The following is a 121,896-nucleotide window of genomic DNA, read 5'->3' as shown; positions in this document are numbered from 1 at the left end:
TCCCATGTAACATTCTATCTCAGTTCTCTATTTTATAGCTGTATAAACACTTTCAGAAAAAGTCGCATAGCATAGAAACCTCAGCAAAATTTCTTTCAACGTGAACTGCAGTTTGAACAAAAAATTTTGTTGGAAGCCAAGGACAAGCCAAGAGGGGAAAATGTGTTTAACTTCTATTTTATAAAATGTTGAAAGGTGCACTTGTGGGGGCAAATGCTGGATACCAGCCACCCGAATAGGCGTTTTAACTCTCCCTATTTGACTACAGGATAAAACGCAACTGAAATCATCAGGGAGAGAAGAATGAAAGAGCAATAGGGTTTGCAGCCCTCTTTTCCTTCGTGCCAATAACCAACAACCTCCCTCCAGCTGCATGTGCCACAGAAATGTTGTATCAGCTCTGAGAAGTGGGTGGTATACAACTTCCTTCAAGAGCCGACTGCCACTCTAAAATCAGCCATCTAGGGCTAGACCCTGAAGTCCTTACAAGTAAAAACTTTTACTGGCTTCACTAATGCAGGGGTTCCCAAACCGGTACTCGTACCCCTGGGGGTATGCGAGACATCTTGGAGGGAGGGGTGGTATGCGGGAGAAATTGTGTATTGGTGACTTATTTATTACTTACTTTCTGTATTGCATTTTCATAATAGTCTACTCAGATGAGCTTTACAGCTGTGTGGGAACTTGTTCTCTAAAATACGGTAGTTAATTTTACTTCAAGACATAGCAATGAGAACACTGATACACAGAGCACTGACGTACAGAGCCTTCACCTCCAATCATTGTACAGTGCGGGTTCAGTTGCCCAGCAACTGTCAAGCCTAATTGAACTCAGAACTCTGTCAGGGTTCCCCCCAACCCAGTTGTATAGGTCACACTATAACTATATCTGTACATAACAGTGAAATATGGACAGATAGTGTTAAGTAGAACACACAATATCAGTGATGAAAAGGGTAGGGCTATGCGGGCAGCTCATAGATCTGGAGGAGGTATGCAATAAGAAAAGTTTGGGAACCTCTGCCCTAAAGGATGCTGAAGGCAGACATAAAAGAATCAAGTCCAGAATCTTATCCACTAAGCCACTGGACAGATATCCAGTACATACAAATCAATATAATTGGGAAATGAACACATTCAGCTCAGTTTCACAAATATTCAGTTACAATAAGTCATTTAATATAACTTCACTTGGACAATAAATACCTTAATTTCCAGGAGATCAAAATTCAGTTGTTTAATTTAACTATTTAGAAAGTTAAACAATGGAAGATTTCACAACACAATTTTTATTTACATGATTTACTGTGAATATTTTAAATACCAGCTTGTGAAGCTACACAAGGATGTACCTCTAAACTGACATACCAGAATACTGTCAAAATGTTTTTGTCCTGGAAGTAGTGCATTTTTAACAATTCAAACCATTTCAGGTTAATGTTGGATGGTACAACTGTAATTAATGAAGCTACTCACAAAGACTCCATATTTTACTGACTAGTCACTGCTGAGTGAAACATTTTGAAGTACAGCTCACCTGGTACAAAGAGAGCCTTTTAAATTAATGACTCTGCTTAAAGCATTTGGAAGCCACTCAATGCCAACAGATCCATTTGTAGTAGTAAGTCATTTATAGATCTGAGAGTCCAGGCTGCTGCATACTGTTCTACCCTCTGAATATAAATAGCAAAAAAAATAAGTTTCTACCAGATCCGATCACTTTCAATGCTGTAAATCCTGATAACAAAAGTACAGACATTGCACCTCAAACCATCATTAATGAAGAAAGTGGCACTTCTCTTTTTTGGGCAAGTGAACCTGGTTTTCTTCATCTTCATTCTCAAGACATTCCACATACTACTACTTCTTAAAAGCATTTAAGATTCATGAAATTAACTTCAAGAGAAAGAATGTTCATGTTAAACAGTGCACCAACTTATTCCATATATTTATTCATTAGTGAAAGTTTATGAAAAACTAAATGTTTAAACATTAGTTCTGCTGATAGCTGTCATAATTGTAATTTAAAAATAAAAGTTTAATTCATAAAGTTTGATCAAAGCTATGGTTCAAAGAACAAAATTTTATACATTCTGTGCAACATCCCATTTCCTTCTAGTGCATAAGTCCATGTCTGCAGTTACGCAGCTGCGATAGAAGTATCATCAGCTTGTCGACCTTGTGGCTTTAAAGAAAAAGAAGAGTCAGTATAAAGATTATATATATAGTTATGAAATTCATCTAGCAACATCATCATAAATGACCAGGATGTTACAATGTCTAATCAGGGCAGTATCTTTCCTAGCTTCAAAGTATTTCTAATGGCAGCACAAAATATTGTGATGTTATCTACATTAAAGTCTTCTAACTCTCCCAACCGCCTCCATAAGCTCTTCAGGGCAGGAGCCATCTCTTTATATATGTTTGTATAGCACCTAGCATAGGGCCTGACCCTGATTGGACTCTCTGGGTACTACTACAATACAAATGTTCTATTGATGATGCTGATGATAAATAAATGCATGAAGCAGGAACAGCCCCAGAAGGTTCTAGGATAAGTTTGAAGTGGGGTCCCTTGGGAAAAGGAATATTTTAAGAGGAAAAGCATGGATGTGCACAGGAGCATACAAGAAAGAATATTGGGATTCTGATGACCTCAAAGAAGAGAAGAAAGGAATTAAAAACCTAGGGAAGTTCTCCTGTAAATGCTCAGAACTCCTTTCCCTGGGGGGAGCAGACCTTTGTGTTGACCTAACAGCAAGTCTTGATGACTGATCTAGGAGAGACATTGATTGACAGCGTGTAAAAATAATAAATTCCACTCAGCCCTCTTAGCTGCAGTAAAATTGGAGGAATGCAAAGACTGTTTGCAGGGAACAGAGAGAGGATTATAAATGTTCGAACAAGCCTTTCTCAAAGACACAAAGGAACACTTCAGGCCTCTCACTCACTGCTTATGCTCCAATAGGAAAGGTTAACACAAGATTCTGTAAAGGACAGACACAAGGCTAGCTAGCTAGCACTGTTTTGGGTAAAAGGCTTTAAAATAAGTGGGAAAGGGCCAGAAAGATTGCATGAAACCTGTTTGGCATGATGGGATGAAATGCAATTTTCAATCATAAGGTTTTCATAATATCTGAGAAGCTGAGTAGTTGAAAAAGTCTAGTATAATAAATTTCATGTGCGCTTAGAACTTCTCTCTCTAATAGTAACAGATTCAGAAATATTCTGGAACCCCACAAAACCCATCTCATGATGAACACCCGCACTTCACTTTCTGCAATCAATTCTCACCTGAGTAATATAAATATAAGATAGGGTGGCAGATAAATGAAAACTTGGAAATATTCTAACCAAATGCAGTTCCACCAATACTCAAATGCAGACAGAATTTTAACTGACGCTTTAAATTGAATGACTATTATCCTTCTAGTCACAAGATATTATCCAAATGTTCAGCATAATGGATAATATCCTGTGACCAGGAGGATAACAGTAATTCAGTAAAGTAATTCTGGATGGTTTTAAGAGCAAAGTGACTGTTGCTCATATAGAGCCCAGTCCAGCATTGTGTAGTGTCTGAGCAGATTGCTGCACCCACACAGAGCCCCAGTGAAGTCCACGGTCTCCATGTACACACAGCATTGTGCCTGTGCATCTTAAAGCAGACAAGCCTGCTCTCTAGTTATCGGTCCATTCAGTTAGTCTGCTAAGAGTAGAGCTGGGGTTGCAGTTTTCAAAAGCAAAATAAATTCCAAGTAACTTCTCAAAGAATTCATTTGTTATAAAGAGGCCAAAAGCCTCCATTGGAACCTTACCTTTACAAAAATGTGCGTTGGTATGAATCGTCTGAGCAACTGATTAGTGAAGTTTGGAATTCGCAGCAAGATGATATTAAGAGATGGTAACTGCTGATATCCAGCCATGAGAGGGTAGAAGTTATATAACATGTCCTGCTGTGTGCCAGGAAGGATTCGCAATCGCATCTAAAATCAAATAATTTCAGGAAAGAAATCTGTTTACATATATTAAACATTTGCACACTCCAAAGTTAAAAATAATTCTCTTAAATATTCTCTTTAATCAGTTTGACTAAAAAACGTTATTCAAAATATTACAACTCTTTCTTTTCTACCCAACTGCACACACTGCATCATATGATCAACATGAATTTCCTTAGCCTATCCAGAAAGACATAACTAGACACTCCTAGGACTGAAAATAAGTCATTTTAAGATTTAAAAAAAAAAAAAAGCAGCTTTGGACATACATGTTCCTCCAGATATATTGCTCATTCTTCAGTTCACCATGTCTTAAGGACGAGTATTTACTAAATAACTCTAGGGTAATTTGATCGGACTATAGCAGAGTTGATAGTAAGCTCATAGGCTATCACAAGGTAACATTTGAGAGTCTACCATTCACTTAAGGTAGCCCATGTTTGTTACAGTGTTTCTCTCTACATCACTTGATTCAAAGTGAGAGGAAAAAAGATGTAAATTTCCCAAGCCTTGTTTTGGTAGACAGAAATTTAACTGAGCTGGGAGACAGATTTGTTCTGAATATAGTTACAATTTATTTGTTTTTAATATTTCTTTTCCTGTTTTACATAAAGTTACATTAAAAACAACATTTAATTTTTAAATACAATTTATATAATCTAAAGCAGTGGTTTTCAACCCGTGGTCCGTGTACTGTGGGGGATCTGCAGACTATATCTAAGGGGTCTGCAAAAGGTTGTTGTTACCATTGAAAAGTGGTTTCCAAAACTTGGGTCCAATGACTATGTCTAAGATTTCCAAAGGGATCCACACCTCCATTAGAAATTTTTTTTTTAAGGGGTCCACAAATGAAAAAAGGTTGAAAACCACTGATCTAAAGAGTATGTTGAAGTCTATTAGAATAGTTTAACAGTGGTGTGAAAAGTAGCATCATGCAGTAGTGACAAAGAGGACAATCTGTACCTGTTTAAGACCAGAAAACATGAAGGCATCGCTTGGCTCCACAGATATTTCCACATCCTGGACTAAACTGGTCTTGTTTTGCAGGTGATATCTGACAGGTAAGGATTCTCTTACTCGACCAAATGATGGCAGATCTTTGGAGACAAAGGGAATGAATATAAAAGGTTACATAACCTGATATGTAAATAAATGTCTTGGTTTCACATACAAAAACCAAGTCTGACTCAATGAAAGTAGAAAGGTTTGCAAAATCTGGCACAAAACTCAGTATCTATAGTACAGCTGATCAGATGTTTCAGGAACGAATCATGAAAATATGTTATAAGTTTTCAAATATAACAATCAGCTCTAATTAGAAAGCATTGAAAGATATCAGAAATTACTGTTACAAGACTAGTTCTATGTATCACAATATCACTAATCTGCACTAACTGAGGGGGTGAAGAAGCAGTACAAGCATGGATTAGAATGACTAGAGAACAGGCGGGTACTGCATGGGCAAGGCTTTTTCCTCCAGCCCTGTTCTTACAGGAGAAATATGGTCATCTCAAGTCTGTGGCAGTAAGGATAAATGTGTGCCTATGGACCAAATTCTGCGAGACGTAATTGGGGTTTCAAAGCCTTGAGTGAACACTCCATGCATGCAGCCCAGGGCTAAATATTCCATTCATGTTAATATTACCTGCATTAACATGGAGTGGGATGCTTTCTACAATCACATGTGGTAGAGTGATCACAGTACAAACAACGGGTACACTTTCCACAGCTGAACTCCTATCAAAGAAAACAACACATGTAGACTGCATTTATATTCTTGACTAAGCCAAAAGAATATTGGGATCAAGCAGCAAGCTAACAAGCAATATTTACAGCAATCCCAACAGTTCAAAAAGGAGAAAAGTCTTACCTGAATGTTTTTATTATAATAATCTTGTAAAAACATCTAAAATCTTAAAATCTAGAGAAGACAGATGTATCTTATAATGACAGCTCTAAAAACAAACCCACATACAGAAACCTGTGATTGAGGTGGAAAAAATATTAGGTTCATTTATTTTTTTAAAACAGTACTTTTTATACAGCTGAAGTGTTCTTTAACTTGTCTTTCTTCCTCCCCTCCCCACATGTGAAGTGCTCCTTGGCTTTAGAAAACTTAAGAATTAGTGTAGGAGATCACACAGTTGAAAACTTAATAATAAATATCACCATTTAGATGCAATTTCAGCAGCATGCACATTTTAAAAAAATGGTTCCTACTGCTTTCACCCAAGACGATTTCACTGTGAGGATTAGTAATGGAAGAAGAAAAAGCAAAAATATATCCTCCCGAACACCCGCACCCTAAAAAAAAGTCATGAACTGCTTTAGAAAAACCAGACAAGAAATTCCTACCTCTTCCAGGAGATTATATAACGTCCGGTAGCCACTCCACCTTGAACGTTCGTAACTGATGGACACCGTAGGCAAAAGCATTCACTAGCACTCTCGCCTGTCTGCAAAACAACTATCAGCAATATTCTGCTTAATTTTAAAGTAAAAGACACACTGAATATTAGCACAGAAATGATCCAGAGCTGAAAAACTAAAGTTAGTAATACATACAGATTATATATACATTTTAAGAATAAAGGTGTTGTATATATACAGTTTGAGGGATCCCCAATTAATTCACAAACTGTACACGAAAACATTAGAGATAATGAGGTGCTCAGTCAGCACAGTAATGGGGCCTGTCATGTGATCCCTGGTCCCTGTGAGCAGAGCTGGGCACAGTTCCCCTGCACAGAGCAAGTAAGTCCAATCCAGCCAATTAAAAGGGTCTGGGCTACACCTGGACCTATAAAGGGCAGGAAATGAGAGAGGTAGGAAAGAATGACGGAGACAGGCTGTGCCTGGAGAAGGGAAGCCACAGTGGAGTGGCGGTAACTCTGGTGGTGGGTCCCTGGTGCAAGAGGCCAGGTGCTCTGGGAAGCTCCAGAAAGGGAGCAGAGCTAACTAAAGCCTGGTCTATTCTACAAAGTTAGGGTGAGGTAAGCTGCCTTGCATCAACCTAGTTGTGAATGTGTCTACACTTAAATTTGTCTCCCACTGAGGTAAGTGGCCTCTTATGCCGACATAGTAACACAACCTCCCAGAGCAGCACTGCACTAAGGTTAATGTACGGAGGTCAACACAGCACACAGACACTGCATTACCTATGTCAACCCTAACAGTCCTCCAGCAGCTTTCCCACCATGCCCCACGCTGACTGCTTTGTCACCATTGTGAACTCTACTGCCCAAGAATCACATAGACCTCCAACCCGTCGAAAGGTTTCCCCCTTGGCTTCACAAATATTATGCAGGACACAGCAGGCGGCTATTCCCATTGGGATATTTTTCTCACTGAGGTCCAATCTTGTGCTTAAACAATGCCAGCGTCCCATCAGTCGTCCAAAAGAACATTCAACTGTCATTCTGCACCTGCTGAGCTGGTAGTTGAATTGTTCCTTGGTGCTGTCAAGGTGGCTGGTGGTGAGCAACAGGTAGGCTGCAGATTACTGCTGGGAATGTTGAAATGCCAATAGTGATCCTGGCATTTCAACATTCCCAACAGTAATCTGTCAGTTGAGAAAATGTTCCTCCTTGCAGCTTTCTGAACAGTCCTGTGTTCTTAAAGATGTGAGCCTCATGTACCTTCCCAGCCCAGCCCACACAGACGTTGGTGAAGTATCTCTGGAGATCCATCAATGCTTGCATAACCATAGAAAAGTAGCCCTTTATATTGATATATTCTGTGGCAAGCTAATTTTGTGCCAAAATAGGGATATGCATGCCATCTATTGCTCTACCGCAGCTCGTGAACCCAACTGCTGCAAATCTATCCACTATGTCCTTTACATTGCTGAGGATCACAGTCCCATGTAGGAGGTGACTACTGGCCCTGCACACTTGCATGACAGTGGCACCCAGGGTGGATTTCCCGACTCCAAATTGCTACTGGTCAGTCTAGAATCAGTCTGGTGTTGCAAGTGGTGATTTTGCACTGTTGAAACTTGATTCTCCACTGTCAGCACAGTTCATGTTTTCAGTTCCTGCACTGGAGGGCTAGGGCAAGCTCAGCCCATAGATCCAGGAATGTTGCCATAGGCATCCGAAGGTTCTGCAGCCATTGCTTGTCATCCCAAACCTGCATAACGATGTAATCTCACTAGTCAGTGCTTGTTTCTGAGGCTCAGAAGTGGTGTTTCATCATCTGCAGCTTCTCTGTGAATGCCACCAACAACCTTGAGTTGGTTTTTGCTAAATTCTACAGCAATCTGTTCTACAAGAAATCATTATGTTCCCCACTGATTTGGTTCTTCTTGCAGCTCTGCAAATACTGCAGGATCATGTGTCCTGTGTTTCAATGCTCATGACAACAGTGCAGAGCTGTGCAAGCTCCATGCTTCTGTTGGCGATAACAGAGAGTGAGGAGGGCCCCACGGGTTTGTCAGATTTTGAAAACAAAAAAAAGCATGAAAATTATGGGATACAGATGACAATAGGGATATGGAGACAGTTGAAAACTGGGAATTTGACCCCATGCTCCCAGTCACCCCAGCGCAACTCCTTTCAGCCCCACCATGCATTGAGAAGACTTCCCAAAAGACTGCGTGCTAGACAGTTGCAGGTTGCATACTGGGATACCTATCCATGATGCACCACACTGTGCATTGATACAAGAACACCTGGTGAGTACGCGCACCGCTGACACAACAAGCCAAGCATACATACAAGCAACACACTAACTGCAGCAGCTTTATACCAACGTAACTTGTGTCAACATAAGTTTGTAGTACAGACATGGCCTAAGACTGGGAAGCTGCCAGGAGTACCAGAAGTCCCTGGGACGAGTGACCCTGAAGTTTGAAGCAAAGGAGTGAGTAAAAAGACTGTTTTATTTGTTTTAAGAAAATAAACCATCTTAAAAGGAGACCGGGCATGGCAGTATGTGCTTGTAAGCTGGGGAGAAGCCCTGCCCTGTGACAGGACCATAGAAATATGATGATTTGACAGATGATAGAGAACCTTCTGAACAGAACCATGGAATATCTAATATCCACACAGAGCAGACAGAATCTCCAAGTCACACTCAAAAGAGTAAACTGCACAGTACAGCTGATTCAGACTCAGGAGTTCCCTTCTGTTGTAAATTCCCAACATTTGAACTGTTTTTGTTCAGTTTCAGAACCTAAAGTAGAAATTTTGACATTTGCTGCAGAAAGTAAATTGTTTTGAAAAAAAAATCAAATCAGTTTGTTTTGGAAGTTTCTAACCAAAATTAAAAAAAAATTGGCTACTTTATTTTTAAACCGTTTTAAAAAATTTAGTTCAGTTTTGTTTTTTAAATTATTAACAGCTGCTGCTATTTAGAGCGCTTATTGTATCTTCTTGTTCAAAGACCGACATCATTCAGGGTACTAAAAACCGCAGCTACTTAGAGTATATAATTTTAAAATAAAATAAAAAGCCACAGGAGCCAGGGAAGCTGGCTCCCTGAACTACCTTGGGAGCCAGAGAGCCCAGGAAAGAGAGCCAGACAGGGAGTCCTGGCTGAGCTGTGAACCATGGAAGCCACTACTCACCAGCAGCCAGCCAAGTGGGCTGCGCAGGGAGCCTGGGAAACTAGTTGGAAGGTGGGCTGGCATGCCAGCCTGGTTTCTGGTGAAAGTTTCAACAGAACTGGCACGTTCTTGTGGAACACATCGATTCCATAAAATCAACATTTTCCAACAAAAACTGCAGTCAACGTTTTTGACTACTGTACACTACTCATTTTATCTATCTGTCTCAGAAGGATGGAGAACATTATTGTTTAACTACAAGATATTCTAACTAATAAGGCAGTATTCAATACAGGATGGAGAAATTTCTTGCATGTTCTTCCTAGGCTAGTCAGAATAGATTCACACACTATTTCATGCCTGTGTGTGTAATCCTATGTATGGACTTGTTTAAATTTCATTCTATAGAGGCACGGTATGCACATTTCAAAAGCCATATGCAGTACATGAAAGCCAAAAATTGTAAATTTCTTTTGCTCATGAATGGCTGATTAAGAGGCTGTGCTCTCTGGTGCTTCACTTGAGATCTGATTTTTAAGATTTTGGCTACTGACCTTTTATTTCCATTTTACTAAAATTTAGAGAGGGGAAAGAAGTTTATTTGGATTTTTTTGGTCGATATTTTTAGCTCATTTTAAAACAAGCTTATTTAGTTCATGCCCTATTTGGTGCCTGAGATATTCAACAGAACCAGAGACAGTTCCTTCTCTCTCTTTGTAAATAGCTCCTGAACACAAAAAGAGCGTTGGTCACAGTCAATTCTTTTGGCTTATGTAATGAGAATGACAGCTGTACAAAACTTGAGTGTGGTTCCATATAGCAATACTCATCTTTGAAGAAACTGCTTTATATTTCCCATATTAATGTTACCTTTCAACAAATAAGGTTTTTAGAAGATTAAGAAATGGCCAGCAATTTTAGAAACTTTCATATAACATTTTAGAATTTATATAGTAGTGAGAATTCAGTCACCACAACCACTTTCAGAAAGCAGTGCTAAGCAAAATTCTACCTAACTCACACTCTGTATTGGTCTCTATTCCAATTCAGATCTGCAACTGTCTAAATTAGATTTTTCCATGCTTCTCCATGTAAAATAACTAGGAACAGCTGAACAGGGTACAAACTAAGTTTCACCTTTAATTTTTTTCCCCTTGTGAGTTCAGCTCAAAGTGCTAACATTACTTCAAATAATTTAGAGAAACTCCAAATGAATTTGTCAATAAGGTATTAAAATGTATTTCTTCCCAATTCCCACTCCATTCTCCTCAAAATATCTTATTTAAGAAGCAATAATAATCTAAATTCTCACCATTCTCCACATAAGATTCCAGTTGGTCTACTGGTACCATGGAAGCTGAAAGTTGTAGCTGGCTATTTATAATAGTGAGAGCCCAAGGTGAAGCACTCAGAATGTCTGCCATCAGTAAAAAGGGTATGTCTGCAAAGACTCTGTCTAAATGTTCAAACTACCAAGAGAAGAGACAAAGAATGCATCAATATTTTACTGGTCACATTTCGTTTACTCAGATTTTTATGATTCTAAGATATGTCAATCAACTTTCAAAACACATACCTTTGAAGAAACAAATTTAACAGCAACATCAAAGGGAAATACAGTTTCTATAGTTACAGTTTCATCCTGCATGGAGGGGGGAAAGATTGTATTAAATTTCAAATCTAGATATTGACATCAGATTACAGGCGACTAAATTCATCACCACCTGCCCCAGCCCTCTCCAGGGCATCATCTGCTTTGGCCCTCCCCTGCAGGATGGGAAGACTGTGGGCACCATTGAAATTAGGCTCGTTCTTAAAATCACACACAAGTAATCCAAATCCCTTAATCATTTCATATACGAACTAACTTGAAATGAAGAGTCATTCCAAACTGCTGAACTCAACAGATCATACCCTGTGACACTTGCAGATTATCTCTTTGTCCTCAACAGTAGCACTGATTAAATAGGAAACATAGACCAGAAACATCCTGGTACCAACTGTTCCACAACGAATGTATACTGCTTTTTCCAGCTGTAAAATATAAAGATAAAATTAGTTAAATAGTACTCAAAATGCAACCAGCAAGTCCAGAGCTGTCCTTTCAGTCATTTAGTGTACCTCAGTTAACACAGACTAGGGGAACCATAATGGACAACAATTGCTTGTCTTCAGCACTGGCAGCATAAAGTGTGACACCAATACAAGAATAGCACAGCTCCGGCCATTCCACTAGATGTTCTCCTGCTATTTACACTAGTAGGCTGGAGCCATTACTAGGTGTCATTTGCCATAACAATGTTTAGCACATCTGGCATATAAATATCTTGCAGTGCTGGCTACAAAAGTGCCATGCAAATGCCTGTTCTCACTTTCTAGAGACATTGTAAATAATAAGCAGGCAGCATTATCTCCTGCAAATGTAAACAAACTTGTTTGTCTGAGCGATTGGCTGAACAAGAAGGAGGACTGAGTGAACTTGTAGGCTCTGAAGTTTTACACTGTTTTGTTTTTGAGTGCAGTTACATAACAAAAAAAATTCTACATTTGTAAGTTGCACTTTCATGACAAAGAGGTTGCACTACAGTACTTGTATGAGGTGAATTGGCTGAACAAAAAGTAGGACTGAGTGGACTTGCAGGCTCTTAAAATTTTCATTGTTTTATTTTTTAATGCAGTTTTTTGGTACATAATTCTACATTTGTAAGTTCAACTTTCATGATAAAGAGATTGCACTACAGTGCTTGTATTAGGTGAATTGAAAAATACTATTTCTTTTTTTTTTTAATAGTGCAAATACTTGTAATAAAAAATAAATAAAAAAAGTGAGCACTGTACACTTTGTATTCTGTGTTGTAATTGAAATCAATATATTTGAAAATGTCAAAAACATCCAAAAATATTTAAATAAATGATATGCTATTATTTGTTTAATCACTCAAATGCAATTAATTTTTTTTTAAACCACTTGACAGTCCTAGTTCAAACCACATGAGTTTTACAGTATTGCTCTGTGGAGAAGATGTAGGAAGACAATTACTGTTTGTAGCAGACATTAACTGCTGTCCATTTCATGAACCCAATCCTTCTCCCTTCCTACCATCACCACCATAAAAAAAAATTAAAAAATAAAAAGTCAGTATGTGTCACTCAACTCTGCATCCTTATAAGATTTAGCACTCAGGCTGTTAAATTATTAGTACAGCCTACAAAGCTTCCAGTGTGCACTTACAGAAGATAGTGTGATTCTTTAATATTTGCCATCTCCTAAATGATATGTAGCACATCAAAGTCAACCCACAACCAGAAGAACTAGTGCATCCTGAATTCATTCTCCTCTTTCAAAGTGGTGAATGAAAATTGAGCATTTCCTTTATCCCCTTCCTTCTCTTTAGCTTTATATCACAATATGAAATCCCTCTAATGTCCACTCTGTGCCAACCACCTTGACAATTCTGAGAGACTCTTCAGCATGCTCAGGTACTTAAACTTAACACTAAGGCAGTAATAAAAAAAATCTTCTTTCTGTCAAATACACAGTTGAGATAACTTTGTGTTAAAGGATTCACAGTTCAGATCAGCCTCCTTGGATTATATTAATTAGATCTCTTCACTCTTAGTATCACACACAGCCCTCAACCCCATTCCATCGAACTAGCTCATAGAACTAAAATGTAAGGAAGTCAAAGGCTCATCCCTTGAATAAAACAACTGCTGCATTAAGATAGAAGCCCAGATACTAGGCATAATCACATCTGAAACTAAATTCTGGTCCTTCTGATATCTGTATGAAAGTATTTTTACTAGCCAATGTTCATTTTCAGTTTAGCTATTAAACATTTTCCTAATTGGAGTGGGGGCAGTAATTAAGTTCACCTTTTCTCCTGGCTGTAAATCTCCTACAGGGATATCAGGAAGTAATGCAGGATAAGAATCATCACAGATTTCTGTTCCATTAAGGGTCACATGAGTTTTCTGAGTCAGATTGGCATCTTGCCCTAGAATACAAATATACTGTTTTTTATACCCACATAATTATCCTGTTAATTTATCACCATGGCAAGTGGGCACTATTTATGCATATTAAAGTATGCATCACAAAAAACAATCACCACTGCTACCAGACATATGCCTCAACCAAATGAGCAACAGCAGCAAGACACAAAACTACAACATGAATGCATCACAGAAGAATTTTTTTTTTGTGTGTACACAGATTGATGGCCTTTCAGCAACCTATGCCAATTGGTGAAGGGGGTTGGTGGGAAATGTACAATTCATAGTCATAGGGGTCAAATAGTGAACAAGATATCCTTTATTTTGCAATGCAATATTTTAAATGAACAAGGTCTTCCATACTTTAAAACACTGAACATATATAAGACCCAATTTGTAAAAATTCATAGGAATCTTGCTCAGTTATGGGTTGACTGGGTTTACAAAGACCATGACTTGTTATGAAAAAATCTCAGAAGTCACATCCTGTCACACGTCATGGATGCCTTGTCACATGGAAAACAATCTTTCCTATAACAGAAGTGTTAAATTTTGATAGTTCTTTTTAAGTAATCAGCAAGCCCATAATGACCTTGTGTATAAAATTTTCAGACGCTGAGTAAGGGGGAACACAGATATGGTGTCAGATACTCCATTATGAATCTGATCGAAAAACTTCAGTGAAGTTGATCAGTGGGAAGGCTCCCATTTCTATGGCCTTTGGATTAGACTCTGCATGATCTTGTATTATAATATACAGACAAATGCATTTTAGCAGTTATCCATACAAAGCAAAGTGTATTTCTCAACCACTACTGTCATCAATAGGTATAACATCAAGAATTCAAAAGCCAAACTAACAGCATGCAACTATGTGAAGCTACCTGGAATGTAACTTTTACCCTGTCCCATAATTTCAAATGGGACAAGATTGGTCCCATGTTGTCCAACAGAAAAATACAAGTGTATTTGAAACATTACTTTTAATCTAATTCTGTAACAAACTTGCTAGCAGCTCAGCTAAATAAAAAAAATCTACCATCTGTTTGTTGTCAAAAGTAACTTTACAGTATTGTTAGATCACGAGAAAATTCTCTTTTAAATCCCTCCTTAAAACCTGACTTTTTTGTTGATGCCCACAAAACACTACTGTTTAGTATTGGTTAAGCTGGCAATACCTGCGAATGAGACCTTTGTTACCACTCATTTCTTCATACACCTCTGTCTCCACTATTGTGCTGTCCACCTCTTAAACCCCATCCTGTGTAGCTGTTAATTGACCTATTATGATTTGTGTAAATCCTAGATTTAGACTGTGTGCTCTCTGTGGCTCTGTGTTAACTCTTTGTACAATAACTAGGACAACAGGACCCTTAAGATGCTACCATGACAGAAATAAATACCTGGTTTTAAACCTGCCGTGAGCTTCACATCTTTGGCAACTGTCTTTTCATGTGACTGGACTGTCACAATCAAACAATACATTTCATTAGTCAGGGCAGGAGGTTCATGTTGGAGTTGAACAGAAATATTTGGCACTCTAGAAATGATCCTTTAATCAAAAAAGAAAAAACTGGTTAGTTACTCCACATTTCTTGGATGGCTCAATATTTAGTCCATTTTAGTTAGGATTAAAGTTGCCTATTGCTCAAATGAGAACTCCAGGGGAGATATATCCTGTTTCACTAGTCTCTGAAATGCCTGAAAATCAGTGGCATGGAACACTGGCACAGATCCTATTAAAGAGTTGGGAGCTCACATTTCTGTAACCAGAGATACAGAATCCCACATTAAACAGCAAATGTTGTGAAAGTGAGGATTTAATTCTTCTGAAAATGTCCAGTTAGTATTAAAGTTAGTAAATAGATTAAAAATTATTTCCTTGTATAGCATTTTCAGGCCTCTTTGTGTATTTATATACTGCTGTAAATAACTCTTCCTTGTTTGTTTTACCTGGAAAAACAATTGGACAGGATGAATAAAAAGGGGGCTAAAGCCTGTTTTGTCATGGCCCAAAGATAGACCAATGAGATACTGAGATCAACCTCTTCCGTAAGCTCTAGCTGTTCTTTAAAAAAAAAAAAAAAAAGAGGATTACTGACTAGGGGGTGGACAGTAGGTAAGTCAGAAAATAAATCCTTAAGAGCTACTTATTTGTGTTCAAAAATGTACATTTTAGTTTTTATTTATTTTACAAAGATCCAATACACATGGGGGATATTTTTGATATTCACCATTATGCATTTTAAACTTTTACCTACATAGTGTTTGCCTGAATAGTCAGGCTGTCCCAATGAACCTCATTATCTGGAAGTTTAGGTTGCCGTTTGAAGGAGCGAGCTGCCTGCAACGCTTCTTGAGATGAAGCAGCATCTCCTCCTCCTCCACGCCAATTCAGAATCACGCATCTGCCAGTTTCGGTGCCCAGGATTAAATCCACAGAGGTGATCTGAAACATGTTTATTCAAATACAACTTTTTTTCCCCCCCTCCTCCAGTCATTTTGCAGTACACACACACACACACACACACACACACTTTAGATACAACATACATACATACCCCTAAAACTGCTTGCAGCACAGGAGATTAAAATCTCAACACGCTGGCTCTATGGTCCAGGCAGTTTCACTTAAGCAACTGTGGCAGTATGGGGATGCATGTGTGCAGACATATTTCTGTGTACACGCACACACACACACACACACACACACACACACACTCCTTTAATATGAAGCTCTTGGTATTTTTCACTCCCTCCTGTCCCTTTTTCTACTCAGTTTTTTGAAGTGGGTGCCAATCTTGTAATGCTATTTACAAAACAAATTATATTTAAATATACACAATATGGTGACATTACTAACTGGTAAAGAACTGCAGTCAACCTTGCAATTTTGAGCTTGACGAGCCAAACCCGTGAATCTAGATAACTAACCTCAATCTTCTTTCCCACATCTTCACTTTTTGCAACAAATTTGAAAGTGAACTTTCTTGTTTTACCCGGGACTAGGCACACTGGTCCCTGGGATGAATATTCCAGAATGTCACTTTTCTGATATGCTTCTTCTACCACACAGTACTGATTGTATTCCTATAGCAAGTGAGAAAAACTAAGTTATCCTATTGCTGAGAATATATTATCTATATAATGAATGTTGACAATCTGTGTTACTAGACTAAAGTTGAAATCCTGTTAGAGCTCTCTGCTTGTCATACCAGTGAACAATTAGTGTTATGGATCATAAACCTAATGTATTTAGGCAACTGATAGATACAAGTTTATTTAGGATAAAAAGTTTCCTCTAACAAGTAGTCTCAAATAGTACTGCATAATTGCACTTTGCAGTAATTAAAGTGCAATTATCCTAGTTAATGTAACATATAGAAAGTCTTATTTGTAATTCTAGATTATTTTAAATATGTTTAATTTCAGAAGTGTTGTTTTAGGAGTACCACAAGGAGACAAAAAACTGTATTGTTGTCTGTACTAAATCAGTAATGTTTTTATTAGATCAGTATAGTCCTCAGTAGAAGAGTGACAGAGAAGAAAACACTAACAGAAAAATAAAAGGTAAAAGTGTCCCTTTTTCAATAAACTGGAAAAGTATAATGAAGCTGCAAGGTTATCGTAAGACCCATTATGAGAAATTAACCTTCCCCTAACAGATGATCACACATATAAAACATAGTTACCTGGTTATTGAAGCCGACACATAGTTTAGAAAACCTGATTGGATGAGGACAATCAGCTTTCAAGTAAATATCGAACTCAACAGGAACATCAACATGAAAACTTGGAGCAAGAAACTTTGCTTTGCATTGCACTAGAATTTAAAACAAAAAGGTCTTTGTTAAGTTGATAAGACTGTGAAGCTGGAAAACTGAACTCCACCATAAACTCCCACTTCCTGGGTATACCTTGTACATGACACGTCTACACAGAACAATATTTTAGTTCCACCTATTCATAAATATACCAAGGTTAAAATGCTGCCTTCCTACATGAAGCTAGGTAATACTGGGGACCTACACAGGGCTTTGGGAGACACAGGAGGACAGAAGTTCAGCAGAACACTTTCACTGCAATTATGCAGCTGCTAATGCCCCCCGCTTGTATTTGTGGGGTTTAAGCTAGGAAACAAGGATATGTACATCCCTGGAGAGTTCTGTTTCCGAGGTACAGCATCCTCTCTCAGCAGAACTTTCTCTTTCTTCCACTGTATGTTAGGCCTTCAGTGGACCAGTTGCAGCTCAGAGGATTCTTCCTGAGACAGGGCTCTCAAACTGTTTTTGTACCAACTATATTTATCCACATCACCTCTGGGAGAAGGAGAAAGGGAAAAAATGTAATTTGGATTTTCTGACCATCCTCCCACCCCAGTGATGTAGATAAAGAAGAAATGGATTTGTTGCCATAAGCTCTAAACGCTGGTAGTTAGAACATGTTTTGCATATTTATTCCTCCTCAGTGGCATTTACAGCAAATGAGTGCAATTTACAACACCAAAGTATAATTTAAAATAATTTAAAAGCTTTGTGACTTACCAAATGGTACAAAATCTTGAACTTCTATTGTAAAAATATTGCTGCCTGCTAGGGAAACGCGGTCAGTCCACAGCTTCTGTGAAGCTTTCACAGCAGAAGCATCACAATCAGGTTCTGGATCTGGGCTCTCATTCTATACCCAGATAGAAGGTTATAAAATAAAGATTTAATCCGATATTGACAAATCTTTTGAACACATTTCAAGCAAGCTAAATTCTACTTGCTTACCATGAGAACTTTAATCAGGTTCTTTTCTATCCGAGACTTCTGTTCTTCTTTTAAAGTCGATGCTAATGAACAGAATTAAGGAAAGCAAACTACAAAACCAGGAGAATCCCAATCTTTCATCAGTATTAACAGAAAGTTAGTCCCTGAACTAAGACACCTAAAGCATTCATCTTCAGAAATCTACCACTTTCATGCAACACTTTCCATGATAATTTAATATTTTCTATCCATTTTAAGTCTTTCCTCTTATTCTCACCTCAGCCAATAGGAAGACACTCAATTGTGGCAAAATAAACTTCTGTTTCCAAACTCTGGCTACGTGAAGTACTTTATAGCTTACAAGATGGAAAAATTCCAAAGAGAATAACGTAATAGTCTATGAAGGGAGCAATTTCCTCTCCAAGCATTGCCAATGGTCTCATGTAGTTTCTGCTTAGAAGTACAAGCAGAATGGTTTGGAGTAGTGGACACAACAGGCTCTGATAAGACTGAAAATGGCAGCTGAGAAGAGATATAAAACAAGTGTATTGACAGCAGAAGGACATTGTCCCTTGAAGTAGAGGAAAAGACAGTTAATGAGAGCAAGTTAATGTGAATTCAAGAGACTAAAACTACACAACAGAGTTTGGATTATTCCAGTGTAGCCACTATGCAGTAGTTGGCTAGGAGTTAAAAAGTGACATTTATATATTTTGTCATCGATACTCTTTATTTAAAATATTAAAGCCCTCACTTACGCCTCCTGGAGGAGGTTGTGCTGTCTTGTTTTTGTGCGGTCAGAGTGAGCCAGGTAAATAGTCTTAGGTAGGCTATCACAAAGGGAATAAGCCTGTCTCTATGGTTATGTTTTACTAAGTTTATTTTCAACTGGTTAACATCTTAGTGATATTGTATTCTATACACTATTCTAGTTATGCAGTTTTTGGACTCATTTTAAAAATGTTATATGCATTACTTCTTCTCTAACCCCAATTCACTCTTAAACTTTACAGTGTGCTCCAGTTCACTCCTAAACTTTACACTGCATTAAACTGAAGAGCAAGATGAGCAAGTTCTATGTTAGAAATAAGGGACCAAATTCAGCTCTGGCATAAGATGGTTCAACTCCAAAGTCGATGGAATTGCACCCCTTACACTGGCATGCATTTGATCTAACGTAAGGTATGTGATTGGCACAATGATTTGTGCCAAGGTTGAAGACTCAAATACTATAATAACTAGTAGGCATGAGATGCACTTCTTTAAAGGATACCTCTACCCAACAGCTCTAGAGAGTAAGTAATGTAATCTTTTAAGTGTGCCATGAGGTAAGAACATTTGAGAGCTGTGGTCAATATGGAAGTAAGGAGAGTCCACCATCCTTCACTACGGTATTCACACATGACATAATCCAACAGCCTGGAAGAGGAAAAAAAGTGGAACAAGTGTATAATTAAGTAAAGTTATGGGTTATGTACTTGATATCCTTATATTGTGAACAATACTGAAGCCAACTCAAACCCACCTTTGTCTCCAAAACTCCCTCCCCCGAAAAAGCTTAATCAATTACAGATTTACCAATAGAGACTCAGACAAAGCTTCCCCCCCACCCCTTTTTTATTATTATTTATAGCTGATCAAGAACCTTCTGTAAAATAGATGCATCATCTCCATTGGACAGTGAGCACCATTTTAAAAAAAGGATGTTTATTTCACTGTATTTACCTTTGTATAGACACAAAATGGTAAATGTTATGTTAAATATAATACCTGCAGTTAGTATTGTTTTGTTTTTTTAAATGGCACTTACTGCACAAACTTAAACCAATAGAGAAATATGTACGTGTCTTGCTAGAATGAAGCACACACTTCGAACAAGAGATTCTCCAATCTCAGTTATCAGGAAGGAAACCAACCAACAGTAAAAGTTCTCAAATTGCCTTCCTTAACATTAAGTACAGAATTAAAAACAGCAGCTGGAAAGAAATTAATTGTACCAATATAACTCGTAAAAACTTTCTTGTGTAGACAAGGCCTTCCAGAAAATGGTTTCCAGCCAAGCAGCAGCAGCAAAGATAGGACAAACTCACTCCCACCCAACCCACACTCTCTTGGAAGATCACATTCTGTTGTATTGACAACTTTAACTGGGAGTATTAAAATGATTAACATTAAGTAGCACAGGCATTAACCCCTCACACTTAGAAACAAAATTAAGAAGCTGAATGCACAACACTGATTTCCATACAAGATTAAAAGTTAAATTTATAACTTTAATACACCCAGAACTTCTAAACTTCCAACAGCTTTTGTGTTTCCTGGATTTTAAATTGTTACCTGTGTAACCTTAAACGTTGCATTAACAGGTTTTTTACTTTTTAATATTAAATAGTGGGGCTGTCGATTAATCGCAGTTAACTCACATGATTAACTCAAAAAAATTAATCGCGAATTAATCGCACTGTTAAACAATATTATACCAATTGAAATTTATTAAATATTTTAAATGTTTTTCTACTTTTTCAAATATATTGATTTCTATTACAACACAGAATACAAAGTGTACAGTACTCACTTTATTTTTATTACAAATATTTGCACTGTAAAAACAAAAGAAACAGTATTTTTCAATTCACCTCATACAAGTACTGCACTCAAAAACAAAACAATGTAAAACTTCAGAGCCTACTTCTTGTTCAGCCAATCATTAAGAAAAAGTTTGTTTACATTTACATGAGACCATGCTGCTTGCTTATTATTTACAATGTCACTAGAAAGGGAGAACAGGCATTTGCATGGCACTTTTGTAGCTGGCACTGCAAGGTATTTACATGCTGGATGTGCTAAACATTCGTATGCTCCTTCATGCTTCCATCACCATTCCAGAGTACATGCTTCCATGCTGATGACACTTTTAAGACTTAGAAAAGAGAACAACACTCAGATGCTGAAACTACAGAACCTGAACCACCAAAAAAGAAAAATCAACCTTCTGCTGGTGGGATTTGACTCAGATGAGGAAAATGAACATGCGTTAGTCTGCTCTGCTTTGGATCGTTATCAAGCAGAACCCGCCATCAGCATGGATGCATGTCCTCTGGAATGGTGGTTGAAGCATGAGGGTATATACGAATCTTTAGCGTATATGGCACTTAAACATCAGTGCCATGCAAACGCTTGTTTTCACTTTCAGGTGACATTGTAAAGAAAAAGCAGGCAGCATTATCTCATGCAAATTGTAACCAAACTTATTTGAGCAATTGGCTGAAGTAGGAGTGAGTGGACTTCTAGGCTCTAAAGTTTTACATCATTTTATTTTTATTCGTTTATTTATTTATTTAACGCAGGTTTTTTTGTACATAACTCTACATTTGTAAGTTGATAAAGAGATTGCACAATAATACTTGTATTAGGTGAATTGAAGGATACTATTTCTTTTGTTTTTTACAGTGCAAATATTTGTAATAAAAATAATAAAGTGAACACTGTATACTTTGTATTCTGTGTTGTAACTGAAATCAATATATTTGAAAATGTAGAAAACATCCAAAAATATTTAAAGGGTCTATTATTGTTTAATTAGCGTGATTGTGATTAATTTTTTTAATCGCTTGACAGCCCTATTAAATAGCTATAACTACCTTCCCTAATTATTTAAGTAAGTATAGACAAAACATTCTGAAAATTTTCTTTTAAGCTTTAGATTTAACTATTTTTTTTCTTATGTCTTGAATGCTAAAGAAATCTGAAAGGAGTATGAGTAATTAAATTCTCTTTGCAACTATCACACAGTATATTCCAAATTTTAGGCTGCTCTTATTTGTCCCACTGGGTGATCTTTTATTTGTGGACCATTGGCTGAGAATTACTCTCTCTTTCAGGGGTAACTTCTGAAGTAGACCATACAATGGGTATGTAAGCGGGAATTAGTAATCTCAAATTCACTCCCAGAACTCCATGGGCATCACATCAAGGTAACTGAAGTCTCTTAAATGAATTTTCAACACCATCTCACAATTGATAAGGTCTATGTTCCAGATGAGAAAAATAATGCACTAAAGGAATCATTCATAAATAATACTTACTTCAGAGCTTTGGTGTAATCTTTAGCATAATAATATTCTTCGCCCATCTGAACCACTGAAAAGAACAAAGTCATATGTCTACAATGCAATACTTAAAATATTGTTGCAAAGATTTTCAAAGATTTGTTCGGTAATTGATACTTACTTAAGTGACTCTTCATCCTTGGACATTTGTATTTCTTGAACTGTGCTACAGCATTACTCAGCAATGTGATTATTAGCTCCTAATAGATAAATTAGCAGTAGTGATATAGCAATATTTATACTTCAAAAAAGTGTTAGAAAAATATAGAAATTACTTCTAAGATAAACTTACAGAGTGAGGAACATTTTTCTCTTTTAGTTGCAGGGCTAGAATTCCCACCTTCTCTTTTTCTGGATCAGAAAGATCAAAGCCTGCAAATGATAATGAAAAGTCCATTGAATTGGAATTTTGTCCAGTCCCAAAAGGAATTGCTGTTTTTTCACAACAACAAGATAAGTGTACATAAAGCGAGTTCTAACTCAGGCATATTTAGATTTTTCACATTGCCATCTCTTAGGAGAAAGAATGTTTATGTTTGGAGAACTCTGCTGTATTCTCTGTTCTATAAAGATAATTTTGGAACAAACGTTCTTTCAAACCAGCACTTTATTAATAATTTAAAAGTGAACTTAGATGTTTTAAAAAACAGACTTCTCAAAGATGCCTAGATCATTGGATAGAATACTAAAATTTTACAAATATATAAGACAAACTATTTGCTGGCTTCTAAGTAATGACTTCACAGTTGTGTTTCTCTACCAATAGTTGACAACATCTACACTTAAAGCAATGTAAGGAATGCTGCTCCCTGTTTATTTTATGCATTTATGAGGCTGTCAACTGTTGCAGGAAGACAGAACCCTGAATGCACATTTTAGTAGGAAACAAAAAGTTTTATTCACTTTTAAACTCCACTGATACTTATAATTTTGATTCAAGACTCAATATTTTAAATCACACAGTTAACCAACCAATTATATTCTCAAAATGATATCACTGTATTATGACGGGTAACACCAGAAGGAATCTGTTTTAAAGACATCAAAAGTTGCTATGCCTAAAGGTGCATCCAGGTGATCAATGAGAGAAAAATGTTGAATTCGACAGTGTGAGCATTTCTAAGTGCATAAACTCAATGTTCCACGGATGGTGAAAATATAATATATGGGCTTCCCAACTTTACAGCTAGTGATTCAGCTTTTCCCTTTAAATCTATTTTGATACCTGAAAAGGTGTTGCCGGAAGTGGCAGTTCTTGTCTGCCACAGTGAGGTGCTATTTACAATGGGATGAGTTTGCAGGCCTGATTTGTTTACATTAAGGCCTCCTTATGACACTCTGGCCCCTCTGTCTTTCTTGTGTGTGTCTCTCTGCCCCCAGTTTATGGTTCTTACTCTCTTGTTTATCTTCTTATTGATTCTTACTTTTAGTCCAAGAGCATTTCTGGGGATATTATATGGGGACTTCACTCTCTCACATCTAGCTAGGACCATTATATTTGCCACGGTTTTAGAAAAGACATTAACAAAACAAAAAAACAAAAACAAAAAAACATCAACACATATGCATAACCACAACCAGGAGAATAAAATGATCCGTAGAACTATCACTATTTTGTGTACCACTTATTTTATATTACAGCAGTAACTAGTTTAAACACCTCTCTAGTTAGGTACAAGATATATTCATCTACATAGGAGAAAACTTACAGAAATAAGATTCTAGATGTACACTTTCCTGAATTAAAGTTCAGATTTACACTGCCAAGTCAAAGGACAAATTAAGGACTTAGTCCTGTAATTGGTTCTGCAGGGCAGACCACTGCACCTATTCAGTCTCACTGAAGTCAGTTGGCTGTAAAAAGGTGCAGGGAATCTGCCAATCCAGAGCTAATTACAGGATCAGGACCTCAATCCCTTTGTCTGACCTCTGTAGGAATTAAAAACAGAAAAATTATTTACTTAGTATTCCCTGACGCCATGATCTCTGTCCATAAAAGTCAAGCACTCCAGTTTGAGTTTCCAGTGGATCCGGATTGGGATAGCTGACACAAGACTGTAAATGCAGCAAATATAGCCTTTTAAAAGGGTTCATATTTCAAAGATAACAGTGTTGAAGTAAATAAGCAAAAACATACACATTTAAAGAGCAAAAAGAGTAATATCAAGTTCTTAATGTATTTAACTTTTTCAACCATTTGTGTAAGTTACTACTTACTAGGAAACCAGAGAAGCAATTGAAAAGTGTAATACTGGCATATACAATTGAAATGATCATAGAGGAATTTTTAAAGTAAGGGGTAGGGGAAAGCTGACAGGTGCGGAGTTGCACATAGTTTGAATAGAGACATCCCTCTGGGAGGATTTATTAAAGGGGTTTCTCTGTATCCTAGCAAACAGAAGATGATAGAAGTTGATAAAGTACAGGTAGAAACTAAAGAGAAACAGTCAAATGAAAAAGGTTTCAGAGGGGTAGCTGGGTTAGTCTGTAGCAGCAAAAACAACAAAAGCTTATGCCCAAATAAATTTGTTAGTCTCTAAGATGCCACAAGGACTCCTTGTTGTTTTTTCAAATGAAAAAGTCCCATTCAATTACATCACATGAAGGCAGACATTTATTTAAGTGGTTGTATTCAAATGCTAGAAGGCTAAATACTATGATGTGTGAACTTGAGAGTCTGGTATTAAATGAGGATACTGACATAGTAGGTATCACAGAAACTTGGTACAACAATGATAATCAATAGACTATGGTAATACCACGGTGCAAAATATATAGAAATGACAGAGTAGATCGTGCTGGTGGGAGAACGGCACTATATATGAAAGTAAGTATAGACTTAAATATAGTAAAAATCTTAAATGACTCAAACAACCACAGAATCTCTATGGATAGAAATTCCATGCTTGAATAATGAGTGTAGCAGTAGGAATATATTACTGACCACAGTGAAATGCTCAGAGAGGCTACAAAAACAGAGAAAACCCAATAATAATGGAGGATTTCAACTACCTCCATAATAACTGGCTACATGTCACCTCACGATGGGATGCAGAGATAAAATTTCTAGACACGATTAATGACTGCTTCTTGGAGCAGCTAGTCCTGGAGCTCACAAGGGGAGAGGCAATTCTTGATTTAGTCCTAAGTTGCGCACAGGATCTGGACGAAGAGGTGAATATAGCTGAAGCATTAAGTAATAGCAACCATAATGTAATTAAATTTAATATCCTTGTAGAGAGGAAAATACCAAAGAAACCCCTTTTTAAATGCTACTGTGGTGGGAATGACACAAAAATGAGGAAGCTAGTTAAACAGAAATTAAAAGGAACAGTCACAAGAGTGAAATGAAATGCCTGCAAGCAGCATGTAAACTATTTAAAACATCATAATAGAGGCTCAAACTAAATGTATATTCCAAATTTAAAAAAAAACAGTAATGATCAAAACCAAGAAAATGCCACTTTGGCTAATCAAAGTGAAAGAGATGGTTAGAGGCAAAAAGGCATCTTTATAAATAAGAAGTCAAATCCCACTGAGGAAAACAAGCATAAACTCTGGCAAGTCAACCGTAAAAGTATAATTAGGTGGGCCACAACAAGAATTTGAAGAGCAACAAGTAAAAGACAAAAACTAACAGCAATTTTTTTTCAGTACATCAAAAGCAGGAAGGCTGCCACACAATCAGTGGACAAATCAAATGCTAAAGGAGCACTCAAGGAAGACAAGGCTGTTGCAGAAAAGCTAAATGAATTATTTGTGTTGATCTTCACTGCAAAGGATGTGAAGGAGATTCCTGCACCTGTGCCATTCTTTTTAGGTGATAAATCTAAGGAACTGCCTCAGATTGAGGTTTTGAGAAGGTTTTGGAACAAATTCATAATTTAAACAGTAATAAGTCACCAGAAGCAGATGGTTGTCACCCATGAGTTCTGAAGGAACTCAGATATGAAATTGCAGAACTATTAACTGTGGCATGAAACCTATTGCTTAAATCAGCCTCTGCGCCAGATGACAGGAGAATAGCTAATGTGATGCCAATTTTTAAAAAAGGCTCCAGAGGCAATCTTGACAGTTACAGGCCAGTAAGCCTAACTTCAGTAACGCGCAAACTGGTTGAAACCATAGTGAAGAACAGAATTACCAAACAGATGGACACAATACACTGGAGAAGAGTCAACACTGCTTTTGTAAAGGGAAATTATGCCTCACCAATCTATTAGAATTCTCTGAGGGTGTCATCAAGCAGGTGGCCAAAGGTGATCTAGCTGATAGAGTGTACTGGACTTTCAGAAAGTCTTTGACAAGGTTCCTCATGAAAGGATCTTAAGCAAGCTAAGCAGTCATGGGATAAAAGGGAAGGTCCTCTTATGGATCAGTAATGGTTAAAAAGGTAGGAAACAAGGGGTAGGAATAAATGGTCAGTTTTCACAAAGAAGAGAGGTAAATAACAGGGTGTTGCAAGGATCTGTACTAGAATCAGTTCTGTTCAACATATTCATAAATGATCTGGAAAAAGGGGTGAGCAATGAGGGGCAAAGATGGCAGATGATAACTATCTTGAGTAATTTTGTATCTTAAGTCCAAAGCTGACTGTGAAGAGTTACAAAGGGATCTCACAGAGCTGTGCGGCTGGGCAACAAAATGGCAGATAAAATTCAATGTTGGTATATGTAAAGAAATGCATATTGAAAAACATAGTCCCAGCAATACATATACATGAATGGGGTCTAAATGAGCTGTTACCACTCAAGAGAGATCTTGGAGTCATTGTGGATAGTACTCCGAAAACATCTGCTCAATGTGCAGTGGCAATCAAAATAGCTAACAGATTGGTAGTAACCATTAGAAAAGGGACAGATAATAAGACAGAAAATATAAATCCATGGTACACACACACACACACACACACACACACACCTTGAATGCTGCATGCAGTTCTCGTCACTCCATCTCAAAGAAGATATATTAGAATTGGAAAAGGTACAGAGAATGGCAACCAAAAATGACGACTGGTATGGAACACCTTTTATATGAGGAGAGATTAAAATGACTGGAACAGTTTAATATAGAAAAGAGATGATTAAGGGAGAGAGATGACACCATAAAACCATGAATGGTGTGGAGAAAGTGAATAAGGAAGTGTTTTTTACCCCTTCTCATAATACAAGAACAAGGGATCAGTCAATGACATTAATAGGCAGCAGGTTTAAAACAAATATAAAGAAGTACTTCTTCACACAATACACGGTCAACCTGTGGAACGCATTGCTGGGGATGTTGTGAAAGTGAAAAGTATAAATGGGTTAAAAAAAGAATTAGATAAGTTCACGGAGAATAGGTCTATCAATGGCTATTAGCCAATATGGTCAGGAATGCAATCACATACTCTGGGAGTACCTAAGCCTCTGACTGCCAGAAGCTGGTACTGGAAGATAGGTTGGAATTGTTCTGTTGTGTTCATTCCCTCTGAAGCATTTGCCACTAGCCACTGTCAGAAGATAGGATACTGGGCTAGATGCACCATTGGTTGTAATGGGTCAGACCATTCTTATGTTCTCAATTCAGTCTAATACTACAGCCTATTTACCTTTGTTTGTTTTTAGCATAACTTGTAATTGGTGTAAACTAATTACTTTTCCTTTTAAAGTCTGCACAATTATAGGCAGTTTTGTTTATTTTTTTTAACTGGTTCCTAACAAGATTACCCAGCAGTGACAGGTAAGTAGCATCAGTAGGAATTCAGCATATTTTAAATGATTGACAAATCAATGTGAAAGTATAGTTTGGTATAATTATACATAAGTGTTCATAGCGGAATACAAACTGGCTCCTTTTTCAGACTTTTTCTGCCAGATAAGTGCTGAACAATTTAGAAACATTTAGAAAATATTTTACATAAAATCTGCTACATAAATAATTTTTTTTGTTTTGTTTTTTGTTTTTTTACAGTTCAGGTCGTTTGGGATAAAGTGATGATTAATTTATTCACTAATAGTCAATCCTTCCAAATACTGTACTAGGTATTGCTGCTCCTAGGTTGCTAATAAAGGCATATTGTTGGATTTAGCTTCATCTATACTAGACTGAAGCTTTAATAAATAAAGATTTAGAACAAAAAGGTAGCTGATTGGCAACTTACGTCATGGTTACAGAGTACGTTGGCTAGTTGCTTCCGTTCCTGTGCATAGTATGCTGCCTGCTGGTAATAGAAACCTGGATTCTGGGTCTGAATTGCTGTCAAGCCTAGTTTAATAGCCTCATCAAACAAGTCTCCAAAGGCCTGAAATCTTTAAACACAACATTTTTTACCTGAATATTTACTATAAAAAGAAAGATTAAGCTTTAACTGTATGATATATGTGGCTATGGTTAAGTACAATACACAACAGATTTGAACTAAAGTGTCATTGTAAATTAAATTAAAGTTCATCCAAGGCTTTCATAGGTTTTTGAACCTCAATGACCCATTCCCCACAACTGCATTCATGTGGGTGCAGAACTGCCAGGGTCAGGGCCCAGCTATTTTGAAATAACTGTACTGTTTTGTAAAATTTGTAGGGTTTTATTTCCATATGCATTCAGTGCTCATGACTGATGCTGACTGACAGCCCTGGAGACTGAAGTCCTCCCTTTACATGCAGAACAAATAAAGACTGGGCAATGACAATGAAAGCCTTCCTAACTCCTCCCCACTAACTTGAGGCAATCCCAATAAGCAGAACCCTCCTGCCCGCTCCCTCAGAGGACAGCAATCTTTACAGCTATGGCCTGCTGTCTACTGTATGATGTTATGATAATATCTTTGTGAGGCTGGCATACATTATAAAATTTTAAATTCCTACTGAAGTCAGTTAGACAAAGCTTCTAACAACTGTAAAATCAGACTCTATATCTCACAGTATGTAACATGTTGAGTCCCACCAGTTATGAATTACTGTCAGTTATTAATGCAAAGCACACTGACACAGGACAATTAAACTAATAAATGCCTAAGTATATTATACCTTTTAATATCTATTGCAACTCTTTCATGAAGGGAAATTCAGAATTTCACTGCTTCTCTAGACATAAAACAATTAACTTTGTGAAATGCTTATACATGAGCTACAATGGAAGTATTACTTAGCAAAAACATACTGTTTAGACATCCAGGCAGCATGCTCAAAAGCCAACTCTGCACTGCCTATTTTTTTCTTGCACAAGTCAATGTGCTTCCTGAACTGAGCAATTGCATCCAATGGGGTGTTATGCTGAAAACAGAGGCGACAAATCTACAGGAATCAAAATAAAAGAAAGACTTTAAAATCTTTAACAGTCTAATCATAGTTCACATTTCTAAAAGTAAATCTAACATTAGAAATGTAGTAGGTAAAAGATAAAATCCCAAACAATTTAGAAATAGAAACAATTTAAAAATGAAGGTCGGATACAACACCTGATAGCGTTTTATATGAAGCAAACAGGGTTCCGTGCCACATAGCCACATGGCCCTCCATATAAATTATGGCAAGAACTGAATGATTAGTCCTCTCCAGAAAAAAAAATAAAAATAAAAAGGCACAGATCAAACTCACCTCAGAAGAGAGTGAACACCACACACACTCTCAGATCCAGCATGGAATTGCTGAGCTACTTGGGAGAGGAGGGATGGACAGTGCCAGATATCCTTTAGAGGCAGTGATCTTCCTCACAAAAACTATGAAGTCTGCAGTAATCCAAACCTGCTGGATATCCCTTTCAAGGGCCTGGCTGAGGACCAGCTCCAGTAACGTTTTTTTTTTTTTTTTTTAAATTGGTAGGTAGGAAGACACTTTGCTGACCCAAGGTCCTCTAAAGTCTGTTCCTCTAAAGGAAGAGCCATCCTTTCCTCAGGATTACTATTCTTTCTCTACCTTTTAAAACAGGGGATCATTAATCTATAGGCTACATGAACTTGTTTCTGTAAAGTGCTGTTTATTCCCACTGACTTCAAATGGGAATTGAGGAGGTGCTAAACTGTTAATGGGATTGAGCCCCATGTAAGCTCTAGACCTTTAAAAAAACAAAACATAATTCTAAACACCTGAACCCAACTTCTACTGAGGAGGTATTTTCTCCTTGGAATTTGAAGTAACGTCCACAAGCTGCAATTTAGGGGGACTGCAGCCGGGTAGTACTTTAGAGCTAGATAATGCTCTAAAAGCAATAATATAGGAGAAGTATTTTTTAAATTAAATCTTAACAGATTCTGAGTCCTTCAGATACCGTCATATTTTAAAATGTACAGGTTTGCTAAAGATTATAACAAATTTGTTACCTTGTAGTTTATAAATCCTGCCATGGTCTTGATTTCCAACATGTTCGTTTCATGAGCCCTCAATTCATGTACAAGATTATATGCAGTTCTGTAATTTCTAAATGTGAATGTTTACAAGTTAGGTGGGTTGGCATACCAAAACAAAACAAAACATTCAAAAAGAAAGAATCTGCATTCAATGAAAATAATTTTTCCTGGTGAAAAGCTCATTGATAACAGTAACACATACAACTGACTCTGCATTCACAACATCCTCAAGCAAACTTTCTTTTCTATTTATTGGTCATGGCAAAACTTTCCTGCCTTTTTCCAATCAGCAATTTAGGGGTGATTTAAAAAGAAAAGAAAAGAAAAAACAAACCCGAACCTTGTGCTTTTTTGCTTCATTAATCTCTACCAACAGGCAGACTGAACACAAACTGCAATAGTCAAAAGAACACTACAATTACATGTTCCCAAAAGAACGTTAAAAATATTTCTGAAATACTAGTAAATCTTCAGATTTGATAAATAGTAGCACATATTCAGGGATGTAGCACAGAAGTCAGAAGCTGACTTTTTTTTTTTTTGTTAAGTAACAAAATAGTAAATTAGAATATTTTGAAGTTTGGATTTAGTTACAGCTTTTGGTTTCAGAGATACATCTAAAAATATCCAAAAGTGAAATTCAGAAATCTTCGCAGAACTTATCCATGGAATGCTTTTCCTTAGCAAGATATGCTAAGTAATACCACCTGAGAGTCAGCTCTAAGCATGCAACTGACTATGACGTCTATCCAACAAAAGCAATTAAGCACACACTCAACTTTAAACATGGAGTAGTCCACCAGTTGACTGGTTTGTTATTTTTTTTTATTAGAAAGATGCTGACAAATAATGATAGTATAGGTTGAGCTTACCTTTCCTATATTCCATTCACTTTAATAGAAATGTGACCTTTAAAGCCCAATTGAGACCATTTAAATGCTGACATTAAGAATAGGCAAATACATGCCTCTCCAAATTTTCATTAAAGAAAGTAACAAATAAACAAGGAATTAGATGCAAAAGTCATTTTAAGGCAACATTAAGGTTGCACAGCTTCACATCAAGGAAATTCAACAGTTAAGGCTCCAAGAGCAATTGTTGGGGGGCAGGAGGGAGCATGTGCATGTAGAGTATTTTCTATGCCCTTTGTCTTAAAGGTAGAGTTTAATTCATTGCTATTTAGGTCTTAATGTACAACACATCAGTTAGTGTTGAAGTTGGAACCTTAACCTTTGTACTTCTAAAAGTTATTTTATATCAATGTAAATTTAGAAACATATTTGAAGTATGAAGAACACAAACTCCAGAAAATTCTTTGCATCAACATTTACTCTGAGCAAAACATAGACTAACAAACGCATAATTCATTACACTGTAGAATGAGCTCAAAATATTGATTGCTTGATTTGTTACAACTGCCCAAATATAAATTTAAGTTTTACAGTTCACTAACCCTGAAGCTATCAAAATAGTAAGAGAAGTCACTGTGAAAAAAGAAAGCTTACTTACTTTAGAGCATTCTGTGTATCCTGTTTCAGCTCACTGAAGAATGCTATTTTGAACTGATGTCTCACAAATAAAAGCTGCAAAACACAACCAATATTTTAATGGTACCAATAATCTAAATGGAGTACAAACATTTACAAAATTGGAATATATTTAATACTCAGAGAAATTACAGATAATTTAGTTGGAAGTATGCAGAATATAAGAAAGTGTATAGATATCACAGAAAACGATGAGTAGTTGTTTAATAGCATGACACACAGCTCTTTTGCTGAACCTAATGTATTGCTCCCACACCAAAAGAAAGGGAAACAGCCTTGTACTGTCCATCAGTGACCTTGAATAGACACCTTAAGGCTACATCTCATGGCTCTGAAGGCAATCTGAAATAGAGGATAGTTGGTGGTTGCAACACTAATTCTTATTTCAAAACCAGTATTTGGTGAATTGAAAAGAAACAAATGAGAACCAAGTTAAGCCCAGAAGTCTGTGGTAAGCACCCTCTACAGCCTGAGCTAGAGCACTGCACAGAAAAACAAAACTTCCTTACAATTTCTCCCCTTTTGCAAAGTTTTAAAAAACTGCTTGACACGTCCTGTTTCAGAGAGGATATCCCAAAATACATTGATCCATGACATCCCAATATCAGAGACTGCAGCAAGACACCTGGAATTTGGTGTGTTGTTTTCTGGAATATTTCTGGCTGATTTGAGCTACCAAAAGAATTTCAGCACAGAAATTTTATTTTCAAAAAGTGAGTTGAAAACTTGTTTCTATGCTGAAATACACTACTACCACAAGTCTGACAAGTGGGAGTTTTCAGTATGTAACTCTGGATTTAATTCCACTGTCATTTTTTATTTGAAGTTCACCTTTAAAAGGTGAATTTCACTTTAGTTGATGTAAGGTAAGAAAAAGGACCATATCTAGGATAAAAGTGAAAAAAAAAACTTGAAAATAATTTTGTTTTAACATTCTTATATTTAAAAAAAAAACATCCTATATATGATACACAGGATATATTATAAGTCACTTACAATTTTGGAATTATCTTATTTAAAAAGGAGTAGCATTACCTGATGTGTTGTTTTATTCAAGAATTCTTTATGAGATTTTACCCTTCTTATTTCTGTATAGTAGTAGGTCTGTGCATGCTCATAAAAAGCATTCTCTAATCTGTAAGAGAGAATTGCTCATCACTTTTTAAGCAAATAAAGAAGTTCTTTCAGTATATACAGGATCTAAAGTACTTTAAATTAGGCTATTTTTAACACTATTCCTTCTACAATCACTGTAAGCAAGCAAAAAACAAACAAACCCCAAAACAAAAACTTAGGTTACTGGTACCAATACAGGTAACAATTTAGGAAAGCACTAAATTAAAATTTCTTGTGATATTTGTTTTAACCTACATTATGTGCCTAGAATATTTTTGAGACAAGGTGGGTGAGGTAATATCTTTTATTGGACCAACTTCTGTTGGTGAGAGAAACTTGCTTTTGAGCTACACAGAGCTCTTCAGGTTGGGAAAGGTACTCAGGCTTGCTTTACACCAAAGAGTTAGGTCGATATAAACTGCCTTATGTCGACCTAATTATGTCAGTGTCTACACTAGAATGCTGTTGCTGATGAAGTAAGTGGCCTGTTACACCGACATAACTCTACCTCCATGAGAGACTTAAGTTGGTGTAGTTAGGAAGTCACAGTGTCTGTTTAGACACTGTTACTGACATCAACAGTTGGCTAACATTCTTGTCAGTTTCATGGCTGCTTCTGGCTCAGAGCATCAGCTGAAGCCATGAACTGACAAGAATGTCAATTTCACTGCTGGTATTCTGCCTGCTGTGAAACTGAGCCCAGGCTGGGCTCACAACTCCGGCTGTCATTCTGGGTGGGTTGGGGGCTCCTGCTGCTCCTGCCGCACAGCTGCCAGTGCTCCACTTCAGTCAGTGGAAGTGTTCCTGGCCAACAACAGCCAACTGATTTACTGCAGTGGTTGTAGGTCGACCTAAATTAGTTAACCAGCATTTTTCACTTACCGGAACCCCCCGTTCCCTCAACATGCCGGATAAAACAGCTTGTATTGTAGTTGGCATATACAGAAAAAGAATGAAGACACCTAATGAAGGCAGACAAGGAAAAAGCAAACACTTGCCTAGCAGTAGCTTCAATCTCCCTTAACCAACAGGGCTAGATGTACTATACAAGTGTGTAAAAAGACCCAGAGTGAACCAAAGGCAGTCTTTGGGTTTCCTGACACTGTCTCCCAGAAGTCCATTTAGTAGCAGGTTTTATGGCCTACTTAGAGGGAAGGTGCCCATCATAACATAACCTTATGGAAAAAGACAAAGGTTAAAAGAAACTTATTGGATTCATCAGGACTCAGCATGATGTGGAGTGTTTCAACAAAGGAATAAAATATGAGTAATGTAAGTTTACAATTGCTCTACAGCTGACGTACAGGAGAGTTGATATCTGCATATCATATGTCCCTTAATAGACTGGGAAAAAATGCATTGTAGGAAGAGACTTTTACCAATTCACTTACCTTATAATGTAACCAACCAGATGATCAGTGTGTGGCAGCACAAACAAGGATTTTCCAGAGAGGTCACAAGCATTACATAAAGCTGCTGCTCTTTCTGAAGCAATAACATCTTCCCCTAATGAAATCAAAAGAGCATGCAAACAAGCATCAATTGGCAAAGCAGTGTCAAATTGCACTCTTCTCAAAGCTTGACTATCACAAGCTATGGAACAGGTGATATACACCTCTACCCGATATAACGCGGTCGTGGGGAGCCAAAAATCCCAACTGCATTATAGGTGAAACACCGTTATATCGGGGTAGCAGTGGCAGGGCTGCAGCAGTGATTTAAAGAGCCCAGGGCTCCGGCTGCTGTGGGGAGCCCGGGCCTTTAAATCGCCGGCAAGCCCCGCTGCTGCAGCCCTGGGGTAGCGGTGGCAGGGCTCCAGCGGTGATTTAAAGGGCCTGGGGCTCCTCGTAGCAGCCGGAGCCCCAGGCCCTTTAAAGCGCCACCGGAGCCCCGCTGCTACCGCGTTATATGTGAACCTGTGTTATATCGGGTCGCGTTATAGCAGGGTAGAGGTGTACCTAAAAAGATAGACTCTCTCTCAGGTCATCTGAAACACCGAGGCTTTGATTAGCAGAATATCATTGTGGCTGAATAACCCCTAGAAGACCTGAGGAACAAGCAGGGTACTCACAAAGCACTTTACAGATTAATTTATGGTACTAGTCATGTGATTTTAAAAAAATCCAAAAAACAACCACTGAGAGAAAAAACAAACTTCTGTAGCTCGGCACCAGTGACTTTTAGAGATGTAACAAGTAAAAACAAACAAGCGCCTTCGTCCATGATTTCATGTAGTTACAGTTTGGGATAGATTGATTTAGGATGCAACCCCTTCAAATTTCTTTTCTGACATTCAGTCAGACAGTGACGATTTTATCCCTTGCCGAAGTTTGGCAAGGGGGGTAAAAATGTACTGTGTACACTTCATAACAAACACCTCTCACCTCCATTCAAAATGGGGCTCTCATAACAGTTTGATTGGGCAGAAATAAGTACTGAGAATGGTGAAATCCATGGGTTTAATGAAGAGCCTTAAGCATTGTGCCTGATCCAACCTGACATTTTAATAAGGAAATATTCATAATGACAATTGAATAGTCTTACACTAAAATGCTTATGCAGTTACCAAATGCTTCAATGCAACTTTTAAATCAGCTGCAATTAGTTTATTTTTTTACTGATCTGAGGTAAGCATTAAGTGACAACTGCTTTGTAGGATAGGTTACAGCAGGGGTTCTCAGACTTTTGTACTGGTGACCCCTTTCACACAGAAAGCCTCGGAGTGTGACCCTCCCCCCCATATACATTAAAAACACTTTTTAATATATTTAACACCATTATAAATGCTGAGGCAAAGCAGGGTTTGGGGTGGAGGCTGACGGCTTGTGACCCCCCCCCCATGTAGTAACCTCGTGACCCCAAGGGGTCCCAACCCCCAGTTTGAGAACACCTGGGTTACAGTCATATCATACAGTCACTAGGCTTGATATACAGTATCAGAAGCTGGATATTAAAAAAAAAAAATCATAGTACTGAGGAACTGAAATCGGTTAAAAAAGGTAATGAAAAAGCACCTGGACTTTAGGGCCAATTTTTCAGAGCAAATTTTCCATTGTGTATGTGCATGTAGTGGCAAGTGAATTTTTGTGCACACAAATCATTGTGCATGAGAACTGCATGCAAAGTGCACAAATGATGACCAGGTCTAAAGTCCCTTTGAAAATGTGGTCCTCGTATTTGCATAAACTCCAGTTTGAGTAGCCTTTTAGTACCTGGAGGTAAGGGTGTTTTCTTTTGAATCAAAACCACAGCAACTTTTGTGTTTCTTCCCTGCAGACTTTGTCTGAAATAGAAGAGTTGCAATGACAAGCTCATATTTCATGATTATACAATGACTTTCAGTCTACTTATAAAGTCATTAAAAAAAATTGCATATAAAAGGCACATGCACCATCCATGAGATACATATTCTCTCTCCTTTTCTCAGCTAGATCGTAACAACGGCATTCTTAATCTCACTGATTTTAGAAAACAGGAAGTAAAGGTGGCTCCCAAGCAACTTTGCCAATTTACATTCTAAAATAAGACATCTTTAAATCCTCTTAAATATATATCAAATATTCAAAACAAAATGTCAATAATAATTAATCTATAAAGAGCCCCATCAGCCCAGCACAAAATTATATATATATATTTTAAAAAATAAGATGAAACTGCTTTACGGTACGTACAAATACTTTGCAACTTACACTTAATACAAATACAAGTTAATACTTATAAACCCAACTGAAACAACTGTACCTGACAATTTCAACTCTAGTAGCACATTCTGACTGTTTTTCTTTCCACTGTGGCTCATCCCAGTCCAGTTCATAGAACACCACAACAAGAGCTGGCACCAGATTCAGATGTTTATTCATCCACCCAGTCTTCAATATCCCTTTTGGAATGTACCACTCATAGGACGTTCTCTGAAAATATTAATTTAACTTATTAAAATGGGCTACCAACCCTGTTTATTTTTGCTGTGGCACGTGCATGGGGAATTCCATGTGTACATGATCAGTCTTGAGGACTTGATCTTTCCTCTATCAATCTTGCTCTCAAGTGTCTGCTTCCTAATGGAGAAGGTGTGGTGGGATATTTTTTTTTAAAACCATCACACCCCATTGTTGGCTCAAGAGCCAGACGTAAGGCACTGAAACTTTATCAAAAATAGATTTACATGGTGGGGAGGAGGAGAGAAGGAGTGTCGGAAGGAGGCGAGATTCTGACACTAAAGAAAAGTCAGCTTCAGGAAATATAAAATACTTTGAACTTACATAGTACCTGTCATGCAAAGATAACTTTATAAAGCATGTTGTGAAGTAAGTATTACCCCCATTTTACAGAGAGGGAAACTGACAAAGATGCAAGTTACTTGTCCTAAATCACAATTAAAAGCAAAATTAAGGAACAGAATCCAGGTTTCTTTATTTCCAACTCTCCACTGTAATAAGTGACCACTGGACTATGCTGCTTATCAAGTGTCACACCAGCTGATATTGTCTCAGTTTCACTGCAGAAATTCAAGTAGACCTCACATACTGTATTTTACTCCGTCTCACCCAAACAGCTGCTTTAAAAATTTTCCAGAACATCTAAAAATTGAATATTTGAAATAAAAAGTATCCAAATTATTGATTTAAGAGTGATAGTGCTCCCTTAGCAAGCAATGTTTCCAGATTTCAATTAACTTTCTAATAGTTAATTTATTCTGACTGAAGATTTACACAGAATAATCACAAACAGCAAACACTTTACAGTAAGTAATTTAAAAAGTTTGCATAACACATTAAATGTATTTTAAGTCTTTATAAGAAAACACCACAGACTATATACCTTTGTTCTGCATTTGGGATACTCATGGTCACCAGGAAGAACTTTGAAAGAAATTGGTACTCGGTCAGCTCTCCTGTTTGCACAAAAGGCATCCCAGACTGCACGATGAACAGCATTATATACTACATCCAAGCCAGTGAGGGTTACAAAGGCCATAGGCCGACAACATAGTTCCACAGGGAAGTCCCATTGTGTTGGGCTCATCTTGAAGTTTTACAGAATGCCTGAAAAACAAAAATAGCCTATCTCTCAAATCCCTTTTCAAACATGCAATTTCTGAGTAGATACAAAAGATATTTCATTAAGAAAAATGCATTAAACTAGTCTTTTCACTTAAGATGCAAGTTAAATCCAGTCTGCTCACTCAACTTAAAATGTAAGGAATACAAACAATTTTAAGATGCAGGGATTTTTCAAAAAACACTCTGATAAGAATCCGTCAATAATGTTTTTTGGACGGTGGGGAAGTACCAGAAAAGGGGTGGGGGACCACTCAGTGTATCTCAGGCAAGATCAAACTTTTCTGTTTTTATTCATATTGCTCAGACACTGGTACTATTAGCAAAGTTGTGAGCCAAAGGGCCACTAACTATAGGCATACAGATAAGCTCATTAAGTATCCTCCTACCCCAGAAGTGGAAGTGGCTGCAACTGGAAGTTGAAGAGGCAGGTTAGGGGCTAGCTTGAGAACTCTGATGGTCCCAATCCTGCAGTTGGATCTGCATAAACAAACCTATGAGCTTGCAGAGCCCAGGTTCTACTCAAGCAGTCAATTGCAGGCTAGGGCTTATATCTGTTACCACTGTAAGAAGCAGTCTGGTTAAATAAGGTTTGCATCGGCCAGGTACTGTATACAGCAACAGGCATGTTCTTCCTCATCATGGCATTGTCATTTTTAGCACCAACCTCATGTTTGATGCAGTACACTATACAAAGATAGTCCTGCTCTGACAAGCATGATGTCTATAGACATGGTGCATAGGGAAAACAGAGGGGAACAACAGTGCGGATTGTTGTTTAATTTATAAAATTATATTAAGGAGTCGTTTCTGTTTTCACTGAAGGAAAAAAGTGTGTGTATTTGTCAGTGGAGCTTGACCACGGGCATAGCCCAACCTGCCAGTACCGGGCATACGCGGGGGGGGACAAAGGGTTTCTTTAACACGAGCATTATGTGCCAAAAGCGCAGAGAGCGAGTGATGAGCGGGATGACCAGGAGCAGCTCCCGGCGGGAGAGTCACCCTGTGCTAAGCCCCCGGCTCAGCCCCTACAGCTAGTCCCCCGCCCCCACCCCGCTCCGCCTCTGACCCACCGCCAGCGCCCGGCCCGACCCACGGCAACCCGCCTTCCCCGCCGGCCGGGGCAGCGGCTCCGTCCTACCACCTCCAGGAAGGGAGCTCCCCGCAGGCCCCTACCCAACGGCGCCGCCCGCAAGCGGCCACCGGGCAGCAACAGAGCTTGAGACTCGCCTCCGGAAGCGAGAGCAAGGGGGTAAGAGTGACAGTGCATTCCACTAATCAGCGTTGCCTGCTCAACGACAAAGCCAACCATTGGGTCTCGAGAACCGCGTTGGGACCAATGAGAGAAAGAGAAAAGAGGCGTGGACACAAGATTTAGCCAATTGTCGTGCGGGATTGGTGACGCTATGGCAGACGAGCCCAATCATAGCTCAGAGCTCGAAGTAGGCGTCAACACAGCAGCCCTGGCGTGGCTAGTGGAACCAAAGAGGGTCGTGGTGACGGGTGGCTGCGCATGCGCACTGTGTTCGCGTGAGGTTTGGGGTTCGGGTAGCGGTCGCTGCGCTGTGTGCGAGTCCCTGGGCTGAGGCGGGGCTCCCGGCCCGGGGCCATGGCGGCGAACGAGGACCAGGAGGTGAGACACCGACCCCGCCTCCCCGCGGCGGCAGCTGCCGCTCAGCCGCACCTCGCTCGGCGGGTCTCTGGGCTGCTGCCCGCCCTGCCTGGCCCGGGGGCGGAGGCTGCCTCGCTGCGTGATCCCGGGCGCCGGGGTCTCCGGCCCGCCCTGCTCGGCCAGTCGCGGCGCCGACCGCTCCCCCCTCCCACCCCCATCACGCATTTTTTTTTTTTAATCCAAACGAACGTAACTGGGGAAGGCGATGCAAAAATAAACCGGGAACGTGAGCAGCGACCGCGCCTGTCCGAGCCCGAAGTTCTAGCTAACAAGCGCCACAAGGAGTCCGCCGGCGGCGTCCCGTCCTGGGAACCTGCCCTGTGTCCTTACTCTCCTACGGAGAGACCGTCCCGACGCCGGCAGTCAGCTACAGGGGCTTGTCACTTTAAAGGGAATGCTACCTCACTCCCCTTGTTTCTTAGGGGCCATAGTCCTAGCTGCTTACCTTTGTACTTGGTAAATTCCTTAAAATATTTTAATTCATTGATCACATACAGTGTACACATCATTTGTGATTGTATTAATTCAACCAGCGGCACGTTAGATTTTATTCACTGTAAATACCCTGTAGAAGGTTATTGTGTGATAGGTACTTGGGGGTTAATAGATTCTCTGGTCCTTACTCACTGATAAAACCCCTTTCTTGTAGTTCTGTAGAAAGTAACATAGGGAGGATGGAAACGTTCTTGAAACAGACGTTTAGTATTTTTTTGGGGAAGTTAAGAATAAAGTTTTGTTTTCTTAAAAAAAGTCTTCTGCAGTTCAGTAAAATGTGCCAAAATGGGGAATAGGGTTGTAGAAAGTAAATTGAATTCAGCCTAGCATGCCAGGTTTGTTGAACTCACTTCTCTAATCCTGTATTTGGTTAGTGGAATGTATTAGACAAGATATCTAGACCCATTATTGCCTAAATTTTAATTTGTTTATTTTTTAACGAAAAACAGAATATGTGGATTTCTGTATGTTATGCTGACACTCATCTATTTATATAAAGTTCAGTATCTGATTTAAATTGCTAACCTTATTTTTCCTCTGTTCTTTTCAGATGGAGCTAGAAGCATTACGTTCTATTTATGAAGGAGATGAGTGTTTCAAAGAACTTAGTCCTGTTTCCTTTCAGTATAGGGTAAGACCCCATGAAGCTTTAATTAGATTAAATGAACGATATATTATAAGTTATTCTGCACATTTTCCATTACAAAGCATTTTCCTGAAACAGATGGATATTCACCTATTTAGCAATAAAGGCACTAAGTGCCCTTTTACATAATTTCAAAATAACTTGCCATGACAAACTTAAATGTAATGAAAGTTGAAAGTTACCTTTTTGAAAAAGGTAACTTTCATTACATTTAAGTTTGTCATGGCAAGTTATTTTGAATTATGCAATTATCACAGTAGTCATAGAGAAACAAGTAAAGTATAACTTGTCATGAAAAAACATGAGCAACTGTAATTGAACTTGTAGGGAACTAAGTAAATAAAACTTATGCTCTAGTCCTGCAAACACAGATTTCCTTCATTATACTAACATGAACAGTCCTGCTGACTTTTCTCACAAGAGTACAGACATACTTGACTAAGTGTTTGCAGGTTTGGGACCTCACAGACACACAAGGTACATTGAAAATAGATCATGATATTTAAAAAAAAAATCAAATCTGAACAGCATCGTGTAACTTTCAAAACTGAAAGTGTCAAGCGAATGCAATAATGTTGCTGAATCTTTACTGAAAGGCAAAGAAAACCAATCCATTGTAAAAAGGAAGAATAATATGACAGCATCAGATCTGGCAATATGTACTTTTCATTAGGTAGAAAGTCAGTGGAATAGAGTTGAAAGGATTAGTCTGCTATTCTTCTGAACATAATTAGTGTACTGCACAGCACATTGATTACAATTATAAAATAAGACCAAAAGAAGACACGGCAAAGATTTCTCAAATAGTGGCAACATGCAACACACATTATTCCCGAAAAGCTTACTATGAAGAAATTGGAAACGGAGTCAATGTAAATATAAACTATTTAATATTGAGTATATTAGGTTCCTACTGCTCACAATCCTCTTTACATAATCTTTGCTCTCCCTTCTCTTGCTCCTTCCACATAGATCCAACAAAGCCAGAGTTAGCCTTGCAGCATGCCCTGCAAAGAATAGGCCTTGTCCACAAAGAAAATTTTCACACTTGCTTTTAAAATCAATATAGTTAGGCCAGTGAAAACCCCTGTGGGAGCATGTATAGAAATACACCACAGAAACTAAAATAAGTGGCAACAGAAGGATATATGCAGGTTTAATTAAATCTGTTTATGACGACACCTTTAGATGCAAACTTTTCATGTGGACAAGGCTTTCCCTGGGTATGATGGGCTTAGGTGAACAATTTTTATGAGCTGACTTGTTAGTTTGTCTTTATTGACTCCCATCCATAGAGACAATTACTGCAATTTAATAAGTCTTAAATCGTACCCATTACTTATGACATCAAAGGTCACTAAAACATGGTTTTTTTCCAGCATTATGCTGCTTGGTTTGTATTTAGATTAGACAATGATGAGAAAGCAACTTTGATGTAGAATGTTTGGATTGCAAACACTGACAGAAAATGTTTAAATTTGCACAAGACTTTTTATAGAAATTTTAAACATATCTATTGAGTTTTGTAAAAAGTTTGAGTATAGGTTATACTATTGTATATCTAAATTTAAAATGACTGTATCAGTAATGACAGGTTTTAGAGTAGCAGCCGTGTTGGTCTGTATCCGCAAAAAGAACAGGATTAGTTGTGGCACCTTAGAGACTAAAATTTAGTTGAGCATAAGCTTTTGTGGGCTACAGCCCGCTTCATCAGATGCATAGAATGGAACATATAGTGAGCACACACACACACAGAGGTGGGAGTTCCCCTACCAAATCTAAGAGGCTAATTAATTAAGATGAGCTACTGTTATCAGAGATGTTTTTGACCTACACAGAAGCTCTCAGTTCTGAGAGGAAGAGCTTCTGTGTAAGTTGAAAGCTTCTCTCATCAACAGAAGTTGGTGCAATAAAAAAATATTACCTCACCTACCTTGTCTCTAAGGTTTGATAACAGACTGAGGCTTCCAATTTTAAAGTGTTTCATCTCCTTTCAGATAGGTGAAAATGGCGATCCCAAAGCCTTCCTAATAGAAATTTCATGGCCAGAAACATACCCGCAGACAGCTCCAAACATATCCATGAATGCTTTCTTCAACAACACCATGTAAGTATTTCAGTTACTACTTCTCTTACAATATTCTTGAATTCTTTTGTGCCTGTAATTGGATTTTATGGTCTCTTCTAGATCTTTAGCTATAAAACAAAGTATATTGGATAAATTAATGGAAGAAGTTGAAGTTAATCTTGGAACTGCCATGACATACACACTTTTTGAATATGCCAAAGATAATAAAGAATTGTTCATGGAAAATCAACCTGTTCATATTGTGGTAAGTGTATAACTTGCATTTTGATCTATTTTAGTTTTATAAATGAACTTTTTTTAATACAAACAAAAGGAATAGAATGTTTAGTTACTCTACATTTAAACATCTCACATTGCTACAGAAAACTTCAGTTGCATGTCTGAGGTGGAAGCCAGTATGCTATGTCACTAAGATAGTGGCTAGAAAAAAGCAGATGAAAGGAAGTGTAGCACTGCTCTGTGGTTGTAACCTGGATGTTTATTTGGTATTTAGCCACCTTACCAAAAAGTTTCTGGAAGAGAAATGAGAGAGAAGCAGTGATTAGGAACACTCCCTAATCTAACACAGCCAACTGATATCCAATGGTGACTACAGAACTAGTGCAAGACAGAGTTAGTGAGAGCCAATGTGGGTTTTGACTTGCAGTGTGAAGAAAGTCTCTAGAATGGATGAGCTATGCTTGTGGTCTGGGAGGTCTGAACAGTTAAATATTTGACAAGAAGAGTGAGGGAAGGAATAGCAGAAGCAACCAATCAATTACAATCAATGTAGAAATTATTTAGCTGATGGAAATAAAAATATTAAATTTTGTTAGATGACGCTTCTTGATTCTACTTTAAATGGCTCAGTAGTCTAGAACATGAAGCACATGCCAAGCACATTAACTCTGCTCAAAGTGATTCCATCAAGCTGGCTTGAGTGGAGACCTTCACTTCTAACCCGATCTGTTAAAGCAGTATTTCACCTGGAGTGAGAAACTTGACAGTCTGTTTCTAGAAAGCACGTATGCACCAATTTTCATCTGCTTCATCTATAATTTTGTTCAGAACTAGGTTAGAACACTTAGGACAAGATAATTCTGACTCCTGAGAACACCTATGAGAACTCCTGAGCTTCCACTTGAGCCAGGAAAATTTGAAGCTTTATCTTTATATTATCCAGCCTCCTATTCAAATTTTTCCATGCTCGCAATTATTCTCTTTTGTATTAGAGAAGCCTCTAGGCTCGGGCCCCTGTTGATGTAGTTTTTCCCTCTAGAGGGCCTGGGAAAGCAAGAAGCCAAATGTAGGTAGGAAAGATTTGAGACTGGGACGAGTTGCTAATGGTATTGGTTATAAAATATTGAACCTTAGCTACTAGATGACTAGATTTAAATTCACATACTTTAGTAGTGGCCAGAAGATAGCAAATTGGTGATCTCATGCTGGTTCCTATAGGACAGGTGTCAATACTGGAAATACAACTACCACCTTCTGGAAGTAATTCAGATCTTTTATCCACCTTACTAAAGAGACCAAGGATCAAATGGGTGTGAGAACTAAATGGTGCTTTTGACCTTAAAGGTGTACTGTACCTGAGGGGTTTTTTTGTGTTAGTTTCCTTCTTAATGAGCAGTAAATGTACTCTTTTGAAAACAAATAAAGGGCCTTTGTTTTCAGGCATCTCAAAAGAGCCTTGAATTTAACAGTTCACACTCTCTAAAGTCTACACTACAGGGGTGGGGATTGAGCTAAGTTAAGCAACTTCACTCACTCACTCATGCCCGTCATCCCAATCGGGGTATGGGCCACCAACCACAGATCTCCAGAGTCCTCTATCCTGGGCCATTCGCTCTAGCTGGTTCCAGGTATAGCCCATTTTTTTGCTATCAGCCTGAAGGTCGCGTCGCCAGGTGTTTCTTGGACGGCCTCTTTTCTGCTTGCCTTGGGGGTTCCACCGCAGTGCCTGTCTGGTGGTGATAGTTGGCTGCTTGCGTAGTGTATGTCCTATCCAGCCCCACCTTCTCCTTCTGATTTTTTCCTCTGCTGGGAGTTGACGGGTCCTCTCCAAGAGGTGGATGTTACTGATGGTGTCTGGCCAGCGGATCTGGAGAATCCTTCTGAGGCAGCTATTAATGAAGGTCTGGATCTTCCTGATGGTTGTTTTGGTTGTCCTCCAGGTTTCAGCTCCATACAGTAGGACTGATTTCACGTTGGAGTTGAACAGTCGAATTTTTATTGCCAAAGATAGCTCTCTGGAGCTCCAGATGTTCTTGAGCTGTAAGAAGGCTGCTCTTGCCTTACCAATCCTTACTTTGATGTCTGCGTCTGTGCCACCCTGCTGGTCGATGATGACATACTTAGATGTACTTACCGCGGTGTCTTCCCATCGATTCCCCTTGTGCCTCTCGTGGAGGTGGAGTACCGGAGTCGATGCTAGAGCGATCAATGGTTGATTTATCACGTCCATACTAGACACGATAAATCGACCCCTGCTGGATTGATCGCTTCCCATCGATCCAGCTGATAGTGTAGACAAGCTCACCTTACAACGGCGTGGCTGTGCCATTGCAGCTGCAGCATTGTAAGGTGCATTGTTTAATCACCAACAAAATTAAAACCACCTCCAACGAGAGGTGGTAGCTTCATTGCTGGGAGTGCAGCTCCCACCGATGAAGTGCTGTCCACACCGGTGCTTTTCATTGTTACAACTTTTGTCACTCAACGGGGTGCCAGTGTAGACAAAGCCTTACATTGGTATTACTAAAAGTCTCAAGAGTATGAAAAATCCACACTCTGAGTGACAGTTATACCGACCTAACCTCCAGGGTAGACAGTGCTGTGTCAGAGAAAGAGCTTCTCCCATCAACACAGCTATCACCTCTAGGGAAAGTGGATTGACTATGCAGATGGAAGAGCTCTCTCCTGTCACCATAGAGCATCTTCATTAAAGTGCTGCTTCAGTGCAACTGTGCCAATGCAGTTTAAGTGTAGACCTGCCCTTGGTTTGAAAATAAATTTACAAAGTTAGTTGAAAAAAGTTAGTTTTTTGCAGAATTGGTTAATGTTTGACTTTGAAACTGGAATTTTAACTCTGCTTAAAGTGACAGTGTTTTGCTCAGACACATTACTGAAACCTTCCGTGGAAATGATTGAAAGACAGTATGATTGTACAATGCTAGAATCACACAGGTTCCTTCTGTGGACTCTCTCAGCCTTTCCATTTTGGCTCTACTGTACAAGCAGCATTATAGATAGTCCTTGTGGCATTGTATATTTGCGCTGTGAATAAAGAATTGTATGAGCATGTAGGGAGTCCAATCCACACTTCCAACTCATTTCACTGATCTTTTAAACTGGTTAGTTGTACTGGCAACACTGACAGGGAACCACTTCTATCCCCACTAAGCAATAGTCAGGACATATGCAATTGCAGGGGTTATGGAAGTAATTATTCAAGCTACCAATGTAAGCACTGGGACATTGCACTCTATATGATTTTATAAAAATATGCTAATGAGTGAATATAATGTAACTGGAATATGGTTCATGCAAAAGGTCTCTTGTAAGGTATCATTACAAAGCTTATAATCCACTGTGTGTGTTCATCCTGTTTCTATAAATGTATCACTCTTGTATCTAAAACTAAAAATATGAAATACAACTCTAAGGGCCTATTGTAATTATGCAAAAGGTGGGCAATTAATGGTGGCTTGGAATCTTGATGGCTCCCATCAACCAGGACAATTGATTGTGGATGGCTCTGTTTGCAGGCAAGCCTTCCTGTGAGTCAGTCTGGGAGGAATGAAGGCTTGGGGTCTTACAGTGACATGTGATCATGTCACCTGTACTGGAATCCATCTTTAATCTAGTGCTTTTCCAGTGAGGAGGGGTGGGAACCCAGAGGGACAAAGGATTCCCACCTTATGCAAAAGATATATAAGTGGGTGGAACAGAACAAAGGGGCAGCCATCATGAGGAATCCCCTAGCTACTACCTGATCTGGAACAAGAGCTGTACTGAGGGAAAGGATTGTGCCCAGTATAGGAAGGTGTCCAGTCTGAGAAAAGAAACTTATTGAAACATCTCTAAGGGTGAGATTTTTACCTGTATTCAGTTGTATTACTGTATTAGGTTTAGATTTGCGTGTTTTATTTTATTTTACTTGGTAATTCACTTTGTCCTGTCCGTTACTACTTGGAACCACTTAAATCCTACTTTTTGTATTTAATAAAATCACTTTTTACTTATTAATTAACCCAGAGTATGTATTAATACCTGGGAAGGGGGGGGAACAGCTGTGCACCCTCTATAACACTGTGTTGGAGCAGACAGGCGTGTCTGGCTCAGCAAGACAGGGTGTTGGGGTCCCAAGCTGGCAGGGAAAGCAGGGGCAGAGGTAGTCTTGGCACATCAGTTGGCTGCTCCCAAGGGGAGTTCTGTGATCTAACCTGTCGCAAGCACATTAGAAATATTATTACTGCTTTTAAACTAACTGCTGAGAACTGTCATCATGGTGGTTGTGTGATAAAACACAGGCATCTTTCAGTACTAATGTAATTAAAATATTTGGGATGTCTCAATAGGAAATCAGACATAATCAAACATTATTTGTAGTTTACCCATCAGGGTGATACCTAGATATCAATTGCCAGTTCAGTCACTGTTTGAGAGACATTTAAATTATACTTTTTTTTCCCTCAGACATCTGTAGGCAATAACATCTCAATTGGAACTCATGAAATAGTCCCATCAAGTAAGAAGAGAGACAAAAAGGAGCAGTTGTCCAAAACCCAGAAACGAAAGCTAGCAGACAAAACAGGTTTGTGCAATATAGTCTACTACTCCTTTTCCACACTTGAGGAAAATGGTGCAGTGTGTTCAGGATAGTTTTGTACCTTCAAAGACAGATTCAGATACACTTTGGGTCACGAGTGAGAATGAATTGGGTCTCATCCCAGTCTTCACTTGCTTTGCTCAAAGCTAAACAATTTTTCACCAGTGACAACAGCCTGAAGCAGAAACTGACTGACATAGCAGTGATATGGCAGTTAAGTCTGCTTATTCACCTCAATTCCTGAATGGGGAAGTTTGTACAGCGTTGCACGCTACACCTGCCTCAAGTTAGTACTGTGAGTTCCTTGCTTTCCATGCATTCGCTTGTTGGATATTGTGTTGGCCAGATCAGTAATATGAGAGTTCAGCTTTTAAATATATGACATCTTGCTAGAGTCTAGCTGCTGTTGTCTGAGAGCTGAAAATAAACCCTGCTTCTTCTATAGATCACAAAGGGGAGCTTCCTCGAGGATGGAACTGGGTGGATGTAATTAAGGTAACATGACTGTTACAGCTGTGAAACTATTGCATAAGAACATTATCTGCAGAAAAACAATGATAAATTATATTTAATCTGTCTTTTTGCTTTTCTTTCTAACAACATTTGGATTTGACTGGTCTGATTAATTTCTGTATACATCCAGCATGTAAGTATTTTCAAGTTTTGGAAATCATTTTGGAAAAAAAAAATCTGACTGTGGTTACCCATTTCTCTATAGAGCCTAAGGATAATCCCTTACAAGGCTTTAAAAATACACATTTCTTCTGAAATTAAGATATATCCAATGTGAAAGCATTAACTGTCTTACATTCCTCCTTTAAACTCAGGTTTTATCTTTTGAGCATTTCAAATGAAGTTTTGAGGCGAGAACTTTCAGTATGTAATTTAGCTGTGAATTCCAGAATATGCTGTCTTCACATGGGCAACTAATAGGGATGCAGCCAGGATTTACAGGGCCCTGGATAAGTAGAAGCAAGGAGCCACTTCAGTTGTGTTTTTCCTAAGCAGCAGCCCCACATTGTCTCCTGCACAAAGTACTCTTTCCCCATCCCACTATTAATTATTGATTTGTACTACTGTAGCACCTAGGATCAGGATCCCACTGTGCGAGGGGATGTACCAAAGATAAAAAGATAGTCCCTACCCCGAAGAGCTTACAATCTAACTGTAAGACAAGAGACAGATGGATACAGACAGAATGGGGAGTACAAGGAAACAGACAATACTAGTCTGTTAGTTCCTCCATTTGCCATTTCCACCCCATTACTTCTGCCACTGGAATATAAATTAACATTGCTATTTTTAACAAGTTCTACTTTATATCAAAACATATTTGATTGAACATTGGTATAACCTGTTGTCAGCATACCTCCGAGCATAGTGTTGAAACTGCAGCAAATGGGCACTGTCAAGGTTTTTAAACTCTAAATAATCCACTCATGACAATTGTTGCAGAAATGTGTGGGATACTTTTAAGAACTGCATCTGTTTGACTTTCCAAAATGTTTGTGGACTGGTATCAGCCTTTTCTTATTAAATGGAAACAACTTCAGCTAATGTTTTTAACGAAGTTTAAACTGGTTCTGAGATTAACTGTAGAATATGTTTTGGATGTAAAATAGTTCATAAAAATATGAGAAAGCAGTCTTAAATTCAGAGGACAATGAGTCAAATGTATAAGCTATAAGATTAGTTTTGAGTCATTTGAATTTTTGATGGGTTCAGTTGTTAGTACAAACTCAGCCTAATATGCCTGTATGTAGTGTAAAATAGAAATATAGTTCCTAATAAATGCAATGTCTGAACATTTTTTCTTTGTCTTTTATAGTTAAGCAAAACGGGTTCTAAAGATGATGAATAATGGACTTTCATACAAGGAAACTTCACCTTTTAATACAGTGCAATTGGGTCAACATCTTTCTCTTAATAGCTTTTTCCTCTTGTCAGAGTGGAACGTTTTATAAAAGGACAATTTCCTAACTATTAAACCTGAGCACAGACATTTATCCAGAGATTATTCTGGTATGACATTTTTCTTCACAAACAAAAATTTGCCTTAAAGGGAAGATAAGTGACATTTTTATATTGAACTTTTAGAAAGCCTATTTGGTTTCTAACTGTCAAATGCTGAAAAGAATAGTGAAATATGCAGTGTTAATTTATATTGTTTTACTCTGTAGTAAGAATATAGTAAAATTGTTAGTGAATCCTCTGATATTGTGACCATTTCCTGAAGTTCTCATTCCAATGGAATAAAAATATTAAAAGTGATTGATCACTTGACAGCATAGTTCATTTAAAATAAACTCCCTTTAAACAAAGCTTTCTTGATTTGTTCCTCTACAAATGCAGAAAGAGAACACAACACAATTATAATCGAATGATTTATCTAGGTCTAGGCTAGGTCTGCATTGCACACCTTACAACAGCGCAATGTAGCTGCTCTTTGTTGCCAGGGGAGAGCTCTGTCTACACTACTGACCTTACAGTGGGATACCTGTACCACTGCTGCTATAAGGTCTCCAGTGTAGCCACTCTATGACGATGGGAGAGAGCTCTCCTGCTGGCATAATTAAACCACCCCCAATGAGCAGTGGTAGCTATGTTGGCAGGAGAGTCTCCCACAGACATAGCGCTGTCCACACCGGCACTTTTGTTGATGAAACTTATGCTGGTCAGGGGTTTGTTTGTTTTTCCACACCCCTGACCAACAAAAGTTTTACCAGCAGAAGTGCTAGCGTAGACAAAGCCTGAAGCTTTTGGTCCTGTTTTAACTCGAGTTAAACAGCCTGCTTGTGTGCTTGTGGTGGTGATGATGCAGCTGAGTTTCTATAGGCTTGCCAGTAACACTATTGCCTGAAATCAGAGTAAGTTTCTTGCTCTGTGATTTTGACTAACTAGCTCAAAGTTTCAGCTAGATAAGGGTAGAGAAAATAGCAACATGTGACACTTGTAAATGCTAGTGCACAAAGGACCACACACCCTAGTCTAGACAAATTCAGAGTGAAAGAACAAGTGGTTACAATACCAGTATGTATTGTCAATTCAGCCCAGTGTGCATCTGTTGTAGTCCTCCTCACATATACTTTTAGAGGAGGTCAGGGTGTTTGCGTGGAGCTGTCCTACTGATAGTGAATTTCTGAATGTTATGATTTGGTGGCTTTTTCCATTGGATAATCAGTGGTTTACCATGAGGATTTTATTGTATGAATTACAGGACAGTGGAAAAAAAAATAACCACTCTCCCATGCTGGAAAACATTTTTTGTACAGGTTTGTCGTCTTGTATCAAAAACAATCCTCTTTACTGTATAAACGGTAACTGAATACTAAATGCCTTAATGTCATTTAATATTTGAGATTTTGATCTTAATAAATGCCTATTTATCTGCCATGGTGTGAGACCTCTTGCATAATGCCTATTGTGCATCTTTTTGTATATTTAGGTTTGCATCAAATACCTCCCATTATGAAGAAAGGATTCTCTTGACAACTTTAAGAATCTCTTTTCTTCAGTATATGCATTGTATACTTTTTAGGATAATTGTTGCAGTTCCCTTATTTGGGACTCAGTCTGTCACACTTTTGGGAGTGTAGCAATCAGATACACATTTGCTGAGCTGCATGTCATGCTTAAAGTGTGCATGCAGCAACCACAGTTCATTTAAAAAGTGCACCCTGTTGCATGTAATAATCACAACATTTAGTGTTAAGGATGCAGACTGAGTGCCTCTAGGAGACTTGGGCTGAGTCATGCCTCTGAGCAGCCAAGTACTAGAGAGATCCCCCATAAAGACAGTAGCGTAAATTAACTTTACATTTTCAGCCAATAGGCTTGTTTGACTATTGGACAGTATAGGTTATTGATATACCACTAGAGGGCTTAAACTGCAAACATGAATGCAGTTGCAAATTCCAACAAACGAGAGAGAGGTCCAGGAGACCTATAAAACAGTGGGATCTGACAAGTCCCTGTTCAAATAATGATTTAAGGTGTTGCACTTTGTATTGGAATGATGTATAGGTCAGTGCAAACCAAAAGTGAACAGGATTTGAATGTGCAGGTTCTTTTAATAAAGGAACCACCAACCCATTAGTTCTGATGGAATTTTAATCATCAGCAAATGTGGTTTTTCAGCTTTGAACCACAATTATCAAAAATTAAAATAGACTAGATAAGATTACATCATCTGGAGAAAGCAAATGTTTGACAAACTAAATACTTATGGCTGCAAATATATTGGTTGGCTTCTTAAACTAAAAGTACTTTTGTATAAGAAATCAAGAACACCAGGAAGGCAATAACACCTTAGGAGAAAGTCCCTTTGGTGGGCTGGTCTATTTCAGAGGAGGAAAAAAAAACCACTTTAATCTCTCCCAGGTTCAGAAGGGATTTAGTATTTCTATTCAAAAGGTCCTGAGCAGTCTATTGTTTTCCTTGGTGTATGAATTTAGTAACCATGACAATTTATCTGAATAGATCAGTTGTTAGTGTGTGTGGGGGGGTAACAAACAGGAACCACCTCCTGCCTCCTCCTCTCCTATTGCTGCACAGAAAGGCAAGTAAATGTAGTACAGCATGTGGCTCCTGAACTGCTTGATCATCAGCTGCCTGGGCTGGCTTCTAGGGCATGGGCTGTTCTGAAGTTATCCTGGCATTTCATACCCCAAGGAGATCAGTGATGGCAAAACAACCTTCCAGCTCTGTTCTCTTTCTACTAATTTAGTAGATGTAGCAAGCTTGTCTCCAAGACAGTAGTCTGGATAAGGAACAGTTCAGCCCTGTACACTTGCTGGTTTCTTGGGGAGCTGGAAAGGTAATGTTATTTGTTCTAATAGAAAATGGTTTATCATGGGGCTTGGAGGGAGACGGAAGGAAAATGCATTTGATATTATACAAGAGCTAAACTCTTACAACTGAAAAAGAAGCTCCAGTACCTCATGCTGGAAAGACATTCATTGAACGTAAGGGATCTCTGCTACTGGTAGCTGAACTAAAACCGTGTTGAAGGAAGAGTAGCTTTAAGACATTTGGTAAACCAGAAGCATTTAGGAATAGGGTGGTCATGCAACCTGTGAATTTGCTGGGGTAATGGTTTCTTGAGTGTAGGGCCATAATATCTGGTAAAGTTGGAGTGTTTTGTTTTTTTTTGTAGAGTGAAAGAGGAGGATGAGTGAGGAATGCCAGAGAAAAGAAGTTGCAATATCCAATGTGCAGAATGATCAAAAGCTCAGATGAGGGTTTTATCAAATGGAATGAAGAGGAAAGAGTGGATTTATGTAGTTCTTTATCATACAGACATCTTGATGTTCTACCGGAGCACAGTGGAAAGCAATATTAATAAGTCTTTAGAACTTAGTAAAGTATGGACTATAAACAGCACTTACTTAGGCCCTCATACATATCTTTTACCAGTACTCTTTCCTTAATAGAAACTATGCAGGATAGTTGTTTTTACTCTTTTAGGCAAGATATGTAATGCCACAGCCACACCTTAAACCAAATTCTGATTCCTCCTCTTAATTTTACAATGCTTTGAAGAGCAGAAATTTGATAGATTCATTCTCTTGGATGGAAGGGTTGGGGTTGGTTTTTTTTTAGTACTATATGTTAGAGAAAAAATACTTCAAATACAAATTGTTTTCTGAACACTAAAATGCATTGCTATTCTAGTAGCTTGTTGGTGAGCCACCTTTGTCCATGGTAAACTTTTAGAATAATTCCATTTATCCCCGAGTACTATGTGAAGGTATTTTAGCTGAGGCACACTAAAATTTGAACAGAGTTGTATGCATTAAAACTTACTTCATTCTCTATCTAGAAAAACAAACAAAACATCTCAGCATCAGGTCACATTTTTCCCCTTCTCTGATACATTCCTTTCCCTTCATTCCTTGCCACCTTGCTAGGTAGTTCACTTCCCAGCCTCTCCATGGCAGCAGGCAGCAACACAGCTCATGTATATCCTTTGCTTTGGGGTGATTGTCACGTGTTACTACTCCCCTCCCACCCCCTAGTAGTCAAATTCACAGAGACTTACTCTGATTTCAGGCAGTAGTAGTGTTGGAGGCAAGCCTGTAGGAACTCAGCTGCATCACCACCACAGTCAGGCAGTGATTGTGCCCAGGTTTCTCACATTAGCATTTGGAGAGACAGGAAACAATAGGAAGCCTGCTGAGGAAAGGACTGGGGCTATCACTGCACTACAGGGGCACAGCTACACCAGTGCAGTACCATAGCATAGATACTTCCTCCCAGTCATGGTCACTAGGTCAACAGAACCATTCTTTTCTCAACCTAGCTGTGTCTGCAGTGGGAGTGAGTTTGGCATAGCTACAGCACTAAGGGGTGTGAGATTTGTACACCTCTGAGCCATGTAACTACGTCAATCTAAATGTCAAGTGTAGACCAGGCCTGAAACCAAATGACTGTGAGAATAGGAGCAGCAGAGAGAGTGAGGAGGAAATGTTTGTACAGCATGTAATGTATAAAGGTTAACTAAATATTATAAGGGTGAGAATTAGGGATGGAAGAAGGGAGTATGAGAGGAGATTAGAGTAGAAAATGAGCAAAAGACAAATGCACAATATAGCACAAAACTCAGAAGGAACGAGGACAATCAATCTGCATTGCTCCAGAATCTTAAAAGCCGGGCCTCCAGCTACAGAGCTGAAAATTCAATGATGTTGGGATGGGACAAAAGATTGAAGCATAGATACTGTTTCCTATCATTCTAACATATTCCTTTTCTGTATATCATGGGTCCAGATTTATTTTGAAATGGGAGAGGATTTGTGGTGAAGGGAGGTCTGGGTGTTACATGGCTGCACAGGGACTCTTTACACTGCTCATCCCACCATTATAAATGCTCCTGTGCTAGCTTCCCTGACTGCACCAAAATAGACTGTCCTAGCTGTCAGTTTTTCAGTTTGAAAATTGAGTCTCTCACACTCACCAACATGCTCCATAAGCCCCATAAGAACAGCTCTAGGGAGTATCTATTTTGGCTGAGGCACTGGTAAGCATGTTAAGAGATTTAATGAAGATGACAGAAACAACAGACTGCATCCACTGTGTACCAGCGCCCAGAGTGAGTGAGGAATGACCCCAAAACAGGTGACGTGACAGTCTAAATCCAATCACTGTTTGGCTCAGACAGTCTTTGTAAAACTCAGAGGGCTTCCTCCAACCCCCATATACCTTAGAGGTTATATGCTGGTGCTGCACATCACCATAGTATCAACATGCATGTTGGCAGCATGTGTGATTTCAAGTGCTTGATACATAAATTTGTCCTATTCCCCAGATTTCTGACATTTGGATCTCTCTCTCTCTCATCTGGGTTGGATCCCAAGCTGCCTGGGTTGTGAGAGCCAATAAGGTCACAGCATTAGAAGGTATGGCAGAGACAGCAGGCCAAATTATAACTGCATCACTTTATTGGAGACTAATAGGGTTGTGCAGGTGTCTGAGGGCATAATTGTCTGCAGCCTCTGTCACTGATAATTACCAGAAATAGAGTTCAACATGACTTTCACTGTGAGTTTACAGAGTATCATTCAGAATAGATATTTTTCTCATAATCCAAGTATCTCTTATGATATCATTGAGAGACAAACTCTATGATACATCTTATGTAGACTCACTTTTAAGAGTAGACTTAAGTTTAAATTAAATAAGTATCTTTGTCAGTAATACATTTTATCATTTCTTGTAAGGAAAATAAGAACGTAAAAACATTTTCATCTAGTGAGATACAATCTATAGCATAGGGAGCTGTTTGATCTCTACTAATTGGAAGATTGTTGGTCCCTTGACCTGGAAAAGGTGTTCCCCTTTGCTATTATAACACATCAGATTTTCATCAGTGGGCTAAGTACATGGCCTCTGTAGCTGCTTCAAGATGTTGTAGTATCAGTTTTACTTTTTTTTTCCCCCTCCAATGAATATTGTCACGAGTATTACAAGTTTTTAGCTAAACTACTGATATACACCATGGTTTTGTTTGCATCTTCCCACCCATCCTATATCTTTCCTTATAATAGCCCATATAATCTCACATACCAAAAAAAATTTATAATCTAGTTCTAAGGTTGCAAAGTCAATCACTCAAAAGTGAGGAAATGCCAGAATGAAGGTTGCCCTCTTGTGCACGTACACTGTGATACTCTAACTATATGATCACATACTTTTCCCCACCACAAGGATTTCTGCCTCATACAGTGCTCAGGATGGATGGTGCTAGGCAAATGAACTAGGATCATGTAGTGAATGAGGTTGTTTACAGGATTGGGTTGAATGTAGTTCCTCAGGGCAAGTACCACATTGAGTAAGCCTGTTAACACATTTTACAAATACTAAATGCACTTTTTAAAAAATATTTTTCCAACAAACACACACACTGCAAGTTGTCACATATATCCCAAAACACGTGACTAAATATTTGTAATTAATGTGCATGTTTTGTAAATATTGACAGAGATTCTAATAGGTTAATGAACTCATGTGACCTCTTTACTTCTCATTGAAAGATACTGGCTGAAGGACAGTTCAGCATATGGAGTCTATTCCGAGACTTTATACAGCAGACTTCTCTGGAGGGAGAGAAATCAAAACACATGTTTTTCAAAAGTGCTGGAATGGCCTGATTAGCAGAAATTACAAATGGTCTGGAAGAATTAAAAAGGTATTGTTTTAAAATCAGAAACGTTTTTGTTTCTTATACTTCTGTACATTTTTGATTGTTGGTAATTCCAAGATCATATTTTATTTTAATATTTAAAAATATTCAGTATCAAGGTGAGCTGCTTGTGATATGAGCAGACAAATAGCTAATTACCTAATTTGTGTATGTGCTTGTGTAAATGCTCAAATAGGCCAATTTAAGAGCTTAAATTGGGAGATGTCTTCTCCATTGATACAGTATACAATATCTTGGGATGGGTTTTTGACAAGGATTTTGGAACAAGTAGAAAAGGTACTGTTTCCAGTTAGTCTGTGTCCTAATATAGGACTATATTCTACCCTGAGCCCAGTGCATTCTGGAATAGAAGTCTGGCCAGTGCCAGAGGATTCTCAAGCAATAACTACAAGCATCACTTGTGACTGTATGTACTTCAATATAGAGTCTCAGTGTGCTGGTTTAATGAGGTCTCAGTAACCAGGGACACTGCTTTTCACTTTAAATTCAGAGAAGTGGTGGGCATGTGGGAGGCCTTGGCAGAAGGGGCAGAGAGGTGCAAGTGGCGGGCAAGGAGGTCCTCAAGGGAGGGGGTACTTGGGGAGAGGGCAGAGAGGCATGAGTGGCGGGCCTGGGGTGGACGGGGGGGGGGGGGGTGAAGCATGGGCAGAGCCTTAGGGTAGGGGGTGGGGCCATAATCCAAGCGCCAATTCCTTTCTCCCCCCCCCCCCCCACTTCTAGAGAGCTTCCAGCACTCATGTCCAGCCTCCCTAAATGCAGGAGTCACGTGCTGCCCATGGTCATAAGGCTAAATTCTGGTTTACATCACTGTTCCCCTCTTAGAGCAGACTAATGTCTGCAGATACAGAGCTCATTTAGGACAATGAAGCCTTTGCTGACTAGTGGCCTGAGGTGACTTTGTACTGTACTCAAAGTTGGAGTAAGAACAAAAACTCACCTCTGTTGGTGCCCCCTGTGGCGGTCTGCTTTTTCTTGTGCCTCACTGGCCAGGTCACTTTGGGTATATATACACACTGCAACTGGGAGTGAGCGTCCCAGCCCGGGTAGGCAAACTCGCACTAATGTACATGGGGCTCAAGCTTGTGTGATAAAAATAGCACTATGGAGACTGCAGTTTGGGGAGTCAAGCCGACCAACCCCCTAGGCTAGAGGGGCTAAGCCCGAACGTCCACTCTGCTACTTTTGGTGCTCTGATTTGAGCCCCACACATGCTACTCTGAGTCTGCTGATCTGGGCTAGGAAGCTCACGCCCAGCTGTAGTGTAAACATACCCATATGATCCCTCCCCTTCCTCACCTTTGGGTTCTGGTCCAGGGACCCTTGAATAGGGTGTTAAGGCTTGTCTGCACAGACCCATTGCTGCCTCCCTGGACCACTACGCTTCCTACCTTGCTTAGGCCTTTCCCACAGTCTCTTCCCGGGCTCACTGTGTATTGGCATCACTCTGTCTGAACTTCTTCTCCAGGCTCACTGCCAAGCTCCTTGGCACATTCAGCCATTCACTTCCCTCACAGGAGGGTCACTGAACCTGCAGAAATCTTCCTGCTCCCTGAAGGCCTCTCTGCCAGCACAGAGAACCCAGTTTTGCATTACAACTGCCTGGTGCTCCCTGTTGCAGGCTTACCTTTCCTTCAGGGAGATTCTGTCTGCTAGTATCCAGCTCAGCTCCCGGTCTCTCAGAGAGAGCGAGCGCCCGCCAGCCATCTGCTCTTCTTCCTGACCAGCCACCAGCTGACTCCTGTTCAGCCCTTTTAATTCCTCCCTCCAAGCTTGACATCTCCTGCAGGTGTAGCTGATTGAGCACACAGGCTGTCATTAATCACATTCTGGGCCTTGGGGGGTTTCTATACCCCCATCATATATGTCAGGAGTGGCCAAATGGCAGTTTGTGAACCACAAGTGGCTCTTTTACAGTTAAAGTGTGGCTCTCAGAGCCCCCTCTTCTCCTTCCATTTTCTACCTACCAAAGTGGTGGGGGTGGGGTCTCAAGGCTTCTTCCCTGTGGCAGGGCTAGGGGCTTCTGCCTCATGGGGGGAGTCTTGGGCCTTCAGCCCTGCGGGAGGCACCTGCTGGAGCTTCAGGCTTCAGCAGGAGCAGGGCTGAATCCTCAAGCCCCAGAAAGTGTGCCCCGCAGGGCTGAAACCCTGAGCTCCAGCAAGTGTGCCAAGCTCTCTAACTTCTGAAGATGGTCATATGCAGCTCAGCGGGTCAGTAAGTTTGGCCATCCCTGATATATGTAATCAGACATTACAAAGCTGCTTTCCTTTACAAATAAACGAGAAAGATTATATAACACTCAGGTTAAACAATCACTCACTTTTCAACTTGTTTCATTGTGGTATCACACTGTAGTATCTCTGGTAGGTAGAGTGTGGTTGAAGATAGAGCTTTGAAGAGTACCTCTACTTTTTCTCCATCAGTTTAACCCCTGCCTGCTGTCCATAAATGCATGATGCTTTAGTATATACTTCACATTTTGATACTTTACAAACTGTAAAGACAAATTGTGTTATACTCTGAAATTACTTTAGTGGAAGGTTCATAGTAACAGTTTATTCAAACTCAATGAGCCAAATCATGTCCCTAAAATTTAAATCTGGAGAAAAATTTTAAATTTCTAATAAAAAGTTTCTCTGTATTTTCAGCAGCACAGTAATTTGAACAGCCAGACTTCATCCAAAACCCTTCAGGAATTGTTCTTCTCCCCACAGATTTCATGTTCCCAGCAATCTCTGTACAAAGCTGTCAGCTCTAAGTGGGCTGGGGTGAGTTAACTTCTTGAGTTATGGAAACAAATCTAAAGTATTTCTGAAAAATAGCAAATAAAGACAATGACAACATTTTAAGTGCAAGAACATGTTTTCTTCCTTGCTCAATTTAAAACATTAGAATTTCAATGTACTAACTAATAACACAATTAAGCAATAGAAAGTATAGTTAGGGCCCAGTCTTGCTTGCTTTACTCATGTAAATATTTCCATTACTGTAGATGGAGAGTTCCTAGTCTGGGGATTGTGAGCCCCAGAGGAAGTGTGAACCATACTGTAGTTCACTTATTCATGCTAGTCTTTATATTGACTTCAGTGGAACTATTTATGTAAGTAAGGCAATAAGGATTTGGCCCTTAATATGTGTTAGTTATTAAGAATATACAGGACTGCTAGAGGTACCTATCTGAGAAATGGGTTTCTCAAGAATGGCTCAATTATCATGATTTTAAAATCATTTGTCAAAGCTGATACCTTATTACAAATCTTCAGAAAGTACCTTTACATTGTGACTCTTCAGAAGGAGGCTTGAACTAGCAGTTGAATTTAACTCATTGATTATTTTTTTGGTTTTAGCTGGTATTTTGGTGTGGGTTTTGGATATACCATTTCAAATTTTTTCTTAAAAAACAACAAAAAAACTTTCTGGATTAAAGTGTAAATGTACTGTTAAGGAACCCCTTAATTTTTGTTTGATATCTAGAGACAATATTAGCATTGGCATGTACCCGGTACAAAAATAAGTGGAGAAACTGACGTACAAGTGAAGTCCCATTTAAAGGTATGTGCCAACTTCCCTCGTTTTCAGATTACTTGGAATAGCTGAAAAATAAAGTTTGCTAATTCATCTCTTACCCATGTTTCTAGCATCATATGGAGCATCGCCTTGCTCGAAGGCTGAAGCAGCCTGTTGGATGTCAGGCAACACTTGAGGATGAAAGTCGAGCTGCCTTGGGAAATATAGAGGCTTTTACTTGGAGGGTAAGAATCAGTGAAAAACATCAACCCAATTGTCCAGCCATAGACTTACAAGTAGAGCTCTACTTAAAATGTATGTCAGTAAGGTTTCAAATGAAGACATGCTCCATCTGATTATGTCGGGGAATGATGGGAGCCCAAAAAGTGTGTGCAGGGAGTGAGGTCATCAGCTGCGGTTCCTTTGATCTCCCCCATCCTATGTAGTGAAGGGAGTTTTCCAACAGGTCCTTGGGTAGGGCGTTTCCTCAGTATCTTTTTCTTCCCTCCCACCTTGTGTGGGAAAATTGACATCATTGTGTTCTTCCATACAAGGAGGGATTAACAGGATTAATACCAGTGAGTATGGAAAGGAGATGTGAAAGAGGAGAAAGCACAAAATAATAAAAAATAATAATATAAAGTGAGCACTCTACACTTTGTATTGTGTTGTAATTGAAATCAGTATATTTGAAAATGTAGAAAAAAATCCACAAATATTGATAAGTGTAAATTGATATTCTATTATTGTTTAAAACTGCAATTAATCAATTATTTTAATCGTTTGACAGCCCTAATCCTGACATTTGAGAGTTCTATCACAAGATCATGAGTCAAACTTAGTTTTACTTAGAAGTCGTGTCTCTCAAGATCAATTCGCAAGAGTTGGCATGTCTGCCAGGCTCTATCTGTGGCACATAATAGTTCAGTCTCCTGTGGGCTGTAACAATTTAGTCTAATTTCAGTTGTTGGGTTTACCATGCAGGTTCTGGGAGATATTGGTGGCCTGTGATCTACAGGAGGTTGCACAGGAGGCCTTCTGGTCTTAAACTCCATGACTAAGAGGAAAGAAAGGCAAGGGGATTTGGGGAAAGTGTAGGAAATGACATGGGAAGCAGAAGGAAATGAAAACAACTATTCTGGTTGGGGGGAAGATTATGTAGAAGCCAGCAGATGAGGAACAGGAGCTGACATTTGATGTAGTGATAGACAAGAAGTAAAATGAGGGAGTCTAGCCTCTAGGAGGGTTTTCCATTTAGCAACACAAGGCCCTCCCATTGCCACATAGATTTGATGTGCTGTCTGCACCACTCCCACAAGAGACAAAGACTCAAATTTAGGTCTTTCACGTCACAATGCTGAACTCTACCATTAGTTCACCCCCTGCAGTCCATACAGATATGTAACTCCCACTGAAGTTGATGACAATTGTGTGCACGTATTTGCATTGCAGTATTTGGCCCTAGTCTGTACATATTTTGACATGGTGCTGCAGTAAGGTTTCTTATGTCACAGTTTTATTTCTCTTCAGTCCAAAGAAAAAACTACAGATCAGGCCAGAAGTCACCATGCTAATTCCAGTGCATTTTCAGATGGATCTCAACAGAAGAATAAAACCTGTTTATCAGAAGAGGAGTTGTTCTTCAAAAGGCACACGACAGCAATGTAGAGAGGGGTAAATTTAAATAATTGGGTCCTGCCAACACAGAGAACAGATGAAATACCTCACTTGAAGAGCCTGGAGATTAGTGATGACAAGGGAAACAACAGAGTGATGACAGACTCATTGAAAAGTGCTTTGTCAGAAACTGTTGCTTTAGCTGAAAATGAGCATTCCAGTCAGGATAGTGGACCAGACAGACCTCTCTACAGTGAATCCTCATCACAAAGTACAGCTCAGCTGGAGCCCCAGTCTGCAAGCAGGGCTGAAAAAACAAAGTCTTCTACTCCTTTGTTACTAGGGTGACCAGATGTTAAGGGGGAAAATATTGGGACCACCGCAGGGGGCGGGGGGCGTGGGTTTTTTGTTTTGTTTTTTTTTAAAAACACTCACCCGTCCGGAAGTTCGGCGGCAATTCGGCGGAGAGCCTTTCAGTCGGACGGTCTTAGGCTGTATTTCGGCAGCGGGTAATAAACCTTGCCGCCAAAGACAGAAGCACCCACTGCCGAAATACCACCAAAGACCGTCCGCGACTGAAGGACTCTCCGCCAAATTGACGCCGAAGACCAGGAAACAAAATATCGGGACAAATGGCGTTCTGGACGTACTCTGGTCGGGATGCGGGACAAACTCCTTGAAATCAGGACAGTCCCGATTTAATCGGGACGTCTGGTCACCCTATTTGTTCCTGAGGAGCTGGGAGGGGCCTGCTAATCTGGGAGAAGATAAACAACGGGACCCTCCTGATAGTGACAGAGACAGGACTATAATTAGGGGACACATCAATATACCATATTCAGCCAGAAAGAAAGTCTTTATGGTCTACATTTGCGGAGGTTATCAAGGTATAGCAATTGGAAACCAGCCCCGTTCCCACCACGGATACTCCCACACCCTGAGATTCCTGGACTATCATGTATCACATCTGGGCTAATTATTATTATTCACTATATAGTGCCCAAAGCTTTGCTAGGAAGTCTAGTTTGGGGGAAAGAGCATCAGACTGGGAGTCAGGAGGTTGTTCTAAATCTGACTGCCCTTGACTCACTGTTTGGCCTTCATTTATTGTCTCAGTTTCTCCATCTGTAAAGTAAGAATAATAATAATAATTAATAATATGTACCTACCTATCTACCGCCTGGGGTTAATGTGTTATTGTTTGTACAGTGCTCTGAACATATGAAGTGCTATGCACATGTAAAATGGGGTGGGGGTGGGGAGACAGGTACCTGCCCTGAAAATCTTGCCATCTAAATAGACATCATTTAGGCAAAAAAAGTGTGTGTTAGTGGAAATGGCAGTCATCACTAGACTTTTTTTACATTTAAATACGAGTTCCAGGACCCTAGCGTGTGAAACGTCAAACGAGTATGAACAAGTCATTCTATTAAAAAAAGAAACAATAAAATTTTCACATGATGTCAGCACTAAAATACTCCCAATCTGCCATACCCAACCCTTCAGAAAAGTCTGGGTACATTTCCTTTTTCCTAACAGTGGTGTGGAGGTTCCAGTAACTGTGCATTTGGGCTGTCTATAGAAAAGGTGGGAATTCTCCCATGTTCCTTTAAAAATACAGCTGTCAAGCATGCTGCATTTCAGTATTTATACCTAATACATTTAAAAGATGACAAATTAGTTTTAAAAGATGCTAATAATAAAATTGATGTAAAGATGGGAGGGGAAAACCACCCTACAAAGGTTGCACACAGGAACAAATCTGCTGTGAGGTTTGTGTACCTCAGGCAAGTGCAGTTCCCAGCATGTAAAGAGATGGAGATGGACTCCCAAAATTTGCCTTCAGATTTTCATCCCAACATTTAAGGGTGCTACAGTCTTGGGGTTTGGCTGTCCTATTTTTGAGAAAGGAGCCACTCACAACATTTGCATCTGGATTGTGAACATCCAAAGGGTTGTGAGTGTTTAAATCTTTAGTTACAATGTACACCCTATGAGCAAAATGGCTAGACTGTGATTGGGAAGATGTGTGCATATAGTGATCATAAACAGTGCACCTTAGGTGACTGTATTATATGTAGTACCATCTGGTCATGAATGAAAAAGCATATCAAACCATGAAATAATCTCTAAACACCTCTTTTATTTGGGAAATATTTATCCCATTGACTCATTTAAATCTTTGCGTTAGCATGAAATGCTGCAAAGCTGTATTTTATACCAATATAACCATTTAGCCTCAGTATGCTTGTTTTTTGAGCCAGATGCAAAGGCAGAAAGAAATGCATTAATGGAAAAGTCATACCCTCGTCTGTACAATTACTGTAAAGAAAGAAGTTACAACTTCCGGATGCTGGACCTAAGATGAGGGCTAAAAGATGGTGTCAGCAATGATCACCGCATGGTTTTACTTCATTTGAAAATGCTGAAGAAGTGCCAGGAGTTGGGACACCACATGTTTTGTAAGTTTGGGGTTAATTTTCTATGATTTCTAGTATATTTTCTAGGGATTGTTTATTTTATTTTCTGTACAATGCACATCATACAGATCTAATGTACTGAAGAAGAGGTAATTGGTAAATACTCCACTAAGTTACACCCTGTGGAAACTTAATGACTTGATTTTTGCACAAAGTGTATACCAGGGCTGTATTGTGTCCCCTTTGTATGGCTCTTTATTTTCTCATTGTTCTGTTTTCAGGTTTTCATTGGGCAAAAGCATGACAATCCTGTCATCCCAGAAATCATATCAAAGGAAAACTTAGATGCAATTAAAGACACAGTTGAAAGCATAAAGCTGGTTGCAATAAAGCTAAAGCAGAATATGCCAAGTAGCGTATTACATGGTGGATCAAAAGAGGCAGTTCTGACTGAGAAAACAGAACAGGTAGATGATAATCAGGCTGGTGTTACCCAAAATATTCTGGGAACTGACAAGTCATCAAAAGAAAAGATAGTTGAGACCCACCCCAATAAAGAACCAGAATCAAATATTTCAGATGAGCAGGATTCGCCTAATGGGTCTCCACTCACACAACATAAACCTGCGGTTGAATATGACAAAGAAATGCAGCTTCTTAATCAGTGGTACAAACTGGATGAAATTTTTGACCCAAGTGTTTACAGGCTTCTACCTATCAGGTTCGTGTTTTATCACTTCTGTTTGGAAGTCCTTTGGTTAAAGAATATAAATGTTTTTCATTCCAAACCAGCAGACCAAATTCAGTGATGAATCCTGGTCACGTGCCACCTGAGGCACTTTGTGCATATGCTAAGAAGAAGATTCCATTTTAAATGAATGGAGAACAAATGAATCTCTCAAATGGTTTGGAATCAATCGGGGGGTGGGGGGGAACCACAACACAATGAAAAAGCCATTTCTAAACAGCTATATAGAAGAAACATTTCAGCCTGTAGAGTTGCAGAGGAGGGTGGACTCAGTGATCTAGACAGTTCCATTCAACACTATCATCTATGAATTAAAGTTATCAGTGTTTAAATGAACAACACTTCTCCCTTTATAGTACAAAATGCACCAGCAGAAGGTGTTGCTTAATAATGATGCTAATAATTCTGACATCTGCAGATCTTGAAGGCAGATAGGTACTTTGTTATCCCATTTCAGACATGGGGTAACTGAGCTCAGTGAGACCCAGTCAGAAAGTCAGTGGCAGGGAAATGATGGGTATCCCTATTTTTCAGATGGAGAAACAAGGAGGTTAAATGACTCCCCCAGGCTCGGAATACACCTCAACACTCTAATTCTCAGTCTGGTAGCTGCTCCACAAAATAGCATGTTAATTAACAGTTGACTAATTTAGAAAGAATATAATGTAGTTAGAATACAATCCAGCAAAGAGTCAGGCCCTGACACTGATGAAGAAAATGGAGATCTCATCCTTTCCTTTGACTAGGGATTTTAGTGTCTCATGCTTCGTGAGTCTTTCTTAAAGATTTTCTCTCTTCAAACAACACTAGATTAATAGAATAAAGGGTTGCAGTTAAAATCTCTGGTGTGTAGGTGCTTCCTCCATTTAAATAAACCCTAAAGTTAACAGAGGCTATAATAGAGGTTATCCACAGGCATAAGTATGTTTTGGGAGGAATTATACCTTACTTACCATCATCAAAGCCCTGGCAAGAGCATTTTTACTTGCTATCACAGGTCAGAAAGTTCTCCCTTATATTCAGCCTAAATGTTCACCATCTTGATACTTACTCTTAATTATTCCCCATTTACCCCACTGAAATCCTCTAAATCTTTGGCATTAATATCCTTTGATATATTTGCAGACTATTATGTCTCCTGTAGGTTATTGTTTAGACAAGTTGTATGCATTAAGTTCATCATCATTCCTCCCATGTCAATCCTTCCAATCCCCAATTCTGTTTTGTTGCTCTTCTCTGAACTTTCTCTTGTTTGTCAATATCTTTCTGTTAATGTTCTAGAATTGGTTGCAGTATTCCAGGTGTGGTCACACCCAAACCACATGGAGCCAGGCTATTACTGCCTTGTTCCATAAGAAGGGCCCTTTGAGCTTGCAACCCAAAATTGCATGGGCCTTTTATTACATCCATATCACTTTGCAAATTCTTGGATGATTTGCTGTCCACTATCACTTCTAGATCTTTTTCATAGTGTTACTGTCTTCTAGATTTCTCCCTGCCATTTGCTATGTTAACCTTGCAATTTACAGAAAATTCATAAAACAAAACAATTATGTGTAATTCAGCAGAGTTTACTAGATCTTATTGGAATCTACAGAGTTTGTGATGCTGACAAACCACAATGCTCGTATCTTTATTGCTGTGCTAGTACCTATCATATTCTCTAAGCCATTCTTACAGCATGCCATTCATTTTTGTAAGTGTTCTAAGAGTAAGTTTAAAAAATGCGTTAAGAATCGGAACGTCCCTTTGTAAGTTTTGCAGCAAGAGGTTGATCAAGGATTCCAGGTCCAGGGCTCTCCAGAAGATCACTGTCATTGCTTCAAGAGAAACGTTAGTGACATACAATACTACTTGTCAAGCAAACAGGCTTCAAAATATCTTGATATCCACCAACTCAGACCAGTGGTCAATACAACACTGTATGAAGCACACCAGAAGTTCATAGCATCCATGCCAGGGTACACTAATAGGCCCTTGTTTTTATCACCATGTCAGAGGACCTCTTTACTTCATGCATTAGTCCAGTGGCCAGGGAAAGATGAAGAAAACCAAAGAGCTTTTTCATCTTTACTTTCCTTCACCGTTTGTGCCTTTTTATACTGCTCCTTACATCTGCAACAAAATCCCTGTTCCTGAAAGCCAAGTGTCCTCTCTTCCTTCACATCCCTTCTCCAAAGCCACTTCTTTCATCTTGCTTATCCCCCACTGACCTTCATCCCTGTGTTATTTACTTCTTTTTTACCCCATCTCAGTCTAAGATTTACTCACTATCTAATATTACTCCCATTTATTTTAACATTTGTCCCTCTTTTCCCTAATCTCTTGCTTTGCCTGTTCTCTTTACGTTCAGTATTCATGGCAGGCTCTCTGGGAGAGGTCATATCTTTTTTACAGTCCTTAAAGTGCAAAATTATGATGCTATATAAATCTCAGATTATGCCACCCTTAATTTACCTTGATTTCACCTGCTCCATAACTAGTCCTATTGAATTCAGTGGGGCCTAATCATGGAGTAATATGCTGCTCATTGTGAGTTGAGAATCTGAACTTTAATGTTTAATACTAGTATTAACGGTTAATTAATATTTAATTAACAGTATATGGTCATTTATTGTTATCAATTTCTTGTACTAGAAGCACTCAAAGCATGCCAGGAGGGCCAAAAAAGAAGCCCATTAAATATTAAAATCTGGCCTATGGCAACCCATCTTCCTGTAATTGTAGCATAAGAACCAAGCTGACTAATTTATTTTTGTTTCGGGGCCAGTTAACTCTCAGACCAAGCAATTTGTATTCATCTATCAAAAAATAAAATGCAAACACAAACATTACACGCACATAATTATTTTTGGCTTCTCTTTACCTTTTATTTTCTCCTTAAGCCCTTTTTCCAGCCTCCTCCTCTGCATCCATCTCTGCACAGGACTGTGCAAATTTTAAAAACAAAATTAACATTATCAGACAAGAACATGCTGTCTGTGTTCTCCCTTCTCCACCACTAGCTCTCTACCTCCACTCCTTTTTCAGTCTGACTATTTTATCTATCTGTCTCATCTTTCAACTCTTTCCCTTGATGATTTCCCTTCTTCCACCTTCTGGCATCTTCTTCCCTGTTTCCCTTATCTTTAGTCACTCTTTCGTTTGTCTCTTTTCTTTCCGGAAGCCTAAAACTGTAACATAAAAACATTAAAGTACAAACTATCCTACAGGGTTGTTATAGCTTAAACCTTGCAATATCTTGTGGCAAAAAGTCACCCAATGACAATGTTATTGCACAATTTATAATCCAGAAGTGATTTTATTATGAGAACAGTCATCCTGGGATCCTTTCCAAGATTTGTTAAGTAAGCTAACTAGTGGCTATGTATACACCTATTATAGCTCTGTTTTTTCTACACTAATGTGAGACGAGTTTAGCTGAGGAAAGGATGGAATCAACCCCATCAGCAACAGATCCCATGCCTACTATTTTGAACACCTGTGCAGTGACTTTCAGAAAATTGTCATCACCCACTTCAACAGGTCAGTTACATAGTGATGTCTATGAAGATGACCCCATATGAGGGGAAGAAATAAGTAGCACAGAGTAAGAGCTACTGCCATTATTCTGGGCTCCAGCTGCATTGAAAAGTTACAGTGAAGAATCCTCTTGTGTTGTCCCAAACCAGGCTTTCGTTACCAAAAGCTGGAGCAAATTGGGATAAAGCAGATGAGTTTCTGGACAGTTGGCAGATTACTTTTGTTCAAGGTTTGCACATTACTTAGCATGTCAGAGCTGCGAATACATCTAGTTCTCTGATGCATTAATAAATGTTCTGATCTAAAACAATTCCAAACGACTGTGGAAATAATGCAGTTCAACAGAATACAAGATTGAGGATACAAGGCTAAATTCTGCCCTCAGTGATAATTCTGCAGTCCCACTGTCTTCACGTGACATGTGTAAAAATCCTATCCTGCACTGTAAAACATACATACCAAATGGAGTCCGGGTTAAATGTAGTGTTAGGGACTTAAGCATATAAAATTGCACATGCGAAAGCATAGAGTTTTTTCCAGAAGTGCCATGGAGTTGGCTAATTCAAACTGAAGATCGTTCTAAGTTTTGCACACCCTTATGAAGGCCTGCCTCCTCTATTTCTCAAAATATTCAGATCAGTCAGCTATGTCTAGGAGCACAATTTTCAAACAGAACTTTCAAGCATTCTTTATACATCTTCATGAAGCAAAAACAGTTCACCTTTAAAGGAAAACTATCATTGCCTGTTAACAAGACTACTGGTATCTTTTCATGCAAAAACAAAAACAACCCCAACCAACCAAAAAACCAAAACCTTCATTTAACTCTACCAAAGGCTTTTTTTCTGCTCTTCCTTTACTAGAATGACCTGTTCAAAGAATTTCCCTGAGGGGCTGGATGCAAGGAAAAGAAAGCAAGTGTATAGAGCTTATAGTGATGAAGAGATTCTGGAGTACGTCCAGCATTGTCAAGCACTGTGAGTTGAGCAATTAATTTACATAATTCATGCTTCTAGACAAAAGACAAATAGCACCTAGTGTGGTGAAGAAGACTTAGAATAGTTCACCTGATTTAATGGTTGCTGAGGTTTTTCCTTTCAAAGTATGGGTATTGCCTTATTTCCTCTCCAGCCACATAAAAGGTTTCTACAGTAACACCCTAATCTGGGCTGCTGCTTTTTTTAAATAGTTTACCAATAAATTTTAGATCAAATTCTCATTCCCTTCTCTATCCCCACCTCTCTCCATTTTCCAGATGAGGCAGAGCATACCAGGGCACTGTTTGGATGAACTGAAAGGCCTGTAAAATGATCTCCCAGCCTACAAATCCTGGGACTTACTGTGGCTAAGGTTTATCTTTGGCTTCCTCCTTCTCAGGATCTAGTATAGGGGAGCATCGTCTTCTGGGAGCAGGGATGGGTCACCCGAGATCAGCCATTTGTGGGGGAGGGAATGGAGGAAGAGAAAAAGCTTTGCTGCTGGTAAGTCAGGGCCAGGTCTTTTCTGAAGCATGATAATGTGCATTATGATCCAGTGTAAATTCATGATCATGCATTAACTTAGATACACATTAGTATCTAGGGTCTCAGAAGAAACTATGGTATCATTCAATTATTCCAGAAATAACACATGATCAAGTAATGAAAGAGTGGGTTATAATAAATGCACACACGGGGCCAGAGTTATGGTTGCAATAGTATGTGAATAAACTGATAAAGAGGTTCATATTTCAACCAGAAGGACTGCAGTATAAAAATTAATTTAGAAAAGAAGCAACAAGGTAGAGGTAGGATATAGGAAGAGGGTTGACTTATCTCTGCCACAGGGTCTCTATAACCAGCAATACACTATTCATTAGGTAGCAGAACCTTAGGATGAGAAGGGATGAGGGCACAACTGTATCTCTGATAGCACAGTTCTAGCAGACTCGGAATCTTTCATGGGTTCCGTCAAAGTGGACGCCAGATAGTTTGTCTTTGTTGCATTTCATATGTTTGAGAGTTAGTGAGTGTAGTGATTATAGCACAGCACCTGGAGTTCTATTCCTCTCTCGGCTCACTGAGTGACCTGGGGCTAGAGACCTTTAACCAGTTTGTGCCTCCACTTCCCCATCTCTAAATTAGGATAATAGTATGTACACTTTGGTAAGGCACTTTGAGACCTACACATAAAAGTGCTGTATTGTAAGGAACCAGGGTGTAGGCAGTCTGGCCTAGTGGTCATAGCTGGGCTGGGCGCCACATGTCAGGGACGTTAGTTGGTGAGCTGAGGTCAGAGGAATTGCTAGAGCCAGGTTCAATAAGCAAGAGTCAGGGTAAAAGTCAAGCCAGGGTCGGAGACTGGAGATCAGAGATAGTACCAGGCTGGAATCAGGGACTGGGGATCATAGGTAGTAACAGGCTAGAATTAGGAGGCAAGAGTCAGGGTCAGAATCAGCTAGGATCAGAGAACAGAGATCAGGTGAAGTCTGTGTGGTTGCCCAGACAATTTCTGGGGCACCCTACAGGGTTAAATGGCGGTTTGGCCAATCAGAGGGCCTCATGGTACTGACACTTTGGGTCTCTTGGGCAGTACTTCCTGTGGCACCTACTCTCCACAGTGCTTCTGGGTATGGCTCTGTATGGCCTCCTGGTAGCACTGTGGGAACATAAACTGTCCCAGGCTCTGCAGACCTGGGTTATAGTCTCCGGATCCTTACATATAAAAGTGCAAAGTATCTGTATACCAGCTCTCTACCTTTGTTTAATCCTGGTCTTCACCTCAAGTTCTGTCCACTCAGTTAACGAAAAGCAGATTTTATAATAAAAACCTTTTCAACACTGTTAACCCTGCTTCCACTTCATCTGGACAGCTATGACCAGCCATGCCCAAAGAAATTTAAAACAATCACCCAACTAAGCTGATGATGTTCAAAATATTGTGAGCAAGTGGGTTCTACCCTTCTTGTTCTGTCAGCCAACAATTTGGTCATCTGTTAGTGTGGATTCTGAGACAAAGAGGAGGCAGATACTGCTTCCTGCAAGGCTTGTTGTTTTATTATCTCCTAATCCAACAGCATGCTAAACTCCTTGGCCTAGGGAATATCAATATTCAGATCATTCAGCTATCACAGATGCAGTATCTGACGGCACAGTTCACGCAGGTTACAGGTCCCCTGCTGGATTGTCTGCTGCCCCCTAATGACACATAGGAGAGTAGCACACATTTACTTCTAAGCAAACACCACAGTTACCAACCTGCAATGGAGTGTGCAATATACAGGCACTGCAGATGCCATCAGCCCTCCCCAATAAACACAAGAAAATACTATTTCTCTGACTGAAAATTTAGTGTTTGTCAGTGAGCAACATTTATCTAGCAAGTTTCAGGGGGACAAAAGTGAGTAATGACTTCCTGTGGAAATTGTACTGTGGTTTCATTTATTTCCATGTGTGTCCTCTATATATTCACCCTCACCTGAATTTGCTCCCTCAGGCTCAATAAATGGAAAGCAGATGAGAGCTTGCAACAGTAGTTCATTGGATTTGTCCAGATAGGCAACCTAGAGGCTTTTAGGTGAAGTCTCACTTCCTCTATTTCTCTGTTTCCTCAATGGAATATCAAATCAGTGAGCAAGTAGATTAGTTTGACCCGGTAGTGTCAATTGAGAAATAATGTGGCGCCGAGATATTTGATAAGCTAATTGCATAACAAATAGTGACATTGACACATCAGCCTAGGAAAGTTTCCCTTGTACTTGGCATAAGGACAGATACCTTCATGCAAAAAGATGAATTCAGGGAAAAAACAGTACATATAAAAATGAAGTTACACCCAACAAAGGGTGTAAAAGGGGATTTATGGGAGGGATTTACTTTAGCATGGATAAAGTTGCATCTTTGATTTCCCATAGCAAATATGGTGAGAGTTTTGTCTGATATAGAAAATACATCTGGGTGTGGTAAAAAAACTGAACTCTTGTTTTTGACAGAGGACTAGTGTCAGGATGGTAGATTATCTTGACTTTCTTCTCCAAACTTTTATCAGTGCCTCTGTTCCTCTCCCGGTTGTCTCCCTCCATATAGGGTTACCTGTGTTGCAGGAAGAGAAACTTTTCTGTGTGACCCAAAGAATCAGATTCTGTCTTTCAACAGAAGACCACTTATAGTACACGGTGAGGCTGGATGTGGAAAAAGTGTTATCATGGCAAAGGCAGCATCTTTAGCTTATAACTGGATACCAGGGTAAGGAACGCTCAGACTCATTGAGAGGGAATTTATACAACTAAAGGGACAGAAGTTCTCTCTGTCCCTGAGTCACCCCCAGCAATAGCTAGTGCCGTCTAATGGAAACAGCTAAAAATCACTAAAGCCTCATTCTCTGGTTTGCTGCTTTGTCCACTTTAAATGTTTAAGGTTGCAGTGGAGTTAATTTTGCTGTTGAAACCTTTTTTTGTATTTTCTGGTTTTTTTTATTTGGCTATGCAATCTTAATGTTTAATTAACATAGGGATTTCTGCATTCAAATTAAATTATACAGTATATAACAGTATATCATTTATTTAATGCAAAAAATCCCCTATGTTAATTAATATGAGAGATAAATATATGGAAGTGTGGAACAACCACAGAGGTGGAAACGAGAAGTGGGGAGAGAAGGAACAAAATAATTCTAGAGGAACTTTGTGGGATATTTTTGGAATTCCAAGGAAGAAAAACTGGAAGTCAGTGAAAGTTCTGCATAGGAAGGGCTTGCAAGATGATGTTCATTATTTGTAAATGAAGATTGAATAAAGATTTCGCTACTAGGAGAAACATTCATTTAAGAGAAGTGCCTTTTATAAATTAGCCAGGTTCTTTCAAAAGAAAAAGAGAGGTGCAAGACATATATTGTTGCAATTTAACCTTCTTGAATGGGTTTGTCTTTGAAGATGTACTGCTAATATCATAAGCAATTTAACAAATGAAAAATTTTACAAACATGGTTCAATGGGCACTGAGTGAGAAAAATGTGGAAGACATCAACTTAAAAACTTCAGTTTACAGGACATTAATGGAACACCATTAATGAAATACTATCTAGAAATTATCACTATTTTGGAAAGGGAATGTTGTCATTCTGCCAACAAACCAATTACCAGCTCCTACTTGAAATCAAGTAAGCTTCTCAGCAAAAAAAGTATTTCAATTATTTCTTTAATCACAGGGACCTTAGAGTTATTATTGGATTTGTTGGTGTCACTCGTGAAATCAGAAATATCCGATTGGTTCTCTTAAGCCTTTGCTACCATATTGCTGATATTTACAATGTCTCCATCAATTTATCTGAGGTAATAAAAATAAGTCTCAGTTCTCCTTTTTCAGTTCAGGGATCAATTATCTTGATATAATATTAGATTTTAACTATCTATATGGTGTCCCCACACTATCACCACCAAATCACACAGGCACTGCACAATTAAAGTACAATATCATTCTTGTGGAAGCAATGGATTTTTGTGCTAAAACCGCTGAACATGAAGCATTCCTTAATTTTCACAATTCTCTTTTTATGGACAACCTTGTACAGATGTGCATCTTTGTAGTCCATTGCGGGGAGTGGCTCCTACCCCTCCAGGTCTGTGCGTGGCCAATCCACCCCACTACATCTCCGGGGTCACCTGACATGGGGAATCAGCGGGGTGATGGGAGACATGAGCTCAGGCCTGTGATCAGGGCTGAACAACAAGCACAGTTATGGAGCTCAAGCCCCTGGTCAGGATGGGACAGCAAAGAGTCTCTGGCTCAGGTCTGTACTCAGACTGGGCAGCAAATAGTCAGTTAGCCCAGACCTTTGATCGGGGCGGCTCTAGACATTTCGCCGCCCCAAGCAGGGCGGCATGCCACGGGCGGCACTCTGCAGGTCGCTGGTCCTGCGGCTCCGGTGGACCTCCCACAGGCATGCCTGCGGAGGGTCCACTGGTCCCGCGGCTCCACCGAAGCCGTGGGACCAGCGGACCCTCCGCAGGCACGCCTGCGGGAGGTCCACCAGAGCCCTGCCTGCTGCCCTCCCAGCAACCGGCAGAGCGCCCCCCGCGGCATGCCGCCCCAAGCACGCGCTTGGAGTGCTGGGGCCTGGAGCCACCCCTGCCTTTGATTGGGGCGGGGCAGGGCAGTAGAGAATCTGAGGGCTCAGGCCTGCACTCAGGCTGAGCAGCAAACAGTCCAGCTGCCTAGCTGTAGCTGAGGGCCAGATTGCCACCCACAGATTGGGGTGGCAGGGTGGGGGGATGCAGGCCCACCCACTCCACTGCATCCCAGCCAACGGCCCTAGCAGTGGCAGATCGGTCTGTCACTGGGTCAGTGGGGATCCTGACCACAACACACTGACCCACTCACTGTCAGCGTTGCAGCCAGATAGGGGTCAGCTACCCCAGGCCACTTCCCAACTCCCCCTCAGGGTGTACCTGGCTCTGTAGAGGGTCATGCTGGTTGTCGGGGAAGAAGGCCTCTGTCAGCACTTGCAGCTCCTCCATGCTTGGGTCTGCAAATAGCCCTGGCGCTCCTGGCTAGTCTTCAGCTGCCTCAGGGTCTGCAGCAGCCTCCCAGCTCAGGAGCTCACAGGAGGCCTCTGGCTCCTCCAGCAGCTACCTCCCAGCTGAGTTCTCCAGCCTGTCTTTTGTACTTCTGGTCCTGCCCACCAACTTCCAGTGGGAAGGTTGAGTGTGGCATGGCTCCGCCCACCAGGGTTCAATGAGGGGCTCCTCCCCATCTGGGTCTGTGGGCGGCCAAGCCACCCCACTACAATCTTATAAATAGAAGAGGCGAGATTTAGAAGTTTTATTTTATTTCTCCACTGCAAGAATGTTTCTTCTGCTTTTGGTTTCCAGCAACTCGTTACCTTTTAAAATCCATCAGTAAAATGTACTACTCCAATCACAAAATATACTTGCCGGCTGCAAGATTATGTGTGCCGTAGCAAGATCCAGGCAAGCAGGGCCTGTGCAAGGTTCTAGACAGCATCTCTACAGTGAAGCAGATTGAGGCAGATCCTCATTTTTGTCAATTGTCATATCTCTATCAGCTGAATGCAATTTCCATGAGCTGAGAATCTGCCCCAGTCGCTTTAGGGATAATACTGCTTTCTTTATTCTAATAAAGTTATTTATTTAGTGCTAGAACAGGGGTTGGCAACATCTGGCACGTGGCTCGCCAGGGAAAGCCCCTGGCGGGCCGGGCCATTTTGTTTATCTGCCGCGTCGGCAGGTTCGTCCGATTGCGGCCCCCACTGGCCGTGGTTCGCCACTCCAGGCCAATGGGGGCTGCAGGAAGCGGCGCGGGCCGAGGGTTGCTGACCCCTGTGCTAGAAGAACATAACTCTATCTACAATTTTTCACCCCAGTCATATGACCAGATCCCTTAATATAATCAAGAGATGATGAAGTAGCTGATTCTGTTTAGCTTGTTCATTTAAAAAAATGCCACCCTCCAGGCAAATGGGCATGTCAGATTATTTTTATTGTTAATACTAATATTTTCATAATGTGCTGCAACTGCACTTCACAAAACAACCTGCTAAATATAAATCAATGCCCCTTCCCTGCAGAGCTTAAAATCCAGAAGAATGAATAGAGATACCTGTAACAAACAAGAAATCTTTCTGGTATGTATTTCTGGAATGAAGAAATTTTCTTAATGCTGCAAAAATGCATTAAGAAGAAACATCAAACTTCAGACTTCAATGCACATGTTAAGAATGGAAAAGTTGCTTTCTGTTAAAAGAAATATTGTTTAACTAGTTCTTTATATTTTGTTTTAACCAATGCCAAGTGGTGTAAATAGAGATGAGCTTGAACCAAAAGCCCAGCTTTGAATACCCATTCCTGAATTTTGGGGAAGTTCAGATCTGCACCCGAACTTTGCAGCTCAGGCCCATCTTTACTTTTTAAAGGGTCTTTGTCAAAAAGTTTGACAAAAATGTGATCAACAGTAGAATTCCTACATTCTGAGAATAGTTTCTGAATTTTAGGTATGTACTTCTTAAAAAAAATCAGTTTCAGTTAGTACATGCTGTGCTGCTGCGAAACCAGTAGAGGAAGCGGAAATCAAGTACACCTCTACCCCGATATAACGCTGTCCTCAGGAGCCAAAAAATTTTACTGCGTTATAGGTGAAACCGCATTACATTGAACTTGCTTTGCTCCTCTGGAGTGTGCAGCCCCGCCCCCCTGGAGCACTGCTTTACTGCGTTATATCCGAATTCGTGTTATATCGGGTCGCGTTATATCAGGGTAAAGGTGTAGTAAACAAACAGGCTAACCCTGAAAGTCCACTACATGCAGAACTCCTATTGACTTCAATGGGAACTGTGCATATGAGTTCTCCTGGGGGAATTCTGCACCACTGCACATGCACAGAATTTATGTCCCCCACAGATTTCTTTGCTTCCCTGCAGAAAAATGACTTTCTGATGGGGAAGCAAAGGGAAGCCACAAGAGCTGTCATGTGACCCTCCCCAGCAGTATGTTTCGGGTGCACAGGGCAGCCAGCAGAGAGGTAAATCACTGAGACACAGGGTGCAGGACTGGGGAAGACCTGGCTGGTGGCTCCTACCCTGCGCAAGGCTCAGCTGCTAGTCCCGGATTGGCTGGCGAGGATGGGACTTCCTCTTCTCCTGCATGGCATCTGGGGCTGGGTCAGACCCATCCTCAGATTTCTCCCCCAGCTGCAGGAAACCTTCCCCCTGTCCCCGCTTCCTGTGCCCATCATTTCTCAGCTGCAGGTGAGGGATCCCTGTAAAGGGAGATGCTCCCCCATCCACCCAACCCCTGTGCATCCAGATCCCCTCATACCCAGACCTCCTGCTGAGCCTCACCCCAGTCCCCGCACTCAGGACACCCCCCGATGAGCCCCACTCCCCCTGCACCTAGACCACCCCGTCAAGCCACCCACACCCAGATCCCCACCTCACTGAGCCCCAACCAACTGCACCTGGATCCTCACCCCACTGGGCCCTGACTCCCCCAGCATCTGGACCACCCACTAAGCCCCCCACACCCAGACCCCCATACTCAGCTCTATCCCCCTACACTCAATGCCCCCCCATCCGCTGAGCCCAACCACCTTCACCTGGACCCCCATGCAGAATCCCATCAGTGTTGCACCCAGACCCCTCCCCCAACAAGCCCCTGTGCACTCAGATCCCCCCCCACACACACACACTTGGATCCCCCACTTAACCACCCACACCCCAGATTGCCCCACACAGAACCCTTTCAACCCACACCTGGATTCCCCCACACTGGAGTAACATGAGGGACTTTCTGGATGTCTCTTTTGTACTTAATAGTCAATTTCAGCTCCCCCTGCATGTTCTGCAGCAGAACTCTTATTGGCTTATGTGTTTTCACTCTATACCGCAAGCTACTCAAAGAGTCTTTTCGGGTGGCGATAGTAGCACACAAATAAGGATTCATAGAGTCTAAGACCAGAAGGGATCACTGTGATCGTGTACATAAACCTAAACTGATATGTCAATTTCATGCTCAGAAACATGGAAAGAGAAATCAATATTTCTCCAACAGAAAACGCCAACATTGGGAAGGAAAAAAAAACCCATTACTTTTTAAATCTCTTTCCAAATGATGGAAATGTAAAAGAAAACTGCCTTTTAACAAGTTCTGGACTTGTTTATCCTTTAACGCGAAAGGGGCTAAATCAAGCTGTTACTCTGCAGGGTCCAGAATCTCTCCATAATGCTCACAACATTGGGAAGAGGGCTGAGCCAAGCCCCAGCAGTGAAGACTCCCTTTGATTTCAGTGTGCTTTGGATCAGACCCCATGTCTTCAAGTAGGCATGGGAGAAGATTAAGGGTGTTTGTGAAATCTACTGGGGACCTTGCTATGCAATCTGTGCTGGCTAGCAGGAGATATTTTGCAGAGGATGCCATGGGCAGCAGCATATCTGTTTCTCCTTGCTACAGTAGGCAGGGCTGGATTTAGCTCAAAATCTATTTATATTTAGTTCTAAAAACCATTCATGATTATCCTTTAACAAATGTGGAGAAACTGTGCTGCAACCAGTTATGTGACCATTGGGCTTTTGATATTCAGTTGGGTTCCAACATGGAAAACATGATAGCCAAGGGTGGCAAACAGCAACAAAAATGTTCACCCTGAGTAACTCTGAGAACATCATCCAACCACTTCTTTCAGTACTTGTTTAAGTTTGTAGTATAATTGAGTGCAGGCCTTGTGTCAGAACAAGATCTGGGACTGCCAATATATTTTGAAAGCAGAACCAAGCCATACCATGAGTATAACACTGAAGTTTTAACAAGTGTGTGAATGTACTATGCTGCCTTGCACTGACCAGCACAGCATTTGTCTAGCAGACACCTGTGTAGGATTTGCCACCTTCTTCATGCTTTGGATCTCTCCCCATCAGGTTCCAAAACCTCCCATGCAAACCAGAGTCTTTCAGTGGTGGTCACTTATTCTGGTGTTCTCCATAAAAACCTTACCTGGCTTTCACTGTTTCTGCTGAATCACTGTCCCTAAACAAACTCTTATTCTTTACTTTTATATTATACTAATAAACAATGCACTATAAATAACTACAAAATACAACAAATAGTTTATGGGAAACTATTTTCATGTGGATAAAATTACCGTACTCTTTTTTTTAAAATAAGGAATTTGAAGCACTGATTAAGGAGTTTGCCTTGTTGCTGGAATTCGCTACAGAGGATAAAGCACTGTTGATAAGTCTGGATGGTGTAGATGAGTTGTCAGGGGAGTATGGAGCTGACTTTTCCTGGATACCCACTGAGCTACCTGAAAATGTTATTGTTTCTACATCTACAGAATCAAATTGCTCATCCTCGAAAACACTGAAAGTAAAGTAATGCATCTAATAATGAATTTAATGGTGTTAATATTTAGCATGTGATACGACTTGTTTTTACATTTTTGTTTTAAGTATTTTTTTTTATTAAGTGAATAATGGGATGTAGTTATAATTGTTTGAAAAACTTTTCTAATCAAAACAAACAATCAAAAAAGAAAACGAGATAATATAGAACCAGCTCTATTCTGATCCCCACACCACTGAAGAAATCATTGCAATTATTTGAACAACATTGTGCTTGAAAATTAGGGCAAGATCCTGTAGTCCTTGCTCATGTGAGTAATCTTTACTCACAAGCCTAGTTCCTTTGGCTTCAGTGGAATTAGGCTTGTAAACATAAGCTTCCCCTGGGGAAGGCTAGCACACTGTCCCACTTCTGCCCACAGCCCTGCCCACACTCCACCCCGCCCCAGGGCCCACCTCTGCTCCCACTCGGGCCCCTCCCTGCTCAGACCCCTGCCACCACTCGCTGTGTTCCTCCTCTCCCCCTCCCCCATGAGGCCCCCACTGCCCACAGAGATGCGCTGAGCTGTGAGTGGTGGGCGGGAGGGAATGGCCTCGCAGGGGGGTTGGGTGGTGGAGAGGAGGGACACGGAGAGCGGCGGGGACCTCCAGAGGGTGGGGGTGCAGTGGAGGAGATGAGGGACTCACATGGCAGCAGTGGGGGCCTCGGGGAAGGGGCAGAGCAGGGAGGAGAAGAGGCAGATCACAGGTGGCACCACCATAGCCCAGGTGTCCGGGGGGGGGGGGGGGGGTTTGGCAGTGGCTGCCACCTATGCTCGTAAACAAATTTTTGCTGGATAATGTCTTTAATCTGTAAAGAGCCAATCCTGCAATGACCTGAGAGTCCTCAACTCCTAGTGATTTAGGCCCCAGTACTGGAATCAGATCCATATCATCAGACCCGCTGCATTGTTGAGAGCTCCACTGGAGTTAGTGGAGATGTATGGGGCCCACAGGCCTGCCAGAAAAGACCTACTGCAGGACTGGAACAGGCATTAGTGTTGTCACAACTATAGCAGGAAAAACCCAGAATTGTGGGGGCCTCAATTATCAACTGGTAGGTGAAAGAGACAATGATTTTAAACAGCTTTTTTTTAAATATATTTGATTTGTAATTTTTAACTCCACACAAGCACACAATATTCTGTTAGTTATCTAGATTGTTAAACAGGCAATACCAATTTATGACCATTACAAACAATTTTAATGGGCATTTTTGTGGAATTTTAGGTTTTGGATAGGCTAGAAATAGATGTGATATAAAAATATTAAAATGCAATGCAGATTTTTTATTATGTCCTATAAACGTGTTCAATGTGTATCAGTGAACAAATCAGAATAATAACTAGAATAAATGTAGTGTATGTCTATTGTATGCCATGTCAGAGCTGCAATGCGGATGTTGCAAATCAAGTTAGTCTTTGGTATTTTGGTTAGACACAGAGTATACAACCCAAATACATGGTTTTGCTTCTTATGGAAGGTGAACTGCAAAGCAAAAATGAAAGTGGAGTTAAGCACAGATTGCCTGCCAACGATTGTGGTTGACATTCAGCATAGAAGTTTCAATTTAACCACTGTTTAAAAGAAAAAGAAAAACCCTCTGTGAAAATATCTTGTTTTTCCCGGTTTACAGAAGATATCCAGAATGTCACATCACAAATACCAGTAGTCTTACTAATTATAAATACAGAAGTCTTAGTAATTAATTGAAACCACAATATGTGTAATGTCATAGAATTATGCCTTATTGAATATTGTCAGTGAAGCTAGAAATACCAAAAGGATTAATGCAGGGTTAGTTGAAATTTGTTTTGGTGCTGAATTCTTTTTCATAGCCAATTTGGTGGAGACATGTACATCAATTTGAGCTAGATTATGGTGCGAGGCACAGCATTGTGTAAACGGGAAGGAATTTTCCTCCAGGGCAGATTGGCAGAAGCCCTGGGATTTTTGCCTTCCTCTGCAGCATGGGGCACGGGTCACTTGCTGGAAGATTCTCTGCACCTGGAAGTCTTTAAACTATGATTTGAGGACTTCAGTGGCTTAGACACAGGTTTGATACAGGAGTGGGTGGGTGAGATTCTGTGGCCTGCAATGTGCAGGAGGTCAGACTAGATGATCATAATGGTCCCTTCTGACCTTAAAATCTATGAATTTATGGATGACAGTTAGGAAAGAGTGAAACCACCTAATTAGGGTCAGTTTTTGGAGAGAACATCACCACTGAAATCTCTCTCACACAACCTGTTTTAATTAATTAAGAATTATTTCATTTCTGTAGAAAATTACAGTGGAACAAAATGTTCTACAAAATACCTCATCTTACACCTACAGATCACTTACTGGTTGGAAAGGGACCATCGAAGACTCTCAAGTTACCAACAGCAACTTTTAAGGGAGGCTTGTGCAGCCTGCCCATTGCCACTCTATATGTTTTGTGCCTATAAAGAGTCATATTTGTGGGCATCCTTCAGCCCAGAGACAGAGATGTATCTCCTGCCCAATCTTTCTAAAATGTACTCACAGTTACTGGACAGAATGGAAAAAAAAAAACATGAGGAGCAAGTTGTGAAAAGAATGGCAGCTTACATCACCCTGTCAAGAAACGGTATAGCACTGGAAGAACTACTAGATCTTGTGTCTCTGAATGATGCAGTAATTCAGGAAATAACAAAATACCAAAAGGTGTCCATTTCCAAGGTGTTCCCCCTAGTGTTATGGATGAAACTTTAGGATGATCTTGGAGAACATCTGGTAGAACAAAGAACTGATAACACATGTTTTCAACTGGGCTCATTCATTTCTGAAGCATGTATGTATGGAGAGAGATCTGAAAGTGTATGATTCAGAGCTGTCTTTTCATGCTGCCTTTGCTGATTACTACCTTGGGTGCATGCTTCCTCATGGTCTTGGGAAGTATGGTGAAATGATCACTTCCCAGCCTCTGGCCTGGGTTTTGAAGAAAGAATTCAAAGTCAATTATGTTTTCAATCTTCGTAAACTTTTTGGAACTTCATATCACCTGATCAGATCTAACAATATCCCCTTGCTAATAACAGAATGTCTCTTTAATTATTAATTTCTCTTGCATAAAGTATAGGATTCATCCGTTATCAATATAGAAGAGGATTTAAAAGCAGCTACCAGTGCTGGGAGGTGAGTTCATAGTAATACCTAATAAAAGCAATAATCATGGATCTGGAAAGCTACTGAATCCTGAGCCTCTTTTCTCCTCCATCCCCATCCATGATTCCAGCATCACATATAGTACATCTGAACAACAATATGACATGTTAGCAAGGACCAGTCTATTTCACTTTAACAAATTCATTTTTAATCACTATAACTAGACCTTCACTATTGGAAATTCTGGTAACACACTAAGTATTCCAGTAGCTCTGGATTTGTTTTTCAACCTGCTTTTCCAGTTAGCAGTTTTTTTTAAAGATGTATAGGTAATAATTAATATTTATTTAGCACCTGTCATCTCAAAGCATTTCAGAAACTATCTTTAGGGAGACAACCAGTGGGTGCAGAGCAACGCTGCACATCATTGGGGAGGAAATATTTTGGCCAATGACACTTACCTCTTACTTAACACATGGGATCTCCATAGCAGGCAGTTTGTAAGATATCTCATTGTTCAGATCCATTCATATATGTATACTCTGGTTATTTATAAAATGAGGGGATATTTGAGTATGTAATGCTACAAGTGGGATGAATAAAAATTGTACCATATTGTATGCCGGCCCTGACATTTGTCATGAAAAATTACTTATCCGAGGCGCAAAAATCTACTTGCCCACATTTGCCATGGTGATTGATGGTAATGAAAAAAATAGTATCATCTTACTCACCCATAAAAAAAATTATTTGTCATGGATGAGTAGAGTTAGCAAGGCTGCTGTCTGCATAATGTGCGTCCGAAATCTATTGTACAGAAAAGCTAAAGCCAATAAAGAAAGCTATCATGGTACTATGAGACTAGATTGATAGGGATTTTCCTCACCCCCACCGATCACACTGGAATTCAGAACTAGAAAGCTAAAAGGAACCAAAAAAAAAAAGTTTCAGATAAAGCCATTTCTTCTGACACCTAGTTTCAAAATGCCCAAAAACGGAATGTCTCTCCAAATCTCCCTGGTTTGAAGGAATTGTGCCAATGCACAGCCTAAAATAAAGGAGTTAGACTGGAATTGTTACTATGTTAAACACATTGTTACAGTGAAAACTGAAAGTGATCTGCTGGATTATGTTTTTATTAGGCTTTCTAGCCCCTTGAACCTCCAGAGCAGCAGGCAAATGGCTGGAAGGACATTGTGTTACACTCTTTAGTTATTGAGTCCCAGCAAAGGGATACGGTGCACTCCTCTGGGTTAACCATAGGTACCAGTATTACCTACACCCCACTTTTTGAAAGGGGGGCTTATAATGGCTATAATTGTCATGAGCTTCAAGATAGTTTGAGGTCCCTATTTCAGTTTATTGTGGGGGCCCATACAATTCCAAATAAGTAGGGATGATTGAAAATTTTCAGTCAAGATTGCTTTTCTATGGAAAATTGTCATTTTGACTCCTTTTTTTTATGAAAAGTGTCTTCTTTTTTGCTGAAAGTTTCAACTTTTCATTCAAAACAACCACCAAACCCTAAAACTTACATGTTTGTGCAAACATCAAAAAATTTGGATTCAGAAATGGCACCATGGGGCTTTGCTGTAGTTTGTGTGCCTTGTGCCCTGCTTTTATCTATAGGTTAAGTTCTCCAGCTGTATCACATCTCCCATGATGCACTGCAGTGACTCAGCAAAAGGGAGACTGTGGTGCATCATGGAAGATATAGTCCCAGGGAGCCTGGCCCATAGAGGAGAACGGGGACATGAGGCATCCAAACAACAACTCCTTTGAGAAAATGCAGTGGCATTTCTGAACTGAACTTTTCAGTTTTCAGTGAAAAGTTGCCAGTTTTATTTTTAACTTGGCTCTATTTATTTTTTTACCAAAAACTTAAAATTTTCCACAGAAAAAAGAATTCTGACCAGCTCTACAAGTAAGTCATTACTCACATAGTTGTAGTTAATACATAATAAAGGCCAGATTCTGATACCTTACGCTGAGTAGTACCTTACTCCTTGGGTAAACCTACTGAAATCAGTATCTAGCTCTAAGGGCCAGATTGTCATATCCTTACTCATATGAAGTGGCACCTTACTCCCTGAGTGGTCCATTGATTCCATTGGGGCTGTTTGTGAAGTAAGGCAGATGGCAGTACTCAGTGTGAGCAAGGCTATCACAGTCTGGCTTTGTGTGCATTAGTTACTGTGCCTTATGACTTTAGCATAAACTTTATTTGAAAGCACCTCCAACATAAAAGTTCTCTGATTTGGTTGCAGTTTTTTTAAAAGTTGTATGTATTCATTATTTATTTAATAATTATTATTTATTTATTATGATCTCTGTTGGGTACTTGGTTAGATTGCAAAAAGAATTATTCATCCCATTGGCAGTTATAGAAGTGTTGGCCTCTTTTCTTACGATTTTGCCAAAAGAACTGCAAAGCTGAGTGCAGCTGAGTGAGACACCCTAAGAATGGGTCTTTCAGCTTCAGTCTAACTTTATTCCCAGCAAACAGCAAGAATGGAAAACAATGAAAACTGACCTCTTTAAATGAAACACTAGAAGTGCCCAGGCCCTCTACTGACTTTATATATAAAAGCAATATAGTATTTGATAGGTTTTTTCATCCACAGCACAATACTTGATTTGAATCTATTAAGTGAAGCTCTCAAGTTATCCAAGAAAGTTTTACTGAAGGACCCTTGCCAGCTGGCTTCACAGTTTATAGGCCGTCTACATCAAATTGTAGCTGCAGATAAGCCAGTGGCACCAGGTACCATATATGTATCTATATTATTAATTTTCAGTTTAACTTCCATGACTATTGAATCTGAATCTGGTATTCTCTGTTGAGGAAGTGGATTTTAAACTGCTTATATTTTAAAAACAAGTTTTAAAATACTGATTTTTTTTAAAAAACCAAAGGAACTTTGAGTCAATAAGAACATTTTTGTACAAATTGAGATTAAGTGTATAGCAATATACAATGTTGCTAAATATTATCTTGCACAACCACTCATCTGGAGTTCTAGAGGTGGTGATAAAAAGTTATTGTTCTTAGAATCAGTGAGCTACTGGTTATTGTCTCACTGAAAGTATATTATTGAAAGATGTTAGGAAACCCAGTATTCTAGAAGACTTGACTCATTCTCAGCAATATAGCTTCTAATAGACATTGCAGCATGATAAAACAGACATTGATATTTCCATTGTTTTTAATGGTATGCAATATAAAACCGCGCTCTATAGAAACAATCTTTTATGTTAATTAAGGTGATCCTAAAAAATACCTTCACCTGCCAGTCCTGCTGTCCCAGTGCCAAGAATCTTCCATCCCTGTTCTTTTGCCTTCAACATCTTGCCTTCTAACCCCTGGTGACCTTCTCTGTGACCTTCTGTCTGGTAGGAGGGAACAGCATTTGTAAAAAACTTTGTAAAGACTTTTGGGCTAAAATCCACAGTCCTTATTCAATGACCTGACTTCAGTAAGAGTAAAAGCTGTAGGATTGGGACCCTTGTCAGCAATCTAAGGTTCTGAAAATGGTTACAGGCTGTGCATTCCCACACATAACATCACTGAAAATGTTATAGTTTAAAATAATCTAACTGAAATCTTTCCCCACCAGCCCTTCTTTCCCAATGTAGCAAAAGGATCCTATTGCTCAGAGTGAGGACTATGAACCAAGAAATGTGACTTTTTAGACTTTGACTTTTTACAAAACAAGTTTCATTTTTGTTTGCTGTTTGATAAAAGATAGCAAATCCAACAGGACTGGTCTCTACTTTGGATATTCATGAGTTACCCCTATGTTATCAACAGCAACAATTTCCTTTTTCATGTTATGTGTTAAGATAAAAAGAAATACATTTGCCAATAGCTCTGTTTTACTGGGTAGCAATAAAACAAAATTACCATCTCTGCTAGGGTGACCAGACGGCAAGTGTAAAAAATTGGGATGGGGTGGGGGAGCAACAGGTGCCTATATAAGAAAAAGCCCCCAAAATCGGGACTGTCCCTATAAAATCAAGACATCTGGTCACCCTAATCTCTGCCTGTTGAGCCTTTCACAGGCAAACAGCTTACAGACTGTGAGGCAAGCAAGGACCAAAAAGCTTGGGGAAGATGAAAAAGAGACCCTAGAAAACAGCCACTGGATAGTGGGTATCATCTCTTAACCTGTCCAAGGCCCAAAGGTGGGGGGACAAAAATCCAAAATGAGACTAACAAAAAATATTTACACAGGAAACAACACACTCTGGGAGTCATTCCAAATAACTCTTTCTAGAATCTCAGTTTCACAATTCAGTGTTTCTGATGTAAATAATTTTTAACCATAAAAGTGAGGGGACACTAGAATTGTGTAGAAGGTAAGTTAATTTGGGACTAAAATGTGTGATGTTCCTAGAAAAAAAACAAAAAATAAAACAAGAGACAGATAATAGGAAGCAAGGGTAGTCTATCCTGTTCTCCTCATATTAGAGGATACACACGAGAAGTTATTTCTGTTACACCTTTAGACAGATCTTTTGTTGAGCACTACAAGCTGATCAGGATTTTTTTTTTAAATGGAAAATGCAGTTCCTGCAAAATGGAAATTTTGATCCAGTTCACTACATCAAAATGAAATGTTTGGATTTGGGAATGTTCAAACAAAATGTTTTGACTGAAAATGTTCAAACAAAATGTTTTGACATATCTAAATCTAAGGCAAAAATAATTGGTGTTTTGATTTTTTTGTCCTAATTTGGGATGAAAACAAATGTTGAAATACCAGAATTTCCCGCAGGATGTAAATTCCAATTTTCACTCAGCTCTGCTTATTACATTTATGTCAGGGTTTTTATGTTTTCAAGTAGGATCCTGAGCCCTTTTTGAACTAATCAACAAAAGGCTGTGAAAGCTCAAGCTATTTTTTGAATTATTTGGAACAAAAGAAAGGTCTATAGAATGCTTTAAAACTGTAATTTTCCATGCTAGATTGAGTTGGCTAAGAGCCTGAGAAGTTCCATTAATAAACAGTTCTGTTTAATTATGGAAGTATAAAGGGGTCTAATTCTCCAAAGGATGCATGGAGGATTTATGCCGTTAGCTCCCATTAGCACTATTACTCATGTACATTTTTTCCACCCGAATGAGAAAATAGGTCCCAAAAGGTATAAAGCTTGCAAGCACACTTTAATGGCCCCACTAAGCCATCACATATTGAACTGAATGATGTGAGGGATGAATAAGTAAAATGAAACTTTAACAAAGGAACCTCTAGAGCAGATGTATGAAAGGGAGTTCATATACTGAGCAGAGCTAATGGGTTTTCTTTGCTGTTTCCATGAGACCTGACATCAGACCAATAATTAATTGTAATTTTGTAAGCTAAAGTAATGGACCCTATTTTGCTCCAAAGTATACTGGGGTAAATCTGCCTATTAACTATTGATTTCCCCAGTATAAGTGTCTTGACCATGATTAAAATATCTAAGTTGTATAAAAATTTATGTTCTGATCTTTTTTCAGTTGCTCATAACTTTCTTAAACAAGTTTCTTTTGGGTTGAAATTTGCTGTGCTTGGTCACAGACCAGAGATGAATACCAAAGAAACACACCACAGTAGCATTTAACTTCCAAAAGGGAAACTCCACAAAAATGAGGAATCTAGTTAAATGGAATTAAAAAGGAACACGCACAAGAACGAAATGCCTGCAAGCTGCATGGAAACTTTATACAAACACCATAATAGAGGCTCAAACTAAGTGTGTACCCCAAATAAAAAAAGGCAGTAAGAGAACCAAAACATGCCACCATAGCTAAACAACAGAGGAATGGCAGTTAGAGACAAAAAGGCATCCTTTAAAAATTGGAAGTCAAATCCTACTGAGGAAAACAGAATGGAGCATAAACTCTGGCAAGTCAAGTATCAAAGTATAATTAGGCAGGCCAAAAAAGAATTTGAAGAACAACTAGCAAAAGACACAAAAAACTAACAGCAACAATTTTTTTAAGCACTTAAGAAGCAGAAAGTCTTCCAAACAATCAGTGGAACCACTGGAAAAATCGAGATGCTAAAGGAGCACTCAAAGAGAACAAGGCCATTGCGGAGAAGCTAAATGAATTCTTTGCATTGGTTTTCACTACAGAGGATTTGAGGAAATTCCCACACTATTTTTTTTTAGGGGACAGATATGAGGAACTTTCCCAGATTGAGGTGTCAATAGGGGAGGTTTTAGAACAAATTGATACATTTGACAGTACTAAATCACCAGGACCAGATGGTATTCACCCAAGGGTTCTGAGGGAACTCAGGTATGAAATTGCAAAACTACTAACTGTGGTATGTAACCTATTGCTTAAAATCAGCTTCTGCACCAGATGATTGGAGGCTAGCCAATGTAACACCAATTTTTAAAAAGGCACCAGAAGGAATCCTGGCAATTAAAGGCTAGTAAGCTGAGCTTCAGTTGCAGGCAAAAAAGTTGATATTAAAAGTAAAAGAACAGAATTATCAGATTCATAGATGAACAAAATATATTGGGGGAAAGTCAACATGGCTTTTGTAAAGGAAAATCATTCCTCACCAATCTATAAGAATTCTTTGAGGGTGTCAGAAGCATGTGAACAAGGGTGATCCAGTTGATATAGTGAATTTGGACTTTCAGAAAGCCTTTGATAAGGTCTGTCACCAAAGGCTCTTAAGAAAAGTAAGCTGTCATGGGATAAGAGGAAAGGTCCTTTCATGGATCAGTGACTAGTTTAAAGATAGGAAACAAAGGTTAGGAATAGGGCTGTCGATTAATCGCAGTTAACTCACACGATTAAAAAAAATTAATCATGATTAATCGCAGCTTTAATCACAATGTTAAACAAGAGAATACCAATTGAAATGTATTAAATATTTTGGATGTTTTTCTACATTATATCTATATCTATCCTGTATTCTGTGTTGTAATTGAAATCAAAGTATATATTTTGATTACAAATATTTGCACTGTAAAAATAATAAACAGAAGAAATAGTATTTTTCAATTCATAGAATCATAGAACTTAAGATCAGAAGGGACCATTATGATCATCTAGTCTGACCTCCCGCAAAATGCAGGCCACAAAAGCTGACCCACCCACTCCTGAAATAATTCTCTCCCTTGACTCAGTTGTTGAAGTCCCCAAATCCTGATTTAAAGACTTCAAGTAGCAGATAATCCTCCAGCAAGCGACCCCTGCCCCATGCTGCGGAGGAAGGCGAAAAACCTCCAGGGCCACTGCCAATCTACCCTGGAGGAAAATTCCTTCCCAACCCCAAATATGGCTATCAGCTAAACCCCGAGCATGTGGGCAAGACTCTCCAGCCAGACACTCGGGAAAAAGACTTTCAATATCCCAACATTGACCCTTGGTACTAATTACCAGTGGCGGCACGTTATTGACCTATTGACAAAATCACGTTATCCTATCAAACCATTCCCTCCATAAACTTATCAAGCTTAATCTTAAAGCCAGAGAGGTCCTTCGCCCCCACTGTTTCCCTCAGTAGGCTGTTCCAGAATTTCACTCCCCTGATGGTTAGAAACCTTCGTCTAATTTCAAGCCTAAACTTCCCGACTGCCAATTTATATCCATTTGTTCTCATGTCCACATTAGTACTGAGCTGAAATAATTCCTCTCCCTCCCTGGTATTTATCCCTCTGATATATTTAAAGAGAGCAATCATATCTCCTCTCAACCGTCTTTTTGTTAAGGAAAACAAACCGAGCTCCTCAAGTCTCTTTTCATACGACAGGCTTTCCATTCCTCGGATCATTCTAGTGGCCCTTCTTTGTACCCATTCCAGTTTGAATTCATCCTTCTTAAACATGGGAGACCAAAACTGCACACAGTACTCCAAATGAGGTCTCACCAACGCCTTGTATAACGGGACTAGCACCTCCTTATCTCTACTAGAAATACCTCGCCTAATGCATCCCAAGACCGCATTAGCTTTTTTAACGGCCACATCACATTGCCGACTCATAGTCATCCTGCGATCAACCAGGACTCCGAGGTCCTTCTCCTCTTCCGTTACTTCCAACTGGTGCGTCCCCAGCTTATAACTAAAATTCCTGTTAGTCATCCCTAAATGCATAACCTTACACTTCTCACTATTGAATTTCATCCTATTACTAATACTCCAGTTTACAAGGTCATCCAAATCTCCCTGGAGGATATCCCGATCCTTCTCCGAATTGGCAATACCTCCCAACTTCGCGTCATCCGCAAACTTTATCAGCCAACTCCTACTTTTGGTTCCGAGGTCAGTGATAAATAGATTGAATAAGATCAGACCCAAAACCGAACCTTGAGGAACTCCACTGGTAACCTCCCTCCAAACCGACAGATCACCTTTCAATACGACCCGCTGCAGTCTCCCCTTTAACCAGTTCCTTATCCACCTCTGGATTTTCATTTCAATCCCCATCTTTTCCAATTTAACCAGTAATTCTTCATGCGGTACCGTATCAAACGCCTTACTGAAATCAAGATATATTAGATCCACCGCATTTCCCTTGTCTAAAAAATCTGTTACTTTCTCAAAGAAGGAGATCAGGTTGGTTTGGCACGATCTACCTTTCATAAAACCATGTTGTAATTTGTCCCAATTGCCATTGACCTCAAGGTCCGTAACTACTCTCTCCTTTAATATTTTTTCCATTACTTTGCATACTACAGATGTTAAACTAACAGGCCTGTAGTTACCCGGGTCACTTTTTTTCCCCTTCTTGAAAATAGGAACTATATTAGCTAATCTCCAGTCAAACGGTACAACCCCCGAGTTCAGAGATTCATTAAAAATTATCGCTAACGGGCTTGCAATTTCACTCGCCAATTCCTTTAATATTCTAGGATGAAGATTATCCGGGCCGCCTGATTTACTACCGTTAAGCTGTTCAAGTTTGGCTTCTACCTCGGATACTGTAATTTCCAACCCTGCACCTTCATTCCCATCAGTCACTCTGCCACTATTCCTAAGCCCTTCATTATCCTTATTAAAGACCGAGGCAAAATATTCGTTTAGATATTGTGCCATGCCTAGCTTATCCTTGATCTCCACTCCGTTTACAGTTTTAAGCGGTCCCACTTCTTCTTTCTTAGTTTTCTTCCTATTTATATGGCTAAAAAACCTTTTACTATTGGTTTTAATTCCCTTCGCAAGGTCCATCTCTACCCGGCTTTTGGCTTTTCTCACTGCATCCCTACACCCTCTGACCTCAATAAGGTAGGTTTCTTTGCTGATCCCTCCCATCTTCCACTCCCTGTCTGCTTTCTGTTTTTTCTTAATCACCCCTCTGAGACGCTTGCTCATCCAGCTTGGTCTAAAACTGCTACCTACGAACCGTTTTCCCTTTCTCGGGATACAGGCCTCTGACAGCTCCTGCAACTTCAACCTGAAATAATCCCAGGCGTCTTCCGCCTTTAGATCCCTAAATATGTTGTTCCAATCCACTTCCCTAACTAGTCGCCTTAATTTTGTAAAGTTAGCCCTTTTGAAATCGTAAACCTTACTATTCACCTAATACAAGTACTGTAGTGCAATCTCTTTGTCCTGAAAGTGTAACTTACAAATGTAATTTTTTTTGTTACGTAACTGTACTCAAAAACAAAACAATGTAAAACTTCAGAGCCTACAAGTCAACTCAGCCAATTGTTGTTCAGCCAATCACTAAACAAATAAATTTGTTTACATTTACAGGAGATAATGCTGTCCTCTTCTTATTTACAATTTCACCAGAAAGTGAGAACAGGCATTTGCATGGCACTTTTGTAGCCAGCATTGCAAGGTATTTATGTGCCAAATGCTAAACATTCATATGCCCCTTCATGCTTCAGCCACCATTCCAGAGGACATGCTTCCATGCTGACGACGCTTGTTAAAAAATAATGTGTTAGTTACATTTGTGACTGAACTCCTGCTGGAGAATTGTATGTCCACTGCTCCATTTTACCCACATTCTGCCATATATTTCATGTTATGGCAGTCTTGGATGAAGACCCAGCACATGTTGTTTTTCGTTTTAAGAACACTTTCACTGCAGATTTAAAAAAACGCAAAGAAGGTTCCAATGTGAGATTTGTAAAGATAGCTACAGCACTTGACCCAAGATTTAAGAATCTGAAGTACCTTCCAAAATCTGAGAGGGATGAGGTGTGGAGCATGTTTTCAGAAGTCTTAAAAGAGCAACACTCCAATGCAGAAACTACAGAACCCAAACCACCAAAAAAGAAAATCAACCTTCTGCTGGTGGCATCTAACTCAGATGATGAAAATTAACATGCATCGGTGTACACTGCTTTGGTTGGTTTTCGAGGAGAACCCATCATCAGCATGGATGCATGTCCCCTGGAATGGTGATTGAAGCATGAAGGGACAAATGAATCTTTAGCATATCTGGCACGTAAATATCTTGTGACATTGGCTACTACAGTGCCATTCGAATGCCTGTTCTCACTTTCAGGTGACATTGTAAACAAGAAGACAGGGAGCATTATCTCCTGCAAATATAAACAAACTTGTTTGTCTCAGTGATTGGCTGAACAAGAAGTAGGACTGAGTGGACTTGCAAGCTCTAAAATTTTATATTGTTCAATTTTTAAATGGGGTTGTTTGTACATAATTCTATATTTGTAAGTTCAACTTTCATGATAAATAGATTGCACTACAGTACTTAGGTGAATTGAAAAATACTATTTCTTTTGTCTTTTTACAGTGCAAACACTTGTAATCAAAAATAAAGTGAGCATGGTAAACTTTGTATTCTGTGTTGTAATTGAAATCAGTATATTTGAAAATGTAGAAAACATCCAAAAATATTTAAATAAATGGTATTCTATTATTAACAATGTGATTAATTGCACCATTAATCACAATTAATTTTTTTTAATCACTTGACAGCCCTAGTTAGGAATAAATTGTCAGTTTTCACAGTGGGGAGAGGTAAATAGCGAGGTCCCCCAAGAATCTATACTGGAACTGTTTAACATATTCATAAATGATCTGGAGAAAAGGAAAACAGTGAGGTGGCAAAATGTGCAGACAATACAAAATTATTCAAGATACACTTCTACCCCGGTATAACGCTGTCCTTGGGAGCCAAAAAATCTTACTGCGTGATAGGTGAAACCGTGTTATATCGAACTTGCTTTGATCTGCCGGAGTGCGGAGCCCCACCCCCCCGGAGCGCTGCTTTACTGCATTATGTCTGAATTCATTTTATATCGGGTCACGTTATATTGGGGTAGAGGTGTAGTTAATGCTGTGTTGTAGGCATGTTGATCTCAGGATATTAAGAGACAAGGTAGGTGAGGTAATACCATTTATTAGATCAAGTTCTGTTGGTGAGAGAGACTTGTCTAGTTTGGATAGTTAAGCCCAAAGTAGACTCTGAAGAGTTACAAAGGAATCTCACAAAACTGGATGACTTGGCAACAAAATGGCAAATGAAATTCAGTGTAGATAATGCAAATAATACCAACTATACGTACAAAATGATGGGGATTAAATTAGCTGTTACTACTCAAGAAAGAGATCTTGGAGTCTTTGTGATGGATAATTCTCTGAAAACATCTGCTCAATGTGTAGTGGCAGTCAAAAAAGCTAACAGAATGTTAGGAACCATTAGGAAAGGGATAGATAATAAGACAGAAAATATCTTAATGCCACAATATAAATCCATGGAATGCCCACATCTTGAATACTGCATGCAGTCCTGGTCACCCCATTTCAAAAAAAAATATATTAGAATTGGAAAAAGTAAAGAGAAGGGGAAGAAAAACTATTAGGAAGGAACTGCTTCCAGATAAGGAGTGATTAAAAAGACAGGGACTGTTCAGCTTTGAAAAAAGACAGGTAAGGGGCATATGACTGAGGTCTCTAAAAGCATGAATGGCATGGAGAAAGTGCATAAGGAAGCGTAATTCACCCTTTCCCATAACACAAGAACCAGGGTTCACTGGTACCAGCCACTGTTAGAACCCAGGATACTGGGCTAGATAGACCATTGACCCAATATGGCCGTTTGTATTGAATTTTTCAGACTTACCTCTGCACTGATTGAGCCGTTGATTTCTCAATCCCAATGTTGAATAGATGCTAGTTTTTTGCTGAGAATATTCATATACTTTAGTAAAAATCCATGAGGGAACACAAACATAGTTAAGCAACCTCATCATGACCTAATATGCTGCAAATACAAAATGAGCTATAGTAATTAATAAAATAATAATTTTGACCCATTGGAATTTATACTACTAATTAAATCATTTTGAATTTCTAGGTCACATGGACAAAAATCACAGCAGTTGCAGATACACAAAAGGATCTTATAATTGTGACAGTGGCTCAGGATGGTACTTTGCAATTCTGGGATTTGAGTGCTGGCAAAGCCACCTTTACTCTACATGGTGTTGGGAAGAATATTGACTCCATTGTTGTATGCCTGGAGAATAGGCTGGTGGCAGTAACTGAAAACAAGTCCTTTACAGTCTGGGACCTTTTCTTGGAAAAAGTGATCTATACAGCTGGTGGTTTTCTGGACACGCCAATACTGACATCTACAATGAAGGGGCAACTCCTTTTAGTTTTTTTTGACGGCATCCAGTTAGTCAAGGTGAGATTTTTTTGAATGTTCTTTGAATGAAAGATAAGGACAGCTTGTATTTCAGGAACACTTAAACATTCCCTAGGCATTTTACAGAAAGTATTTGTTCAGGCAGTAACAAAGAACATTAACATAACATACCAATGATTTTCCAGCAGTCGTCTGTGGACCACAAGTCATCTGATGATCCTTTCATGGTGGTCCAGAGAATTAAACATTTTGAGAGTGGTGAAAGATTGGCATGTCTGTAAGTGGTATGAGCATGAGACCATCTTTTTCTTATTAAGTTGTTCACAGAATGAAAAATCTGAACACCTGTAATAAATGAACTATAGTTTTTAAAAAAAGAAAAGCTAAAAATATGTATACCAAACTTTCAGCTTTATAGGGCTCTATGTATTCTAGAAAGTGAGAGCTCCTTGAAATGATTTAGAAGGCATTTTGGAGATCCTCTTGAAAACTTGTAGGCATTCAGAGTAGTTACAATATTTATTCAGAAATTACAAGTCAATGGAAAGTGTGAATGAGTTGATGACAGAGTGTATATATTTTTTAAACGTAGACTCTCCTATAAGTGTTGGGATGCTTATCAACTCTAGTTAAAAGTAGATTTGAATAAAATAGACATATAGCACATGGACTGGAAGATGGATGGACAGTTAGATAATCTTAATGGAAAGAAACTGTAAGCCACTGTAATTCAGACAAAATGTAAATTTGAGAGGTGCAGGAGTCTGTGATGATAGGTTCTCTGAGGTAGCCCTTGACAGGCATAGGTAAATGTTAGAGTGACAGTGTAATAATACCTCATCACTATTATGGCACTGTTCATCTTCAACACACCTTATTAGCTAAATTAATCTTCTTAATATTCCTGTGAAGTGGAGGAAAGTTGAGGTAGAGAAGTTTAGTGACTTGCCCAGACAAAACCTACATATACTTGCTACAATAACCCTGATCATAGGAAAAGAACTATCTGAACAAATCTGCAATATTTATAATAGAATTCAAAATGCCTACATAAGAACATAAAAAATGGCCATACTGGGTGAAACCAATGGTTCAACTATCCCAGTATCCTGTCTTCCAACAGTGGCCGGTGCCAGATGCATCAGAAGGAATGACAGTGACAATGACTGCTGGCACTAAACATTAAAAAGGTTGTAGAGCAGTTTTTAAACTAGGAGATGGGGGAAAGCCGACTGCTGCAGAGGAGCATGTGGATCGGACACAGACTTCTCTTAGGGGAGAATCTGATGATAGAGAATCTCCAGGTTATAGTCAGGAGCAGAGGACGGAAGAGGATAATGTAAGGGCCGGATCAGATGATAAGCCGTCACATAAAAAAGTAAAGCACAGTAAAACCTTAATAGCTTGCATGTCAGTCATTTTCAAGCCCAAAAATGTGGAATGGATGTTTGATCTGCACATCTCTGATATATCTGTCAGTTACATACCCCAGGATTGCCATCAGCTGATCCTCCTCGGGGTGGTGAAAAGGCATTTTTCAGCAGCAAGATTGCATTCCTCTCCCTTCTCTCCCAATACATGCTTCCTAGCATAATTAGTATTGGAAAAAATCCAGATCAACATGCCTCAGAGCTTTTGGGGTTTGTTCTGTACCTTTTCATCTAGCTCAGTGATACTCTGACTGAGGCTTGCAAGTGGCTCTTTAATGTCTCTCTTGCAGCACATGATATTAAAACACTGTGATTTAATTATTACCCAATCATTTCACTATGTTACTAACCAATTGTAGTTGATAAAATAATACTTGGTCAGTGATTTTGCTGAGGATAATATTATATATAAACTAAATATGAATATATAGTACTATAGTAAATGAAACAATGAATTCACACTTCTGTGTCTCTTTTGGGTAATGTCAGTCACTAATTTGGCTCCTGAACCACTGAGGTCGGAGTATCACTGATCTAGTTGGTTCTCAAAGTATGGGCCCAATTATTCTCTCATATACCTGTGTGCACCTCCCACTGCATTGCATGTGCACATCTGTGGACAGAATTTGCTCCTATGTGAGCATTGCTTTTGTGGGCTTTGCTTTATGGTATGGCAGAGTGAGGCTGCTGACATAACTTCTCTAGTTTCATTTCTTCTTCTCTTTTACAGGAATGGAAAAGAAGCCATGGTGGTCTGTGCCAGAAAGGGAAAGGTTGTTGCTAAACTGACAAGCCAAGAGCCAATAGTTGTGATTCAAGAAGTAGCTGTAACTAAGGAGTACTTCCTTGTGATCTTCCGGTAGAGAATATTTAGCAAATAAAATCAAACTATGCTCCAGAGAAGGAATTCAGGGCCAGATTTTTAAAGATATCTAGGTGTCTAAATAGTCAAACTCGGCTTGTACATACTCCTATGTCTAGTGACAGCTTGAGAGCCTAATTCAGCCCTACGTTAACCCAACCCCATTTAAGTTGCACCTCTTTTACACCAGGATGATTTTGGACCCAAACTTTTTTCATAGAGGTCACACTATTTTTTTCATTTACATATTGTGATTTTTTTTTAAACTTTTCTAAGCCTAGGACTTGGGGTGTATTTTTTAATATTTGTTGTGCAGACAATGTGATGTACAACTCCATTTACTGTAGGTGTCCCTTCATGAGACTGCGGGATATTCTGCATATAGAGCTTTTCAGTGTTTGTACCTTCATCTACACACACTCTGAAGGGTTGCTGCAATGACTTTATTTCCACCTTCTTCATTAATCATCTGGCCTCTCATCTTGTGGCATTCAGCCCCATTCCCAACACCAACACCACTGAGATATACTGTGGAATATGGAGTCTGAGGACCATAAACATCTGGCCAAATTATCTTCAGTCCCTGTTGGAGGTGAGTGGCTCCATTTCTACTGATGCTTCTTATAAAGCAATAGTATTTTATGGTTAGACTGTGTTACACAGAAATTGTGTAAATCAGAAGCCTCAGACTGTCACTATCATCCTTGCTCCTTATTACCACACTTAGCTATTGTAGCTGCTAGATTTGTAGTCTGCTTTTTGTTAGAAACCCCATGATGTGTTATGTGGCTGCGTATTACTTAGAACAGATGCAACAAAGACTGCACTACAAAACTTTACAGCCTATGGTAGAAGGATGACTGAGGGCTGTGAAATAAGAATATTCCCTTTTGTTGCATGATTTAAATGCTGTGCAAATGCTTCCCTTCCAAAAATAGAGAGGGGCATGAACCAAAAGCTCAGGTGGAAATTTGGAACAAGATGCAAATTGAATGACTGGCCCTTGATCTCTAAAGTGTTCTAACAATCTCAAATCCAAACTCAGGGAAAATCTGAATTTCAAATGGTCTGTATTTATTTTGTGCTAAATTCAGGATTGCTATAGCTTCCACTTTGCCAGTATAATTAATGTTAATGAAGATCTAGTTTTGAGTTTTCTTAACTTGGGTGTTTACGATAGGACATTAAAACAACAGCTATCTGTCTCTCTCTTCTGCTCACATCAGTTTCCCTGCAAGAACATAAGACAAGACAGCAGCCAGTATAATACATGTCAGGGCCCTCAGTTAGTAGAGTGGACAAGAAGGATAGATGTTAACTTTTGTTGTACATGAGGCCAGCGTAGGGTCCCAATATGCCCTTAACTCTGATCCCATCAAATGTAAGGGCTTTTTACCAAGAATGTCCAGTCCCCAAATCCCATCAACCTTACCATAGAGACAGAAAGTCAAAGTATTCCTTTTGAGCTCAGTTGTCATGATAAGGCAAGCAGAGGGGGAGACCTAGTTAGTTTCCAAGGTATCCATGATGGCACAAACCATTTAGGACTTTATGAATGGTAATCAGCACCTTGCATTTCACCTAGAAGATGAACTGACAGCCAATGCAGAGAAGAACACACGTGTAATATGTTGTATTTGACCAGTTTTCACTAAAATGTGGGCAACTAAATTCAGCTAGACCATCTAAGCGGCCTTCAAGGTTAGCCCCATGTAGACCGCAGCTGACACCCTATATAACCTACATCATATTCTATTCCCATGCTACAAACTTTTTTCTTCAATTTAATCTTAAATGTATAGGCGTTTGTTCTGACCTTCGCTACTGCTTAGCATTTTGCAATGGAGAGAACTACCGTCGATCATGGAACTTGGCTTCCAAGATCAGTGACCAATCTTTGACTGCTACTGCAAACAAAGGAAAGAAAACAAATGACATTCAGGAGATTGTGACTATGCAAAACTATCCCAGGCAAGTGCAAATAAGTCAGTTCTTTGATTTAAAGCACTCTTCCACTGTTTTAGATCAGGCAGGCAGCATTTAAAGAAGGGTGCTGGATTTGGCAAGCCACTGGTGAAGCATTTTAAAAGAGAGATTCCACACCTCTCCATGCCCCCAAAAATCTCTGTGCTACTTTGAGGTTGAACCTATGTATTGAGTTCAGTGGGGCCAGGAATTCCCCGCTGGTGAATATCTGCTATATGCTTGGCTGAATGTTTGAAGGCTCTATAGGTTGATGTTTATGAACCACACATTTATTTTTAATGTTGTTTTAAAGGTATGTTGTATGCAGAAGTCTGAATTCTGGAGTCATTACAGTGTGGAACATAGTGAAATCAAAGTGCAAAGGCAAGGCAGTAATAGTGGAGAGAGGACTGGCGGAGAACACAGACATTGTGCTGGTTAGAGACATGAAACTTTGTCCCTACTGACAAAGGGATGGCTTCTTTTACAGAGGCTTCAAGACTAATTTTTCAGGTACTAAATGCATATTTATTCATAAAAAATAACATGTGAATGGGGTTCACTCACCACTCCGGCACCTCCTCCAGCCAATACAGGAATTCGCTCTAGCAGCCAGTACACCCTGCTCTGGTGGTTCTCCACCCATCACCTCTTCTGCTCTTGGACCCACCTCCCTCCAAGGAGCACGGTGTTCTCTTCAGTGACACAGCCCTCCAAATATGCCACACTCTGTGGTCCCCCTTTCTGGGGGACATCTCTGCAATCCCTGTTCAGCCACTTCTCTCAGTGGCAACAGCAGTCTACTATCTAGCCACTTCCCCAGTGGCAAGGGGGTGGGGGAAATCTGGGCCCACCCACTACTTCAGGTCCCAGACCAGGGACCCTGTAGAAGGCCATTGCTTACAGCACCCTCTCCACCTTCTTAGAAGATTTCCCTGGGCCACTTCTCTGCAGCCCTAGCACCCCCATTGCCCTTGCCTCAGGGCCTCAGCCTGCAGATCCCTGCAGCCCACCAGGAGCTGCCTGTAGCAGCTAGGTCCCTGCCTGTAGCAATGCTCAATCAGGGTGCTTACTAGCTTCAGCCTGCAAGGCAGCCAGTTCTCCTCACTCCACCAGCTGCAGGCAGTGACTGAAGCTATTCTGCCCTGAAGCTCTTCTTATAGGGGCCTGTCAGGCCCTGCTTGGCTGCTCCCCTCAGCCCTTCTCTGATTGGCTCCCTCCTGCACAGCCTCCCTAGGGCTCTATTAACCCCTTAGAGGCCACTGTGGGGCAGGTGCCACATCAATGTGTTGGAGTAAGTGCACATGCACCTCTTTCAGTTATTTGTATTAAACCTGATGCTAACATGCACAGGAAGATATTTACATAGATTAATTATCATACAAAGCAGACAATGTAGTTTCTTTTTTGATTTTCCAGACCCTGTTAACTTATAGTCTTCTGAAAAAGAAGTATATAAAGAAAGACAGGCCTTTACATTATTTCTTGCCAAAATAATGAGTACAAGATTCTTGAGGGAGGTCTGTTATTCAGCCTCTCCGAGAATAGGTAACAGTTCATTTCTATTACTGAACAGCTAATACACAAAGATCTAAACTGCTACATATAAAATAAAATCATAAGTTCATGTTCTGTACAGTTAACTACACATTAATATAATGATTGTGGGTTTCATAGTTCAGTCAACTCTCTCGCTTTTTTTGTAAGATGCAATTATGAAATAATCTAATTAGCATAGGGCAGCATTTCTCAAACTGGGTTCTGCCGACAGGGGTCCATGGGCCCCACTGATCAACTCCTCCCTCTCCCTCTCAGAAGCTCCTGCACCTCACAGAACAGCTGTTCTCCGGCATGCAGGAGGCACTGGGAGGAGCAGGGACGGGGCGCACTAAGGGGAGGGGGCAAAATCATGTCTGGGGCCACGTCTTTACCTTACATGATCCAAGCACATTCTGATATTTTCAGAGACCATTTTGTCATTTGTAACATGGAAACTGGATTTGTAAAGGATCGGATAAAGCCAGAGTACAAAGACAAAGTTCCCCCACAACCCATTCTGCTTGGCCATCTCATGTCTAAGGACACCAGGGAAGGGAACAACAGGTTACAAATGGCTCAGCCACGGGTGTCTAATTGCAGTGTAGCCACACCCTAAGAGCATAAGGTGGAGAGGGAGCAAAGAGCCTCTGCACCCAGGCAAGGACTGGCTGCACTTGCAGTCCTTGTGTTCCGCTGATCACAAGAACTAGTACCCGTAGCTGTCAAAGGAGAGATGAGGAGAAGCAGCAGTAGCTACCCCCCCTTTCTGCACCAAACAGCCACAGAAGGGAGTGCACACGGTCTCTTCTTCCAGATTAGTGCAGTGGTGGCTGTCCCCAAGAGCTTGAGCCACAGGGCTGATCAACACTGCCTGGTGGATAGATTAGTTTAGCAGTGCCCACAATGTATAATTATCCCTTAATGCTACAATATAGCTCTTAATGTTACTTGAATGTAATATTTATGACATGATTTACTATTATTATATTGGAGCAAACTCCAGATTTAAGTGGCCATGTAGAATTTATTTCTATACATAAAGATAATTTCCTCAGGGATTTTTCACCAATAGCATTATAATTAGGGCTGTCAAGCGATTAAAAAATTAATCATGATTAATCAAGCAATTAATCACACTGTTAAATAATAGAATACCATTTATTTAAATATTTTTGGACGTTTTCTACATATTCAAATATATTGATTTCAGTTACAATACAGAATACAAAGTGTACAGTGCTCACTTTATTTTTTATTTCAAAGATTTACACTGTAAAAAACAAAAGAAATAGTATCTTTCAATTCACCTAATACAAGTGCTGTAGTGCAATATCTTTATCATGAAAGTTTAACTTACAAATGTAGAATTATGTACAAAAAATAACTGTATTCGAAAACAAAACAATGTAAAACTTTAGAACCTACAAGTCCACTCAGTCCTACTTCTCTTTCAGCCAATCAGTAAGACAAATGAGTTTGTTTACATTTGCAGGATATAATGCTGCCCAGTTCTTATTTACAATGTCATCTGAAAGTGAGAACTGGTGTTCTCATGTCACTGTTGTAGCTAGCATTGCAAGATATTTACGTGCCAGATGTGCTGATGACGAGTTCTGCTTGATAAGAATCCAAAGCAATGTGACCTGACGTTCATTTTCATCATCTGAGTCAGATGCCACCAGCAGAAGCTTGATTTTCTTTTTTGGTGGTTTGGGTGCTTTAGATTCCGCATCAGAGTATTGCTCTTTTAAGACTTCTGAAAGCATGTTCCACACCTCATCCCTCTCAGATTTTGGAAAGCACTTCAGATTCTTAAACCTTGGGTTAAGTACTGTAGCTATCTTTAGAAATCTCACATTAGTACCTTCTTTGCAATTTGTCAAATCTGCAGTGAGTGTTTTTAAAATGAACATATGCTGGGTCATCATCCGAGACTGCTATACCATGAAATATATGGTAGAATGCAGGCAAAACAGAAGACGATCTACAATTCTCCCCCAAGGAGTTCAGTCACAAATTATTTAACACATTTTTTTAAAGGAGTATCATCAGCATGGAAGAATGTCCTCTGGAATGGTGGCCAAAGCACCAAGGGGCATACGCATATTTAACGTATCTGGCATGTAAATATCTTGCAATCCTGGCTACAAAAGTGCCATGCAAATGCCTGTTCTCACTTTCAGGTGACATTGTAAATAAGAAGCAGGCAGCATATCTCCCATAAATGTAAACAAACTTGTTTTTCTTAGTGATCGGCTGAACAAGAAGTAGGACTGAGTGGACTTGTCAGCTCTAAAGTTTTACATTGTTTTGTTTTTGAGTGTAGTTATGTAACAAAAAAATCTGCATTTGTAATTTGCATTTTCACGATAAAGAAATTGCACTACAATACTTGTATGAGGTGAACTGAAAAATATTTTTACAGTGCAAATATTTAATAAAAATAATAAGTATAATATGAAGTGCTTACACTGTACACTTTGATTTCAATTACAACACAGAATACAATCTATTTGAAAATGTAGAAAAACATCCAAAAATATTTAATAAATTTCATTGGTATTCTGTTAACAGTGAGATTAAAATTCCGATCACGATTAATTTTTTTTTAGTTAATTACATGAGTTAACTGCAATTAATCGACAGCCCTAGTTATAATGCATGCATCTATAATACTCCTAAATGGAGGAGATCTTCCTAGGCTGCATCAGTAAATAAGAACTGGAGCCTATTATTCACTCCATCTTGAGATAAATTAGTTTGAAACTTGAAGGCTCTGTTCAGGCAAAATTAACCTGCTGGATTACTGATGTATGGGTGGGTTTGGAGAGTGCCTGTGAGAAGCCTAAGGTAGAGAGCTCAGATAGAGTTTGTGTCATAGAATCAGACATTGTCTGGGTGGATGTTGATCTATCCCAACACAATGAGACTTGTGAACTCGGTTACTAAGTCAGACAGCATCTCCAACAGCTTCACTAAGAAGCCCTGAAGATGGTATTGATGAAGCTACTCAAGGTGGCCTATCGCAGTTACAGTCAGAGGCATCACATGGTTCATAGTTGGGTTCCTGGGAATGACACCGCTTCCAATGTCGACGCTTGCCCCGTTAGTGTGGACTCACAAAGTCGAATTAGTGTCCTTAGCGTGGACACACAAATTCGACTTTGTAAGGTCGATTCCACAAATTTGAATTAAGTTAAATCGAACTAATCTGGTAGTGTAGACATACCCTTAATGATCTGTTGCTAGAGTGGCATGGTGCTTCCTTAGCTACCTATATGTTGTTCAGCTAGAAAAAAAAATAATTTTAAAATACCTGCACATCTCAAAGAAAAGATGGGTGAGGTAATATCTTTTATGGGACCAACTTCTGAGAGAGACACTCTTTTGAGTTTACAGACATAAGCTGAAGAGTTCTATGTAAGAACAAAAGAGTGTCTCTCTCAGAAGTTGGTCCCATAAAAGATATTACCTCTCAGCTACATGCACCTCTCAAAGCAGTTTTTCCCTGACCAAAAGATTTTTCAGTCAAAGAGATGAAGAGTAATCATAAAATCCAAACATTTCTGTTTTGACTTCTAAGTGAATGCAGAGGGGTGATCTTGAATCTGCCATAGCTAGTTCATGGCAATTACTTAAGACCTAAGTTGCTAAAACCTACTTAAATTACCCTAGTGATGAGCATAGTCTAAATTAGATAGAAGCCTTAAGGCTATAGTGACTCCATGTTACTGAGTTGAGCTGCGTTCCCTGTGTGGGATTTTGCTTCAGTAATACAGCAAACAGACAGCAGACTTACCTTTTGTTTTAATAAAAGGTCTCCCATAGAAGCCCTAGCCCTGCTCCTCCCATCAATCCTGTTATTCTAGTACTTCAGAGGCCCTGGGAAAGACGTAATGAAAGTAAGACTGCAAAGAAAAGGAGGCTGGAGAGCTACAGCAACTTGCTAATGAGAAGTACAATGCTATTGATCAGTACCTGCTCAGTGGAGATGAAAAGGTGAGGAATAATAGTATAAGTACATTATATTTTCTATTGTAATATTAATACTTTGCGTTTATATAATGCATTTCATCTGAGGCTCTCAAAGCGCTTTACAAGCATGCATTAAACAAACCTCACAATTACCCTTCCAGGAATGCTGAGTCTACACTGTAGACTGCAATCTGCTAAACATGTGCATAGGTAACTGTACGCACATGAATTGTTCCGTTGCGGTTAGGTAAGTATTTGTAGAATTGAGTCCTAGAACTTTAAACTCTTTGGGTGGGATTGTGTCTTCATATGTCTGCATGGTGTCTTACACATTGTGTGGACTACTATACAAATAATCAATTTTGTTCTCATGCAAATTAATAAAAAATAGCATCCCATAGTGCAACACAAATGATTTCATCATTTGATATGATGTAGAGTTATGTGACAATACAATACTATATTTACAACATAATTTTTCTTACTTACCAAAATTTGGTTCGGCGACTGACATGCATTTTTTAATACTCATGAGCGGGTCATATGTCACCACAAACATTTGAACAAATGTCTTGTCTTGCTTTGTATTTTCATTTTTCTTATATGCCCCTTCTATGTTATGTTCACTCCATTGGTTCCATCATGATCTGCTTCTCAAGAAGAACTTGAAATAGGCAAGTGTTTTCAGGGGAGAACATAATAATGCTCATGACTAAGCAAAAACTCAATTTTGCATGGGCAGTGGGATGTCACTAGTTGCTAAGGGTTAAAATGTAAGGATAATTAATTTATTTAAATGGCAGCCATTTTTAACCCTTAGCAACTAGTGACATCCCACTGCCCATGCAAAATTGAGTTTTTGCTTAGTCATGAGCAAATTTTTAACTTGTAGCAAAATGTTTGGAATTCTGGAGTATTTTTGGTGTCATGATGGAAAACAGGTAAAGGAAACTCCTGAACATATTAATGCCTCTTTATACCTATAGTGCATTGTCAAGATATTAGACCACATTTCTCCTCTGCCAAGATCTGCTCAGCACAGGAGAATGGCACGGGAGAATTGGATACAATTCCCTGATTATTTGGGCTGATGCTGATCAAGCCACCTAGTGGAGAGCAAAGGATAAGTGAATAGATTTTGTGCATGGACTGGTAAACTGACACAACGACTGCATGTCTACAATAAGTACTTTGAAGTCTCCTTTCAAACAAAATGCCTCTTACATACCACTTTCTCCTATCCACAAAAGCCAAAACAGTGTTGTGTGTTTGATGCCTGGGTTTCTTGTATATTAAGAGATGCTTGTGAGAAAATGTGACCAAACAGGTTATGGTTACTTCAGAATGAAAAATTACAGGGAAGTCCTGCTCAAATGTTCAGCAAATCCTCTACTCACACTATGCAGATCTTCTAAGTATGAGAGTCATGAGATGTTTCCCATTCATTGTGAGTTGGGTGTCCTATTAAGAATTATGGTATGCTCTGCGGGTGTTCCATCATCACGGGTCACACATTGTGAACTGAAAAGTATGTTAGCATTGTCTATCTTTTTCACACTGTTTCATCAGATCCGTGCTTCCTTTTTACCTGGCTGAAATGAGTAATATCTACCAAACCCAAAAGATTCAGATAGGATTTATTTGCAAGTATCCCCAGGTGGGAGAGATGATCATTCCTCTCTAATTAAAAAATAGAAAAAAAGTCTTTAGTGATACAGTCAGTCAACACACAGACTCAAATGGCTTTGTTGAGTCAGATTTAGCCTCTATACAGAGAAAAGTGCAAAGTGTACCTCCAAACACTAGCCAGGGCCACTGCACCTAGGGGAAGTTCACTATTAGAGGAGGGCAGACAGTGCCTCACCCACTCTAAGTATCCACTAAAAGAAGGCAGATCTAATCTGTCACGTTGGGATCCCAATGGGCAGATAGTTCAGCAAGGATGTGCTGAATCAGACTGTTGGCCTAGCTGCTTGCAATGATCCCTTCACACCCAATACTGCCCACTTTGCATGGCTGTGATGGCCTCTGCCACTCTTCTGTACCAGAGGAGACTGCAGCTATTTTTCATGACCACAGCTCCCTGCTGGGCAGACTCTGCTACCGGAGGCCCTCTGCCTACAAGGATCTGCAGTGATAGAAGCTGGTGTGCAGATCCCAAATCAAACCCACTTCTTCATTTTCATTATCCTGGAGTAGGACACCACAAACTGAAAACAAAACAAAAAAACCCACAGAAAGTGCATTTTGCTATTTGCAATAGGGCATTTCAATAGTCTTGTTGAACTGATAGTAGAAATAGAAAGGGTTATTAAATGCCGTTTAGCTCCTATAGCCTCTAATACCCAGTGACTACAAATCAACATTACTAATAATAAAAAACTTAACACCTGAAACAAGTCCCGTTTGCATAATTTGTAAATAGCTCCCTTCAAAAAAAGTGTTCTTGTATAGTTGTGCCTGTTACAGCTCTAGGTCCACATCCAAAAAATGTGTCTTCAAAGAGCAGATATAGAACAATAGTAACTGATATGTAACAAAATGTAAAGAATGACATTAAAACGGGTCCCCATCCTACAATCCTCTGCTTCTTCAACGTCTTCCCTTCCCTCCCGAAAAAAATTATATAGGTTTCACAGTATGCCTGCAGCATCAAATTCTGGTGCTGTTGGACCAAGCAATTTCCAGTACTGAACAGTCTTAAATGAGAACACCCTGCTGAATTCTAGGCATAGTCAGTTCAAGTGTCCCAGCTGAGCTTACTTGTTGGGGCTACGCCACAGAAAAAGTCGGCCTCAAAGATATACAGGGCCCCAAACTATTAAAAAAAAAAAAAAATCAGGCAGCCAATGCTTTGAATTGCAGCTGGAAACTAATAAGACTACTCTATTCTCTGCAATAAAGGTGTATTATTCTACATCTATGAATCACAGCTATATAGCCAGCTGCATTTTATACTACCTAAAACTTTGAGTGGTCTTCCATTGTAACCCCACTGCAGTAATCCAATGTGAAGGTTACAAAAGCATGGATAATGCTGGTGAGGCTGGCATCATGCACTGGAAATCACAACCTCCTCGCCAAGAAATGATGCTGACAATGGCAATATTGCCAAGCCAAGGCATTCCAAAAATAAATAAAATGTCAGAAGTCAGGCTCCCCAAAATTATGATTTTTTTTTTAAATAAATTGCTTCCTCTTTATTTGCCTTCTGGTTTTTAAACTCTTGGGCCACACTCAACTCATGCTTTTAAACTTTTCTTTGCAATCACAGGGGCTAGATTTTTTTTTTTTTTAAATGAAAGCTGAAATTCTTTCCTATTCACTCAGTTCCAAGAGCTGGGACTGTAAGAAAACCACCAAATATTTCAAGTCTCGTGATAAAATTGCAAGAGTTGGCAATACTGTGACACTAATTAATCATCACAAACTTTTTAATACATTTCAGATTGAATTTACTCACAAACCAGCAAGCAGGATGCTGATTTAGTTCTGGAGTGAAGTCCGTTCTCACATGCATCAATTATGTCCTGTTTAATATGGTTCCATGGTAGATACTGGTCTCACAATCTGCCATTATAAATTTCCTTGCTAATCCTGAAATGGTAGTACACTTAAATTTGACTTGCGAATCAATGTTTTAACCTTACTATTCTTAGAATACCATAAAAATGACAGGGATGATGTTAAACTGCAATAGTTTAGAACCACTTTACTTTAGCCATTAGTGTAACATTTCAATGGGCTAATATGTTAATCACGTCAAAGTAAATGGAATGATTTCTTCAAAGGAGAGAAGCTGGTCTTTTTTTTAAAAATAATTATGGCTCTCTAACATTTCCAGAGCTTGAATATTATGTTGGCATTCTTGATGGAGATGATCACTATGTAATAAGCAAGTGAGAAGAGTTAATTTGTCCTGTGATTTGTTTGTTTCTTTGGTCATACAAACACTGTTCTTCCAATTTCAGCATTCCTGTATTTGATTTCTTAGCAATGCTCAAGGCTTAGAGGTACCTTATGATAAGACAGATGTCAGAAACCTTTCAGTGGTTAAAGCAGTGGCTTGATGCAGATAGTTATTTTATATAATAGAATTGGGCACATAAATAGCAACACATTCTATGATATTCACAAGTTTCCATAAACAGTGTGCATTGTGATGATTCAATATTCAAGCTGGTTGGATTAGACAACCGTAACAGGGCATGTTTCTGCTTGATCGAATAAGCATAACTGATCAAATCAAGCTTCCTGTGTAAATATTTATGACCACAATCACAAAAACAAAAAAAAACAAAAAAACAAAAATAACCACCCACTGAGAACAAAACTCCATTTATATAATTCTCTGGGGAATGTCAAAGTTTTAAGGAGGAGTAAACTACATTTGCTAGATTTTCAGACAGAGCAAAGTATGCCATTTAATTGTTTAGAGTAAGTGAAATGCATTGCTGAGGAAATCAGTGCAACCATCTCACTTCTTGTTTTTCACAGTGTCTGGTTAAGGGAATTCTGCTTTACTACATGCGACTTTGCTCTTCCCTCTCCATCCCCCGCCCCCACAAGTGGCAGCAAATAGTTCTAGCTCTAGTTTTGTAAAATTTTAAAATTAAAACCAGTGCTTGTATTTTTGTCTCAACTAGCACACAAACCAAAAGCTTATTTGGCAGGCTGTATTTCAATGGAGAGATCTGCTATCCAAAAGTCTCTGGATTTGTTTATAGTAGTCGTACACTCAGCTGAAATGCACGGTCCCGTGAAAATCTTTGTTGGGAAAGAGCAGTAGTGAGCACTTCAATTGCTTCCTGTTCATCACTACTTGAAACACTGACAAGAAAATAGGAATAAAATGAGACCTGGCAAAGGGTTCCAGCTGTTCAGAATCCAGCAGCCTGATCCTGCAGGCCATTGTGAAATTCCGTGGGCATCTAAACTCACTTGGCATAGCAAAAAGTTCCTGAGGTGCCAATGTCTCTGCCTTTGGGCATGTGCACTGTTGCCCCATTCTAGGTATCTGGTTGCCTATCTCCCACCTAAGCCCCAGAGTGATTCACAAACCAGGTTGAAGGTGTGGGGGAGAGGAGAAGGATTGGCATTTAGCCACCTGGTCGCATGTAGGGCTGGATCCAGTTGGCATGCTTAGAGGCCACCTACCGGATTGGATCCCATTCAGAATCTGGCTGGAGCAGGAGATGATGCTACCCCCTTTATAGCTTTTAGCCCAATGGTTAGGGCACTCACTTGGAATGTGGTAGAACCAGGTTCAATTCCCCTCTCAGGCAGCAGGGGAGCAAGGGTCTCCCACCTCTCAGGAGAGTGCTCTGACCACTGAGTTATAGGTTATTCGAATGTGGGACTCCCTCAGTCTCTCCTGTGGAAGCTATTCCACTGTGGATAAATATTGAAAAAGTGAGTGGAGCAGGGAGACTAGATCCTGGGTCTTCCACCTAGGGTTGCCAGTTTTGGTTTGATGTATTCCTGGAGGTTGTCTCACATGACATACTCTTTAATTAAAAAGATTAATCTTTAATTCCTGGAGGTTTGGCAACCCTATGTGCACCTCCCAGGTGGGTGCCCTAACCATTGCACTACAGCATCATTGTTATGTTTTCTGAGGAAGCCCCCTCCTCAGAATAGCCCATCTCTCAGTGGTTAGGGCACTGGGAGACCCCTGTTCAAACCTTCTCTTCCCTTCTTTCTGAGGAGGAAGGAATTGAACCTGGGTCTCCCATATCCCAGGTGAGTGCTCTACCTACAGGGCTAAAAGTTACCTTCCTCTGGCCATTTGGGGGAGGGATAGCTCAGTGGTTTGAGCATTGGCCTGCTAAACACAGGATTGTGAGTTCCCTCCTTGAGGGGGGCACTTAGGAATCTGGGGCAAAAATCAGTACTTGGTCCTGCTAGTGAAGGCAGGGGGCTGGACTCAGTTGACCCTTCAGGGTCCCTTCTAGTTCTATGAGATAGGTAATCTCCATATATAAACATATTTTGCATGGAGCAAGGCAGACACCTAACTAATTTCCACAAGAAACATCTTAGGCACCTAAGGAGACAGGTTCCCCTTTGTGGATCACTAAGCAGAGATAGGCCCCTGTCCCCAAGAGGGACAGGGTTAGCACACACCTCTGTCATTAACATACCCCAATTGTTTAGGGAGTTGCCTAAGGTACGGTGCTGGCTTTTGCCGATTGCATTTTGAGGCAACTATCTCTTCCCACTCATTGGATAGGGAACCTAGATGCCTAACTCAGTCCTTGTTGATCACAGTGATGTTCCTGTGATTTTTCAAGGTGCCTAAAGGTTAGGCACAGCAATGCCAAAGTACCTTTAGGGATCCAGGCCAAGATTTGTGGAGGGTTTTTAGAATTAAAATTTTAAATATAAAGCTAGCTGTTAAATAAAAGTAGATATTAATGTCCAGGAGCTATACTGCAGAAACAGCTAATTGTGACATAATATAATTAATTTAAAATTTAGTTACAGCTCGGTCTTAACCATCTATGTTGAACAACAAATAGAGCACTCAGTGATGTGCCTAATGAATCTACTAGAGCAAGGAAAAAGATAAAGTCTGTGCAGTAATGTGGGGAAAGAGTTGAAGTTATCAGAAAGGAAAGTAGGAAACTTAACAGTGCCACCATTCTCTAAGGAGACTAGAGTTTGAGGAAAGTATGTCTGTCAATTTCTTCTTTACTAGAGGATTCCATTTCAGAATCTGTGATTCGTCTAGTTAGAGGTGGCCTGGTGACTGGAGACCTGGGTCTGGCTCTGTCACTACTGTGACACTAGCCACTATTGGTCTATTTAGGTTGTAAGATTAGGGACAGAGACTATCCGTTATTATATGTTTATATATTGCCAGAACAAAGGGACCCTGATCTTAGTCGGGGCCTCTAGGTCCTGTTCTTATACAAACAATAGTTTCACCCTCAATCAATACTTTACTGTAGAAAACATCAGTCTTGTAATCCTGCATTACCCTGAACTTTGCCAGGAAGGGGTAAGAGATCCCTTTCTCAGTAAACTAAACTATGTTCAGTAGGTTCCTTTTTTGTTGAATGGCAAGACTTAGATTAGGAAAGGTTTTCAGTTTAATGAACACTGCAAATTTCAATAGCCTTTTAAAGTGCGTGTTAATAAAGCAGTAGTTCAAATACTGTACTCTCTTGCTCTTTGCAGAGCAGAGCTTTTGAAATCTACAAGTCTTCTCACTACTGTCCCTGTAGCTCATGCCAACAAGCACAAATGACAGATCATTAACAACAGGTCAGATGATTCTAAAAACTATTTAATAAAGAGACTTTTGTCTGACCTGAATCCCCTGAGCTGGTATTGTTTCCATGACAACAGCCACAGGTATGCAATAGAACACTTCTGAATTAATCTGCAGAGAAACTGAAACACTTGAAGTGTCGCTTTTGAAGCATCAGATTTCATCTTCTAAGCAAGGTTCAAAAGTCTGTAGCACATTTATAGTAAGGCAGAAGGGAGGAGGTTTGAAAAGCTATTTTTAAATTCCTTATTTTTGTAATAATCTAGCTGTGTGCCTGGTACCCCTGCCCTATGCTGGACAGAATCACTTATGGGCCTTATGATTTAGAGCCATGACAGCTAACAGATTCTTTTAGCCGAAGAATTCAGAGCAGAGGGATCTCGGTTCTGTCCCAGCATTCAACAATATGACAATCACTAAATCCAGTTTTACCATAAATTTGTTATAATGTTCTTTACCAATAATCTCCCAGAGGTCATTAAATTTGTAATACAAGAGTTGGGTAGTTTAGTTACTATGGGGGAAAGCTTCAAAATAGTTGACATTTAATAAACTATTTTTATACAGTCAACACTAACTAAATGTAGTTGCTCTTTCATGTGGGTGACAATTGAAGATGAGGGAATAAATTAAACCATGTCCAAATTTAATCTGTTTACAGAATGTCCTGAATGGATTGTGAATTTCTCAGATTTTCTATTTCTCATTATGATCTTGAAGATAGAATGATCATGAACAGTTCTCTCTAGATAGAGAAATCCCAGTTATCTAAATTTTGGGATCTCTGAAATTCAGAAACCCCCCAAAATCAAAGTTTGTTTTTCAATTTTCAGAGATGCCCCACAACCCATTTTGATAAGAGGAGTAACCTGTATTTGGTAACTGAGCTATGCTGCCTAACTCTTGTTGGTCATTGACTTCAATAGGAGCTGCAAGTGTTCCACACCTCATAACATCAGGTCACTGGAAAACTGTCACTTGTATTTCATGAGTTGCTTTTCTTACAAAATTGACCAAGTATGTTTTTTGGTTGACTGTTCCTAGGATTAAAGTTTGGGATACATTTCATCACAGGCACAAGATTATTCCAGGTTATGAAAGTCTTTAACTCACTATAAACAGCAAACTGCATATATTAGGAGGGGCAAAAGCAGTACTACTTGCAGGTTTGTGAAACTTACTATTCCGCATTAAACCTTCTACAATTCTATTCTCCATCCTGTTCCAAGAAGTATTATCAAGACTGAATGATAAATATGAAGAGAGACTTTACTGTAACTCTTTAATTGTATTTGTTTTAGTGGTATTAAAGCCAAAAACTTCTTGTAAAGCTAGTGAGATTACAAGAGGTCTGAGTAGTAAGAAGGGAGCAGGGCCATTGTAAGCCCTTGAACCCAACATATGGCTCTAGTAACCCATTTTACACCTCCCCCAAGGGGACACATGAAGCAGGTGGAATGGGGGTGGCTGTGCACATGGTGCCAATGGCCAATCCCCCCTTCTCAAGGTAACAAGACAGGAACTTCTCACTCTTGCGCCAGATGAGAGCCGGACTGGGTGTCCCCCCACCCCGAACTAACCATAACCAGCAATCCATCCCCTACTCTGGAAAAAGCACAGCCTTCTGCTACCAGCTAATGTAACTAGTCTAGTAGCTAAAATAGTGACAGTCTGGTCTGAGCCATAGCATCACAGGAGGATATTGTTAGTTATAAATATATTTTTCCCCCCTTTCTCAACCTCTGAATACGAAGATAGGGAGGTAGGAAATAAAAGTGATTTGAACCTGCTGTTCAAAGGCTATGCCTCATTTGGGAGTAATGGTTCAGCCATCACTATTGTTATGAATAGGACAGCATACCCTAGGCATTTGCAGCACAGTGTGCAAATATTTACTGTGAGCTCACAGGCAAACTTGCATCTCTGACTAGGACCTTATGGAATTGCCCTTCCTAGGGAGGAAGAGGTGGAGTTTAAGACTAAGCACAAAATTTGACTTTTTTTTTTTAAATTAAAAGTAATTTTGTCAAAACCAAAATGTTTGGGGAAGACATCCGTTTCAGCCAAGCCAGGTCAAGGGTTGCAAAGCTCAGAAACATGACCATTTTGATTTAAAAGCTGATGTTTTGACAACTAAGTTTTGTGAAAAAATTCTCAAGGTTTTGGTTTGTTATGCAGAAGTTTTTGCAAATCAGAATTGTGTTTCTGTCTAGTTCTAGTGGAATTCTATATTCAGGTAAGAGTCTTAATGAACTCAGCAGTCTAGCAAGAGTCACGATGCAAATATCAAAACTGCTTGTTTTGAAGCCATCAATATCTGTCCAGCCAGAAACAGTCCATTTGTTTTAATTAGGACAAATTATGTACAGTGGTCTGACATCTTTATTTATTTTAGGTGAAGTAAGTCTGTGGGACTTGGACAACTGTTCAGTTATGTCTTTCTTTACACCTGACAGCAATATCTCTTGCCTAACAGTAGCGCTGGACAGGAAGACAATTCTTGTAGGTGACAGCCCTGCTCTTATCTTGAAAAAAAGAAATAAGAAGTGCCAAAGTCACTGTGAATTCTACTGATAGAGACTTATTTGGAGAAGAATCTACTAGCAGTGAGGAAGAATCTGAAGAAAACTAGATAATATCAAACAATTAAGGAATCTAGAGATATTGATACTTAAACATTTAGTACAGGGGTGGCCAACCTGAGTCTGAGAAGGAGCCAGAATTTACCAATGTACATTGCTAAAGAGCCACAATAATACATTAGCAGCCCCGCCCCGCCCCCATGAGCTCTCCTGCCCATCAGCAGCCTCAACAATCAGCACCTCCCCCTCCCTCCCAATCAGCTGTTTCGTGGCATGCAGGAGGCTCGGAGGGGGAGGAGCAAGGGCATAGCGGGCTCAGGGGAGGGGGTGGTAAGGGGTGAAGTGGGGGCAGAGCCTCTGGCAGAGCCAGGGATTGAGCAGTGAGCACCCTCCCGCCACACACACTGGAAAGTTGGTGCCTGTAGCTCCAGCCCCAGATTTGGTGCCTATACAAGGAACCGCATATTAACTTCTGAAGAGCCACATGTGGCTCTGGAGCCACAGGTTGGCCACCCCTGATTTAGTATATCTGAATTATCTACACCCATAGAATGGGTGAAATCCTGGCTCCACTGAAGTCAGTAGAGCCAGGATTTCAACCAATTTGTCTTTGCGACTAATAATGCAACACAACCACATTCATCTAATGACCACAACCTGTTGCTGCCCCAGTTATGTACAATGCACATCATTTAAAAACCAGTCAATTGAAGTAGGTAGTTACACCAGGGATGCATCTGGCTTTCACACTTCAGCAAGTGTTTCATGTATTCTTGCATAACAATAGTAGTCACACATCCCACTCCATTAATCCTTAGACATGTGACAAGATCTCAAATAAAGAGAATTACTCCTGTGAGTAAGTGTGACAGAGAGGCCCATAGATGGTTTACTACTGTGTCAGCGCTTGTCAGGTCTGACATACTCACTGCCCCTCACAAACTGCTGTCATGTTTATCCAGAAAGTAGCACATATTAATTATGACTGGAAAAAGGCAAATATAGTGCTTATCTTTAAAAAAAGGAAAGGAGGATGATCTGGGGAACTACAGGCCAGTCAGCCTTATCTCAGTCCCTGGAAAAATCATGGAGCAGGTCCTCAAGGAATCAATCAGAGTCCTGCACTTAAGACGGAAGAATCCTACGCACTGCTACAGACTAGAAACTGAGTGGCTAGGCAGCAGTTCTGCAGAAAAGGACCTAGGGGTTACAGTGGATGAGAAGCTGGATATGAGTTGACAGTGTGCCTTTGTTGCCAAGAAGGCTAATGGCATTTAGGGCTGTATAAGTAGGAGCATTGCCAACAGATCAAGAGATGTGATCATTCCCCTCTATTCGGCACAGGTCAGGCCTCATCTGGAGTACTGTGTCCAGTTTTGGGCCCCACACTACAAGAAGGATGTGGAAAAACTGGGAAGAGTCCAGCGAAGGGCAACAAAAATTATTAGTGGGCTGGAGCACATGACTTATGAGGAGAGGCTGAGGGAACTGGGATTATTTAGTCTGCAGAAGAAAAGGAGGAGCGATCTGATAGCTGCTTTCAACTACCTGAAAGGGGGTTCCAAAGAGGATGGATCTAGACTGTTCTCAGTGGGACCAGATGACAGAACAAGCAGTAAGTCTCAAGTTACAGTGGGGGAGGTTTAGGTTGGATATTAGGAAAAGCTTTCTCACTAGGAGGGTGGTGAAGCACTGGAATGGGTTACCTAGGGAAGTGGTGGAATCTGCTTCCTTAGAGGTTTTTAAGGTCAGTCTTAAAGCCCTGGCTGGGATAATTTAGTTGGGGATTGGTCCTGCTTTGAGCAGGAGGTTGGACTAGATGACCTCCTAAAGTCCCTTCCAATCCTGATATTCTATATCATTAGAAACTAATAGCTCACTAACATCCTTGCATGATGAACATATGGTTAACCGACAGTAAACAGATGTGTTGGAAATGTGACTAAAATATGTTTAAACCAGGCATGTCACAGGAAGTTGATAAACAGGTATTTACAGACAAAGGAAGGGAACAACTACCTTAAGCCAGGTGTGACCTAGACACAGTGGACTAGGCAGTTGTATCCGAGATTACAGGAAGATCATTTGTATTGTAAAAAAAACAATACCAGCATGGCATCAACACCCAGGAGGGAAAAGGAACTTTATCTGGGGATACATTTCAGAACACCACATTTCAAAGGTTGACTGGACTAGAAAGAGAGGGTGAATGAACCCTTAAATTATCCTCACCTGAGGAGTCAGAGAAACCAAGCACTTGGAGCATCATGTGTTGGTTATGCAGAAGTTTCTCCCTTGAAGAACTGGCGAGTAAAACTTCTTTGAACAAAAGACTAGTTGAGTTTTAGTCTTCGGTATACTTTTATTTTTGTATCATGTCTATCCTTATTCCTTTATATGTGGTATCACTTAAGCCTGTCTTTTTGTTAATAAGCCTGTTTAATTTTACCATAATCCAACTCTGTGCTTTGATTGAAGCAGAGGGTTTGTCAACCCCAGCTACACTGCTGTGTACTCTCTGTAAAGGAGCAGAAAACTTGATATGGTTTTGGTGCTATAGGAAGAGGGGCTGAATACTGCAGAGAAAGGGCTAGGATTGTTGAGGTCCCCCTGCAAAGAGAAACTTGGGAGGAAGGCCAACCTGTGACGTGCATGCTTGTATACTGGCTGTTGGTGTCAGAGCTATGAACCACAGCAGTAGAACATTTACAGCACCCAGAGATGACACATAAGCGTGACTGAATCCCTTGCAGAACACTAAAGCATTGCAAAGGCCACAAAATTAAGACCAAATGGAACACGGTCATCCAAACATAAGTTTAAAATAGCTTCAATCAAGAAACGTATAAGGACTTAGAGACAGCGTAATTGTAAAGTGCTAGTACTGGAAACAATTGTTCTCTCTCATATTCCTGTTTCCAAAAGTGGCATCATTTGCCACTCAATTCCCAGCATTAACACTTCAAATATGAGTACTTAGTGACTGGTTTGTCAGATGCCTAAACTGTTTTATAAGCATTGCATTGTACAGCTTGTAAAGTGACTTGGATAATTGCTGCAATTTGAGTAGGTGAAACATTAGAGACCCATGTCACAACTATCTATGAATTACACCTATTAATATCTCACCTTCTTCAGTTGCATATTATCCGACTGCAAACATTGTTTCCTCTTTCCTGTATTAGAGCTGCAGACAGTGTAAGGGATGGAAGGTAGAAACAGAGCTACTGATTAGATCTTTGTTTTAAAAGTAGGGGCTTTTCAAAGCTTGCAGTTTTCTGTCTTTAACTTGTTCTCTGCTACCCTCCAAGTGATACAAAGAGTAATATACAAAGAGTTCAGGTGAAGTCATTGTGTGCGAAGGTGTAGGATCTAAATTCCTCAGCTTCCCTGTTTTGATAACCTCTGCTGTTCGTTCCCTGGTCCTTGGACCCAGCCTGGCCTACTTTCCCTCACTTTTCCTAAGCTTCCTCCCTACCACTGAGTAAAGAGTACAAGCCACACACAAAATCCCCAGACTTCAGCTTATTTAAAGAGGTTCTGAAATTTGAGGGAATGTGACAGGAGAGAGAGGAGAACCTGTGTGTGTTGGGAGGAAGAGAGTTGTTGGCAGTTGGCTTTAATGCAAATTACTTAGCTTGTGAATGAAGTAAGACAAGCATGAAGGCTTGACATGCTAGGAAGCAGATATCCTTTTAAAGGAGATGATAATCAAGGCTCACAGGGGCTTTAACTAACTAACTGGAGATATCCTATCTCCTAGAACCGGAAGGGACCTTGAAAGGTCATCGAGTCCAGCCCCCTGCCTTTACTAGCAGGACCAAGTACTCATTTTGCCCCAGATCACTAAGTGGCCCCCTCAAGGATTGAACTCACAACCCTGGGTTTAGCAATGCTCAAACCACTGAGCTATCCCTCCCACCTTGTTAAGGGAAATAACCACACAAGGGCAAGGAAACTGTACATTCCCCAACATGTGGTGTTTTCTGCAAAGTTGCACTTACTAACTTCTGTCAACCACTGCAGGTATGGAGTGGTGCTCTCCAACCCTGTGGTTTCCTAAAATCCTTGTTAGCACTGACCACCCCCACCCCCGCCCCACTTGGTAAGGCAACACCCATCTTTTCACATGCTGTATATTTATATCTGCTTACTGTATTTTCCACTCCATGCATCTGATGAAGTGGGTTATATCCCACAAAAGCTTATGCCCAAATAAATGTGTAAGTCTGCCACAAGGACTCCTCGTTTTTACTGATATAGACTAACACAGCTACTGCTCTGAAACTTCAAATCCATAAGGAATCCTTGGATATTCATTGAGAACTAGGCTATTAGTCAAAACCCCTTACTCCACATCCTCTCTACGCCATAACTTTATGACACTTAGTACTATTTCTAACTGGTTCACTACCCACACATGCAGTGTAATCCCCTGTAGCATGATGGAAATAGCGTTCACAGCACAAGAAGGAACTAATTTAAGATAATTCTGGTACAAACAATTTGTACAAGCAAATAACACTTATGCACATATCAATTTGTGCTTGTATATTGATAGTGTCAAACACAAAAATGGCAGCCATATTGCAAAAATTGGGACATTAATGCAAAATCCAGTAAGCACAGGAAGCACAAGGGAATAAAACCTTACCAGAAGAAAACTAGTAATTCTACATCACTAGGAAGAATTTGCCTAACCCAATGGAAAACAAAGATCCATCCCTGCCTTAGAAAGAGTTAAATATTGCATACTGTCAGGGTTCCATCAAGCTCAGAACAAAACATGGGAATTACTGCAGACAGCTATGAGACATGAACAGTGCAGGCAACTGAATGAGATGCTTAGCAAATCTGATGTTCAATGCCACTTGGAGAGAGAATGGCACTGAAATGTCAAAAGAATGTTTTTTGTAGATTCTAAATACATCTGAATATTTGTTCTGTTAGAAGGTAGAGTTTGATCAGTTTGGATTATCTGTTTTAATTGTCAGGCTGCCTGCAGTTTAGGATAGATACACTTCTGCTGTATAAAAGCAAAGCAAGTTTTAAAATTTATTAAGGTCTCCTCAGGGACTTCTTAGGCTAGGTCTACACTGGGGAAGGGGAAGGGGGGGGGGTCAACCTAAGATACACAACTTCAGCTATGCTAATAGCATAGCTGAAGTCGGCATATCTTATGTCGATTTACCTGGCTGTGAGGACGGCAGCAAGTCGACCGCTGCCGCTCCCCCGCCGACTCCACTTCCGCCTCTCACCGCAGTGAAGTTCCAGAGTCAACAGCAGAGCGATCGGGCATCGATTTTATTGTGTCTATAGTAGACACAATAAATCAATCCCCGATGGATCGATCACTACCCACCGATCCAGCAGGTAGCGTAGACATACCCTAAGACTCATCTCTCAGGAAGCAGCTGCCACCAAGCACCTTTAGATGATTTAAAAAAAAAAGTGATTGTTAGAACTGCCTATCAACCATTCTCACTTATCTGACACCTACTCCTTTATTACGGATGAGAAAACAGTTCCTAGTACAAGTTACTGTTAACAAGCTTTCAATCATTTTGTAGTTTTAATAGCCACAATTTAACTGTGATGCAGAGCCCCTTTTTGCCTCCCCCTCCCCACCCCACTGTGGCTCATTATAAAGGAGGAAACTGGAGAGTCTGGGTCAAAGGAGGGGAGTATAGTGAGTTTCTATGTACATGATGGAGAATTTAAGTCACTTTGCCATGGACCAGGTATTGTGTTCTGAAAATAAAATGCAATTATTTATTTTGGGCGTCTTTGTTAAAGAAAATGTCAGCGTCAAGAGTCTGCACTGGGTGCTGTTTTTCTTTGGCAATTAAAAATAATTAAAAGTATAAAGCATTAGAAAGAGCCATAGGTCTTAAGTGAAAATGCTGCTCTTGATGGAGTGCCTGTGTAAGATGCTCCACATTAGGGAAGCAATTCCCTGCTCTGCTGAAAGAGTTAGGGACAGAGTGCCAGTATTCTAGTGCAATAATCTGGATGGGGCCGCACTGCACTCCAAGACCCTGCTCACAAGGAGGATTTTTCCTGGCCCACCACCACATTTTGCCCTTCGTCTCCTGCTTATTTTATGTAACTGGCCTTAAATTTTTTCCTCCATCTTACATTTACAGGATCACATTTCATGAAAAGAACTAGTTTAAATATGACTAACTGAGAAGGCATTCAAGTTCAAACAAGATTCACACTGATACTTCTCAAAAGTATACAGCATATGCATTGTGAAGAGCAACTGATGTACGAGTTATCCATACATGATGTTCCCACTTGGTAACAAGAATAGCTTAAGTACAGCTTTAATCATTTTACCTCATTACTCTTAGTTCATTTATTGAGAAGAGCTGTTTTCCAAGCCCAAATGAATTAAGATGCTGCAGGGTACTGTGTTCCCCAACTTAGTGACAACAGTGGAATTGAAGACGCTAAGCACCTTGCAGCATTCAGGCCAAGGTTTCTCTTGAAAGTTTCCAGTGATAACTTAACCAGAGAATAAGATAGAAAGATTAATTTTAGAATCACAGTGTGGGATTATGGCACACTGCCACACATGAGAAATCCCTGTATTTCTTTTGACTGGAGAGATCCAAGTACAGATAGACCCAAAATATCTTTTTTCCTGTAGCAGCTAGCTGAAAGGACTTCCATTTTCAGTGTCCTTAATTTTTACTGACCTATTTCATATCCACTAGATGTCATTAGCATGGAAGATGTGAAGTAAAAACCCCCAATTCTGCAGTAGTCGTGGTGACTGATAACCCCTTGAAAGTAATCAAATGGGTATCCTTTGGTTTTTCCAGAGAAACACTAGGAAATAGGGAGGGTATTAGACAACCAACACTTCAAGCTACCACATGACCCATTTGGTGTCCCTGCCACTAAGGAAGAACAAGGCTTCCTATACTGGCTATTCTGCAGGTGAGGTAAGATACAAGACTGCACAGGTTTGGGGCTCACTTCCCCAGATCTTTGG

The 121,896-nt window shown here is 39.8% G+C and overlaps 2 protein-coding genes and 1 long non-coding RNA gene across 12 annotated transcripts; 2 read left to right on the top strand and 1 right to left on the bottom strand.

Annotated features, from left to right (window-relative positions):
• Positions 1-1,268: 1,268 nt before the first annotated feature.
• On the bottom strand, positions 1,269-58,598 carry TRAPPC11 (trafficking protein particle complex subunit 11). 8 transcript variants are annotated; one of them, XM_039539585.1, is made up of 31 exons: positions 58,498-58,588; positions 56,678-56,766; positions 38,216-38,439; positions 37,136-37,305; positions 36,607-36,677; positions 34,786-34,900; positions 33,314-33,413; positions 32,241-32,314; positions 30,705-30,801; positions 29,546-29,679; positions 28,548-28,695; positions 24,367-24,460; positions 22,698-22,777; positions 22,527-22,605; positions 22,382-22,436; positions 19,570-19,715; positions 18,318-18,379; positions 18,090-18,222; positions 17,238-17,368; positions 16,480-16,635; positions 15,807-15,994; positions 14,949-15,097; positions 13,426-13,547; positions 11,464-11,583; positions 11,126-11,191; positions 10,862-11,018; positions 6,357-6,468; positions 5,647-5,738; positions 4,965-5,098; positions 3,819-3,986; positions 1,269-2,185 (listed from the first exon to the last, which is right to left on the bottom strand). In XM_039539585.1, exons 3-31 carry the CDS (start codon positions 38,417-38,419, stop codon positions 2,141-2,143), a joined length of 3,402 nt encoding a protein of 1,133 aa, XP_039395519.1. In that variant the 5' UTR covers positions 38,420-38,439; positions 56,678-56,766; positions 58,498-58,588; the 3' UTR covers positions 1,269-2,140. The 8 variants fall into 8 exon arrangements, with proteins under 8 accessions (XP_039395519.1, XP_039395522.1, XP_039395521.1 ...); XM_039539588.1 differs by having other exon boundaries at positions 56,683-56,766; XM_039539587.1 differs by lacking the exon at positions 56,678-56,766 and having other exon boundaries at positions 58,498-58,598.
• RWDD4 (RWD domain containing 4) lies at positions 39,898-53,668 on the top strand. Of its 3 annotated transcripts, XR_005598903.1 has the most exons (9): positions 39,900-40,087; positions 41,172-41,252; positions 43,265-43,374; positions 43,456-43,600; positions 48,040-48,157; positions 48,618-48,667; positions 48,816-48,818; positions 50,001-50,194; positions 53,328-53,668. XR_005598903.1 is itself a non-coding variant. In XM_039539592.1 (8 exons), the coding sequence occupies exons 1-8, from the start codon at positions 40,064-40,066 to the stop codon at positions 50,031-50,033; spliced, it is 564 nt and encodes a 187-aa protein (XP_039395526.1). In that variant the 5' UTR covers positions 39,900-40,063; the 3' UTR covers positions 50,034-51,563. The 3 variants fall into 3 exon arrangements, 1 of the variants encoding a protein (XP_039395526.1); XR_005598904.1 differs by lacking the exon at positions 48,816-48,818 and having other exon boundaries at positions 39,898-40,087; positions 53,328-53,472; XM_039539592.1 differs by lacking the exon at positions 53,328-53,668 and having other exon boundaries at positions 50,001-51,563.
• A 41,246-nt stretch (positions 58,599-99,844) lies between the features above and the next one.
• On the top strand, positions 99,845-113,521 carry LOC120406443. Its single transcript, XR_005599264.1, has 3 exons — positions 99,845-100,034; positions 104,878-105,059; positions 113,356-113,521. It is a non-coding gene; the product is annotated as an uncharacterized LOC120406443 (long non-coding RNA).
• Positions 113,522-121,896: the final 8,375 nt, after the last annotated feature.

Source organism: Mauremys reevesii, linkage group 5, assembly GCF_016161935.1.
Source record: "Mauremys reevesii isolate NIE-2019 linkage group 5, ASM1616193v1, whole genome shotgun sequence".
NCBI classification, from domain to species: Eukaryota; Metazoa; Chordata; order Testudines; family Geoemydidae; genus Mauremys; species Mauremys reevesii.
Note: the sequence above shows the minus strand (reverse complement) of the source record. Positions and strands in the feature narration are given on the sequence as shown.

Bases quoted from the DNA above. Each gene is read 5' to 3' on its own strand.
- TRAPPC11 (XM_039539587.1), bottom strand. From the start codon at position 38,419: ATGAGCCCAACACAATGGGACTTCCCTGTGGAACTATGTTGTCGGCCT. The intron at 24,461-28,547 runs GTAAGTTGCCAA...CTGCATTTACAG, and splicing joins ACGTACTCTGTAACCATGAC to TCTTGTGTCAGCTATCCCAA. The intron at 11,192-11,463 runs GTATGATCTGTT...CCCTCCATGCAG, and splicing joins TAATCTGCAAGTGTCACAGG to GATGAAACTGTAACTATAGA.
- RWDD4 (XM_039539592.1), top strand. From the start codon at position 40,064: ATGGCGGCGAACGAGGACCAGGAG. The intron at 40,088-41,171 runs GTGAGACACCGA...TGTTCTTTTCAG, and splicing joins CGGCGAACGAGGACCAGGAG to ATGGAGCTAGAAGCATTACG. The intron at 41,253-43,264 runs GTAAGACCCCAT...ATCTCCTTTCAG, and splicing joins CTGTTTCCTTTCAGTATAGG to ATAGGTGAAAATGGCGATCC.